General features: G+C 40.5%; 3 protein-coding genes and 2 long non-coding RNA genes across 6 annotated transcripts; 1 reads left to right on the forward strand and 4 right to left on the reverse strand.

Annotated features, from left to right (window-relative positions):
- Nucleotides 1-22,156: 22,156 nt before the first annotated feature.
- Nucleotides 22,157-47,807, reverse strand: dipk2ab (divergent protein kinase domain 2Ab). Of its 2 annotated transcripts, none has more exons than XM_012917949.5 (4): nucleotides 47,402-47,807; nucleotides 40,228-41,117; nucleotides 28,027-28,330; nucleotides 22,157-24,587 (listed from the first exon to the last, which is right to left on the reverse strand). In XM_012917949.5, exons 2-4 carry the CDS (start codon nucleotides 40,879-40,881, stop codon nucleotides 24,241-24,243), a joined length of 1,305 nt encoding a protein of 434 aa, XP_012773403.1. In that variant the 5' UTR covers nucleotides 40,882-41,117; nucleotides 47,402-47,807; the 3' UTR covers nucleotides 22,157-24,240. The 2 variants fall into 2 exon arrangements, with proteins under 2 accessions (XP_012773403.1, XP_004546842.2); XM_004546785.6 differs by having other exon boundaries at nucleotides 47,315-47,807.
- Nucleotides 47,808-48,851: 1,044 nt separating this feature from the next.
- On the forward strand, nucleotides 48,852-112,169 carry LOC101484026 (sodium/hydrogen exchanger 9). Its single transcript, XM_004546784.3, has 16 exons — nucleotides 48,852-49,067; nucleotides 49,460-49,632; nucleotides 53,588-53,665; nucleotides 53,870-53,946; nucleotides 56,236-56,348; nucleotides 68,497-68,602; nucleotides 70,790-70,928; nucleotides 71,927-72,032; nucleotides 74,693-74,781; nucleotides 76,031-76,144; nucleotides 79,011-79,122; nucleotides 79,986-80,139; nucleotides 100,368-100,413; nucleotides 101,819-101,874; nucleotides 109,227-109,332; nucleotides 109,410-112,169. Exons 1-16 carry the CDS (start codon nucleotides 48,914-48,916, stop codon nucleotides 109,605-109,607), a joined length of 1,821 nt encoding a protein of 606 aa, XP_004546841.3. The 5' UTR covers nucleotides 48,852-48,913; the 3' UTR covers nucleotides 109,608-112,169.
- Nucleotides 84,729-109,484, reverse strand: LOC143420308 (uncharacterized). Its single transcript, XR_013100127.1, has 3 exons — nucleotides 109,403-109,484; nucleotides 86,048-86,113; nucleotides 84,729-85,967 (listed from the first exon to the last, which is right to left on the reverse strand). It is a non-coding gene; the product is annotated as an uncharacterized LOC143420308 (long non-coding RNA).
- Nucleotides 112,170-112,226: 57 nt separating the features above from the next.
- On the reverse strand, nucleotides 112,227-115,012 carry chst2b (carbohydrate (N-acetylglucosamine-6-O) sulfotransferase 2b). The gene has a single exon (XM_004546786.6). The coding sequence runs from the start codon at nucleotides 114,447-114,449 to the stop codon at nucleotides 113,052-113,054; it is 1,398 nt and encodes a 465-aa protein (XP_004546843.1). The 5' UTR covers nucleotides 114,450-115,012; the 3' UTR covers nucleotides 112,227-113,051.
- Nucleotides 115,013-135,763: 20,751 nt separating this feature from the next.
- Nucleotides 135,764-136,710, reverse strand: LOC143420510 (uncharacterized). Its single transcript, XR_013100339.1, has 3 exons — nucleotides 136,385-136,710; nucleotides 136,067-136,203; nucleotides 135,764-135,980 (listed from the first exon to the last, which is right to left on the reverse strand). It is a non-coding gene; the product is annotated as an uncharacterized LOC143420510 (long non-coding RNA).
- Nucleotides 136,711-144,179: the final 7,469 nt, after the last annotated feature.

Genomic DNA, 144,179 nt, shown 5'->3' on the forward strand with positions numbered 1-144,179 from the left:
TTTTGGGGGAAAATGCAGTTTGGACAGGCTATGAAATTTAATTTACTTACCGTTTAAAGTCTAGTGACCCTCCATCCATCTGTAAAGACTTTCTGGTAGATGTAATTTGTAATTGTCAGTGTAATATAATTTGGAATCCAAGAAAAGACCTTGCTTTAACCGCTGTATTTGACAGCTACGCCATATCGAAATGAAATGGCTGTATTTCAAAAGAAAAGGCTTCATATCAAATAATTGCATAATAAATTGGAAAGCCCAACATAAGAATGACATTAAATATTCAGCATTTAATTTGAACATTCTCTCTACGCTGTTTTTTTTTTTTTTAACTTCTTTCTTTTAAATAAAAATCTACCACTTCAAATTAATATAAAATGATGCTGGAGGGTGGGCAAGATTTATCTGGAATAAACAGACACTGCTCTTTGGGCAATGAGTGTCTACTGTCATCTTTTCACAAGGACTGAAAATCCTTCTGCTCCCACTTAAAACATCAACAACTCTAACCATGTGGGCAGAGTAAATAAAACGCTGTGACAGAATGATTCTGCTTTTCTAGCCTGACCCTCAACCTCAGCATGCTTGTTTTCCTTTCCTGCAAACTTCTGCGTAGGTTTGGTTTGTCGACGTCCTGTGGTCTGTATTTTGTTCGAAATTAACATCAAACCAAAGTAAACTTTTTTTTTCTCTCCTTTTCCGGGTGATATTCTGCTCAGCTGTGATCAGGCGCCCCTTTGGGAGACACAAAAGCCTCCCACTAATTGAAATGACACAATAATTACATCACAGCTGTGAAGCTATTCATGTTAGTTTTTGCAGGTAGAAATTTCGACAAAAAGGAACATAATTTAAGCACTAAGGCAGAAGCTGAGCTTTGAATTGGAAAAAAATTGCATATTTACCACTCTGGAAAATTAAATTAAGACAACGTAATGTTTTACATAGACAGAATTTGTTATTTTTTATTTTATATTTAAGCCTCCATGTGGATCGATACATTAGCACGGGTTGACTTTGCTGATTAAAGGGCAGGAAAGCTAGAAGCAGCTCAAGTTGTATGTATTGCTGTGAAAAGATTCTATGAGAGAAATTCACTGCGAGTCTTTTTCTCAATTAGTATGTGAGTGCCGGTCTGAAATTTTCAGTGCCTCTAGTTGGCTTTTCTTCCAAGGAGAAATTCTATAAATATAAATTAGCGACTTAAAGTGAAGCCTTCAATGAAGGTTTTATGTTACTCAAGGACATACAAATATGAGAAACGATTTGACATTGATGCATGCTTAAAGAAAAAGTGTGACCTTTTGAAAATGAAGCACACCAATCTGACTATCAATATGATGCCATTCACTTGAGAGAAAAAAAGGGAAAGGCTTAAAATAAAGCTAAATGTAAATCTATAGGAAGAATATAAATCGTAGCACAAAAACTTAGAGAATTTAGATTTGGTTAATTATTTCTATGCTGTTATAATGCTTCTTGGTAATAAATCTCATAGCACTGGAAAGTTGAGTATGTGGGTTGCAACCATGAAAGATCTTCAATGCCCATGCCAAGCAACTTATTCTGCTATCCATTCTTGTTTTGAGCCTCTGGTACCACAGGTGCTGCCAATCAGGTGTCTGGTTAGCAGCACCTGTGAGCACGGACCTTGCTATAGTGGTGAGATGGTGTCTGCTCCAAGCATGCCCTGTTTGACTGATGTTGACAGAGCCTGTGGTTTAGGGTACCTTCAAACTGAACTGGTGTTCTGCAAAAGCAACAAGCTGCGTTTTAGGATCTATGTGAGCTTTAATACCGTCTTCAAATAGAAGAATTTCCATATGAATCCTGATTCTGCATATAGCAGCTAGATTGTTGGGTCAAAGTGTAGTGAAGACACTTGCTGATTGCTGCACTGATAGGAAACATGTTTGCAGAGCTTTTCCCTATGCAGAAAGATATCAAGATGAGATGCAACAAGTGGCAATCCCACATCTCCGCAGTCTAAGGCTGAGCTCTATCCTCTTAGATGACACCGCTTACCCCCATAGAGTGTGGGGTAGAGACTACCCTGAGAAACTGGGAGTTGAGAGGATGGTATGGACTGCCTGCAGTCCTGACTTCAGCCTCACTAAACACTTGTGGAATCTGCTTGTGGGTGCTGTAGTAGCTGAGATGTGACAAATGCTAGTTAAAGAAGAGGATACCATCCCACAGCAGTGTGTGACCAAGCTGGTGACCAGCATGAGGAGGAGGTGCCAGGCTGTTATAGCTATGTATGGTTCTTACACATTCTACTATAGTTCTGGTTGTTAAATGAATAAATTATTAAATTGACAATATGTCTTTTCTTCAGAGTTCATGTATCCAATCCAACAAACACACCAAGCAAGAGTCAATACTAGAATAAGCTGTTTGGCATTGGCAGAGAAGATCTGGTAACTCTGCTGCTCAACTCCCATATGCAATTTCCTAAAAATGTGGCACCATTTAAGAGGAAGTAAACAGGCTTTCCGGTGGCATAACATTTTTTGCCAAAAAGCATTGTTACAACAAAGAAATCATCTACCAGTTAACCATGTCAAATGATACTATATCCACCTAGACACACATGTAAAGCTTTACTTATTTAGGCTCCTTCCAGAAGCAGTTGACAAGACTTAGCAAACTATGACCACTGAACATGTAAGCTATGTTTCATTTATTCACTTTGCCTTTCTGGGTTAATGATCAATATTTTACAAATACAGATGATTTAAAAAAAAAAAAGCCCTCTATATAGACCATTTACATCCATGCAGCCAAGGTTAGTAGTATTCAGATTACAAGAGAAATGTAGAAATGTTCAAATACCCAAAATCTTGTTTCTTGCTTCTCTTAAGAGAATTTAACCTTTGTCCTCTTGTGAAGTCTTCAAACGTTTCCAAGCAAAGGATGAGGCTGATACTTGTGGTACTTTCTGGTACAAATTGGCAAATGTTAGCTCACTAATCACCCAGTACTATAAAAATATCGCCATGCATTGTCAATTAGAATGGTAGGATTTCCTGTTAATAAGCCACAATTTCCTGGAAGTCGGTTAGAATTTCCTGTTGATATGGACTCAAGGTATTAATCCTTGTGGCACTCGTCCGACTTTTATCGGTATAAAGTTGAGAGTTAGGTTGTTGTTTTGTTGTTTGTATATTTTACACAACATTGCTCAGATTTTATACTTTTTTATGTTAAAGAAGCTTTTGCATTAGCAGCACCATAGTCATCAATGGAGTGCATTTTCCTTTATTCACAGTCTGTGTTGTGAACCCACTATTTACAGACATGCTCAGAATGGCTGTAATCAAGCAACACAACATGCTCCTTTCAGGTTCATAGCACAGAGATAGAGTGAATAAGAGTGTATCACACAAGTCTAATCCTAGTGATTGTGTGCTTTGCCCAGGATGATGCTATTGTTTCATGGATCTGTTGTTGGCTGGTTTCCAGCACTGTCTCCTTTGTCACATCTCCAGCTCATCATCCCATCTCTGTCTTTTTTTTTCCTGGAAGCAGCCCTCTTATCAGGCTTTGCCTCTTCCCTTTCTTCCATTGCTTTAATGCATCTTGTCAGATTGAGTGTCTCAGAGTCACAACTCTCTCATTTTTGGATTACAGAGCCCTCCAGGGTTTGTGCTTTTTATCTGAAACCCCACCTCCACCGTTCTTCTTCTTTAACTTTCTCTCTCACTTTTTTTTCTTTTTCTCCTGAGACAATGGCTCCTATTCCCAAAAAGCTTCTTACTCCAAACCCTCACCTCATCCTTCTCCGTGTTCTTATGAATGGAGAAGAAAAATCATGATATCCGAGAAAGGGTCCCATAGTATCATACTGTGTGCTTCTGTCTTTATGCATCACTGGCTCACGTTAGAAAGGGCAGAAGTCTCCACCCCTCTGAGGACTCCTTCCACTGTGTAAACAGTTATCAGTGGTTATATTTTTACTATCTAGCTGTGCCAAATAAAAACACTCACACCACAAAATCTCCTTCTGTCAAACCAGCAGCTTCACCAGTAGACTACATGTGAGTGCAAAGTACAAAAATACATCAGCTCAGCAGGAGTGGCCTACTTCAGACAGCAGTTATGTGCTACTGTTGACTAATTCAGCTGCAAGTTCCAGAAAGACTTTTTAACCCCGCTGAATGGTCTTGAGGGTCCAGACCCCACAAAAAGATCAACTTGATGCCTTTTTATCCTTAATGTCTTTGGTTTCACTGTAACAATGCATATAAAATATTCATAGAGGGACTGAGAGTTACAACAGAGGGGTGAGTTTCTGCATCAGCAAACTCAAGGAATTTCCTCTTTGTTCTTCAGCTAGAATAATGGGATTCGTATCAGTCATGTAATTGGTTCAAACTACAATCACAACAAGGCTTATTTTTTTTTATTTTTTAATGATGCCATGAATGAAATCACACACATAAGTCACAGTAAGATGATTCTTTGTGGTTTCTTATCTTAGCAGCAGCTGCTGATTTCCTTAGCGAGTTCAGTGAACTGCCGTCATTCATTAGGATTTTTGCTTGTACCTTTTTTAGTCTCTGCAGGAGGCGGTGTTTGTTAATTTCTCACATCTCTGCACAGGATGCAGAGAGTTGCCAGGATGAAAAAAGTAAACCTTCTCCTCCTGTCTTGTCCCCCTGTTCTCTTCCTATCAGTCAGCTCAGCACCCTACGGTGTGGTGAGGCTAAGCAGACGGCTGTCCAGACTCCCCAGATCATTACACAGGAATCACACTGGGAAAGGTGTGTGGGAAGTGGCTGCGACTCAGTGTGTGCACCGGTGTTTACTGACATTCATCTCCATATGTCATGACCCCAGCCTATCAGAAGCCACAGATGTGTATCTGGCTTTGGTTTAGGTGCAATGCACGATGTTGCATGTGGTGGTTGCATGTTACACATGTATTATCGTGCCAGATAAGATTGTATCTCCAGAGTCGCTGTTCATTTACCTTCCCTATCAGATAACGGTACGATATCCACTGTGCACACCACACAGGGTAAAACATACTGTTTAGATGATACAATTCACACGAAAAAAAAAATCTCAAATGAACACTCTCAAATCTCAAATGAAAACGACCGGCTCTTGTACCGACTCCAATTACATTTTGGCATATCAGTATGAGAATACATACTCCGGAGCAAATTAAACCCCTTGCTTAACCAACCTCCCTCCAGCAATTCAATTCTATGCAGTGCTGAAATCACTTCCCTGACTGCACTGCCAATCTCTCCATATGAGTGGAGAGATTCACTCCAGTCTATTTCTGAAAGTCTAATAAGATGAACCCTCACACTTGCCATGCTTAGATAAGAAGTCACTTGAGTGTGTTGAAGTGTTTACCATGGCTCAGACTTGCTTTCCATATACACAATAACCCTTCTAAATATCTTAACCCTTTCATTTCCTGACAAGTTATGCTAGAACAAATTTGCAACAAGACTCCATTAGAAATGCATGGCTTCTTTGCTTTTGCATGAGTAGACTGTTTAATACAATGGGTGCATCCGTTAATGGCTCTCAGCTTGAGGTGGGAACCACTGGTGGGGCTTGAAGCCACTGCAGGTTGGAGGAATATGGAGGTGGTTTCAATTGTATTTGTATGAATTTTGCTGGAAAATAAACAAACTAGTGGTGTTGTGCTGACCTTTATGTCACTAAAATTCAATTTGGATCCTTTTTTTAATGTTAATGATTGATTAAAATGAAAGACAGAACTTTTTTCAGCTTCTGAAGTGAAGAAAAAGAAATGGAGAGAGCCACTGCTTTACATACTGGATGATATTTCATTCCAGCCGAAGTCACAGTTTGTCATTTATAGAGATTCTGGATAACTACAGTAACATCAGATGAATATCCTAAGGGGAGACCGGCCTTACATGGATATAAAGAGATTGTTCAGATGGAATTCTTTAGCATCTTATCCTATTATTAACCTTGTTATCAGCCTCGGGGCATATAGTTCTGCTTTGTTTATACATGCTCTCTATCATTTCTGTGCCATTTCATCAGAGCCCGTTCAATTGCAAAGTTGAAGGATAGGATATCCCATCATCTAGAGTGCTCTGAATCACTTCTGTGCTTGATTCAAAGCTGTAAATATCCTTCTAAGCGTGACTCCTGTGTCCTCTAAGAGGACAACTCCAACCTCCTATTTCAGATGCATCAACTTCCCCATGCCCTCTGACATGCACACAAGCACGCAAGCCAGAGCGCGATTAAGTGCACAAGCAAACATGCGATGTGGTAGTTATTCATTAATGGAATTACTTTTCAAGTGACCAGGGAGAGGTTTGCAAACATGACCCCACCTGGTAATTTTTCTGCACACTCCCACTCGGATAAACCAAAGTGCAAAACTGCCAAAACAATATCCAACTAGAAAATGCAAAAATAAATACATTTTTAAAAAGTCTAATTCCACCCCCAGACCCCCAAAAATGGTTTGTAGAAGGAAGTAAAGGTAATTTATTTTGCACTTTTCAAGAATAAAAGTAAGATATTTTATACTTAAAGGGTATAAGTGGATAAAACTGAACAAAATCAGGCCTGCACAGGTGGGTCTTGGGCTTCTATTTAAAGGTCTCAGTAGCATCCACAAATCTTAAGTCCAATTAGAATCCAGACTGCAGAAGGGATTTCCACAGTCTGGGAGCCTTAACCTGGTCCAAGGTACCATCTACAAGCACTAATCAGTTTGAGCTCAAAGACCTGGTAGTTACATATGGATGTAGAAGTTCACAAACATATGAGGCATCTGACCGTGAAGAGCTTTGAACGTGATCACCAAAATCTTAAATTGAGCCCTGAGGTTTATAGGCAGCCAGTGTAATTGTTGTCACATGGGACCAATTTTAGAGGTCCTTTGAGAAGCCTCACAGCAGCATTCTGAACCATTTGTAACTGATCCGGGGATAATATGCTCATGCAAAGGAATAACGAATCGCAATAATCGAGTAGCTGATTAAACAAAAACATTTCTATTTAAATATTTAAAGCCTGACCCATGATATAATAATAATTGCCAGTAAATTCAGTCTTTATTGAACCTTCTGACAAATAAAAAAAAAGAAATTAAAGATTTATTTGCAGATATTGTATCATGTTTGCTGCACGTATAATTTTTTGTCATTTATTGCTTAAAAATGTATTGTGCAGTTTATTTCGTCACACTGGAGTCTCAAAAACTCATATATCAAATATGCTATACACTTGACTTTAAAGGGTTAAGACAGAAAATATTCCTCAGATGATAAAAATAAGTTTGTGCAAGATAACCAACATGTTTATCAAAACGGAGTGGCTGATGAAAAGTAACACCTACATTTCTCACAGTTGGGAAGGACTGAAGATGAAATGGGTCCAATATTCTCAATTACCATGGGGACAAGTTTGGCATGTACAGCTGGATAACATCTACGCAGCAACGCTAAGAGATGTCTTCAGTCACTGAAGTGGAAGCATACACACAGCAGACAAAGTCTCAGGACCGAACCGTGGACCACAGCACAAGATGAAGTGGTGGAAGGGGATATGAAATTAGCAGCAGAGGCTGACAAGCTCCCGTGAGAGCGATAGAAAGAGAACCAATCCATAGCGGACCCAGAGATGCCAACTCACGTTCAAAGTGTCAGTCAGGATATAAAGATCAACTGTGTCAAAGGCAACAGAAAGATCCAACAGTACGAGCCGAATATTTACCTCCATCTCTATTCAAATATGCAGCATATTTAAAAAGAAAAAGAAGTGCTGTTTCAGTAGGGGACAATAACCAAACTGAAACTTGGTGAAATATTATGTGCTGTTACACCTTCTAAACGTTGGTTGGAAACTACTTTTTCTCAACTTTTGGAAATAAAAGTCTACATTTTTAAGGGATGGAAGGGTCAGGGCTAAGCTCGTTTTGAAAGAGCCTGTCTATACCAAGCAAAGCCCCACAATCTTATTCGTATGGCGTCTCTTTAATTAAAAAATGTATTTTTTTAGACATCAGTCCACTTTTTTGATGATGCTTATAGACATTTTTAGATACTCCAGCGATGACCAGTGGCTATTTATAGCCACTGATTGCACGATCACTGAGGCACAATCAGGCCATGGCGACGTGGCAGACGTGCATTGGTTGATTGTTCTCTTTGAGCTTCTAGTTCTTTTTGATTATGGCTGGTTGATTGCTCAAGAGCGAGCAGTCACCGATGCAGCTCCAAGCACACACAGATGAACTCCTTACACAATGTAACTTCTTCAGAATATGACCTGCAGTAATCATTGTAACCATTTTGTAATCACTGTGCATGTTGATCCTGAGTTAGGATGAAGGAATGAGTTTAGACAGGACACTCTAGAGTCAGCCGCTGTTTAATCTACTTGGCTCCTGGTTTGTAATCCTCTTTCTTATACTCTGACCTCTAGGGTTTAGAGCACAAGACTGAACACACCACTCTTTTTAGAGGATACTATAACAATAATCATCTTTTCTCCTTCTGTCCCGTTCTCCTGACTGTGCCACGTGCCACCATGAATCTTTGTAATTATCCCCGCGCTGCAGATGTTAACATTTGAATAAATTCCTCAGCAAAAAATCCCCCCTGATACACATTTCTCCGGACTACAGAAAGTAATATTCCACCTGAACATTCATAGTTACAGTAGCTGCAAAGACTGCTGCAAAAGTGGTTTATCAAAGTAATAGGTGCTTTCCACTTTGGCACAGGGAGGAACTGGAAGTTAACAGATGTCTGTCTGAAGGAGATGTAGGTCAGCGAGTTTCCTGCACTCACACTGATCCCATCAGATAAAGAGGACGTTGTTTCTGTGGCCGCTTTCAGCTTTGGCAACCTATCAGATCTGTAGCCCCATCTTACTTCCTGTCTTTGAAGAAAAGCTGTGACTTTTGAGGCTTGTGAAGAGGTCATGTCACAGCAATTATTGCATCATGATATCATCTACCCCCATTTATCCTCTGATAGCAACAGAAGCTAAAGACACGGGTTGTACCCACCTTTGTATCTGCTTTGTCCCTAGAAGTGACAAGCTTTTATTATGAAGCTAGATGTATTTAATTTAATGCACCCATTTTTGTCATGCTAAGGTTTGTTCACTGCTGCAGGGTTAACAAATTGCTTAATGTGGCATAATCCTCTTCAGTGACTTATCCTCTGGGATGTAGGTCAAAGTGCGCGACCCAGGAAATTGAAACCCTTCAGAAATATTGAATGAAAAGCTGAGGGGAGTTGTGCCATGTGAATAATTTAGAAAGGAGTGAAAACAAACACGTTATATGCTCCCCTGTAAAGGCCACACAGCCCTGACTTAAGCCTATATAAAGCTCACTGTAGCCCTGACTCAAATGACACCTCTCCACTCACCCTCCCTCTCCTTTCCTCCTGCTCACACATGGCCTCCACCATCCTGGCTATCCATGGTGGATTATGGGAAGGCCTCAGGGCCGGTTGACTGGCTAGTTTCACTGTCTGCCGGCTGTGACCCACATCCCTCTCTTTGGCTAATCCTTTTGTTCCTGCAATCGCACAGTACCTAGCCACATCTAATCCTTTGTGCTGTTTTATTTCAGCATTAGATTTCATCTCCTCCAAGCGTCTTCCTGACGATACCCTTCAGTCCCCTCATCAATCGTTGCAGGGTGTGAGTAGAATTTTTTATTTGCCAGTTCAAAAAGGAGGGGGAAAACAGTTCTGGTCATTTGAAGAGCTGTGTTGTGAACTCATTTTGTCATAACCCCCAAATACAAAAGATTAGCGGACACGCAGCTACTATACTGCCTGCTGTATCAGGCATTTGTTCATAATCTGAACCTGTCAGCAGTCACTTCCAGATGGGAAACTGATGCATCTTATTCCCCAAACTCTTCAGTATATTCAGCATATTGTTAGTTCACATCATGTCATAACTGTGGATCTAAGCTTGTTAACCTCTACAGCAGGTAAATAAGTGGGTTAATACAGTTTGAAGCATTGGTTCACTTTTCCCCTTGTAAAAAGTACAGGAGCAGGAATGAAATGTGGGGAAAAAGATTTGGCTTCTGGTTTTGGCTACAGTAATCGGATTGGTTTTTCCGTCTCTGGTGGAGATTCAAATCATAGTGGCTCCCAGGTTTAATGTTTTTTTAATGTTTTTTTAATGATGCTACAAAGAAAATAGGCCATATTTATTCCCATCTCTCAATCACACACACACACTCCACAATTAAATTGGTCAGAGACCCTTGAGGCATTTGGAGCTTCCTCGACAACTAACCCGGGATCTACTTTAACAAATAAAGCCTTCTGCATCTATTATGCATGAATGTATAGACACTTATAGACACGAGGAGGAACCCTAAAGTAAAATTAAGCAAATGCTATGCTGAGCTGTAGATTGAGCTATTGAATGGATAATTTATGATGGTGAGGAATTAGATGCACACTTCTACAATAGCAGTGCAGTAATGACAGTATGCCACCAAAAACACTGTAATCCTGTGAAATGTTTCTCCTCTATTTGCTCTGTTAAATTAGCTTCTCCTCAACTTTTCATTTATATCTGTCTTTTTAGGGCTTTTCATGACCAGTAACCGTGAAAATATGCTCACAGACTCCGAACTCCTAGTAAATGCATGAAATATACTCTATACCTTTGTCACTTGCCTCTTCACCTCTTAGCGGTGCAACAGTGTCATGTGACACCACCACAGCAGGCAGGAGCAGAAGCTGCACTCAATCTTCCTTGTAAGACACACTTTAGAGATTAGCGGGAATTCTCTGAAAGATCTTACTGGCAGATCAGCTGCTTTCACTTATTTATTTAAAATTGGTCTTTGATTTCACAGGTAGAAAAAGAAAAAAAAATCTTCTCATTTCTACACCCACACCTCCAAATCTACTTTCTGAAATGATTAATTCATCATCAGGTTCCTAACTGATTATGATAACACTGATTCACCCGATGGCTACGTATGTGGTAACATACTAAGACTGAAAGGCTACAGCTGCAGCATTGTTCTTGTAATGCACAGAGCTATAGCACTATACAAAATGAGGACATTTTTTCTTGCTGTTGTTGCTTCCTATCGTACATAGACAAGCAAGATGCAAAGCTTTGATTTATGCTTCGTCGTGGAGAGAGAATGCGTTCCGGATAAGGGTGAACCAATGTGTTTGGCTGGGGTGGCTTTGTTACTTTATCCAAATCTAATACAGAGCAGAAGCTGAACAGAACAGCTTCCACACATCAGGGAAAATGCCTGACATCAAATTTGTTTTTCCCTTTACTCTGTAGCCTGATAAAATAATATAGGATGTGTGGAATGCATCTTTGCCTGGAGAAAAGCTAGGTCATTATTAAAGCATTATTATAAGCCAGCCAGTGTGTGCAGTTTTCAATTGCATATAGAAGTTTGGAAAGTGTTTAAATAAGAGGCCACCGTGCACATTACAAACTACACTCAGCAGACACTTTTTTTTCTTTTGGGGGTATACTTAGCTAGTAACAAGTTTACTTTATTAACTGCATTAATTCTTCATAGCACAGATTCAACAAGGTGATGGGAACACTCCTCTCAGATCACACAGCTGCTGATGGTTTGTCTGTTACACAACCAATGATGTTATTTTCTCGGTCCACCACATCCCAAAGGTACTGGTTTGAAATCTGGTGATGGTGGAGGCTATTAGAGACCATTACAGTGAAATCTTTTTTGTGTTCAAAAAAACAGTTTGAGATGATCTGAGCTTTGTGATATGGCATGTTATCCTGTTGGAAGCAGCCATCTCTGAGTGGTCAGCAACAATGCTCAGGTGGGCTGTGATGTTTAAATGATGCTCACTTGGTACTATGGGGCCCAAAGTGTGCCAAAAAAATCCTCACCAGCAGCAGCAGCCTGAACCGTTGATACAAGGCAGGATGAACCCATGCTTTCATGCTGTTATTTGGGTTACTGTTGCCTCCCTGTCAGCTCGAAGCAGTCTGGCAATTCTCCTCTGACCTCTGGCATCAACAAGACATTTTCTCCCAGACAACTGCTGCTCGCTGGATATTTTCTCTTTTTCAGGCCTTTCTCTGTAAACCTTAGAAATAAATGTGCCAGTCTGTGCCAGAACTGCAGCAGATCATACATGCCTAAATGCTCTGAGTTGCTTCCTTGTGACTAGCTGATCAAATATATGCATTAACAAGCTGTTTAATATACCGGGTATCAGATATATACAAGTACTTGCTAAACTCAATGCATACTGCTTGAAACCATGCAGACCTAACATTGTCTGTTATAAATCGTAATGATCTGGAAATGCTGACCACAGATTTATTTTTTTTAAAAGAGAGCCATTTACAAAGTCAGTTTTAAAGTTCATAATATCAATCAGCTCAAATTCATAACATTATTTTCCGATTTCCATATTTCCTGACTCTCAAGTAAGAACCTTTGCAACTGGTGAGTAAAAAAAATAAATAAATCATTAATCTTTCATGTCATGTGAAGGCATTTGCAACAAAGGATTTATTCATGTAGAAAACCTGAGAATGAATACTGAAAACCAGTATTTAATCTGCATAATTGTACCCAGCGCTGTCCAGCCTTGCATGCATAAAAGGGAACTTTAACATTTAACATGTAAAACGCAATCAGAACACATTTATAACTAACAGCCAGGCATAGATACCCCATTAAGTATTATCCTAATTACCCATCTCAGTGATGTCTGTAGTTGCTTTCAGCACCTTTCATTTTCTTTTTGTTACCCAAATTAATTGGCCGCTCTACAGATTCTACGGTACGCCACATACAAGATGAAACTTTTGCATTTTTTTCTTCTGTGCTGAACTCTTACCTGGCCCATTGTTCTTTAACTTTTAAAAAGAATCTACGTGGACCTCAGTTGTAGACCGTGTATTATTATGCTGAAGAACTGATTGCAAGTAAAAAGAACTATTTAAAGCCCTGCTGTAGACTGGTGGCCTGTCTACGGTGTACCCTGCATTTCGCCCAATGACAGCTGACCCTGAATTGGACAAGAAATTTGGTGGATGGATGGAAAAATCGATTTGATTCCCTGTGATATTTTTTCAAAATCTAAAGGAAACAATAAAATGAATGTATGGACTGTGAGACAGCAGCAGTTATGTTTTGTCTGTGGACCCACCCGTACTCTGCTTTTCTGTCTCAAAGTCAAAACTTGGCAGCCGAACATCATAACTACTCAATAAATTGCTGTCCAGCCTGCAGTAGGCCTTGTGTATCACGTCTAAGCATTCAGACGACAGCTTTGAAATGCTTGTGGTGCAGTTTCTCTGGAGTGATCTGCTTGCACATGCAAGCCACAATCTCAGCGTAGCAGCGGCTGACTGGGTAAAGTGTGGAAATAATTGTCTGTCGTTGCTCGTTGGCTGCTTTGACGTCTGCTCAATCCCTTCGCGGGGCAGTAACAGAGTTGTTCGGCGTCTCTGTCAGCATGTTGGGCATAGGCATGGCGTAAACGTGTGCTACATGCTAGTTCTCATCTGTAGCAAATTCCACGAGCCACAAAGTGTTAGACTTGTCAGTGGGAAGACATGAGATTGGAGCGGAGGCTGAATATAAAAGCTAGAGGTCTGACCCCAACAAATGGACGAGACAGCTGCTGAAAAGAATTTTTCTTTTTTTCCCCCCACCAAATCTCATCCTTCATCTTTCTTTTTGAGACAAGCCAAACATTCAGACAATAGCAGGATGTTTTGTCCAGCCAAGCCTTTGTTACCATTTAGAGTGTGTGAGCAACTGTTTGGTGCACACAGCAGTGACAGTGGAAAATTCCTATAATTTAATTGCAGATGTGCAAAAGACTCTGTTGTAAGTATACAATATAGGATGTTTTATGTGTTGCCTCTTTGATTTGAGTAGAAAATATCAGTGGAAAAAAAAAAAGAAAAAAAAAAAGAGGGGAAAAAAAGAAAATATCAGTGGCATTAATCACAAGCTGAAGAAAGTAAAATCGCCTCAGAGCTCAGTATCGACCCTAATGATCGATGGGTCTAGTATTTATTCAAGCATGTTCTTTTATGTAACATTTACTCCTGTAGTGCTTCCAATCAAAGCTGTAGAAAGATGGAAACCTTTAAATAACTGTAATCAACTTTTCATCCATATTGCTCTTGTCAGAGAGGAACTGTTGTTCATGAAATAAATGCCTGGTGATTGAAAACAAGCGCAGATGAGTGTTTTCTCATCATCCCTGGTCACTCTGCTCCACTGAAAGTGAGAAAGAAAAATAACTTCCATCACAGCGTGAAAGCATGGTGAAAGATGGTGGCCGTTTTGCATCTCTGTTATCTGCTCTTGTACTACCTGCATACTTTTAATTGCTTCAGAAAGTTCAGCAAGTGGGACGTAATCCAGGGTGAAACTTTCCATCGTGTTATCAGCTTTAGTCAAATGTCACTCAACGAGGGGAGCAGTCATCAGGGGAAAATTTTGTCCACTCGCGTGTCACTAAGTGATGGATGCCTCCAGAGTAAGTTTGACTACAGTTGCGGAGCTGCCTGTAGGGCAAATGTGAATAGCGCCAAGGATTTTAGCACTGCTTTTCACAGGCATAGTGGAGATGCCATGTGAGGTCACAAAGTTGTAAATATATCCCAGAGAGAGTGTTAAGGACCTCGGTCCAGGCTCACATCAGATATGCTGTCCTTCCTCCAGCTCTGGAGTGAAAGGGATCAAAGGCGCTTCAACTAAGCGAGGACTGGAGAAGGGCAAGCAGTGGACCTACTGCTATATCAGGACGTACATTTTCTCTCCATGTTATTCAGAGATATATCATTTGTCTTATCTAGGTTGCTGTTTTGTGCTGACTTCCCTCCCTGCCAAAATTCTGTACCCTGCCTCTGAAGTGGAAGCATGAACAGTTATCACAATCAGTGCAAATGTCACCTAGCATCATCTCCAACTTGTTAAATGCTTATTACATCTTGTCACAGCATACCATATGGCAAGGGATAAGATTTGAAGAAAAAAAAAAAAATCTTATCCGAGCTTCACTGCAGACAGCCTGAGAAAAAAAATACAATGGAATAAAGCGATGATTTTGAACAGATGTGCACATCAAAATTTGATTTATTGGGCTTGGAAACGCGATTGGCATCCTCCGGTATCTAGACTGCTGGTGCTCGTACTGATCTTTGTGCACGGTGGATAATATTTGTCTTTAGAAGGGATGAATGCACGCCTGGATAAGTGAGTCTGCTGAATAAATGATGTTTATAATCACAGCCCTGGGTGTCAACTAATGTGCCTGGGGAGATGGGGTGGGGGTGGGGGGTGGGCTGAGGGGGGAGTGGTGTTGAGTTTCTCATTTGTCCGAGCAAGCCCCTCCAAGGCAGAGGATAATGTGCATTTAAACTGCTGCATGGGTGGGTAATGGGATTGTGAACACGCTGGTGTCTTGCTGGATAAGCGGCTCTGATAGTGCCACTGACCTCCTTCCCAACAGCTGGGACAGGGAATCGTAGCAAGGGCTCATTTTGTTTGCGTGTTTAGGTTGAAGGCGCCAAGTATGAGACAAATGGGCAACGGTAGGTGTGCAGGTGGGAGGCGTGAACTTTTCCACAGCTGGAAAATAAACAAAGGGGAAAGGATAGTTTAGGAATTAAAGTGGCCTTTAAAAAAAAACAAAAAAACGAATTAAAGTGGCAGAGGGGTCATATCTGCTAGGAATCCACTTTTTACATTAAAGTCATGGAAACTAAAGCCATATGATCACGTTTTAAACACTGTTATAACACTGAGTAATATTGAATTGCATGCAGGTTAGCAGCTTTATATTTTCTCTGTTGGGTAGTTTCAACTTGTGGCCGCTATTCCACTTTGTGAATGCAGCTCGTCTCAGGCGGCCTGTGTTGTAATGACTTTCCAGACAGTTCTTTTCGGGAAATTGAGCAATTCTAAAAAAGAAAAAAAAAAATTTTCCCGATTTTGACTCATGATTTGTCCTCTTTGAAGCTCCGTTGGTTGCCTGGTGTTCTTTTGAAAACTTGCATATCAAACTGCTTATTGCAAGACCTATTCAACAGCTGACACAGTGTTAATTAGCATTCAGCTGAATATAAAGCACTGGGCCAATCTGATTAATTCACAGTTAATTCAAGCCATTTCTCTTTAACTTCAAGGGAACCAAGTTAAAATCAGGATAAATGAGAATATACATATATTAGGGGTGCAACAATACTCGTATTGATATTGGATCGTTCGATACAGTGCTTTCGGTTTGGTACGCATATGTATCGAACAATACAAAATTATTTATTTATTTTATTAACTTTTCTTCTGACGATGCTGTCTGTGTTGAGCGCTCAGTGGATCTGCGTTCGACTACTCCGCCTAGGCTGCACTGTCGAGTGCAGATCCACTGAGCGCAGCGCAAGCTAGCAAGACAGAAGCTAAGCTCGCTGCAACATAGCAACTGCCTCAACGCTACCCGAAATTGAACCTCCCCCACCCTCATTCAGATCTGGTGTTTGCAACTATCTTGGTTTTCATGTGAAGCATGATTCTGATGGTAAGCGCGTCATGGACAAAACTAAAACAGTATGTCGGATGTGCCAGTGTGTTAGTGCAGTTAGCTTGTTAACCTGTTAAAAAGAGACGTTTCTCTGTAATAAACTCTCTTTTCCAAAGATGAGTGATTTCTCGATCAGATAGTTTTATTATTGTTTTGTTGTTTTAGCAAAATTAAATTTAAAACTGTACTAAAATATATTATATTAAAATATATATTATAATTTTAATAAATGACAAATTAAAAAGGCATGAACATTTTTTGTATCGAAAAAATATCGAACCGTGACACCAAAGTATCGAACCAAACCAAACCGTGAATTTTGTGTATCGTTGCACCCCTAATATATTTAAAATTTGATTCATGTCAGTATTATCAAATTCTGCTGCATACTTTCTTGTATCAACATTTCGAAGTATGGTGTGAGCATCACTTAAAAGGTAACGGTTTAGGATGTCAATCCCAACCAGTGGTACAATTACCCAAAAGAAGACTACTCAGAATGATCTGAAATGACAAATTATTTAAATAACTGGTAGTCCTATAGACGTGAGCATAAAAGTAAGCATAAAGTAATAGTAAATGATTAAAGTAGACAACTATTGGTCAAAAGGTGAAAAAATACAGTAGCAATAATTTGCTAAAATTACTGCTAATATGCTAAATTGCTAACAAAACTGATTTCAAAATTAGAGACTATTTTTTAATTCAAATTGTCAGCTAAGCATTGGGATAAAAAGATGAAAAATGACCTGCTGAAGTTCAAACAGACCATTAGAAATGGTGAAGAAAAAGTAATTTAAGAGATTTTGAAACTGGCCTTTTTGCTGGTGGCAGGCAAGCTGGTTTGAGTGTTTCAGAAACTGCTGCTGTATGGAGATTTTCTTACACAGTCATATCTGGGATTTACAGAAAATAATCCAGCATAGAGAAGATACCCAGGGAGGCAGAGGAGAGCAGCCAGTCTGCTTTGAGTGGATACGAAGACAGCAGTAACACAAATAACCACTCGCTACAACCGAGGTATGCAGAAAAGCATCTCCAAGAGCACAGTACTTTAAACCTTGAAACAGATGGGCTACAGCAGCAGATGACCACAATGGATGTCATCATTTCCTTTTATTTATTTATTTTTTTTGTCTGTCCCGTTTGGCTTATTTGCAATCAGAATTATTGTCTAAAGGCGAAGAAAGATGCCCAACGGATTTACTTTACCAAATGGACAATCCCAGCCTTGCCGTAATGGTCTATTTGATTCGCCTTTTATTGTTTATTTTATTTTATTTTCACTTGCTAAATACGGGACAGACTTGACTGGGGAAAAGAAAAGGGAGAAAGAAAGAGGGAAAGAAAAACAGTGAGGAAGATGGACAAGGGCAAAAAACAAAAACCAACAAAATAAGCAGACAAAAAATACATATCAATCACCTGGATCACCTGTTGAGAAAGAAAAAAGAGAAAACAAGCAGAAGGAAAAAAAAAAAAAAAAAAAAAAAGAGCAACATAATAAACAACATCACGATGATATATGGGAATATACAGTAACAGTAAATACTAAATATTAAACATTATTGTGCAGCACGTAAGATCGACAGCGCAGTGTGCTTTGAGGTAGGAGCCAAAAAAGGGTGTAGTTTGTGTGTGTGAGCACCCGTGTGTACACATGAGCATGAGCGCGCTTGTATTTAAAAGGTTCCTTCATGTAATGATCTGCTAGAGGGTGTGGGGGGGCCACAGCCCCGTCCTCCAGGGCATGAAGCAGGTACGGAGGAGATCAAGACTCCAGACATCCAGAGGCCCTCAGAACACAAGAGACCAAGGAAGACCAGAGGGGCAGCCGCACCACTATCCCAGAAAGAGCTGAGGAGAGCCCCAGATGAGGGCTCACTCAGCAGCCGCGGAGCAGAAGCCAGGGGGGGTTGCAGTGACGTGCCCGTGAGCTCCGCCGGCAGCCAGCTGTGCCTGAGTGACCGAGCCCCAGGCCGAGAGGTTGAGGGCACCCCACCCCCAAAGTGGCCCGAGCGAGCCCCAGGCCCCGACAAGCAGCCACCAAGGAGTGAGCCGGTGTATACCCGGACGCCCACCCCCGGACACAAAGAACCACCAATGCACCGATGTCTGAGGGCGTCTGCCACTGGCAGGGGAAGTGGTGGGGGGAGATAGGCCTCCATACCTTGGAGGACCTGAGATGTCCCCAGAGAGGTGGCGTCTGGTACCCAACCTGACATATAGACGCAGACATACAGGCACACACAGACACAAACATCCATTCCCACCCTCATGCTCTCATATGCAATTACTCAACACTCACCCAACGTGGGGGGGGATGCCTTCCCTGCACCCTGGTGACACATCTTTACCCCAAGGCCCTGCATGTGTGGGTGATTGTGGTGGAGCGGGAAGAGGGAAACAGCTGGAGATGGGGAAGGAATGAAGGGAGGGGCAAGTGACCCCTCCCTGGTGCCAGCTCCCCCGCTGACCCCAGTAGGCACCCCCATACTCTGCAACCCGCCAGGGAAAGGGGGCCCAATTCAGCAGCGCCGTCCGGCCCCACAGAGCCCGGGACAGCCCACCCGACCCCCACCACAGAGAAAACTGCACCCACCCCATCATCCACTCATCTTCCAGACTACACAAGACAATAGACGCCCAGGCTGAGATCTTCCTCCACCTCTCCTATAACTCCCCCTCCTGCAGAGTGAGTTCCTGAAGAGAGGAGACCTCCTGCAAGATTTAACAGCCTCCCCCACCAGTTGAAGAGCCCCCCAGGTGGCTCGATGCACTGGCGGCACCCTGCGCCAGGGCTGGGCCCCCATACACCCACCCGCCCACAACCCCGGCAACACACCAACCAGGACCCAAGCCCCCAAGGCCCAGCCAGGGCTCCAGCCCAGAGACGGAGCAGCCCCAGAACCAGGGTCCTAAAAACAGGACTCAGATGGGCTCGTGAAAAGTGGACAAAAGATTGGAAAACCACTGAATGAATCAGATTGAGAACGGCAGCAGTGGTTCTCAATCAGTGGAGTGGGCCACAAGACAAGGAGAAAATACATAAGGTAAAACTAAGCTAAATGCACGTGACATTTTAGGGAACAGTTTGCTGATTCTATGGTGCTGACCTTTATCCATCTTAAATTCAGCTAGGATCCTTTTTTTTTTTTTTTTTTTTTTTTTTTTTAAATTGGTAACAATCAATAAAAACTGTGGGATCCAGGCATCGACTTTTCTTCGGCATTTTCTGAAACCCAAGAAAAAGTTTGAGAGCCACGTTCGTTCACGCTCTCCTCTTTCTGAACAAATTCTGTCTCGAAGTGCTTCTGATGTCAAATGCACATAAATAGCAGATCAAAACTTAAAAACCAGTTTGACTTACAAAACATTAGAGCGTCTAGATTCCCGCGACGCCTTCCTTTTGGTCTTCGTCAAAGCTTCTTTGAGCTGCATTTTCAAACAACACATAGCTTCCACTGTGGATTTTTGTGCTGGGCTGAAGTGTGCGACAGCTTTAAAAAAAAAGAAAACCCCTGGAACCAGAGTGCTATCTAAATGAGGCATTAGATGTGAGAGTGACACAACCATGTTGAAGGGATGTAAGCAGCCCGAGAGGAACATTGCTTCTAGCAACTCTTGTGTTGCATTAGTGATGATTTTCCAGGAGGCGCTCACAAAGACTCTTCAGAACACTCTCCCGAGTCCCATCACAACCCGGAAGAGGCCCAAAACAGCAGGCCACGTGCACACGGGTGAGTGACACAACTTCACACGTTCTGCTGATAACCAACCCCTAGCCCTAACTATACCTAACCCCCTACTAGTATAAGAAAAAAAATATATGTGGGTCATTCTGGTTCTAAAAATGGCTGCCTGTCCCTGTGGCCTGCCAGAGCATGAAATAGACTTTACATCAGGTTAGAATGAGTAACGGCGACGAACAAAGTTTTTTTGGTCATTGCTCATTTTTCATCCTCTCTTTGTTGCTGTAATCAAACATATGGTAGTTCTCTCACTCCCCCCCCTCCTTCTCTTTCAGTTTATGACCTGAATAAGATATCAGCAGTTTGCCAGGTTTGGAATATGACAGGCGCGGCTAAAGTCATGTAGAGATTTAGATAATGCGACTGCTGAACACTATACAATACTTTCCACCTCTGCCTTTCAAACTTCCCCCGTGCTGATAAGCGGGAATTCGGGGGTGGATTTCAAAATGCTTTGGATTTGCAAAGAGCCTGGTGATATTGCAAAGGTAGTCACATGACAGCACATTTATTTCCTACCCATTTGTGACGCTACCCATCCCGCTCAATGACTGGCAGGTGAATTACAACAATATCTAGTCTCCCTTTTGGATAGTGGCTGCAAAGCTTCAAAACAGAGTGCGCACGCACACACGCACACACACACACAAAGAGAAGCTGCTCTTTCCTCTGCTTTCACTTTGACAACTTGGGCTGCAGTTTTTGGAAGCAAGCTTACTCACAGCAAATTGGATAATGCAGTGAGGGTTTTATTTATTTGCTGTAGTTGGAGGACAAGAAGTTTGCTTTTTCTGCAAAACCATATTGTTTCAATTTCCCCCCTCCGACACGACCACCTTCCTCCTCTCCATGTCCAGTGTCTAGAATCCCTGGTGGCTGCACGCTGAAATAGCCTCATGTTTATTTAAACTTAGAGGGGCAGCAGTTGAGCGCCTGGTGCCCCATTCATTTTTCTGTGGTGTTTTCTTATAGCCAGCCAACCCCGGAGCCATTCATCAGCTGGACTAAGTGTAGCTACAGCACGGAGGGCTAAACAGCACTTCACCACAATGAGTGTGACATCAGCTCTCCACACAAACCAGCGGGTGTGTCAAAGAGAAGCACAATTACAGAGGAGAAGGAGAAGGGAAGAGGTGGAAAAATGACCGTGAAGAAATAAAGAAAGAGAGAGAGAGGAAGAGGAAGAGTGGCAAAGAGTGTCAGTCATGTAGCTTCTAATTTTGGTTATGGCTCGAGCACTACTTTGTTCCACCACAGGCTTTTATGCTACAAGCATGAGCAGGCTCAAGATAGACAGAGAGACTCAGAAGAGCTATTGAATTAGCAAAAACCACACTCACACAGTCACACACACACTAAAAATATACTACACACAAATACAATGAGGAGGAGAGACTTATGATAAAAATAAAAAACTAAAAACTCCAAGTGGTGATGAGTATATTTGAAAATTCTGTGTCATGTATTTAAACAAGTACAGCCCTCCTCCATGAATGGCTTATTTTGAGCAATCTAACGTCCTTATAAACGTTTCACAAAAGAATTCGTAGCTATAGTAAACTATTTCAAAAACAATCTATTCAAACGTAGATAAAAGACGAGGATTTGCATCCGCAGTTGAAAAGGAAAGATCAAAACCAAGAAGGAGGAATGAGAAAAAAGGAAAGGGAATTGGCAAACACCGATATCCAGCTGTGCCACAGTGAATCAAATTTATATAAAAAAAAAAAAAATTAAAAAAAAAAAAAAAAAAAGGCAATATGAGCCACAGCCAAATCACCTGCAAGATAAATAGATGGGAATTAATGAAAGGAAAATTAAGGCAGAATCAAAGAGAGGCCACGCAGAGCATAAGTGTGTATATATCTATATATAGATCTTCATTTATTTTAATATTTAAACCCACTAAAAGTTGTAAATACAACTTTTGAATGAAAGGCACAGGAAAAATCAGACAATGCTGATATAATACTCAAAAGAAAAAATATATTACAGTACAAAAAGAGGACAGTTAGTTACGCATGAACAAATCCTTCCAAGTTGACCATCCTCCAGACTCGGGGAAACAGAAATACAGCTGACACAACAAAAGAGAAGGGGGTTCAGAAACAAAAATCCATTAGCCAAACTTGTCTTTATTGCTTTTCCAAACTGGCAAAAGGTCACATCAGCTCTCCAGGTCTCAGAGAAGGCCAAAAAATAAACAAACAAAAACAAACAAAAACTGCTGTGCTTTCTCCTTTCCCCACAGGTGGAGTGGCTCACTTTTGATTATTCACCTGTCTGTTGACTGTGCTACACAACACTCCACTGGGCATCTGATTCACAACATCAAAACAGTTGACATATAAAACATATGGAGCCAGAGACGGGTTTATTTGATTTTTTTTTTGTTTTTGTTTTTTAAAGAAAGATCTCTCACAATGCATTACCAGCTGATCCTACGCTCATTACGCTTTAATTTGTTGGCCCACCAAGTGTAAAATCAACCCAACCTCTAAGTGGTGCCGAGTGTTTAAATATTCAGCAGACATTTCTGGGATTCAAAAAGTGCAGGTCAGAAGCCATTTCTGGAGCAAAGAAGTAATTTGGTTATCTTCATTGCTTTTTGTACCGTTGGCTAGATGGAGCTTACTGAAGTCAACATTAGTGGGAGCATAGCACAGAAGAATTCATTTATAATTACAGATATTTAAAAAAAACAGAATCTGAAAGAAAAGGCCACTACTATTCACTTTTATCAACTTTGGAAAAAAAAGATTTATCCTATCAAGATGCTAACAAAGCAGAGGGGGTTTTGTGACATTTAATATGGCTAATTTATGCCTTAGATCTGCCTAGAGTTTTGGTTCTTAGGAGAGGAGAATCAGTATGCAGGCCTGACAGCTCACATAAGATGTGTGTACACATTAAAGTTTTTCTGGACAGCTCTGGTGGGGAACCAAAAATATAACTCTGTACTGCTTAGAATTCCTAATTTTACAACTAGCCTCTTTGGTATAGGCAAATCTGCATCAAGAGACCCACCAATGTCCAATTTGTATCTTCTTTTTCCTAAAAACAGCTGTCTCAAGCTCACTGGCCCCATTAAAAGGGAAAGATTTGGGGGGGGGGGGGCGGTGGACAGTCCAGGATGATTGCATCAATTCTATAACTTTGAGATCAGGTGATTGTTTGGAATAGCAGGGAATTATACTTCTACAGACATCAAGGGTTTTCCTTTCGTCCTGCATGAAAATGAAAACTCCAAACTTTCTGTTTATCCTCTAAACTTGATGCAGCCTGGCCTTTTCTGTTGCCAGACGGCAGATTCATGCTACTTCCACCTTCTCTGCAGCAATGCTACAGAGGGGGGCAAAGCCATGGCACAGCAAAAAAAGGAAGGAAAAAAATAAAAGAAAAACTTAAACTTGGATTCAGTTTTGAAAAGAACAGCAAATTTAAACAAGAGAAATTAGTGTTACGATCAAACACAACAGTTCGGATGGACTGAGGAATGGCAGGAGGATCGACGTGGTCGGGGCTATGTCATGTTGCCGCGGCCACTTGGACGCTCTGGTTTGTGTAAGCCTGTGTCCAGTGAAGGATGCGTTTACCAGAGCCCTTTCTCATCTTCCCATCCCCCAGAGATGGCAGCCCACCCTGGGTGGGGAGAATTTACCTCAATTCCCTCTCCATCCTGGTTCTAACCAGAATTTTATAGCGCCACATTCCTCTTTTACACAGGAGCAAAGTAAGGTAAAAGCTACAGCTTTGAGAAATCAGCTTTGAAGTTTGATTCTTACCCTTCCTGATGCAAGAGCTAACACCTTCCAGCTCCAAAGCATAAAGGAGAACAAATGACATCATGAACAAGAACCAGGATCTCAAGAGTCCAGAGCCAAAAATACAGAATTCAGTCTCTCATTGCGTCAGGCTAACGCCGACTCTATTCATTACCTGGCCATGGCAGAGGAGGAAGCGGCAGCTAGCTGTGTGAGGTATTCGCGCAGGTCCTTTGCTGCCTGAAAGCGGCCGTAACGTTTTTTGGGTTTGGTGCACTCGTCCAACAGAGCCTTGAGTTGTCCATCTTTGGCTATGTGGGCAGGCGGGTCGTGGAGGAGACCTCCAGTGGTGCCCCGCCATGTAGCATACCGTGACAGCAGGTTTTGACATATGGCATAGTAGTTGTGGTCCACAGTGACCCTGGAACAAAGAGAGTCCTTGGAGAAAGACAGACAGGCCTCCCGGTCGCACTCCTCAAACCGGCTCTCGTACCACACGTCGTAGTTTTCCGGCTTGTCTGCAAGAGAACAGATACACAGGTAAATGAATCCGCTGCTATGAAAACGTAATAACAGCATTTAGTTAAAACAGATTTAAAAAAGCATCTAGTGGATCATAAGCTTTGTTTTTCCCCAGGTGAATGTAATGAAGTGAGGCTGGGTTATGTGGGCCTTGCAAACCTTTAAGAAACTCCTGGAGCTATAAAATCAAGAGCATTTTTAATCTTTTAGCATTTACACCTTTATTGAGAGTGAGACACAAACATGAAACCTGGGGGGGTTGTTGGGTAAGTCACGCAAAAATGGTTCAATCTTTGCATTCGGGGTATTCTGCTAAAGAGCTCCCTCAGATCTAGGCAGGCAGTTTTAGATGAATTCTTTCCTGGTGTAGTAAGAGCATTTCTCTTTCAGCAAACTGTTTTTTCGAAACTAAAGAGAAAAACTAAACTTGAAACTTTGGTAATTACAGTCAACTGTTCCACCGCATCTGACCGTGAAGAATATTTATTTTTTTTAGTTTGTGCAAATTATTACCCATGAAATCAGCCTCAGCAGAAGCTGACAAGACCAAGGTGCCACTTTTGACACCCCACAGGCCCTAATGCGAAATACTATTTTCAAAGCCCAGAGGCAAACAACTCATCTACAGTTTCATTTGACAGAAATGAACCACTTTCCAGATTTATTGAGCAAATAAAATTCTTTCTCCAGCTCATTTCACATTGCTTTTTTTCCCCCTTTAGAAGATTGTGCTGGGAAAGAAGGGGGCCAAGAAAATAACCTGGAATGACGAGAGAGCTATTGGTTTGTGCATTAAAAGCCAGATCAATAGCATGGTGGGGAGGGGGTGGGGTTTGGACCCAGAGGATGCAAACACATAATCAGTCTATCAGCGATGTAATGCACTTCTCCTCTGGCTCATCAGTACAACTCAATCAAACATCCAACTCTGCCCTGTTAGCAAGGGGCCTCCATGGCCCAAAGAGGAGGGGCACATCAACCTCAATCAGTGTGGGTGATGAAGATGGATATGCCTGCGTATGCATATACCGCAAGCAGGCGCATACATATAAAGACGTACACGCCAAAGCAGCAAGGTGAGGTGAAAGCAATTAATGTTTTGGAGCTGGCCATGCATCACACCTCAGCACTGATTGACAGATGGCATCAGGAGAATGTCCTGTTCTTTTACCCACACACACACACCTAAAAAGAAGAAGAGAGCAATAGGTTTGTTCTCAAGGACAAAGATGAGCACAGCAAAGAAAGAAGAAGAAAAAAAAATAAAGTACTTTGAGACTCAACTAAAGGCTAAAAAGAACTACGAGGTCTATTTACTTGCACCTCAATGCCTTCAATTCTCTCCTCCTGCAAGCTCGAGTGTAACAAAGCTAGAAGATTTCCAACACAAACTAAATAATTTCCAATTCAACTGAGTGGAGAGCAGCACATGAGGTAGGCTGCCTAGCCTCACTTGTCTCCTGCATATCTGGTACCTTCCATGTTAAGGAGCTCAGGCTTGACTTGTATACATTCTCCTCACACTTCTGGCTTCACTGGGCTGCACTGAGAGGGGACATTGGGCCTGAAATGCTTGTTAGCGCGGCCTTACTAGTGGCATTCAAGAGTACGAGCCGGTTTTAACAATCTATGCCTGTGTTAGAGTGCATTATTGAATGTAAGAGAATGAGAACGGCGGTGTGTGTGTGCTGCTGCATGTGTGTGTGTGTTTGTGTTAGCCAGCGGGCGTCAGGGAGAAAGAGAGAGTGAGTGAAGTGTGCGTTACATTATACAGCATGTGTTTCCAAAAGCCACTAGGGGTGAAAACATCCTCAAATGCTATAAAACTCAATGATGGGGAATGGCTCCTTTCGCACCACTGGACTGTGCAAACACAGCGCACAGCACAACTTCAACATAGCATGCGTTTTATCTCGCCGAAACCCATCACATCAATATGGATGCCCCTAATGAGAGGGTGGAACAGCACACGGCTTTCTGCGTGTTTGATTTGCAAATCAATTGGCCTTAGTTTAGACTGATGAGATTCGCATCACACTCCTTAGCTCGCTTTCAATCTCAGGCTCTAATTGTAGGGATTGAATTCTGTTTGTCGGGCCTTGGGAAGTTACCGTGGCTATTTCCTAGCGCTGTCCAACACATGGCACTGACCTCGTAATACTCATTATCGCTGTCGTCCCTCTTCGTCCTGCTGCGCCCCGGCACTTGGCACGCACACAAAGAGATTCAGGCGCGCAAACATGCAAGAAGAAAATAAACTTGGGGCTTAAACTCTGAATAGCCAGGGTAAGCAGCTTGAGATGTCAACCTCTAAATGTGTCGGCCAGACCAAGGGAGTCTCAACCTGGATTGTGCTTTAGGGCTTGCAAAAAGGACTACTTGTGACAGGGCGGAAAATTGCAGGTTTTAGCACCAAGGCAAATATACACACTTTAGTGTGGTGCATTGACATATCGTATTATCGCGCACCAAATGAGGGAAAAACTCAAGGGGCAAAAACTCCAGGGCATGTTGGAGTACCTTCCCATGTTGTACATCAATTTGCAGTTTTCTGGTGTCAGATCTTGTAATTTGGCAAAATGGCACTTTATCTCAGGATAAATTCATCACAATACTTTCGCCTACAGCTAAAAAAGTGCATACACACACACACACACACACACACACACACACACACACACACACACACACACACACAAGCTCATATCTGTCACAGGGCATAATGGTGGAATCTCAACACCCAGCGACACAACAGTTTATCACTTTAATAGGATTTCTGCAGGAAGGGACAAATCTAAGAGCCTTACTAGGTGGCCTTGCCTCTCTCTGTAGTGGCCCCTAGAAGGGGGACAGAATTGTAGGAAACCGCAGGACTGAGCGTGTGATGTATAACTATCTCTGTCCTTGTTATGAGGTTTATTCTGAGAGGCAAAAAAAACAAACAAAAAAAAACTAGGGCAGCGGAGATGGCTCGTTATCTGAACGATCTTAGCTTTGATGGGGACGTGCGCGTTAGAGGCAGAAGGGGTGCTGGAGGAGTGTATATTCTTAGAAGAGAGGAGGCTTCGAGCATGCGTGTCCCTTGAGGCCTTTCCTCAAACCTTCATCACTTCCTCATAAGCTACAGTTTGCGGGTATAGTTCTGACATCAAATGCAGTGTTTTCTAGAAAATACAAACTGTGGACAGCGTTTAAAAATGTAAATGTAAATGTAAATAACACCCTGTAAACACCCTGTAAAGATGAGCAGCAGTTCTTTATGAAGTGGTTGTATTTAAAGGCGTCAATGCATACACGTTCACGAACAATGACTTATTGTCATGGAAACTGTAGGGACAGACTGTGAGGCATTACTCACAGACTTATGGATGTACATGTCTGTGTACACATACACACAAAGTGAATGTGTGGAAATTTATTGGCAGTGCCACTCACTCTGCTTGATGAGCCTTTTGTCGGCCACAAGAACGTTCTCGGCGTCGACAATGATGACCTTTCCGTCACGTGGGCCGACCGCAAAGTTGTCAAAGCTGACATCGAGCAGGTAGAGGGCGAACTCAAAGTCATTGTTGGTAAGCTGCTCGGCAATGTCCATCAGCTGGCGTGCCAAGTCTACCCTCTTCTCCCACGGCGCATTGTAGAAGCTCCACAGATCCTCACCTACGTAGTTGACAGCTACCACGCGCCCACATGCTCCCAGGTACTTGGCGAACGGCCACCCTTCATCTGACGGAAAGCTCTGGGAAGGAGAAACAGATGAGCGTGGAAGACAGTTTATTTAAAAAAAAAGAAAAAAAAAAAAACAGATAAAAGAAGTCAGGCTGTGTAATGTAGTTGGCTGACAGAAAAAAAGAACCCAAAAACAAAACAATAACAGTGGCTCTGAACAGCAAAGGTTAACACATGAATTGGAAGAACCTTCAAATATTCAGAAAATATTTGTTTAACTTGCACACGAATCGGCTTCTTTAACACGGACAGATGAAACAAAAATCCCAAAAAGCAAACACAAAGATTCTGTGTGCAGCCTGAGGTGATGTTTTATACACAATTCTAAGCACAATAGCTGAAAATCTGCCAAGGATCACGTGGGTATAACGGATTAAATTTAATAAAAGCAAAAGCCAGTTTGTGTTAAAGCCCTACAGCTATGAGTTGATGTACGCCGCTATATTCAGTGGTTCCAGAGAACTGATAGGAGATGATTTGTGGTAACAGCAGTTAGCAGGAAAGCCTTATGTGTTGTGATGCAGCTGTGGGGCGATTTAAACTGCTGTGTGATGTCGACTAACTGAGTTAATGCAGCTTGGGCATGCTGACAAGAAATCGCTGTGTATTATAGGTTAAACTGATTAATAATAAGGTAATACCACCAGATGAAGGCGGTACTAGCGCACTACAGCCTAATCTCTCTTGGATTTATTTGCCTCTGCTGGGGTCAGATATGCATGTGTGACCTATCATCTGCAATTGCCTAATCAAGTGGTCACATTGGTACAGGCAAACACATACACAACTGTGGACAGTTGTACAAACGTACGTGAAACTTAAATGAGATAGGCATGAAGCGGCTGTATCTGGCAAATGTTGCAGGCTGCTGGGGGACTCGAATCTCTAAGTCTCATTACCGCTTCGATCTCCCTCCATGAGCTCTTGTGTCTCACACTTTCCCTGCATCCATTTCTTTTCTCTGGGGCCCATTTCTTTGTCGCAGGCTGCCACAATGGTCAGACAAATTAATAGAAAATAATAGAATGAAAGCCTGTTTTTCTTTTGTTTCGTTTTTTTTCCCCCGCAGACACATGGGTATTGCTGCAAGCGGTACGCCCTCCACCCTATAAACCCGCTGCCATAGGACTCCATCTTTTATAATAAACACCCGTCCATATGCTAGCCTAATGATTGCCTGCATTTCCTAAGTAACAAATCTCTCCTGGGTTGCAGTTTTTGGCAGGCAGCCGCCACATGGACACAGACTGAGAATTGGGAGCACTTGTCTTTCACAGCAGCCTCGGTCGCCCTCCCTTTCTGAAACCCAATCGCACCTGCGATAAGGCAGGGAACACATCGTGACACTGCAGGTAAGGTGTGAACTACTATCAGTGTTGCATCTCACTTTACACTCGAGGTAATTCAATACTTTACCAGCTTTCAATTTCTGTCATGAGGGTAAGAGGTTAAATATGCATGGCTGCCCCAACTCTTTAAACTTTAATGAAATACAAATTATTTAAAGACATACATTTTAACCCCCTCCATCCTCCTCCTCCCGCACACCACGCAGCTGCTATCTCAAAGACAGCAGCTGGACTCCTGCCACATGGAGACTGTGGCACTGGGAGGATGCAAGTGATCTGGAACCCAAAAGGCATTCAGGTGATGACTATGGTGCGATTTGCAGCTTTGCTTGTGTGCCACTGACTATTTTTGGGGTGTTTTATTTTGAACACTCTGCAAACTATGCTGTGCATGATGCAATGAAGTCAAGGCAATTCTAAGCCCAACAAAGTCAAGTAAAGCAGCGATGACTCAATGTGACGAATCCAGGCAGCAGCAAACTTTTTCCAGCCTATCAGTCTGTTAAGTGGCGTAAATCTATACCTTAGGTGTATCTCTTGTTCCCATCAGTTTTAAGAAAGAGCCACAAGCTTGACTGAAGGACAATGATAAGTTGCATGCGGTGTAGGTCGAACCCATTTCCCTGAGGTGACCCGATCAATCGTGGGCCAGACAACAGTCTGTCCATGAAGCACTACTTGCTTCTTGCTGCCTTGTCTGTCTGTGCTCATCATCACTAGACTTGGCAGTGACTCACCCAAACTTCTCCAAAAGCCTGTGCTTCAATAACCTTTGTCTAGACTTTTAGATACAGCAAACTCGACAAGAAGAGAAATTAAAGGAAGTCCATCACATGCTCAGAAATGAATGATAATGGTGGGCTGACTGCACTCCCAAATACTGGCTGGAGGGGAGACAATCCCAGGCTACTGAGATGCCATTAGCCACTGGGCTAAGAGAATTAGGATTAGAGATTTAATAGGCTAAATATCTAAAATGGCTTTCTAATTTCTGAGGGTGGTATATAAAGATTAAGTTGAAGCTTGATCAGTTAGGGGGTATATCCTTCTTAGGCTCGCCTCCCTTTGACCCAAATTCAAGCCTTTATGTTGCTGCAAACCTAAGCGGCTCTCTGTCACAATGACAAAACTTGCCCTGTCCAACATTATGACTAAAACCTCCTTTGCCAAGCATCAACCTCTTCTCTCACGCCTGCAGGGTGGATGGTGAGATGTGGGGTTGCGGGGCCAGCCTGAGAGCCAGAGAGCGGAGAAAAGAAGAGAATACGATGGAGACAGCAAACAGAAGAGACAAACAGAGTGTCTTTCACTTCTACGCTCCAGTAGACAGGAGGAATAAACCAGCAAAGACCTGCCTGCTAAACACATCTCTCTCTTTGTTGTCAGGTTACAGCCCTGAATAGGAGGAAAAAGTAGAGCGACAGCAGATGGGGGGGATGGCTGATGGGAGGGAGGAGAAGGATGAATGCCCTACGGCTACTTTCATATACTGTCAACGGCTGTTATTAGAACGCCTTCATGTCTGTCTGGTCCTCGTTCGTGGTTCTTAACATAGATGTTGCTCGTTCGCGGTGCTGGAAGGCTCGCTGCGCCGCGTCAATTACCTCGGTGCCATTTTTATGAGCTTCCTGTATTTAAATTTTATACACAATAAGTCTGAAAGTGAGAACTACCGAACAGCGTGGGCAGGCACACGAGAGTGGGCACCTGAGCTTTGGATTCAAACTCGCCTATTGCAAGGCTTGATAAATACTCTACGTGTCCCACCAATCATTCTCCCTTAGCGCTCTTTAAACGGTTACTCTGCAGAAGTCATTAACGTCCGCAATGAGGCGTTGAGTGGGGAGGGGGGGATAAATTGGAAAGCCCAGCCTAATATTACATCCACTGCACTATCTCTGAGCAGACCTGGGAGGTACTCTGGTGTGTGTGTGTGTGTGTGTGTGTGTGTGTGTGTGTGTGTGTGTGTGTGTGTGTGTGGTTACTGCAAAAGTAGTGAATTTTACCAGTCGTCACCCAATCATGTTATGCTATTTAAAAATGCTGAGGGTGCAAAACTGCCAATGACACATCCCAGCAACTTTTACTGCTTTTTAAAGTCTTATCACTTCTTGTTCCCTTCACTGGATAAGAACCTTTTATTTCCTGCTTAGCAAAACCTTGAACTTGTAAAACATGGATGTCACAGAAATAATGAGCTGGGCTCGGGAGACAATGAAAGCAAGGGTGGAAAACAGACTCTTCTCATTAAAGACGACCTCATAGTGACTTCTAGGCCCAAGTCTGACTAATCTAATCTTTAAGGTTGTGCCAATTCGCCACTGTAGCAGTGACTGGGGGGGGTTGTTGTGCTTTCCACCCCCTCTCTTGTAATACAGACACACTGGCGTTCTCTCGGGGGTAGATTGGATTGGGCTGAAATGTAACAGGGCCACAGACAAATGGGCAGCCTCTGGAGAAGAGGATGAAACGAATGGAGCGAGAGGCACAGGAACACACACCTGCGTCCTGACATCTGCTGACAAAGGCATGCCCTTCTACAGGGCCACTTGGGGAGGGCGTGGGCGTGCGTGTGAGAGAAAGCGTTCAAAAAGAGGCTCCTTGTTTGGGTGTGCGTGTGAGTGTGTCTACGTGAAACGCCATCCGAGTGCATGTGAATGAGAATACGCAACGTGACCAGGGCTGATAACAACCTCTATTCAAGGGCCGAGTAAACATGAGTGGCTCCCAAGATATTGCCTTGGCTGGCTCGCAGAGAACACTGGACCATCAAACACGCGCACACACACACGCGCACACACACACACACACGCACACGCGCGCACACACACACACACACACACACACACACACACACACACACACACACGCACACGCGCGCACACACACACACACACACACACACACACGTTGGACGCAGAGTTGAGTTTAAAAGGAAGCAGTTGCCTTCATCTTTGCAACCACAGCTACTTTCTGCGTAAAGGAAATTAGTAGTTGCAACCAAAGTGTGCAGCTTGTTAAAGCCCTAAGCCGGGCGTGGCGTAAATTCTCGACATTTTCTGTCTTTAACAAAACCTCGCCTCTTTGGAACAAACAAGCCAGGACAAGACTCGTAAAGAGTCCTGGGATCAAACTGTAAAGTTGATGACACGTGGCGGATAGACACAATCAGTCAGATAAAACGAAAGAGACAGAAAAAAATAACTTTGAACCTCAGTATAACAAAATGAACATTATTCAGTCTGTTTATCAGGGGGGATTAGTGTTAAGAAGGAGCCACATCTGTTTTGCAAGGCTTGAAAGGCAGGAGCTGCCAAGCTGGACCTGGGGAAAAAAGAAAGAAAAAAAAAAAACCTATTGCTTTTCTGTGCAGCTCTCCTGTTGACCTTGTGTGTCTGGAGGATGTTTGGCGAACCCCGTCTGGCATTTTGCTGGCCATTTATGTTTAAAATCCAGTCAGTTAGTCTGCAGTGAGAGCTCAGACACCACAGGGGAACCAGCCTCATCCTAGCACACATGGTGCAACTTCTTTTCCGTGTCGCACGTCTCCCGCTGCTGCATTTCCTGCTAACCTAGTTTCCCCTCCCTCTCTCCCTTTGTTCCGCCCCTAAACCTGCGATACAGGGCAATGATCCCACATGTTCCAGACATCGGATCCAGGAAATGCCGAGTCACGGCACCACACTGAGGAGTGCATACATGTCTGCTGGTTGAGACAAGCCAACTGTGTAGATCTCTGAATTTAGAATAAGCCTGACCTCTTTCTTTATCCAGGCGTATGGTTCAAAGGCTGCAAAGTTACAGCGCGTACCACTGGCAGCAGTCTTGGGGAACATCCACATCCACTGGTGTACAACTCCACCATTCAGAACCCTTATAAAAGAGGCTTTGGAAAACATGCTGATCTGGCTGTTCCTTGGACAGATGGCCAAAAAGTGATACCTTTGTGAAGGATAACAAAGACAACTAATCTCTGATTGGGTTTAATGCATCACACAAGTCTTTGTTTCCCCACTCATAAGACTATACTTGCTGTGACCACCCAAGTATAGTTGGAATTTGTTTTTTTTTGTTTTTTATTCTGTCTGAAAAAATGTGATAGGTTTTTCTAGTGCCCTCACTGTTATTTTGCTACTGTCGAGCATTCCTTGATCTCAATCACTTGTCTCTTGTCTTATTCTGCAGTCAAACAGACTAACCACACTTTCTTGAACTGAGGCCGGTGACTGAGTTAAGGTAAGGGGTTGGGAGTGCGACATGTAGAGCTAGTGCCACTAGCTCTACATGTCGCCAGCTGCAATCAAAAGTGGTGGATTTGAAATCATGGGAGGGCCACTGTCTTGATACCACCAGAAATACCATGCAGTTCTGCAGGAAACACTGAAAACTAGGCCAATATATTACAGGTAGGGTTTGGTAATTTCCTTCTTTATGTTTGAGTACTCCTTTCCCATGGCTTCATCTGACAATGGACGATGTTCATATTACTGGTTTAATATCTTATTATACATGCTATGACAGCCTTTATTTTTCATTTAAAAGTCAATTAATGTCCATCTAGACAAGCGTGTGAACAGCCTTATGAATATCAGAAATCTTTGCATGTATAAAAACTGAAAGGACTGCTTGTGCCAAGTGGGAGATCAAAAAAGACACTCGGCTCATATGAGAAAACAAAACCAAGACATCGAAAGACTATGCACATGATTCAGTGAGGTACTTCAAGTCTTGATAGAAATGGGTTAGCTGGCTCTTTGAGTTCTGCAGGTCTTTGCTCTGCAGAGAGAATGAGAGCAGGATGAGGAATGAGTGCACAGGACGGCACAGCTCGGGGTTGCTAGTACACACTCCGCCGCTTACTGATAGCTGAAACCCTTTGTCGACCTGAACCTGAGCCACTGCACATGGAGTCACCCCATAAATCCCCTCCGCTGGAAGATGAGGAATGTATTAAGTCATAGGCAGCAGTGTTCACTCAGTCTAGGTGGTATTGCCGCCCACACAGTTTGGCCTCAGACCTGAAGGCTGTGGGTTTGAGGCCTACATCAAGGGTTGTATATTTCAGAGCAGGCGCCAATTATCTCAGGGGCAACCATGTAAGCATACTGAGCAGGGAGACTGCTGTCACTGCCCCTGTACTCTAACCTCTCTACAGACCAGAGGATGCATGAAGAGAATTCCCCTCTACAAAGAGCAAATACACATATATATACATATTTATTCATTTATTCGACATGCTAGAGAAAGAGTCAAACATTAAAAGAGGGGCCTGTGAACATTTCCCTTTACATACAGTGAGCAGTTAAAATGCAGAGAGTTTTAGAACTAGCAGGGGTGGAAATGCCAAAACTGTACAGATGCTACAGATATCCCTAACCTCTTATAATTTCTCTGACAGGAACCAAGTGCCTTTTGCTTTAATGCAGTGGGCAGTTTTATTACTGCAAGCAAACTGATGTGCTGAAAGGCATATTCTTGCTAACATTAGGGCCCAGGCTCTCCAGGGGACAGAGGATAGTAAAGAGCTGCTTGTTACGGATCAATATTGGCCATCTTAAGGGGTCCAGGGAGAGCTGTGAATGACTGTCTCCTGCACTGCAGAACTGTATCTTCAGGAGCAGGGCATAAGATAGGCTGGGGTGCACACTGTAACAGTAGGAAGCTTTGATGGGGGTGTTGAGGGACAAATCTAAAAAAGAAGCTAGTGGGTGGGATGGGAGGGGGGTTAGCCACAGGCATTTACCTAACCAAACACAGCTGTCAGGCGTGTGTGTGACTGTGTGTACTTGTGTGTGTGTGCACGTGTGTTTGGAGAGAGGAAGAAAGAGAGAAAGGATTATGGTAACACAAGCAGTCTGGCTCATTCAAACAGAGGAAAACACCACAAGGCTCTGGCTTGTACAACACACACACACACACACCCACGTGCACGCACACACACAGTCACACAAACCCTCGGTTCCTCTCCTCCTTCTCTTCTCGCCTTTCCACCAGGGCCTCCATCCAGCGAGGGCAGCCAAAAAGAGGGGAGTCGAGCCCAGATAACTCCCCGTCTTATCCTAACAGGATTCAGTCTGTACACAAAGGCCTATAAGAATAATGAAAGGGGGTTTGGGAGCAGTTGAAGGAGGGTTAAGCGGCGTACACAACCTCCTCTCTTATGTGCTAAGAGCGTCACAATCCCCAAGACCCAAAAACAAAGGTACTAATCACAGACTACCAACTTAAATACTATTTACTGGCCGACCTCAGTCACTGAGCCAGCCTTTGAGACAGAAGGCTCTCACTTAAGCTGCGATAGCGTGCAGCGTGTGATTAAATGAAAAGAAATAAATAAAACTAAAAACAAAACAGGTTTTGATCCTCTTTGTGAAGAGGCACGATGACCCAGAAAACCAGACCATAAGGGTTTTCCTGCACGGAAATTATAAAGGCTTAAATTCTGTCGATACTTTGCCAGAGCAAGCATATGCTGCAAAAAGGAAATTTTTTCCCCCTGCATAAACTGAAATTTTTTTTACAATCCACATAAATCTTAAAAAAAACAGTTTTTCTACTTGTTTTTTTCTTGATATTTGCACGAAACATCACAACAACCTGTCTATAAACTTCAATATTGTCTCCAAAAAAAATTCCTCATTTCATTTCTTTTCAACAGCAAATTGTAAAAATAATTGCTTCTGTGCAACAAATAAGGTTACATGGGAAAATTATGTGCATATTAGTCAAAAAAATAAAAGAAATCTCCCCAACAAGACTCTTGGAGCATGTTTTAAAACCACACCACCGTTTTAAATTTACAGTTATAGTCATTTAAACTGAGGGATTTAAATTTATGTTACCAACACAAAAATAAATCGAGGTTGTGCAGGTCGCAGCTGAGGTACCACATTTGCCTCACGTTGTGCCAGGAAAAACCCCAAACACAAACTGTTTATTCTGGCTTAGCTTCCTGAAGTGACGGAACATTGTAATGGATTATGCAGAGCTTCATTAATCAGCAGCATACCAAAGATGCATCCCCCCCTCCATTTTTTTAGAGATTCAAACAAGCTACTGGTGTGTTTGCTCAGAGCTGTGAATGTTTCCTTCCATATTTGCATTAAAATGTTGCTGTCAAAACTGTTAGGAAGAACAGGAGATAAGGTCATCCATGTAATCTCTCCCCCTGATTTAGCATCAGTGTCAGAGTTCTTGGGGAAAAAAAATACAGTGTTACGTGAAAGGAGCGTGTCTCCTTGTCAGGTGGGGCCAGAGCGTCGAACGAGTCGGTGGATCTGCGAAAGGTGGGGAGAGACTGTAATAGAAAAAGAGGCAGAGAGAGCTGAGAGGTGGGGTGTCTGGGAGTGCACAGATTTGAGTTTAGAGGAGATGAGAGCGCCACTGACTGAGTTAACCCCACAGGCCTGTCACATCCTATTCTCAGCTCCACTGAGCAAGACAGGGCTGAGGACCAAAAAGGGTGCGAGTACAGTCACATGCTTCTGGCAAACTCGCTAAGCTTAATGATTTGGAAGCGAGGACTAGGCTAAATTGTACTAATTTAAGGTTGGGCCAGATGTACTCCATCAAACACAACCATCACCTGATGAATCGGTGAGTCATCTAGCCGCAGGAGAGACGGCAAGGATGGCAAGTAAGATTCGAGCCATGGAAATGAGAAAATGAATTACTCGCTTCTCATGCAAACCGAGTTATTGTTGAATAAGAGGTAAAAATTAAACAGCATCATGTAATTCCACCGCTTGGCAAAGAGACAACCCCTTGAACAAGCAGATTTATCAAAGTAAAAGAGAAACCTTTCCAGGGTAACTTAAACTGCACCGCTAAGAGGAAATGAGGGGAAAACGGATGAAACTGGATAAGACGACTCTCATTGCACAAGGATTTTTCCTTGTTTGGCTGTCGTCATTTTTGTCTTCCAAAAATATTTATTCCCCAAAGCCAAATTGTCTTCCACGTGACAGAAAAGTGGGGGTGGTGTGTGTGCGTGCAGCACACAAGTGTGCACTCATAGACACCGAGAACACAGAAAACACATTGTTGGCCAGACCCAAAACAACACAGCAGATTGTTTCCCACTGACAAAGAAGGTCTGGTTTCTCATAGTGAATCAGGGCCGATTTACTGCCTGTGGCTTCAAAAGACTGGAAACAGAAGCCTTTCTAAGAGAGAGTGCAGCTCGCTGAGCAGACAGCAGAAATGTTATTCGCATTATTCAACTGTATAAAGCCATAGGAGAGAGAAAGGGGAAAAAAAAGATCCCTATACAACAACACTGCTAGCTGATGACAAAAGGAAATTATTTACGCTAAATATAGCAAAGTTGAATTATAAAATGAGTGAGAGTTTCCTTTATTCAACCTACTGGAGAGGTGTTTAACTACAACCAAGCAAAATAAAGCGTCACTCATGACCTGACAGTGATAAATAGTTGAAAAAAGGCCCGGGTTAGATTAAATAACGAGTCATAAAACTCGGCCCACATTCCTCTATATCTTCTGTTAAAGCCTGTCCCCACACAGCAGCTCAAACCTCTAGCAAAAAATAAAGGGAAAAAAAAAAAAAAAAAAAAAAAAAATAGGTAGACCAAGGTGTTGTAGTACAGCACGTCTTCTGTTCAATCTCTATAGACGCTATTAATTCTTTATGGTCTGCTGCTGCCCAACCTTGTGCATAGGGCCCTTTCAGTCTCACAGCAAATTTTCTCATCTTTTGAGGTTAGTGATGCTGACGAACAGTCAAAGTACTCAGGATCTGCGAGTCTCTGAGAGGTCTCGCACATTTCTTTGTGCGTTATCTATCCCGGCAGTCTGCGCGCGCCATCGGCTATCCTGCGGCCTTGCGCGAGCAGAGACCCAACGGTTCCTTCTTTTACCCACAGGTCACAAGTTCAGGCTGAGATCAACAATTCATGAGTCCTTGTAAACATGTAAAGTCTCCACGGAGCGGGAAGTGGAAGGAGTTGTGGACAATGTGAGTGCATGATGTGTTTGTGCGTGATGTCTTAAACTATGTGTCCAAGATAAGACTAAGGCCGTGGTGGTGGTGGTGGGAGGGGTGATTCCCTATGCCTCTGAACTGAAATATAACTGAAGTGATGGAATTGTCTGCACATGTGTGATGAAAAAGTAGGGGAGGAAGCCATAGAAAGAAAAAATAAAAAAAATAAAAAGGGATGTTGTGAGAATAGGGGAGAAAGGAAGCGAGGGGGAGGGTTGAGTGACCGCACAAAGCTAATCAGATTTTATAGATTGACCAGACTAAAAAGCTGATCCCGCCTTTTGTCCTCTGAAATGCCTGGAGGTGTCCAGTAACACATGTGGGGGACAGTGAGGCGCGGGGGGGGGGGCTAGTGGTGGAGGTCAAAACAAGTTATTGAATGTCTACACGGGCCAAGACCATTGTTGTTCTGTCCCCTCGTGAGACCCTCAATGCCAAACAGAAATTGAAATTGATTGGCCGCCTGTTAATCAGCGGGTGAAAAGGATGCGGATGCAGAGGAATACGCCTGCTTTGACATCAGGATGACTGAATAAAGGTGGGTCAGGATTTTTCTCCTGACCTCGTGTCAAAGCTAGACGTTAAACTTTTTTTTTTTTTTTTTTTAAAGCATCCTTTTCATTTCAGCAAGATGAACCGTTTGTTTGGTTAGAATGCGTCAAAATCAAGAATGTTCTAATCTTCCCTGTACCGGACAACGAAGCGTCCTGTTGCATTTTCATCAAAACTAAAACAGTACATATCCCAAAATCTTCTTTTAAAAAAAAATTCATAGATAAAGTAAAACAAATTTCTTAAAACTGTTTTTTCTTATAGCAACACTGAAATTCACACAGAAAAACAAGTTAAAAAATATTTCGCAGGACGAATTAAGGATCAAGAATACTGGCACTGATACAGTTTAGCAGCCCTGCAGAGACTGCTCCGTTCCAGTCACACACAAATGATGACAATCCAGTGGACATAGACTTATATTAAAATTAAAAGCAACTTGGACCATTTACAGATGCATCCTTGAATAATTTAAAACTGCCCTACATATGGTGTTAAATATGCAGCACTGCCGCCAGCCAAAAATTGCCTTTTTCCCCTCTCAGAGCCCACAGCTCTTAAACCCTTCTCCATTCTAAGCAGAAGAATATTCTTGCTCCAAATAGCCGGCATGCAGCCTTGAAGTAGCCCTGAGTTTAGGGAGGACTTGATAGCCTGTCTCAGATCTAGGCAAGAGGAAGGAAAGGGATTCCCGCCCTGTAATTTAGTGGGGGCTTTGTGGGCCAACACACTGTTGCACTGATATTCTGAATCTCCGGGAGTAATCCAGGAGCCGCGTTTTATCATCTGCTCTGAAACCAGCTGCCGCCACGGATCATCTGACAAAGACCTCTTTGTCAGATGATCCGTGCATCTTTATCCAGATGCAACATTTTCCTCGAAGAGTGTATTTGCCGAGCATGATTTAAAACCAAAACAAAAAACAACAACCCTATCAGCTCTAAGACTGCTTTATACCCTGTAAACACGCAGATTTTAAGAAGTTCAAATGTAGACACAGTACCTGCAATACGAGTGGTTCCGGGTTAAATGCCAGCGTCATGAGCAGCTGCATTCTTTCCGTGTCCTTGAGGTTCTTTAGCAGGAAGCTGCCAGAGTCCTTGGTTTCGGCGTACCTGCGGACCACACGGTCCAGCAGTCTCTGAGAGGGGCAGTGCACCAAGTCTGACCAGCCCTCTACCACATCTGGAGTAAGCAGTCGAACATCGCCGTTGATCCGGGCAAATTCAGTCTTGTACATTGCCTGGATGAGGTCACATCGCGGCCTGCCTGTGGCCCTCTTGCAGATTTTCTGGTCTATCTCGGCCAACTCCTGGTTGGAGCCGAGCCGTTTAAGCACCACGCGACGAGTGCCCTCCCTGGGCTCTCCGTACTGCGCGAAGTAAACATTCTTGACATTGAAAACGTCTAGAAACCGCAGGCGACCCCAGGTCTCAAAGGAAACCTGGCCGTTCATGAACTTGCGGCACCAGCTGGTCCCAAAGCAGGCGGGACACTTGTTGAGATTGATGAATCGTCTGTCCGTGAGCTCATTCTTCTGGAAGGACGCGAACAGGTTGTGGGTGTTCATCAACAAGATGACAAACAATCCCACCACCAACAGGAGCTTTAGACAGCGGTACAGGCGGCCAAGTTTGAGAGGCAGGAAGCGCAGCATGATGTGGATGGGTCAGGAGTGGGGTGTTGAGGGACAGGGGAAGAGGAGGAGGAGGAGAGGTATTGAGATGATCGTCAGGGAGCTAACCTCAATGCCTCTCTGTCATGGTGCAAAGGGGAACCTTCTAAAGCGGCAGACAGGGGCGAGGTTGGCACAGCTGCACTGTGCCAGACTTTGGCAGTGGCCAGTGCGTCATGTTCTCTCTGCAGTTTGTATGTAAACTTGGGCGAGCAGTTCTGAAATCAAACAGACAAAGAGACGGAAAAAAAATCATTACATGAGGGAAAATATAAAAGCTACACCTTATAATACCAAAAATCCAGTGCCTTGCCTTAAGTAACAGTGGAAAAAGGTTGATTTAATTTCCTTCTCACCCTAAATGCTTACATGTGATCCCACCTTGTAAAACAAAATGCAGCTTCTCTGGAATATGAAATAGTCGCACAAATTTGAATTGCTTGGGTCATTTGAGAGATTTCATTACTTTTTGAGCAGAAATGAGATGGCCCACAGCCAATGCAATAAACCTGCCTGTGCCTGTTTGAGTGCGTTCTCTTTGGGAAATCATTTCTTGTATACTCAAAGTATAAGAAAAATAAATAAAAAGGGAAAATAAAGTGTCAGTGATCAAATTAAGGGGAAATGTAAAACATCGTCCGCAAGTATTAAAATAAAATGTCCTGCATTCAGAGGAAGAGTCCCTCAGTGGGCCCTCCCTCTGCACCAATAAAAATATCCATCACTTTTTCTAAGATGTACTGCAGAATAACTTGCCATCTGAATACCTCAACGGTTACTTCTAAGCTCAGGAATCTTGATTTTGTTTCTCTTGCTTCAGATGGAGGAATCTCGGTTTGCATTGTGATGAGAGTCACACCGTGCAAAGTTTAACCTTTGATCAGAGCTGCCCTGCTTCGTTTTAATCACGCTTTGATGCGGTTTCTTTGAAAATGGCTGCTGTCGCTAAAATAACGTTTCTGGTCGAGAGGGGGAAAAAATGAATCTGAATATTTCTACTGAGATTATTAATTTTAGCCAAGAAGGGGGATGGCAAGCCCTATCTGAAGAAGAAAAAAAAAATCTGGGATCACAGTGAGAGAACAAAGCACTTAGAAAAACCCCACAAGCCCCACTAAAATCTGTCCACGATGAAACCATGTTAGACCCCCCCACCCCAATCCAGCTTTTAGGCAGTAAGTATTTTAAGTCGCTTTAAGAAATACAATGACTCAGACCATGCAAATTAGCCATCCTCAATTAGAGCTCATTAGGGCATGCCTATTAGGACAGCTGACTTGAGAGGGCATGGCTAACGAGCAGGCACAGTAGTGTGATTAGTTTGTGTGTCGATGGGTTCCCTTGCTTTTAGATCGAAGAGGCGGAGATTCTGGTAGGACACGCGGGTTAAAAGCAACAGAGAAAGCGGCGGCTGTGAGAAACGTGGGCCTGCAGCACGCCAAATAAGAGCCGAATGGAGAAGCTTTTACCCCACACCTCTGTCTGGAAATACTTCGAGCTGATCAGGCCAAGTTGCCTAATGTAAAAATAGACCATATCCAAATAGGGAACTACAGAGTGCCACACTGCATGTTTTTAAAAGGCAAAGAAAAATGTTATTCGAGCATTTTTTCCCCCCCATTCTCGCCACACCACGCACAATGTGACTCAACACAGCAATAAGGATATGATTTTTTTTCTGACATAAATAAAGAGTGAGATAATGAGTTACTGAGAAACTTTACACCTGCATTTTCTACATGGGTAAAAACCTTTCAATCAAGCTTAAAATGCAATGATTTTAAGTCCTATGGCGGCATTTTTTTTTTAAAATTCATCTATTACAACACATTACAGTGAAAGTTGGAGATGCACTGATTTATCCGACAATATCGACCACTTTCACTGTGTGTCTTATTCAGCTTTTCATTAACTCGTATTATTGAACCTGGACTCTTGTGAAATAAAAAGCAGGAAAGCCGTCATTGCCTGGCACAAAAGGGATAATGTATAGCTACAGAGACACACAATGACAAAACATCTGTATCTGGAGTGGCCTTTGGCTAAATTGTTATTTTAAACATTAGACTTACCATTGGCCTCAAATTAACAAATGGTGCATCCTTAATGATGGCAATATTTGGCTGGAATCATCTAGAGAGCACTTCGTGAATATATTGCAAGAGCTACTGATTCTCACATTATCTCATCTCAAGATAACTCAGAAGCGGAAAAAAAAAAAAAAAAAAAAAAAAAAAAAGCAGAACAGAAACTGTTTTTTTTCCCTCCAATTTATTTCTAGACAGCATTTGAAATTAGCTCTCTGAATAGGGGGGGATAAATACATAAGTAAAGTAGGCCCACACTGGGCTGTCTTAAACAAAAGGATTCAAAAGGATGCATGTCTGTGCCTTTTACTACAGGGAGTGAGAGAAAGCTGATTGCTTGAGGGGAAAACTGAATTTCCCGTTGTTATAAAATCTCGATTCAAGTGCCATTTAGCATCTGACACAGGCAGCCATGACACTGACGTGACTGCAAGATCTTGGGAGCAGATATGAAATTTATCTAGGATGAGCTAAGGGCTCAGAGAGGACGAACCATAACCTCAGCGAGGCCAAGAAGTGTTTCACCTCTTCATCCGTGAGAGAAAGAAACAGAGAGCCGGGGCAAGCTTAAACAAACCCTGAACAAGACCTGGACAGCGCCGAGTAATGAGAAGCACAAGCTGGCAGCCGGCATGAAGAGAATACATCGCTTCGTATTCCTTGCCAGAAAAAGCGTTAGACCACAATTACATAAGGAGCATTACCTGCATTATGTTAGTAATCACACAATGCGAAAGGATCATTTTCTTCCTCTTAATGAAAGACAACTTTGACACTCAAATTATTGTCAATGAAACACACAAATCGGCCATCTATGGGTTTATAGCGTGCCACGATTAGCATGGCGCATGAGCGGGTGCAGTTTGAAATGCTACTGGAGTTGAGGTTTTTTTATAACCTGCTGCTGCTGCTACAAGCACAGTAATAGTGGGAATAAGATGAAAACATTCAGCTTTATTGGGAGAATGACATGGCAATTTAAGACGGGGATCTCTTTCCCTGGTAATTACCCCACTAGACTGCTTCCTCGTGAATTTTACACCTGCAAAACCATTTATTTAACTCCCCTCACTGACTATTGCGGTATGATGGGAGTTATTTAAGAGAACGTGGTGAGAGAGAAAGGCAGACTGCATAGGGCTCCATGGCAAGGTTGCCTACTCAGGTTCTTGCTGAGGGCAAAGTTCACTTAAAGTTCTAAATTAAAGCCAGATGTTTTTATTGAAGGGCATTGAAATTTAAAGCAGTGTTTTCTTTGGGGCAAACCTCACTGTGCCCACAGAAAACAGTTTAAAATTACCCCCCCCCCCCCCCCTTTCCTACCAGACAACCGTCACAGTGCCTCTTCAAAAGATGGGAGGGATGTAGAATACCAAGAGGAGGGGAAAAAACTCTGTTTAGAATAAGCACCAAATTACTTCTCATGATACAGGGCCGCTGCCAAAAGTGGGCTAAGAAAGTTTTTCAGCGTACTCAGTCTACAAAGTATAGCGGTGAGCGCTTCGAAAGAGAAGCAAAGAAAAGAGGGCAAATCAAAGGATGCCTGACTCCTCATGCATGGAAGATGAGTCCCGCATTCAAAATGTTCCAAGTTTGGCAGATGTTAAGAGCCGCAAAATGGCTCATTACTGGGACTGAAAAGGCACAAGATGAAGCAATAGGCCCCATGTTGGCTTAAAACAGAATGACAAAGGTTGAGACAGAGGAAGATGACATGGTAATATTCTAATATTTCAACTTTTATTAAACTTAGATTTTAAAAGAAAAACTCAGATAAAGAGGAGGGGATTGAAAAGGAAATTTCTTTCTTGAATAATCTTTCCTAAAGCTCATTGTGTAAGAACCAGCTTCAGATAATGGTGTGCAAGGGCAAGGCTACTCTCCAGCTAACCCTTTTCTTGACTGCACCTGAGGCTAAACTTCATTATGATATAATGAAGTCAAGCCACACAAGAACATGCTTGATTAATTCCAATGGAAATGCAAAAGAGAGTGCATGGTGGGAAGTGGGGAAAAGGACTGAAATACAATGGAGAAGTTGGTAAAATAGAGAGAGAGAGAGAGAAAAAAAAAAGATAACTGATGTATAACTAGCGGCCAGCAAGAAAAGAGAAGCTTTGAGTTATTGCTCTTGTGATTGAAATGACTGGAAATAGATCACTTGAATACAGAGCAGCACTTCTCCATCTCTGAATGGATGCACACAAACACACACGCGAGAGCAGCTACCTGCAGGACCGCTGGCATTACCCCCGAATCCTCAAAGCTGGAGGGGAGAAAAAAAGTAACCTCTGCCCCTCACCACCACCGCTGCCGCCACCACCGCCACCTCACTTGCTTTGCAATGTGTGGCTCTAGCTGGAGAGAGGAACTACTGTTGCCAGGATTATCGACCGTGGGAGTCAATAATGTTTGATCACAAAAACATTCAGCCGCAGCCGGGTTGCCTCAGTACAGCAAACACATAGACAGTGATGGATAGATACAAATGACAGTAACATTCGCACGCCTAATGGAAAATTGAGTCCTCGGATTATAAGTACCAATTAGCAGCATCCCCACAATGAACATTAGTCCATTCATCTCTGGCCCAAACCAAACACGAGAGGGGTTTTAATGAGAATATCAATAGTATCTGCTTTGCGCCAAAATGACGCAGTTGTTAAGAACACACTGCGAAGACCTACTCTGGATTCCCCAACTGAAAACAGCTTCTCCCTTTTCTGTTTAATTTAAACAGCTGCACGGTTGCACAACCCACGATCTCTCTGGAAAAGTTTGGGGAGTTGGCATGAATCTGAATCCCATGTTAATGCTACTGCAAGGCAAACATGTCAGCCGAGTGAAATGATTAAAACAAGCTGTCAAAGCGAGCTGCAGTTTAAACAATCGGGAAATGCATTTGGATGGGGAGGAAATGAAATCGATTACCTTAAAGACATTCGTTCTCCCACCTTTGTCTGTTTCTCCGTCTGCTCTACAAGTTACTTTATCTGAGACTGATTTGGCATGTCTGGAGGTCAAAAACAAAAATATACTGCTGCTGTGGGAGCTTTTAGGCTGCAATTATGAGACGTTCCCCTGCCGAGCACTCAGAAACATTCAAATCAACCACCAGCAGAACGCCTTAAGTGTATCAGGCTATTTTCATAGTTCCCTCGTCAACTAACCTAGCAGAAAGCCTCCGCAATTAGTCTCCCGATATAGAAAAATTAATTTTAAGCAGCCCGTCCTATTCATTAGACTGTAAAGAGAAATTCCATAGGACTTATTATGAGCTTTGTGTGGAACCAAACACTAAAACTCTTGTGCTAATCTTTTTTTTTTTTCCTTTGAAGGAATCAAGGGCAGCAGTTTTCAAAGAAAGTGCAATTATTACTATGCCACAGAAATCTCATGGTCAGATCTATTCATTCGTTTTTTAAATCCTCTCAAAGTTAAGCTTATATTTTAGGTGCTTTTAGGCTTGATGGAGAAAAAGAAACAGGCTCAACCTGTTGTGTTTTTGCCAAAAGGAAGGCGAATCCAAAGCAAACCTGTTGAGATGAAGTGTTTTAAATAGCTTGAAACTACAGTGGGAAATTAAGGGGTGAGAATCGGGGGGGAGCAATGTTTTGTTAAATAAATACTAAAACCTTAATAGCGCCTCCGGCAAACATGATACCTCCTGGACACCAGCGTTGTTGCTGTAATTTAGTATGATCTGCATACAAATAGAGTTCAGGGGCAGCACATTGTCTTCACTCTGCAGTGTATCCATTCTCATCCATTTTCCCCCCATTATGCTTTTTCCCCCTTTTTTGATTCAACATCAAATTGTGCATAGGAGTCTTGCTATAGTCTCTAATGCAAGGCAAATAACGAAAAGATTAAAAACAGCGTGTAATTAGAGGGAAACATACTAACCACCTATGCTTAGACTGTTCCGCTGCAACTAAAATGACACCACCAGCAGTAATAGCGGTAATAATATGCTTCTTGTCACCGCACAGTGGATGTGGGCATCTGATAAGAGTTTGTTTTTAAAAAGCGATGAGGTTTGTTGTCCTTTTTTGCTTTAATTATCTTTGCTTGATCTAAGGTCACACGACGGACACTCGAACTGTTATGCATCCTCTTACTGATATAAAAAAAAAATCAAAACATTGAGTTTTTATTGCTTTTATGGATTTTTTTTTCTTTATCGAACTGCTCAAAAATAGACGTGTGAGCGACTTCTGCAATGCACAATTTACCTCCTCTCGCTTTAAATAAAAAACAAAACAAAAAAGAAAAAGAGTTCAAAGGCAGCACGGACTGCAAAGAGAAGAAACAACTGTGAAACAAACCTGTGACTTTTCCCCCCTCTCCGGCTTTGTAGTAGTGAAATGGTTAGCGCTCAGCTGATATCATTCTTCAAAGTTGCGGCTACTTACGAGGCGGACGAGAGGGGACTTTAAAACACCGGCGATTGTATCTCAGCCGAAAGCTGCTTCTTCAAAGCTCGACGAAGATCTCTATCAAGCACACTCAAACGGGCTTCCCATTTCTAGCTCTTAGGTATCTAGCCAGCTAGCCTGCTAGCCGCTGAAATAAACAGTTGAGCTGTCGAGTCCTTAACTCTTCGTTTACCGGATGTTTCCGACTGGACGACGGACTCCTCTTTACAAAGGACAACAGCGTCCGTGCGGTGAATTAACGTCCATATCTGTCCGCGTGTTGCGAGTCCCGTCCGCGGTCACGGTATTGCCTCTTTTCTTGTTCTCTCAGGCAGCTGCTCACTCCTCTCCAACACCACAATGGGTTCTGTTTCGACTCTTTTCAACACCAGCCTCTTTACTCTTTACGACAACCGTTCTCTGTTTACGGGCACGGTTGCTAAGCGATTATTCTAATATTGTCTTGTCTGGAATGCCGCCCCCAGTGCAAACTTTACCAGAATTTCTATTTTTTTCCCTTTCATGTCGCTCCAATTAGGCTAACACCAGCCTTTTAAAGAATTTGTAACATTACCTGAAATTAATGTTCATTTTAGATTGTTGTACCGTTTAGTTTAATGTGAGAAGGAAAGAAAGATGCTAGAGGTGGTAAGTAAAAAAAACCATACTGCTAATATAAACGGCTGCATAGTTAAAGTAAACTCATACAAGGTCTAATTGATATACTTTTTTCATTTTTTTCAGTCAACAAGAGCACAATAAAATAAAATAAAGACAATGCACTGCAAGTAAAAGATGTCGTGCTCAGTCAATGTGGCCTAAAATAAAGACTAATTCATAAACCACTTAATTTTATTTTATTCTCTGTTAATTTCTGACTATGAATGATTCACTTACTGATAAAGAACGATAAACAGTACGATCAAATATCGCAGCAGCTGAGAATCACGCTTTCATATGTTTGTATTGTCTGCCATCTGCTGGAAAATAGGAGGATGACACCCAACGTGTGTTATTTTCTGTGGCTTACGAAAACACCGTCAATATTTTTTATTGCTTTGCAAAAACATAATGTCAGCAGAACAGGTAAGTAACTGTGACACGTATTCTTTTCCCACGCGATAAAGGATTTAATATATCTCTCTCTGAATGTCCAGTTCTTGCGTGTGCTTAACTTTTCTTTGATTGTATCTGATTTCATCGGCCTACATTTGTGTTGCATTAATGACGAAGCATAAAGAAGCTCTGTATTTCGTCATTTATTAAAAAAACAAACAAACCCAAAAAGCATACCAACACATTTTTATTGCCCTACATTATCTTATCTTTCTTTTTTTAATTAAAAATATGGTGCTTTTCCCCCCTCCAAGCCTTCGCACGAAAAAACTGCAAATTCCAAGTATTACTGAAGGCAGCACGGGCTCTCAGGGCGCTGCTGATGCGGATGTTGCTGTGTCTGAGCCAAAAAAGTAGCAGAGTTCTTTCCGAAAAGTTTGACCCAGGCTTTTGATGATGTCGGCCGCTGTGCAGCAAAAACAAGATACTGTAGCGTTACCGGTGTTCGCTGCTGTCACCCTGGCACTCATAACCATCCTCAGTGTGTGGAAGTTAAAGCAGTTCAAATATAAATTGGTAAATGAAGCTGGGGTTGCAATGTTTTATGGTAAGTAGCCTAAATATTTACAGACTACGGAAGCCGTTATTCAGCAATACTTCCTGGACTCGGGGCTTGAAAGATGTATCGAAAATGTTTATAGAAGACATTTCTGGGGTTTCAGAGGCATGCAGTTTTGGACACCGGCATCTCATTTTGCTTTATTCATCATTTTATACGAGAACACAGCATCTTTAGGTGACTCCTGATATGCAGGTGTAACAAGCAATCAGTTGTCCTATACTTGATGCATGGAAATAGTTTTAAAATGTGCACATTTATGTCAACATGTGGCACATTGCACTTTCATTCTTTTCCAGAACCCAAAGTTGTTGTTTTTAGTGTAATATAGTGAATTACCCCTTTAATAACAGTTTTTGCTGTTTGTAATTCTTTTGCAGGTTTGCTTCTGGGGTTAACTGTGAGATTAATATGGACTGATAAAGGAGAGCAGTGTCCGGGGAACACAACAGCAGCAAATGAGCAAGCGAACACTTCTAACATCACGATGGTCAACATCACACCACACGGACATGTCGGAAATGAAAAAGGCCAGTTCAGCTCACATCCTGAGGTAACTGTGGTTGTTTGATTTCACCTTCCCTGACAAAACACATCAAAACAGAATAAATCCAGCGATCTGCCCTAAAATAAACATTTTCTCAAGAAAACAAAAATAAACTACATAATAAAAACCCCATTAAGAATATCTGAAAGCAAATAGCTGCATACAGGATGGTTTTTCCTCTGATGTAATTTCTTTTGACTGAAATAGCTTTTGTTTTCATTGTCTTTTCCTGGATCAGATCCATATTGTGCCTCTTGAGTATGCTGGCTATTTACATCAACAGAGTCCTCTAATGGTTCTTAGTTATTGGTTTTCCTTTAAACTCTCATGGTCTGTTTGTTCTTAGAAAAAGTCAAGAGTGGTGGTGCAAGGAAAGGGAGGACGAGAGAGCAATTTAACCTTTATTAAGGTTTTAGTCAGGATCAGATAGTGGGGATTACATTTTCAGGTGTGCCGTGCATACAGAGGGAAATTAAATTTAAGGGACCACATATGGACACAGTTCCAGTCAAGTAAAATGAAGCAACACAACACGGGTTTAATCACTAAACAACAAAACAACTAAATTAAGCTTTTGCTAGCAACTGTAGCGCTTTCTCGCAAAATTGCGCTCTCAAGACATTTCCCTGCTTGTTTACATGCAGCAAGCTTATAATGAGATACTCTTGCAAGCAGTTTTCTCTGCAGTGCAGGAAAGATGTAAGATAGCATCTCAACAGGCATTGCAGCATTTTCCTCTTAGAATAAGTTGGACACTTCAATCTGTGTCAGAGAACACAGTAATGATGCAAGAATGAGGGGCTATGATAAAGTAAATAATACACCAAAACACAAGGATTTGCTGCTGATGATAACAAAAAGACCCAAATAGGGGTATGGTATGATTAAAAATCATTTAATTGGGAGCCAGTTTGATGTTTGTGAAATCCGAAATCTGGTTTGAGCTCCTACAGACAATGATTCGGATTATTCAAGTACCATAAATACATGTTATTTCTGTCACTGAGGTGCAACAGGAGTAATGCTGCAACCTTAAGCCCCAAGCCTGCAAACTAATCACAGCAGTTATTTGTTAAAAAGGAATTAGCAGAGACTCTAACATCACTTCTAAGCAGAAAAGCCTAAGCCTCAAGAGCGGACCTTTGGCTGTCATCAGCATGAACACTGTTTTTTTCCGCCACGCTTTCATATTTTAGTGCCGTGATCAGAGATTTGTCATATCAAAGAAGCCAAACGATAAACCGGAGCTTCAGCCACACATGCACCAACGAGCTTAAGAGAACGCGGAACGAGGGCGTTCTAAATTGTGTTTCTTAATCTCGGTGCCACATTTCACCGCAAGAGAAAGGCAGCAGTGAGGCTTGAACGTTGCGAATCATCCCGGTCGAGTGTAACTCTTCGCTAATGGCTTGGACTTTTTGGCCCCTTTTGAATGCGGGGGTCTCATTAGCAAACCAGCAGAGGCTACCACAAAGGCCATTACATTGGTCAGACCTGTTCTGTGTTGCCTTCACGCCATTAAGCCTGATACATATGGGGTCCTAGCAGGGAGAGATAAGGATTTCATTGCATTACTGAGTCCATTACGTGCCACTGGGGAGTAAGGCATTAAAGTTTGTGGTCTGATTAAATTTAGTGCTGCTCAGCTGAAGAGGCAATTAGTGCATACAACACACCTCCATTCTCAAGTCTGTGGTGCAGGTGGCCCTTTGTATAAAACCCCCAGCATATGCATAATTTATTGATTACAGTGTATCTGTATTAGTGTGTGTTGCACAGTTTTGTATTTGTCATACACAGCCTGCATAAATGGGGAAAAAACATATATATAGTGCTGTGTGGGTAATTGCAACCACAAAATAGTAATTTGTATTGAGCTGGGTTATGGTAGCAAAGAAAGGAGCAATTTGTAGCTCTAGAAGCACCTCAAGTGTGAATTACTGAGAAAGCATATTGGCTTTCCTTACTCTATAGGGGACTCTACAGCATTCGAAATATTAATTTAAAAACAAAAATGCAATCTTCCAAATGTCCCCAACCTGTACTTGGGTAAATATTCACCAAAATGCAGTGCATCCTGGAAATAGGATTTACAGAGAGAGGCCTACTTTCATTCATCTAAATAGTCATGCTTCTGTGTTGTTGTTTTTTTCCATAAAGCTTCGTTAAAGCAAGCCAAATCTAGGTCGTTCTTAAATGCCTGTGACCACAGCAGTATGTCAGCAAGCGTCACTTCCCCCGTCTCACTCCTTTGGCCTGAAATGTAATTGAACTCGAGTAAGGTTCTGAGCAATGTAAGACCCTGTGCAATGTAGGAACCAAGAAAAAGTAGTTTTATTTTGATCTGAATTGAATATCGCTGCCTTTTGATCTTCAAAATGTATCCACAATAGACTTAAAAAGGATTCAAGGATGAAGAACATGAAAGGCTACCTTGCTTAGCTGCTTGCATTGCATCACATCGGCTTGGGTGAGAAACAGACAGCGAGAGAGCACGCTATGTACAAAAATACTTGTGGGCGCTGGTTTTTATTTGTATTGACAGTAATGCAGTTGGGTTTTTTTAAGATCGTGTTTTAATTACATTTACTTGTTTTCTGTGTGGATGTAGCACTGGGTTACCATAAATTCTGGGAGCTGCTATGATGAAGATTGACAGAAGCAGTTAGACCTCTCTTTTCTTGTTATGCCTTGCTTTAATCAGTGTGAGTCAGAAGACTTGGGCAGTACACAGCGATTATATCATCGAGCCACTGAGAGATCTGAAGTGATGTAACCGCACTGTAGCTGCCAGATTGAAAGTTCAGATTGTTGTTGAGAAGATTTCGTAGCATTTTATTACTAAAATGTTTTTGAGCACACAGATCTAGATAGGTGGGAGCCTGCTTTTGCTATATATCATGAGGTGGAAGCAGTTAAAAGAAAAAAAAGGTGGTACATAAGAATGAACACGGGTGTTTCCATGATTTTCTAAAACGGGGTGACACGGGGTAGACCATGAGCCAGTGAGGGTGAGCCATAGGAAACAATCAGAAATAATTACTAAACAGCTTGGAAACTGATATAAAACTTCAGCATTAGCTGGCTTGTATAAATATTAATGCCACAATAAAGACTAAACTAACAACATGCAGCACAGGCTTTTTGGTCATTAAAAGCAAATCACTGTATTTCACTCATACTTTGATTTAAGTTCACTTTCACAAAAACCAGGACTGAGGGAATAGTGGGCAGCAAACCAAATCATAAAGTTAAAATGTTAATATTTTCATCTATAACTAGAAAAAAGTCTATTATAACATTATTTATTTGTATTATTTATCACTATGCAACATTTCCAGTGTTGCACTGAGGAACCCAGGGGTGGGGTTACTCATTGGTAACCTTTGCTTCCAGGTGTGGAAAATGTACATGTATAAAAGATGGATAGTAATAGTTTGTGCAGACTTGTTTTGAAGGCTTGATATGACCGTTTCTACGATCATAATCCTGGCTTTAAAAACACACATGTGACGAGAAGGAGCAGGTCTTACTGCTCAGATAAGATCCATTTTGAAGCACAGTATGACCACAATAGGCTAATTTGATATGACCCAAAGTGAGTGAGTGAGCCCGCTATCTCAACAGGAATGTGTTTTTCCAGTAGAATTCTATAAGGCCGCAAAACTATCGCCATCTGGCGGCCTTCAGATAGAATGCAGGTTTAAGGCACGCCTATGCACGTAGCACATATCCCACTTTTGTTATTTACAAAATTTGATTTTGTGTTTTTGTTTTGTTTTTTGAAGAAAGGAGATATCAGGTACTTGAACACAATTGAGAAAAGGTGCATGTTTGCCAAAACAGGGCTGCTGAAATGAACTGTGTGTGTGTTTGTGTATGTAATCTGTCTGTCAGTCAGACTCTCTTGCTCCCCGTGAAACATTGTCAGTCACCAACACAGCAGCTCTGTCGTTTACAGGAGACCTTTGATCTGCAGGTCCTTTTCAATCTGTTCCTGCCACCCATCATCTTCCATGGAGCTTACACTCTTAATCAGGTGAGACTGCTCTCCTGACACGTCTCCCAAAAGGGTGTAAAAGGCCATTTCTTTTAATGTACATGGGTTGTCCATCTGTTAAGGACTTCCCATATGGTGCACTGTACTGATTCTTACACCAGATGTATTTAATGTCTACTAAACTGTTGTCTTGTTTGTTTTGTGAGTGTTACTAATTGGACTAATTTTTATTTGTTGTTCTAGAAACGATTCCTTGCAAACCTGGGATCTGTTCTCACCTACGCTTTTGCAGGTACCATAATCAGCTGCATGTGCATAGGGTAAGAATTCTTTGTTTATTTATGCAAATAAACTGAAGTAAAAGAAATACTGAGATGACAGACAAATGCGGTTAAACAATTCAGGCATAGCTTTATGGTGCAGTGGTTAGCACTGACTCACAACAAGAAGGTCCTGGGTTTGAATCTAGCATGTGGGCTTTCTGTATGGATTTTGCAAGTCATCTCTACATTGGTTCTCTCTGGGTACTCTGGCCTCTTCCCACAGCCCAAAAGAATGCATGAGCTTGAGGTTAGGTTAACTGGTGATTATGAATTGACTGTAGGTGTGAATGTGAGTGGGAATGGTTGTCTGTCATGTGTGTTAGCCCTCTGACAGGTTGGTGACCTTTCCAGGGTGTACCCAACCTCTTGCCTGTGACAGCTAGGATAGACTCCAGATGCCTCCGTGACCCTGATTTGGATACGTTGATGGACATTATCTAACACATGTCACCAGTAATATGAAATAGTGTTCTGTAAATGCCCCCATAAGCCAAATCCTGTGCTTACACCTGTGCTTTTGGTTCTACGACTAATCAAAATTTCTGTAATAACACTACAGTGCACCAAACTCAGCACAAGTAATATTGATTTTGGAGAGAGTACAGATATCTACTGATGCTATTGTAGCCTGACATAGCTAGATGGCACTCTCACACTCTGAAGGAATTTGAGGCTTTTTCTAAACCAGTTGTCACTGATGCTCTAATTGCTGCACAGAGCAAGTGAGAAAACCTCAGAATTCCTTAGTTGTTATTTTCTTGCTTTAACTTCAACACGTTTTGTGGTTAGAAGAAACTGAACAGTCCAGGATTTACACCCCCCCCCCCCCCCCCCCCCCCAAAACAAACAAACAAACAAACAGACAAAAAAACAAAACAAAACCCACAGCATTATTTCATCTAACATTTCCTTAATAGGCTTTTAAAGCTTCTACTAGTTGTCATTTTTACTTATTGTGTTTTCTGTTTATGTATAAATGATCTTAACTCCCCCAGTCAGTCATTTCAAACAAGTGGGTTTGAAGGTCATGTGCTTAAAGTATTGCCTGGAATTAACTGGCTAAAGGATGTTGCCTTCCTTCCTTGCTCCATCTATTATTCCTTTACCTGGAGCAGCATTTGTCAAACTTCCCCGTTCCCTCTGGGAAGCAGGAAAGGTTTTGTTCATGGCGCCTCATGTGCTCCATTTTTAATGCTAAGGCATCAGAGCTGGCCAGTCCTGCTGCTTGTTAGTGTGTCATATCCCATAGGGAGTTAGTGTCGTGAGAGTGTGGGAATCTTTCTGTCTCAATTTACAGTCCTCTTCCTGTCTTTTTCTGTGCCTGACTCTCTCATTTTCTCTCTGTCTCTCTCTGGATGTCTAACACACACACACACAAACGCACAATGCACAATTAATCATCTTAACCGCAAGTCTTCCTTAAAGATACACGAATAACACAGCTTAGTTGCTTGACCTAAGGACAGTGCTTTAAATACTGGCTGCAGGGGGCAGGTCATGTGCTGTCACCGACAGAGCTATGCCAGTGGACAGAAAGGTTCCCCAGAGGACACACTGGCATACTGATTATTATGGCATGCCCCACACTAACTGGATTAGTACTCAGCATACATCAGTTATCACTAAGGAGCTGAACTGACTGGACGCTTTATCAAGTCTTTGTGTACAGTTTTATTTTTTTCTTTATAAGTGAGATAACACAGTGGAGATACAATACTAGATTTATTTTTGTATTTGGCTCCAGAGCTGATAAAAATATTGTGTCATTTATATTTCTGTCAAAGTGCCCTTCACAAAGACTGTTAGTGGGTTATATTTAGTCTTCTAGGTCATTGTGCATGCACACACACATACACACTTATGCTGTTCTGTTATGTTGGAGAGTACCGTATATAACAGTGTCTTAAAAGAATGCAAACAGTTAGGATAGATGGATACTGACCCCCAAGATGGTTTGTGGTGTGTGTGCGTGCGTGGGTGGTTCCATTTAGTAGGTGGATGTGGGGTCGAGTTCGGAGCATATGGATATTCACACTCATTCGCATTAACATGGATAAAATAATAAAATTCCCAGCACAGTCGCAGCTTTGTGTGTTCGCTTGTGTAAAAAGGAGCTACGGCCTGGAAACGGGTCAACTCACCTGCTGGTAGCGTCTGGCCCCATTACCCAGACTACTCTAGGGGAAGCCCTGCTGTGGTTAGAGGGATGACTGATAGACCTGCTCTGGCTGGCGCTCCCTGATGACCTCACAGTGTTTCCTTCTGTCTGTTTGTCCTCAATCCCAGGGCTTGCATGTACGGCTTCACCAAACTGATGGTACTGTTGAGCGAACAAAAAGAAGAATTCTTCCTCACTCACTGCCTCCTTTTTGGTGCCATTATGTCAGCCACTGATCCAGGTAGTCACCCTTTATAAATAACCTTCTGCTAATAGCTCATCACTTGCAGTGGCAGCATTGATCTTGTGGTTTTTTTTGCATATGTGCTTTTATAATTTGTAAAGCAAACGTGCTTTTTTTTTTTTCTTACCACAAGTAAAAGATGAAATGTTTGGCTGTTGATCACAGTCGATATATAAAAGGCCCATCACCAGGCTCTGCCTTATACATACAAATTAGTTATAGAAATAAAATCCATATGTGTTGAGCATATTTGAGGAGCTGCATATTGCTCATTTCTGCAATTTTTTGGGGAGTTTTTATTTATTACTGCAGATTCACTGAGCAGTTAACGTATTAGATAACATGTTTCAAAAGGTCCAACCTGGTGCACACTGTTCTTTCACACCTTATTTTGTTTGGTTTTAAGTAACAAGGTGTAACATTGAGATTGACAGACGAATCTTTGTATAACAAAAACATTGACAGCTAAGGCTACTGTATATGCAGGAACAGAGCCACAACACCCACTCAGTAGCTGTAACTGCTTTAAATTCAGTGCACCTTTCTCCTAAGTGGAGTACACACAATAAAATCAGTGGTCCTCAAGAGCAGTCATGTAGAGTGTCATACAGCATCCTGTGGTAATGTCCTCATTTGGTAATGAATTATTTATACGGTAAGTGGCTGATAGGGGTGAGTGTCAGCGAGGAGCTGTAGGTTATGGTGCGGCTGTCACACTGATTGACATTATTTTTGCCACACCATGCTGCGTTCATCTCTGCCGACTCCGGCTCGCTTGTAGCTTTGATTTGAATCACACTGTGATGCACCGATGGCCGAAACACAGATATGCCTCACCTGCTTCCATCTCTGCAGCGTTGGTTTTCTGACTTTTGGAGAAGCAGCTGTCAGAATTTTCCAGTTCATTTCTCTTCCTCGTGAACTTTCAGTCACAAGGCTGAAATGGACGAACGCAACCGAAACAGGCTCAGTCTGTTACGCTGTAAGACAAAGACGTGTCATCATGTCATAACCCTTGCTTGCTTGACAGCTCTCTGGTTGTGCCACTGCCACATATATGCTGTAAAGCACAAAACTTTAGTGCTCTTTATTTGAGTTTTTAAAAAATATTTATTAAACAATGGCATTGGTGAGCCATCTGACTGATCCCAAATGTATTTTTCTGCTTGGAGATGACTCCAGAGATATAGCTGCGGTTTTAAAAGTGATACAAAATACTTGATTTGATTTTTTTTTTCCTGTTTATTCTACGTTGAATAAAGTGGAGGGATAGGTAATAGCATTTGCTGCAGAGCTGAAGCAACCTCGCTTAAAGTGTTGCTTAAAGTGGATGCTGATTTTACGCTGCAACTACCACTGAGGACACTAAAGTAATGTTACTGTATTGTTTTTGTGAAATTACCATCTTAGAGGTATAGGCAAAGTATAGATTTTGAGCTTTAGATGAATCTGATATTCTTTAGAACGTCGTCTTCGAGAAAAAAAAAGTCTGTAAGTGTGGAGGGTTTTTCAAAGCAGCATTTAGGCATAACTATTACAGAAAGTCATATGAATATTTCTGTTTTCTGTTGGTATTATCCTCTTTTCAAACACACGGCTCAGCTCAGTATGACTCAACATGTCAAAAATGTGATTAGCATAGTAACCTCTAAACCTAGAGAGATTATATTTGGGTCTTATCCAGGGCCCTATTCTTCAAAACTGCAAATGTACGTTTTCACGTCTTGTCTGTGAAAATTCATACTTGGGAAAGGTAGAGTCTGTCTGCTGACTGTTCATATATCTACGTAGGTAAATTTGCAATACCTCATTGTTAACATTTCACCTTTAATGTTTCATTAGATGAGGCTTCTTCTGGGTTTTATTCATCGTTTTTTGTTGGCAGAAGAAGCAGGCCCACAGTCTTGCTTTTCCTATTTGTTCCTTTCATTTGGCATCTATTGATTTTTTTAAAAAAAAACTTTTTAGTTCTATACAAGCCACCACAGAACCATAGCTGTGAAACCTGTTCCTCCAAGACTCAAAATAAAATGCATGGTTCAGGTCACAAAGTGGAACACCTGCTGTGCTGTATCCTCTAGCTGCAGGGATGGAGGCAGGTCAGTGAAACCCTCACTTAACTTCTGAAAGGAATGACTTCTGTTTCTGTGCTACCGTTTTGGCTTTCCTCTTTAAAAAGATATATAAATACTCTCACACACACAGAGAGAGAGAGAGAGAAAGAGATGAGCACCGAGAGCCTTTGGAGGAGGTGGTCTTGGTCCATTTCCAAATGAACTCCTGAGCGGTTCTTTTATGGTGTGAACGTGATCAGGCCCCGATCTGAACCATCGTTTATTTGCTTCTGTTGCTCCCAGCCCTGATACATCTGCCCAATGACCAAACTGAACATTCTCATGTAGTTTGTAGGGACGCAGTTTGGTTTGCTGAAAGAGAAATGAGAAGTAAACAAACCATAGGTATGGCTCAATATACCAGCAGCATAGCATCGTCAAACACAGAATTTTAGGCATGTTATTGCAACAGAGGAGCAGAAGTACAACATTAAGGTAAACATGGAAGGCCACAATTGGTGCTCACTAAGCACACATACAGTATGTGTTTAGTCTTTATTAATATATAACAGGCTAAGTAAGACAAGTAATGTAATGCTGAATTCTGTGACCGGTGTGGTGCATAATATACAATAATTCATTGTTTGATGTCACAAACACTTTACCAGTTGCACATTTTGGTGCACTGACACTGACTTACAACAGTAATTTCCACCGTCTTGCATCACCTCTTCCTTTAATAACCCTTCGGTTTTTGGAATGGGGGGGGCGGGGGGGTTTCATTCTTTCTGTATGTAGGATTTCATCCAGTCAAAAATTCAGGGCTTCCTTTGTCTTATTTTTCTTTTCATTGCCCAGACTCAGTCACATTGAAGCCATTGTTTTGTGATATATGTAGAATGTGGTTTGGAATTTTCTTGTTGAAAAAAGACAGTTCCAGCTATTGGGCAAGAAAATTGAATTTTCACACAGAAAATTGCCGACAGTTTTAGTCTTAGTCAGTCAGAATCATTTCAGTTCAGCCAGCTTGTGCCTGTTATGAACAGTCTGCATTCTGCCACTCCTCGGTTTTACCTAAGGAAATGCATTTAGCTCGAGGTGGAGAAAGAAAACCATCACAACATTGTAATGGGGGAGCTGGCACTGCAAAAGAAGTAAAACCTGAAAAAACTAGCTCACAAGTGTTCAATGAGAAAGCCAGAAAGTGTTTCCTCAGTATAACTTTTTTCTTTTTTCAAAGGGCCATGAGTATTATTTTTAAGACAATTTCTCTAAGTAAAGTGAATTTAAAAAAAATTTTTTTTTAAAGTGAAGAAAAAAGGCTAACAGGCAACTTTATGAATGCAGGTTGTTAACCACGCTTGCTAGCTTGGGTACATTTACACACATATTTACACTCCACTCTTTCATCCATATGAGGTAATCCCCTAGGTCCAAAATATCAACATAGCAGTGGCTAAATGCTAACATTAGCTAACTTTGACTGGTTCACAATGAACCTTCAAAATGCAGCGTGTAGTGGCTGATGTCACAGTGGCTATATCCATACCTCATACTGTCTATTGTTAAAAGTGGTACCGCTTTAGTTTGTTGATTCAGTTGTGTTGTTTATGTTTAATGTGTTTTTGTTGAGTATTTAATTCAAATTATGAGAATTTTTGGCTCAGCTGTCCTTCAGTTCATCATGTGTAGCATCAGTATACAATTGGCATCAATTGTGCCTTCACAGATGTGCAAGCTACCCATGCTATGTGTACTCATGAGCCCCTTGCCAGATGCTGAACTGTGAACTGTTAACAGATCACTTGCTTCCTATCTAGAATAACTTTTATATATTTTACATGCTATATCTGCACTACTTTAATTTACATAGAAATAAGTGACTGTTTAGCAGTGACTTTTATATCTTAAATTTCTATAGTTTTGGTTGGTTGTTTTTATATTATCAGTATAAGCATAACAAATTGATGTGCATTTTAAAGATGTAAACATCTGGGAAATACACTGAGAACCTTAGTTAACTTGTTCAGTCCAACTTGAAATGAAACCGTTATAAAGCCTCAGTTTTGGGTGTTTTTTTTTTACAGAGCTGGGGAGATTATAGTAATTCCCTGTTGGCTGTTATCTCCTTCCTAATCCGTCATCTCTTTGAGTATTATATCTGCCTAATTTGGTCAAATCAGCAAGCAAATCCCATGCTTTCTGACTAAGATGGTCGCAAGCTTTGCCTCTGCTAAAACTCAGCAATGGGTAATTTGACCCAATAAAGCTCCCTTCAACCCTTTCAACTGTATTATGTCTGAAATAATTGTCTAGGCTCTCTACCTTATGGTGTTGCTGTGGAAACTGATGAACACTTGACAGCTGTAGGATGGAGTTTCCATGACAACACAGCCAACCAGCACCTTGTGAGTGTGAGTGTGTGCGGCGAGGGTGGGTGTTTTTATTTTTTTCCCTTTAGTGTTGGAGTGTGAGGAGTGCATGACATACTGTCATCGGCCAGGCATTATGGAAGCAGGGAGACGGAGCAATCCTTATTCCAGGGCCTACCCCACACTCTCCAGATAAAGGATTTCCCCCAACCAGAAAGAGCTTTAAACCTGTCAAACACCAAAGAGCCAGATCTGTCAAAACAAGTCCTGAGGCCGCTCTCTGGCCACCGCTCGTATTGTCAGTCTGGTCGTATCCTTGCTGTCCTGCCACCGCTGGTCTGTGTGTTCACAGGGCAAAACTTAGCAATCGTCCTTGGCTCTTTTTCCACATCAGAATGTTTCCATCGCTAACTCAGAGTACTATTTTTGCATTTTGAAATCAACAAGTGGAATACTAATCCACCAGGAGTTGTTATTGTTTTGAATATGATAATGTCCGGCCTTCAGAATTGCACATGTCCTTGCATGTGTATGTTTATGACTCCGCATTTGTGTTGTCTTTCCTCATATCTGACATTGTTTTTTGTTATGATAATTTTGTTTTCCTTGTTTGGAACCTGGCCTGACTTCTTCTCTGGCAGTTACTACTGTCCATTATTAGATGCCTGCATTTATCTGTTTATATCAGTCTGTCAGTTTGTGCACCTATCTCTGCATCTCATGTAAAACACTGTAATCTAATCTACTGTAATTGAACCAATTCTAGAGCTGATATCTTGCAGGAGATACTTGAGGTGTCTGGAAGTCTGGAGCTACTAGGCATGTCACTATCTCTTCAGTGTCAGTATTCTGCCTGTCACTCAGTGTCGACACTTAGTCGCCTGCTGAGCTGAGGATGCTGTGTGTGCATGTGCTCATTCATATGCTCAGCATCTTCTATGTGATATTTACTCTTCGTAAACTCACCGTGGAGTTCAAGTCAGCTGATGCTGTGTTGAGACGGGTTTGGCTAAATAATAAGTAAATAATCAGTTTATTAGTATTTTTCACCACCGATATGAATTTCCTCACAAATGATATGAGAAATTAGGATTCCTGCAAGCCAGATTTCATAAATCTCATAAAGAATTTTTACTAAGGCTCTTAAAAAAAATCTGTGTGTGTTATGAGCCGTTCTCTTGCTGATACAAATACAGCCACCTACAGGGTTTACATGATTTCAAGCTGTACCCCAGGAGTGAAAGAGGCATCGACTCACCGATCTACCTCAGCAGGATCTGCTCACTGATTGTATAAGTGTTGCTGCATTGTGGGAATGAGGGGAAGCAATCAGGACTAAAACGGTGGCGTGACCAGAAGGCGGGATGGCAGACATATAGGACCGTTCTTTTCCTGCTCATGATCCCTTGAGCAAATTAGAGCTGTGATGAGGATGAAAGGAAACCAACCACAACTAAATACCGATTTTCCCAAAGATATTGCCTAAATGTCTGCTTTAATGAGAGTTGTGAAGTCGTGCTTTAATAGGGTAATCAAAGGTCGCCCACTGGCGTTCAGTGGGTTGAGATATGACGACTGCAATAGTCATATTGTAGCATATAATTTACCTCATTTTCATACTTTTATAACCATTCAGGGTCACTATGGATAGCCTGGTGTTATAAATGCTGGTTCACTGAAATGGCTAAATAGAATGAAGCCATTGTCAGCAGCACCTGTCTATTCTGCTCTTACATCAAATTGCCTAAAGCCTAAAGTAAGCTGGACAGAAGGGGAGATAGAAGCTACTTATGTCAAGACATGGGAAGTCCTCAGCTATATTCAACTTAAAGTCAAGAACTCTGAGAATCTATGAGCAAAAAAAAGAGGGCCAGAGAATTAATGTGTGTCAGACTTACAATTTAGGATAATAGAAGGAAAATCCATGGTTAAAATAGAAAAATGAACCCTACATGTGCCAGATAGCAGAAGATGAAGAGGAATCCATTGGAAGTATCATTCAAAGAAACTGGCTGGCATCAACAAATACTGCCAGTCACTAGAAAAGGCCTAAGGGATAGCACAGTGGTGGTGACACATGGTGACGTCAGAACACACCTGATGCAACAGAACAGTAAAGATGCCACTAAATCCAGACAGTAGTTGTAATATGTAAGATCAACAAGCACACAGGGGAATTAAAAGTGCCTAGGATAGTGTCCAGGAGCATCTGTGCTGACTGTGGGTCAGACTTCCTCGAGCACTGATGGAACGCACCACCAGAAGTGGTTTAGAAAAAGAGATCTTATGGAATTTTAAGTTCCAGATTCACAAGCAGCTGCCAACCAAACAAGCAGACACAGTAGTAGTTGACGAGGAGCAGAAGAGGACAGCGGTAATAGATGTGGGAATCCCATGTGACAGCACTATAAGGAAGACTGAGAGGGGTTAAAGAATCAACCGAAACAAATATGAAGGGTCCAAAGTGGTACCAGTACAAACAGGAGCCATAAGTCCTGTGATAGACTGGGAGAGTAGCTCCAGCAGCTAGGCATATGTTAAAGAGCAGGAAACAAATATATACAGATGGAGAAGACAAGAGTAAAAAATAGAGAACACTGAAAGTAATGGACAACCTTCCATAATTCATCCAAGAGCATACTGACAATATATCCAATAAGTCACCAAAAAAATCCAATGAAAATGGGCACAGAATGACAGGCGTCTCTCACCTCAGTAAAGCTCAGTGGTCAGGAGTTCACTATCTAAAGAGAAAGGGAGAGTGGTGAGACAAGCCATTAAGGCGTTGCTGAATTTCCCTACAACTCACCATTTGGGAGAATGCTCATTCATGCATGCACGCTGTCATTGCATTCACCTTCATTTTCTCCCATTTATGGGAGTTTATCCCATAATTGTGGCAAATCTTTCATTTTAGTCTGACAGATGAGTCGGTACTTGTCCTCCAAAAATTTCCTTCTTTTACTTCAAGTCTTACTTATTTCATAACTACTTTAATGTAAAACCTGCCCCCCATCCTCCCCCTTTTTCCCCTTACCACAACTGCCAGTTGGAGCTATGCATTCAACATTAAACATTCAACATGCTCCAAGCTTGCATCACAAGTTATAATTCAATGCTCAACATATCCATTTAAATGCAGGAAAATCTCCACTGCAACCTGTAAGTACACTGCGCATTGGGGAATTAAGCACAGTGTACCGAAGCGTAGTAATCAGTCAACCTGTGAGCTCAAAATGAAAAAGATCTGAAGTTGTCTGGTTCCTGTTGAGATGCTCAAAAGCTCTTCAACCGGAATAAAGTTCAGGGAGGGACAGACAAGCTCAAAGCTGCCAGCAGGGTCAGTATAAACAGTATATTCAGGTAGCAGTTTTTTCTAGCAGTGAGTTAATCTTTTATTTAAAGCACCACACAATCTTATCTTTTTTCACAGCCAGCTTCCTCTGATTCCCAGTAACCTAGTTGTTATCGCTCTCTGTAGTGAAAACTGTATTAATGCCTCAAGCTAAAGAGTGTATGTCGATGTATATTCACGGTCACTGAAAATGAGTATGATATGAAACAGCAACACCTGCAGCTCTAAAAAAAAAGGATACAAGTAATTGTAGCAGCTGGTAACTGTGAGTGGCTAAGTGTATCTGAATCATGTCAAGAAATTCAGTCTTTCATATGTCTACTCTCACTACTCCTCCCAGCAAACCAGCAATGTTGTATATTATGTCTTTTAAACACAGGAAATGTGGCCCATGAAACACACAGACACGGTTCTGGACTTTGTTTTAATTATATTGTAAGTGGATTTCAAATTTAAACATGATTTTCATGTTTGAGATTTTAAACTTTGGCATAAATGAATGTAATTTTTGTAAAACTATTTGTTTATTTGGTTTGTGCTGATACTAATTTGCCATTGGGCCCTTTAATATTCTCTTTGTATATGCTACCCTTGGGCTGCATATTTGAAAAATACAATATTTCTTATCACTTTTACGCTGATGACATTCAAATTTATTGTCAACTGACTGATGATCTGTCAGCATCACTGCACTTCCTGTTCGATTGCCTGAGAGAGGTCAAAGATTGGCTGTCAGATAATTCTCTCATTTTAAATGAGAAAAAAACTGAAGTTATGGTGTTCGACCAGCTTGTTGCCCTGCTGCTAACTCTCTCTCTGATTCTATACGTAACCTGGGTGTCTACTTGGACAGCTCCTTTAAGCTCGATAAGCAAGTGTCATCTGTATGGCTGTGAAGGTTCTCAGTCATCCAGGTCATCGTAGTCAAAGGAGCTTGCAAAGAAAGGCGTCTGGACTTCTTTAAGTTACTTGAAGACGTTTCACCTCTCATCCGAGAAGCTTCTTCAGTTCTAAGGTCAAATGGTGGAGAGTCCCAGATATAAACCTAGTGGGAGTAACCCCCCACAGAGGGACAAAAGGACCCCCTGATGATCCTCTAATCGCCTGAGCCAACACAGAAGAGCCACCGCCACAGGACAAGACTCAGCAGTCCATCTGCATCTTAAGGATAAAGGACACTCTTTCGAGGATGCCAATGTTCACATTTTGGACAGAGAGGACAGATGGTTTGAAAGAGGAGTGAAAGAAGCCATCTATGTCCACTGTGAGCGACCATCTTTGAACAGAGGCGGTGGTTTACGACACCAACTCTCTGCCATCTATAATCCAGTTTTGAGTTCCCTTCCCAGACGCCTTAACGCCCACTCACATCCTGGGCCATCTGACCTCAGGAATTTGCATGATAAGGTGGGGCCAGATTTCACAATGAACACACCCGAAACTCTGGCTGATTGGGACCCACACCCAGTTTCACACCTTGGCTCAGGCGATTAGAGGATCATCAGGGGTCCTTTTGTCCCTCTGTGGGGGGTCACTCCCACTAGGTTTAAATCTGGGACTCCCCACCATTTGACCTTAGAACTGAAGAAGCTTCTCGGATGAGAGGTGAAACGTCTTCAAGCAACTTAAAGAAGTCCGGACGCCTTTCTTTGCAAGCTCCTTTGACCAAGTGTCATCTGTAGTTAAATCTGGCTTCTTTCAATTGCGCCGGATTTCTAAAGCTAAGCATTATATACCACACAGGGACCTGGAAAAACTTATCCACACTTTTGTGACCTCCTGGTTAGACTATTGCAATTCTCTCTACTGTGGTCTCCAAGCCTTCTCTCATCGAAGGCTGCAGCTTCAGAATGCTGTGGCTCGCCTTCTTACTGGAGCCAGAAAATCTGATCCTATTACTCCAGCTCTTGTTGATCTACACCGGTTACCTATCAAATATCGCATTGAGTTTAAAATTTTGCTACTCACTTTTAAAATCCTGAATAATATTGCATCCAGTTACCTCACCGACCTCCTCAATTTGTACACTCCTTGTCGTGCATTAAGATCATCAGATCAATTACTCCTGGCCCAACCTAAGTTTAGACTGAAGACCAGAGGTGATCGTGCCTTTGCTTCAGCTGCACCCAACCTTTGGAACAGCCTCCCTGCTTCTATTCGTGCCTTGGACTCTATCCAATCCTTTTAATCAAGATTGAAAGCATTCTTATTTGACCTGGCTTTCCTGACCAGTTAATACCCTTTTTAAACTTTATATTAAATTTATTGTTTTATTATTAATTTTACTGCTGTTTTTATCTTCTTAGTAGATATTTTGTATTCACGATCTGACCTTCCTTCTTTCTGTATTGGGGTTTGATACCAATTTTATTTAACTCTTCTGGTCTATTGGTGCCTCCATTCTGTCTGTGCTAGTGCCTGATCTGTACCCTGTTATTGACTTGAATGTTCTTTCTCCCCTAATAACTGTGAAGCACTTTGGTCTGCCTTCAGGTTTTTAAACGTGCTATATAAATAAAACTGTATTGTATTGTATCATCCATTGTTCATTTAACAAACACTAAGTCAACATGTAGAATCAGATTATTAAACTATGCCTGATGACTCAGTAGTTTAAAGAACCAACTTTACAAGCAATAACTTAAATACTGGTTATTGCTGTGCTTGAGAGTTGGTAGAGTATGGTGTTGATGCCGATGTGTTGTGTTTTGTTGTCAACAAACATGGGACTGTACAACAGCAGAGAGGATGTTACTCTCAATGTTGTTGGTGCATTTCAGGAGGACGCTGCTAATAAAGTTACACAATTACACAGTGAAAAAATACCACTGTTTTCGTCTTGGTGGTATCATTTTATTTTTTTGTCTTTATCTAAGACACCTTAAAGGCCGGTCCATGAAAATGTTGTCTGATATTAAACCGGTCCGTGGCGCAGAAAAGGTTGGTGACCACTGTTGTACAATATGTCTTTACTTTGGTCTCAGCTGTCCAAAGGTTATCGTTGCAGATGTTTTGTGGTTTGTCCAGATGCAACTTTGCAAACGTAAGCCGTGCTGTCACATTACAAGCCTTCCAAACACGCCATGCTTCATGTTTCAGTTCAATATTTTTCTACTTGTACTGCCATAAACTTTAAGTCCTGGGAAGACCAGATTATATTTGTTATGTTCAGTTACATAAAACCTTAGAATTGAAAGACAGTCTACATTTTCCCATAACTGTAATGTATAGGTGATTGATCCAATGACACAATATAGGCCAAAAACTATGATAAAATTATAATAATTAAATAATTTACTTTTTCTTTTTGTAAAACAATATGCATTGTGTCCATGATGTAGCATTAGAGAACACCAAGTAACTGTATGTCATGTTGATTTAGACCATTACTATATGCAGATTGCCCATTTCAATGTAATGTAAAAGCAATGCTTGTCATGTTTGAGACTATTAAACAGTATAGGAAGTTTAAGGCAGATTGAAGTATTTATATTGGAGATACAACAACTTTATAATTTGTAGCAAAACATCCAAACTCATCATTGGACCATGAAAATGACACACTATTCGGTTACAACTCAAAAGGCTTAACCTTTATCATCACAGGATAGATCGTAAAAACTGATAATTTCATTCTTGGTGGGCAGCTGGGTAGAGTAGAGTCTATGGAAAGGGGGAAACTAAAAATGGTAGGCTTCCTATTGGGTTTACGCATGTATCTAAGAATCTGTTTTTATTTCATTGAATATTAAAAGTGGCTGCATAATTTCATGCATGTAGATAAGAAATATCGCATGTTGGTTACTTACACTTTAAAGGGTCTTTCTCTTGCTAAGGCCCACTCACATAATGTAAAGTTTCATGAGTTTTCAAACATGTGTAGCACTCCAAAACCCTCACATCACTCAATGCTTGGATCCTAAAAAACAAAGAAATGTAACGTTCCACTTATGTTAAACTTTGCATTTTTCTTTCATACTCCAATTTCCAGTTGTTACAGTGGGGAAAAAAGATTATGATGAGCAATGCGCTTAATTTGTTCATGTATCATTAACAAACATAGATATTATCTTTCCCAAGTCATTGTGTAATTTCTACATCCTGTTTAGCTTGAACAAATCTTTGCTTAGTTTGCCCAGTTGTCAAAATCTTTATCCCGCTGCTGTCGTCATACTGTAGTTTTTTGTCAGCTTACTTATTAATTCTTGTACTTTCTCTTCTTTGTAATAGCACAGGAGATACTGGAGGACACTTCTGCTGTGTAATTAACTGAGTAGTTTTTCTTTTTCTCTTCAAGTTGCTCTACTTCCTGCGGCCATTAATAGCAACACTTCTCCTGTTTTGTTTTTCTTTCTTTTTTAAAGTCTCAGTCCTTGGCCTTTTATCAGATCTGCGTGTGGACTTGGATCTGCACATGCTGCTGTTTGGCGAGAGTGTCCTGAATGATGCCGTTGCCATCGTCCTGACACAGTGAGTATTTTGCTTTAGTATTTCTCCAAGCCCAGAGAATGCAATCTATTTCAAGGTTTAATTGCGTGGGTGCTCAGACTTCTCCAAATGGCATTATGGGGGCGGATGTGGAGGAAGGAAGCCTGAGTGGGTGCTGCCAGCTTTAAGGAAAACAGCAACAATCCCTTAAATACTATGCAGCGAACTGCATAAGTGAGTTGCCCCAAGCACTATCAGCATCTCATTTAGGTCCTTAATGCCAGAGTAAAGAGACAGTCCCATGCTGCGAACTTGGTTATCATAGCTAATGTTGACTTTGGAAGAATACAACACAAAATTCTTGGAAACTCAGAGCAGCCAGGATGCAGTCATGCATTCTCCATGCATTTCATTTGCTTAATTCTTTCCCCTTTTCTCCAGCTTTTTACAAAACTATGCATGCTTCTGTCCTCGCACATTGCTGTCATTGTCTGCTCTGTTTACACAATGCTAGTGAGCAGAGCTAGTCGTGTAGATGTGAAAGCAGATGGCAAGCCGGAGACAGAGAGGGGCGAAAACTCACATCTCCACAGTCACAGACAAGCAGGCAGACACACAAATAAAGCAGGAGGAGAGATAACATCTGTGCTTATTATCTTTAAAAAGACTGATGCAAATATATAGAACCTGACATTCTGACATCTCGCTTTCCAATTGAATAAATATGCTTGCCAATTCCTAGAAGGGGAGCGCAAATTGTTGCATTGTGTACATTGTACGGTGGAGGAGGGAGCCTGCAATTCTTCCCAGACAAAGAGTCAGATAGTGTTCTGTTTGTTCTTAGAGTGGCGTGACCAGCCTACATGCCATCTCCTTTCACTCGACTTGGTCACTCGCCTGCCGGTCGCCCTGGCCCCATGCACAAAGCTGGCCCTTATTAGTGAGCCAGGCAGGGTCCTGGCACTAGAATTTTAACAAGCTCCCAGAGCAGCTCAACCTTACGCTGATGTGCCATCTCACAGTCGCAAAACGTCCTGCTCCAGCAGCCCTGACCCAGCCACCATTCAGCCAGGTCCTGCTTTAACATCTTGGGATCTCAACTGGGATTACAGCCCAAACCATCTGAAGTTACAGTCTCCAGAAGGTCACTCTGATCACTGACTAGTGGGCAAATGCACCACAGGAGTCTTTCTTTTCAGGGAGGAGAGGGGGGTAATAGATTTCCCCTTTTCAGCATGCTGAGCTCATTACCATAGCTTGACTGATTCTTCCCCTCCCGCTATAGAGATTAGGGCCTGTTGTGATGTGTGCTTGCTCATTCCAGCCTGATGGTACTGAAATTGCAGAAACAAAACTATTTTAATGTTAGTAGGAGTATAAGACATCTTATACTTACAGTATATATGAGTGGCTACCAGATGCTGTGTGCGGTGTGTTTGTTTCTTTACTGTGAGCAGTAGCTCTGGGTCCCATTAAATGCAGGGAAACAAAACAAGTGCCACTTTGCTACCGTTTTTGCTGATTCCATAGTTTGTGTTTCATTTAAAACAATCTAAGTCCACGGGGGAGTACATGGGAGGGTCTTTGCCGGCTAAAGAGACTGTGTCATTCCACAAAGGCAGACTGGTTCATCAGCCACTCTCTTGGTCGCTTGTCTGGGCTTGCATTACCACAGGCACCCCCTCCATCCCACCACACACAGACATGCACACAATTTCTTCCTCCCTCTGTCCTCCCTGTGAGGCCTCTTTTGCACTCAATGACTTCCATATGGAGGCCTCCCTTCCTCTCACAAAGTAAATATTTATAGCAGTGTGAATAATGCTGCCATCTTTTTTTTTTTTTTTTTTTTTTTTTACTTGTTTCTTACTAACTACACTGAGATGTCTCTGAAACAAAGAAAAAATCCTAATATTTTTTTTTTCTTTTTCGGGAAAAGATGGAAGTTCTAAGGGAAACCATGTAATCTAAAAAAGGAATGACTCCAGTAAATAGCACTTAGCTCAGCATAATAAGAATGTAAATTTATGCTCATTGTTTTCCACTAAGAACCCAGTTGGTCATATTTCTGATGACTGTTCTTATTGCAGAGTCATAAACGTTTTTGTTTTTTTTTTAATTTGTATTCTCAGCATCTGTAGCAATCAAAGTGTCTCTGTTGTAATTATGCCTCTGGCTTGTTTTTGTTCCATAACGGCTCTGTTTGCATTTGCTTCATGTTTCTCCTAGTGCCATCACCACCTACACCCAGATGAATGCAGAACTCATCTTCAACCCCACTGCCTTTCTCCACGCCTTTGTTTTTTTTCTCATAGTGCTCATTGGCTCCTTCCTCTTAGGTCTCATTTTCACAGTAATAACAGCCCTCATATCCTTTTCATCCCGTCCCATCTCTGCCTCTACACCCCAGACTCAATTATCACCTCAGCATCCGCCGCAGTATATCCTGTTCCTCAACACTATAATTGCTTCTCTAACAAACCCCTACTGTACCACTTTTACCAACAAAAGCGATGCAGCTAAAGTCTAAAGTGCTCCTGCGACATTAATGGCTACAGAGAGGTCGTCAATCAAGCCAATAGCCTATGATGAAGTTTTGACTTGCGCCGTCGTCCGGCGTTTCTCTCTGATCTTCAAGTAATTAGACTTTAGGATGAAAAATGGGAATGTGTCATGAGGGGTTTGGGCCAGGACTCAGCTCTTATTTACAGTGACTAATCTCTGGGTGTAGGCAAACCACAAAGTGAGCATTTATTAGATTTTGCTGATGCTAACCATAGCAGCATCCTGCTCTTGTGTCTGCTATTTGTTAAAGAAATTCACCTTGATGTGTAGTTGCTCATTTATCTTTTAATTAATAACCACACCTGTCCTTATTAATTACAAAAACAATCAGGCTTAAGAAGGTGTATTTTTATTATTGCATGCCCGAGGAGTATTTTAAGCGCAGCCTATTAAATACCCTTCAGGCCTAACTTTGTAATATTTCCAGTAGCCAAACTTACCCTTCGTTTCTTTCTATGTGGCTGTCAGAAATATGAAAATTCTAGTGCCTACTGTTTTGCCCAGAACACCGTGTAAAATATTGCTCTATGGTTTGCACCCAAGCTTTGCCGGAGGGGATGTGGGACAGTGGAGCTCACTGCCCGCGTTTACTCTGTATGGGCGATCCCCTGGCTTGTTGAGCACTATTTGCAGTTGCTTTATTTTTGCAGGCAGCGTACCACAGTTTCTCCAGACTGTAGCACTGGAATGCACTTGTGCAACAGTGGGAAATTTGTCCTGCATTTGCAATATGAACCCTGGCCTGATGCAAAGTGTTAAATACTTCATGATTATCTTATGTATCTTTAACTTTCATTTCACCTCACCAAATTCACTCGGCTGCATGAAAATCCCCTCCTGGAAACGTCAGTCTTCTTCTTGCTGTCCTGGAGCAGCTACCTCTCGGCTGAAGCCTGCCGGCTATCAGGTGAACACTGTGTGACTTATGTTGTTTGTGTGTCTGTGGCCATGTCAGTGCTCTGGGTAGCTGCCCTTCTCCCCTCAGGCGTCTCTTCTCAACTGCTCCCGCTGGCTCGCATACTGCTCTACAGTATCAGTGACACCCAGCATCTGTTTGACTGGCTTCAAGGCATTTTCTGTTTCCACTCACACTCCAAAAACCTGGAAATAATGTGCGCACATACTGCTGTCCAGTCATGACCATCTGCACAATTCCCTGCTTGCATACAAGATTCAGTTTTTTGGTTTTTTTTGTCAATCAACCAACACTCCCTGTACAGTCAGTGATCTCTCAGTCAGATGCACTCTTTAACCAACAAAGTGTTTTGCATTGTTCCAAGAATCTTCTCATCACAGACAACTGGAAGTACCAGTCCTATTCTTCTTACTTTAAAATAGCTGCTTCTCCCTGAGAACGCTTGTAGTTTTAGTTTGGAGATGACACCACTTACAGGTCCTTACCCAGAGTGGCTGCTCTTTAAGAAAGTCAAAGTAATGACGTATCTTTGCAAGCTCATGTTTGGAAAAGACCATTTCTCGACTCTGCTGCCTAGAATTGTCTTCTGTTTCTTTACTGATGTGGTGTAATGTTGTTTTGAAATATAAGTCGAGTATACATTAGCGCACATTAGTATTAATGCTCTCTCTTCCTTGGCACTGCTCCCTGTGGCCTGTGGAGGCAGAGAAGATGGTTTTAATGAAAAAGCTTGACCTTTGTCCATTAAATTCCAGATGCCCTGTTTATAAAGCGCATTTTAAATACTGCCCAGTGTGGGAGTCGCACCACAGAAAAACCTCAGTCGGTAATTCTCAGAGCCTCTAGTTTTCTAGTGGAAGTATATTTCTACATGCATTTCCTGGGCTGGTTTTAATACTTTGTTTTGACCTGAAACCTTTACTGTTATAAAATCTAGTTTAATGCTGATATTGTTGTCTAGGTAGTGAAAATTACTGTTTCGGTGATGAATGGTACCCTATACCCTATACAGCATTAACGGTAAAGGCGTTTAATGGTCGCTTTGAGATGAGGCAGCACATCATACCAAAGAATGCAATGACTGATGCGAGTCCTCCCTGGTGTCCTTTGGTAATCGAAGCTCTTTCTGTCTCTGTTAATTGCTAGAGTTTAGTGAGGGTGTGTCTAATGACCCTCAGCCTTGCAGGGAGCCCTGCTGTCATTAATCTTATGCCCCTCACAACTGCTCATTATGAGAAGCATCTAATCTGTTGCAAAGTGCTCTGTGTGGAAAAGACTTAGAAAGAGACTTAATGCAGCAGACAGGTGATGTGTTATCTCTGTCAGTGTTATGTAAACCAAGGACGATGTTGTTGCCCCCAACCAAATGGAACCAAAATGAGATCTGCCACGATGGCGTGCTCCATTAGATGGCGTTGCACAATGCTAAGAGGTATATTTTGACCAAGCATTACTGGAACTAGCATAGTGCAGGTCCATGTCAGCATCCCGATGTAAAGGCGGATGGTGAAGAGAGACTAATGGACTGGCTTAATTTAGCAGTCTGAACCACAGCTGCTATTTTGTCTCTGCTGCCATATTTATTACAGCCAACCCTGTCTTCTACCTATTGCTATACCCATCGCAGCAGTTTCACATTTTTCCACCTTCTGTTATTCGCTCAATGCGAAGGAAGCTAAAATGTGAAATCGAATTTCTGCAATGAACCAAGCGTGTCCTGCGAGGCAGCAGCCCACCTTTCATGCTTTGTGCTTCAAACTCTAGCTCTCTGGTCCAACCAGCCTCCCCTGTGAGCCTAATCACTCTCTCCACCCTCTGTCTTAGGAGCAGAGGCTGCTGTCTGTACGTCTTTCCCTTTTGTACTTTGCTTGTCGTGCATTTGTTTTTTGTTAGTATCTCCTCCCACGCAACTGACATTGTGATTGTGATTATATCACTTTTAAAACTTTTTTTTTTAATCGTTTCCAGAGCCTCATGTATCTGGACAAGTAAATGTTTTTATCAGATATATAAATATGCTTGAGTTGGTTTGGGCAGCACATTTTTATTGGAACCAGGAGAGTGGGTGGATGCAAGGTTGGGCTGGTCTGATCCGGTTAATTTTTATATGAGTGGCTGCACACAGGAGGGCTTAATTTTTGGATGTTATAAACCAGTGCTTACATGAATTACTCTAACAGTGCTTTTATTTAATTTATCTTTGTCCTCATCTCCCCACTTTTTTCTGAATGTCGGCATCTCTGGCTTGTTAACAAAAAAACATGGATTGAACCATGGAGACAAAAGCTCTTTTCAGAAATGATCCTCCTGTGATGGTAGAACCTCCTACACCATATTCTCAGCGTGACAAGTCTCAAGCCTCTGTGTGTTAAGCAGCTCCCAAACATACAGATTCTCTCATCCTGATTACTAATATATGCACATATAAGTGGTTTTGCATACTTTCAGCTGATCAGATCCGGCGCATTATCAACTCCCTGCTGTTGACAGGATTCTCATCTATGAGCTTTGTCCACAAAATGTAAATGTTCACATTTAGAAGATGCTGTGGATGTTTGGGGGGGTGGTGGTGGTGGGGGGGGGGGGGGGGGGGGGGGGGCTATATCATTTTTGAATTTTCATTCATTTCAGAAGTATTGTTTATCTTTCAGGTATTGTGGCAGTGATGTTTTGCGGCTTGAGTCAGGCAAGGTACACAGTTCTCAACTTGTCCTCTGAGGGCAGGGCAAGGATCAAGCAGGTGGGTTAACGGAGCGCAACTGAAACTTGTTTTCCTTTTGCTTGACAGTCATTTTTAGTCTTCTCGTTTGTGTAGAATGACTCTTGTCGCCAGCATTTGCAGTTCGCGCTCATTAATTGCCATTAGTGCTCAGTTGTCCAGCGGGCGTCCGTGTGGGACATCAGTCTCCAGCTATCTACTTAAAAGGCTGAGCACAGATGGAGGCTAGCACACTGTCACACTTTGCCAGCAAGCTTCATAGAGGAGCAAAACAAATCAGAAGTACACACATATACTTATTTGTGCATTTATTATTCATTATCAGCACCATAGTGCAGCTAACTGTTTATCACAGACACTCCTAAAAGGCAGCACAGTTGAAGCCTCTGCCTATAAAGTGGACTGGCTATGCAGGAGAGCATGTTCACTTGGCAGAATGCCTCTATCTGTATTTTTTAGGGTTTATACATGCAGCTTATGGTAAAATGTGATTGAGTGTATACAGGCAGTAGTTGAATAGCTAGTGGGACCGATACTTTTCTTTCTATGATCCCCAAAAAGTGCACTTATTCAGCTGGATATCTTTTTTTTTAACCAGAGCTCTAAATCATATAAGAAATAAAAAATATGGTTAATGAAATTGTATCATCTCTTTAATGCCATTGTATGAACAGTATATGACACCAAAGTTCCTCAGCTTGGCTTAGAACATGACAAGCTGGAGCCTGAGTCGATGAGTTGTAATAATCTAATAATAAAAAGCAGAGTTCATTAGCATATGACTTTTTGGGTCCCTAAAGATGTGCTGTTTTATCCCCAGTACGCTTCAAATGAAATTATTTCACACAAAGATGATGACAAGAACATGTCTGCTGTTACAGGAAACCACATTATGCCCTCGAGCTGTAGATGTTTGCAGCTGCCGCCTCAAAGGGAATAACATAAACACTGGATTTGTCGTGTTTGTACAGATCTAATGCTATTTATCCATTCCTCTACTTCACTTTCAGCCATCTTTCGGCACACAAAGTTGTTTTTTCAGAGGATGTCACTCATTGTGTACTCAGTGCTCGGCTGATTCTGACCCCTACCTTAACCTTAATATGGCCTAACCATAAACACTCACTTGTGCCCTGCTTGTTTGGCCCATTTGTCCTCAAGGGGAGGCAGATACCCAGAATGAAACTCTGTAAATAGATTTATGTGTTTCTAACAGCAAGCATACACACATCTCTCTCATGATCCTCTCAATTCCTTTTATAATTTGCAGCTCTTTGAAGTCTTCAACTTCCTCGGGGAGATTTCCATCTTCGGCTACATGGGATATATATTGTTGAAGTTCACTTGCCATAAATTTGAACCATACTTCATTTCTGGGGCACTTGTATCCTTTTCTGCTGTATGACAGAGGACTTTACCCCCTGTTGTGCAGCTTCTGAATTCCACTCCCATCTCAGGAATAGGACTCAGTTCTGTCTCCTATTAGTTTAATGACAAGTCATTTAGTAGATCATACTGGTTATCCTGTTGTATTTCTTGCTACCTCATTGCAATACTGTTACTTCCCCAGTCCTTGGGGGAGAGAGGGAGGGGCGGTGATCTTGAGAGCTCTGCAAATGTCATCCAGCTGGTTTCTGGCAGTCAAAATCTCTACAGATTCTTATTGTTACTGATGTTTTTGTTTGGTTTTTCTTTAGCAACGCTGTAATTAAACTGTTTAAATCTTTTTGCTGTTTAAAATAATCTTACCGTTCTTTCATTTAGTGGATTGAAGATGACGCTGTTTTAGCTTTTTCTGCATCTTTAACACGATGTAAAGATTTACGCTTTCTGTTCTGTCTTTTGCACAAAAATGAGAAAATATTGATTGGTTGCATTTCAAATATGAATCATATTGTGAATGTGAATAACGAAGCACAAAATTAATCAGCAAAAATATTCCAGCTATCGTAGAGCAAGCAGCCCCACCCCGGACAAGTTTTAGGGCTAATGCAGAGAGACAGACAACCATTCACACCTACAGCCAGTTTAGAATCACCAATTAACATGAATGTGTTTGGACTGTGGGAAGGAGAATATGCAAACTCTACACAAACGAGCCCTAAGCTGCCTGGCTGATTTGAATCTTCTTGGTGTAAGACATCAGTGCTAACTATCACACCACCATGCCGCCTCACGTTTATCTTATAGCAACGAAAATGAGAGAATTTGCCATTTTTCTTACTTTTCTGTCACTTTACAGTGTTTAAAATTAGACCAAAAAGCTGTTACATTAATCAGCTAGTCTTGACATCTAGATGTTTATGCTGTTTAGCAGAAAAAAATCACAGTTGATATCAAAAATAAATGCCAGGTTTTGAAAAAAATATGCTCGGAGACATCCAACGATCATAGCTTCTGTCTAGATTTAATATTTTGCATATAGTGTCAAATATGATACAGGAAGAAATCCATCACAGGCAGGAGATGCATATGTTTCTCCCCTGGCAGCAGCCTCTGTAGACCAGAGTACAATGGCGATAGAACTCGAGTCATCTTATCAAAAAACGATCTGCTCTTTAATGATAAATAGAAAAATCTTACTATCATAACAGATGTCTCGTGTTCAGAAGCTTTATTGTATCCGTCAGCTTTGCTTTCTGAGAGAAATGATTGGGCAGTGATGGACTGATGGCTGCTTGCTGTACAATTGTCCTTTCCTGAGAGCTGGCACGACCATAGTGTATGCTGGAGGAGCGACTCTAGTGGCTGCACTCCAAGGAGCTGTTCTTTCACAGTCCAGTGCCCAGATGGCCAGCAATTATTATTATAATCCATCTTCTACCATAGGGTCAAAGGGGCCGTAGAAATAGTTGACTGAGCAGATTCTTTATTCCAGTACTCTTATGTCCAGCAAAAAAAGAAAGAAAGAAAAGAAACAAATGATTTGAGCATTGGGTCTGATTTCTTTAAAATGTGTTTTTGGCAATCCGCCTTCATTAGATGGAAGTCAGGAAATGTGGGGAACAAGTGCACAGGAATTTAATCGGAGTTTTAAAAAGCTCCGGCTAGCTATCTACATATACAGGAAGATCAACCGGATGGACAAACATGAATAAGTGGATGTCGGTTTCCAGTTTTACGGCTCTAAAAGTGTCTATGAAAAAGAAATAACCCCAGTGATTCCACCCTGTTAATCGCTCTTTGGTTATGCTGTAGATTTTAATCGCTGTAGCTTGCAGCCTTTGCCAGTGACAATAGAGATAGGCTTTATTGGAAATGAGGCTGAGATGAAAGTGCTTAATTACCTCCATTCGAATAGCTCAGAGGCCTTTGATAAAGAAAAATGACTGCTTTTGGGAGCAGGATATTGCTTTTGAAAATCCATAGGGTGCGTGAGATGTAATATTGACTGCAGGGTGCGAGGGAGTACTGTTTTAGTAATAGCCCTGTCAGGCCGAGGTGTCCTGCCTAAAATATTGGTCCCTTTATTTATACCGTTATATTTAGACTTACTAAGGATAAACTCAAATCCCTTCTCTTTCTGATACCAAAGAAGGGTTACCTGTCTGCACAGATTAGTTTTTATGCAACAAATTTCAAAGAGGATCTTTTTTTTTCTTTTTTAAGAGCAAAGAGCTTTCCAAACCCTCTTCACTTTGGTTCACTCAGCTTACCCTTAACTTACGTCAGACTATCAAAAAGGGGAAAAAAAACCTATGAGAGGATCTGAGGCTGTATTTCTAACTTCTTCTAAAAGCATGACCGATGACGTGACGTGTATCCTGGATGGCAGCTATCTCCCTGGTAATTGTACAGATATCATCTTGATAACTTCTGCCCAGGACACTTAGCATTCAGTCTCATCCTACGTGAGACATCAAAGTGTGTGTGGAGGGCAGAGACAGCTGGCGCAGCCTGATTGGCTTCATGCCTCGGCATGGTGCCACGTTGCCGTGTTTTCATCCCAAACGGAAAATATCCAGAGATTTTTTTTCTTCGCGTGTTTGCGCACATGCGTAATATTTAGTGTTATTCACAGGTGGACGTCTATAGCCTGACCTCACAGTGTTGCATTTATTTATTTCTGGATGCAGAAAATTGAGCAAAAAATTTGATTACTTATCAATGATATCCAGTTAACCAGTGTGATTTACGGCACTTTTTTATTCCCCGGCAGATTTTCGACAGTATAAGACCGAATGATCAACTTTCCGTGAAACCTGCAAGTCTCATAAATGTTCTCCTTAATCTGCATTCAATGCATACAGCTGTCCGTCTTTATTTCAAGAGCATTCAACATCTACCCCTTATCTTTCCTGCTGAACCTGGGTCGCACAAACAAGATACCTTGCAAGTTCCAGCACTTCATGATGTTTGCAGGTACACTTTTCATTCTAGTTGTTGTTTTTGCTACGAGAGAAGGGGGGGACAAGAAGAAAACTTTCACCCTGATTTATCCCATGAAAGCTCTAATTATTCCACTCTCCTCTTCGCCTGCAGCTAATGGCATGAGTAGAGATGCTGAGAAAATGTGTCCTCTGTGGAACAAGTGCGAGCTGGTGTGCGCATTAAGTCAGTTAAGGCGAACACAAAGACCAGCACCTACCTCGGGGTTTAGAATAATTCACCTTGTTGGAGGAAGAATTTTTGCATTAATCAATACTGTCTGAATTTGAGATTTATGTTTTTTAAAGAAGCTTTTTATCTATTTGTTACCTGTGAGTGGAAGCATATATAGAAGTCTTAGTCTTACTTATCTGAGGTATCTGAGACTAGCGGTTGGCACCCTGAATGATTTGATGATGCAGGAGAAGGGAACCTTTGATGTGGGGTAGCGCCACAGCAGCATGTTTCTCTGCTTGTCTGACCCACTTTACGTCTTACGTAAGGTTTCTTTATAAAAAGCTCTTGTTTTGCTATTTTTCAAAACTCCCCCACCGTCGCCGCTATCACCTCCCTCATCTTTCTTTTTTTTCTCGTGGCAGAAAAGGATTTGCTCTGGGAATTGTTTTGGCTTTAAGCATTATGTCACCACTGTACAGAAATCTTGGAGTTTGTTTCAGGGCTATTTGCTGGTCAGCAAGTGGTCAATGATAGTGACTGTCAGGGTGTTATGTGTTACCCATTGACAGAGTTATTAACTGGCTCAGTTTCTGTGTAATTGGTTGGTAGATGGTTATCTGGTGGTTTAATGGAAGGCATTAGTCCAGCTGTTTGCTCAGAAATGTCTTCTCTTGCCTCAGGTTTGAGGGGGGCTGTGGCTTTTAGACTGGCTGTAAAAGTCACAGCTAAAGAAGTGAGTCACACCATCTTCACCACCACCCTGCTGATGATTGTCTTCACCATCTGGGTACTTGGTACGGCTGCTGATCCCATGCTGCGGCGTCTGGACATCAGGTTGGTTCAAACACCTTGTCGAGTGATACAGATAGTGGGATGCGCGAAAGACCTGTCGTCCTGTCTCTCCATCTGCCCATCTATGTCTTCTTCATTTGTTCTGCCAGTGCCCACAAATTTACTTAATTAGACTCTCACATGTATTCTCTCTCAAAATACAACAGCTCTTTGTAAAAGGAGCACATTTGAATTCTGAAGCCCCCTCCTCTTCTTCCTCACCATCCACACACAGCCTTTGTGCAAACGTGCCCTCCATTAGTGACTGGCACAGCTGGAGTGCACAGGTGCTCCACACAGATAATAGTAAAATATGTGCTCATATATATATATATATATATATATATATATATGGGCGCGCATATCGAAAGATTTAAAGTCTGTATACTGCGATCAAGGCCAGTGGGTGATAATGATTAAAGAGCGCAGAAGAGGCGTAAAGGATGCAAGGCGGTAATTAGATACTTATATTGTTAAAGGGTAATCTATGGCCCAGATCACAGTGGTATAATTGACTCCCACAGTCTGTGAAAGAAGTCTGTGCGGTGTACATGGTTTCAGCTTGATGCAACTCTAAGAAAGATATCCTTACAAATCAACTAAAAGCAAAGTGTTCGGTATAATAATAGGAAGTACATAATAGTGAACACGGCCTGATTTTCAAGGATAAATGACACTTCAATAAAAATTAATAAAATGATGAATATGGACAAATTTTGTTAAGTGGAAAAGATAAACCATAAACAAATGTTGATCAAGGGCAAAAAAACAACAAAAAACAAAACAGTAAAAGAATATACAGTAAGTAAAGAAGAGCTAAATGTGTGCCTGAGGATCTTAGGATGAGATCTGGCTTGTAGGATTGCGTCAGTCCAGCTGTACAGTAGGTCCAAAAGCTCCTTTGATGGGAAATTGAAACACACAGCAGCACAATTTGTGATGAGAAGCAAAACCTGGAGCTAACCTGCTGCTAATGAATTGCAGATTGGCTTTTGTAATTGAATCTAGTTGTTCATTTGAGCTTTTATAGTCAAATAAGCTTCATTTAATTGTAATTCTACAGTTTATGAACCAGAGAAAGAGCCAGTATCCGTGTGAGATCTCCCCGGGTGCTGGATTTGTATCCACAAACCCTCCTCTTTTGTGTGGTACAAGCTGAACTGCTTTGCGAACGTTTTAAGGCATTTGGCTGTCCACTAATCAAGCAGTTCAGTCCTCAGCCACTCCGCATACTGAAGTGTCCTTGAGCGAGACACTCAGTTGCAACCAAAGGACGGCCAGTGCCATGGAGAGCAGATTTGCCAACATTTGTGGGACGAGAAACATTTTGTAAAGCTTTTTGTACAGCTAAAGTAAAAAAAAAAAAACATATACAAAAATCAGACACTCTATTAGGTACACTTGCTCAGTTAACTGATAATACAAATATCTAATTGGCCAATAACGTGGCAGCAACTCATTTACACATGTAGATATGGTCAAGACAACCTACTGAATTCATCATGGAGCATCGCAATGTTTCAGAAACTGCTGATCTACTCTCATTTCCACCCACAACCATCTCTAGCTGGTTAAATCATGTATATTTCTTTAATTTGATTTGTACTGGCATGTACTGTAAATCTTTACATCCATTATGTTAGACCCTTACATTTAGAGAGAGCTGTTGAGTTGTATTGCTGTTATACCTCCCACTCCCTCCCTTCTTCTTGCTTTTGTGTCTGTGTACATACTCTACATGTGCACCTGTGGATATTTGTCCTGAATAATGCATCTGCCCGCTGTTTATCCACATGACATGACTGTCTTTATGAGTAGTCATTCCGTCAACGCATCACAGTACAGTGCGTCGTGCCTCCAGGGCTGTCATGTTTCAGAGAATAACTCTTTTCCTCACTTCCCATCCCAAACTCCCACGACTGCTTCCCTCTTCATCTCCCTTCCCTCAACCGATTGCATGAAGTAAAGGGACAAGAAGCAATTTTGAAAGACTTCATTTTGGTGAATAATACATTACATTTCTTCACCTGGAGCAAATTTACCTCCTATTCCATCTTTGAAATATAAAGTGGTTTTGTGGAGGAGTCTTTGAAAGTTGTACTCTGTGTAAAATTATTTCTGTATATACAGTGCAAGAGGGTGTGCAGAGTTAGAAAGAACTTGAAAAACACAAGAAGCTATGACTTGTAAAACTAAGGAGAAATATTTGGGAGTCTGCACTGCCTCTTGGTCAGAAAGCAAAGGTACAAAAATCTGTATGTAAAGTGCTATTTATAAATGCTACGGCGAGACTTCTTTATGTCGTATTCTCTTCTATTATAGGTAATTTGCTACTGAAAAGATATGTGGGTGCATAAAAGCATATCAGAGTGCTCTTACATGCGTAGACTTGTGAAAAACTTAAGCACACCCTTTCTGCCTCCATGGGAATTAAATGGGTAACCAGCAGCCAGGTGCTGTTAATCAGATGCACTTGATTAACTGATAATCAGCAAGTGTGAGCAGCTCGATAAAACAGAAGTTTTGGCAGTTTTGCTTGTATGGAGCGATCAGGTATGTGCTAACAAAATTACATAATTTTCCCAGGCGTGGACGTTACAGGGAAAAAAAACAACAACACAAGAGATACTGTCTGTGAGTCTACAGACCTTAAATGTTAAAGTGCATGACAGAAAAATAGTTTAGTTAAAAGACTGAACAAATATGGCTTATTTGGATAGTTACCTGGAGAAAGCCTCTTCTATCTAAAAACAACATGGGAGCACAGCTTAGCTTTGCAAAGTTGCATCTGAACAAACTTCAAGACATCTGGAAGCAATGTCCTTTGGACGGACGACATCAAAGCAGAGATGTTTGGCCATAATGTGCAGTACCATGTTTAGTAAAAACCAAGCACAGCATATCAGCGTGAACACCTCATACCAACTGTCAAGCACGGTGGGGTACTTGACAGTTGCCATTTGGATTTGTTTTGCAGCAAAAGGACTTGGGCAGCTTGCACTCATTGAGTTTATTATAAACTCTGTATACTAAAGTATTCTAGAGTCAAATGTGAGACCATCTGCCCATCACCTAAAGCTTGGTCCAGATTGAGTTGTGCAACAGCACAATGCTCCCAAACACAGCCAAGAGTCTGCAACAGAATGGCTGGCAAATAAAATAATCATGTTTTTGCCTTTGCCCTGTTCAAGTCTGGACTTGAACCTGATTGAAAAGCTCTGGCAGGACCTTAAGAGAGCTGTGCGTAAAGGAGTGCCTTCAAACCTCGATGAACTGAAACAATGGTGTAAAGAAGAGTTGGCCTAAATTCTTCCACAACCATGTGAGAGACAGAAAATGATTTCTTCCAGTTACTGCTGCTCAAGGTGGTTTAACAAGATAATGAGGGCATGGGGTGTTCTTTGTTGTTTCACTGGACTTCATAGGAAACTTTCATTTTTTTACATGACTGCCTAAGACAGGAAATGACCAGATTATCTGTCAGTGAAGGTTGTTTACAAACTGACATCAGAATTTTATCTCTCATTATAAAAGATACTGGGAGTTTTCTAACCACAAAGTGGACACAAGAATTCAAGAAGGACAAAGAAAGTAGCTTTTATAGCCAGGCACAAATGGGGGAAAATGTATTTGATTGCACTGTTTTTTTTTTCCCTCTATTCTTCTATCTATAGAGGCTCACGTTGTGCTACACAGACACACAAACAAGTACACGAATACAAATCCATTGATGCATGCTACACACGAGTGAGCTGAGCTTAGAGGGGGTGAAGAGTCTTTTAGACTGCAATGTGAAATTCATGTGCTGCATGCTTAGATAGACTGTTAAAACCATGGACCATATGAGCACTGTGTAATAAAAGACTCCCTCAGTTTTCAGCTCACTGTCCAGACATCACACTTCACTTGATGAAATGTGCTTTTAAAGCTAGACTGTCTCCCAGTCCTCCTCTCCCTCTACAGTTCCTCCATTTCAGTCTCAATTTCAGGGTACATTATTGCCCACACTCACAGCAGCATGAGTTTCATCATGATGCCACAAAATAAACTGATTATTTACACCTTACTGCACGTGGTAATGAAAATGCTATTTTTCTTGATCGTACAGTCCCTTGTAATTATTGATATATTGAGACGCAACTGCAAAGCCGTGTAATCGTTATACTCTCTGGTTCTCCTCCTCTGCATTGTTGCGCTTCTTTCGTAAGCTCAACGGCAACCTCCAGAGATGTTGTTGTACTCAGCAGGGGGTGCAACACAAATTTTGGAAGACCAACTCCCAAAATAAAGACTCCAAAAATAACATTAAAAAGGAACAAAAAAAGGGGGTTCTGTTTTCACTGAAGTGCAATCAAGTGCAGGAGGAGCTAACCAACCAAAGATGAAAGCTCAACCTTGATGCAGTGCAGTAAAGTCTGACAGCAGGAGGAATTTTATTGTTATTGCAAAGCCAGTGTTTAAACATTGGGGCAGATTGCAGTGGACTTCAGAACAAGTTACTTTCAAATCATTTTTATTTTTGCTATATTCATCTGATGCATGGCACCGATAATTATAACAGCTATAAATAGTTGACATAATTATATGTTGGCCTGTGGAAAAAACAAAACGCAGAGACACACTCAGATGCATAGTGTGTGTTCTCAGTCTCGGTCCGTCTCCTCGGCTTTAATGTGGGCTGGAGGTGGCAGGGTGCCCCTTGGGGGATTTGAAACTCAGTCACAGTGAGCAGTCTGGGGCCAGTAGGCTTTGAAGAATAGCCAGTCATGTCCTCTTCAAGCCATTTCAGTTTGAATGTCATCATTTTCCTCAATCACTGTTATTATTTATGATCATCTATTACTAGCAGTGAACTGGTGCTTTGCATACTCATGCATTTATTGGCAAAAAAACATACATTGCTTAAAATTACTAAACCAACGCACAATGTAAGGTTTATGCCACAGCTGCCCTAAATTAACAGTACTGGTAATTACCAGAATACGTCTTTGTGTTTTTAATGTTTTAATAAAAATGTGAGTTCAGTCAATTCAGTCATTTTTAATTAGTTTTGAAGTAATACCCCCAAAGAATCAAATTTTGGGGGAAACACAGGTTATTTCTATCAACATAAGCTCTGTGCATAGCTACAACAAGGAGGCTAACTTGTGACAGAAAGCATAGTGAAAATTAACTGCCAGCTATCACTATTAACAGTATCATTGTAAGCATTTTACTAAAATCTCAGCTCTTGCATTGTACAGCCTCACAAAGAGCCTAGGTCGGCTATAGACTTGTGTAACCTGCGTTCTTCATGTCGTGAAGATGATTGATCGAGGATGTGAGAAGAGAAGAAAGCTCCCATGTATCCCATTTGCCCTTTGTGAAATTATGCCATTTCAAAATACTTCATGGTGCCTATTGAGGGCAGGCTTTGCTCTCTGCTGCGTGTGTGTGTGTGTGTGTGTGTGTGTGTGTGTGTGTGTGTGTGTGTGTGTGTGTGTGTGTGTGTGTGTTATGCCTTAGCCTCAAAATTTGGAGGCTAAGGCATAACAGCTGGAGTCTGGCTGATGACTGGCCTGCTTGTTTTGAGAGGACAGATGGACGGGTGGAAAACTGATGTCACTTACTCTCCTTCATGCCCCACTGACCTCTTATCTCTTTCTCACTCCCTCTCGCCTTCTCTTTCTGTGCCTTTGACATCCATCTGCCTCTCAAGTGTCAATATTGGGAGCTTTAACAGCAGCTTTCATCAAATTATAATGTACATTTGCAGTTTTTGCCCTTTTCAAGTCTTATCCAAGTATTAGAACAAGACTTAACACGTGTAGATCCTCCCTCTTCATAGTAGGCTGAAGGAGAGAGGAAAGTCAGCCACATATTCTCATGTACACAGGCAAATACACACTGCCCATAATAAAGAGACGTCAACCTGATCGGAGGGAAGATACTTCAAAGAACTCCAAAGATGAATGGCTGCTGCATAGGTTTGCCCCTTCTGTTAATGAAAGAAGACAACGGGGACAGAGAGACAGAAGCTTAAATCCATCATTGGTATATTCTTTATTCTGTTCAGTCAAAGTGATTGCTTTGCAACAAAGGAAGATGGAAAAACACAAGAAAGGTGTGTATTAGAAAACAAATCTACAACAAGGAATGACTTTGAAATTTAGACAGGGAACAAATACTATAATTTCTTCCCTTAAAAAATGCAATATATATTCAGTATTGAGATTTCAATCTTAGCTGTACAATAGCCTTGTGAACATCAGAACTTGTAAGAATGCTCGTCTTTCTTTAGTCCTTTTAATGAATAGATTGAGGGGGTTAGGTAGCTGTCTCCCTGTCAGTCTGTTTTGTCACATAACATGCATCTGTCCATTTTTTGCACTCCACTTTGTATGCCAACAAAACACATTCATTATTAATGAAGGCCGATGATCCAGTGATGGATTGAAGCTACAATACTGAGCCCTGAACACTTTGTCACTGTTGTTTTTCAATATAAAAGGCAGCTTACTTCTTATTCTTCTTATTGTTTTTGTTTTGTTTTGTTTTTGTTATCCTTACGTCTCTGTTCTCCCCATCCTTTGCTGTACCGAAAGTTAAATCTTATTTTTCATTGTATTAGTCTCATTGCTCTCACACAGTGGGGACTTGTGAGTTCAGCCAGCCGCACCAACCACTGATTAAGCTTCTGAAGTGTCCAAGAGCCGGGTTTTAACTTAACATTTCAGATGACTCTCTTCAGGGAAGAGGATCTGCCAACAAAATACACCCTTGGTCTTTTTCCAGCAGGAGCTCTCAGCTCCAAATATTCATGACCTCAAGCAGGCATTAGCCAGTTTTGTCTAGGCAAAGCAACACAACACTGATACCAGTGAAGCCTGGCAATCGTTGCTATGCTTAGGCTGAAGTTGTATTTCAAACTCATTCTGTATTTATGAAGGAGGAAAACAGTCACGGAGTTCAGCTTGTAAGGTTACAGCGTTGATGAGACTTCAGTGCCATATTCGAGGTCTTAAAAAAGGTTAGTTCCTGGAACAGGTAGGGACCTAGGTAAGGATGTTATTGAAGAGGAGCATCGTGAGACAGATGGAAGCTGGGAGATGAAGGTAAATTCTGATTCTGATGCTGATCAGACATGAAATGTTATCTCTTCACATTAGCCTGCCAGGGTTACTCTCGGGCACCAGATACAGATAGTCCTACCTTACCTTACCTATCAACACACATAGGAGTGTAGATAGTGTGTGTGTGTGTGTGTGTGTGTGTGTGTGTGTGTGTGTGTGTGTGTGTGTGTGTGTGTGTGTGTGTGTGTGTGTGTGTGTGTGTGTGTGTGTGTGTGTGTGTGTGTGTGGATGCAGACAAAAAAAGGTGATAGCTTGAGGGGAGCATCCAACCTGCTCTTGGTGTGCTGGTTTTCCTACACAGTTCAATAGGTTACTCTCATAGTGGATTGATAGTCGTAGCAGTGTGCAAAGACTAAACAGATTGCCGTGGTAACCGCATCTGTCAGATCGGCCAATACAGCAAGTTTATCAGGTGGAGATTGACTCTGGACGGAGGACTCATACACTGGAGCCCTGTGCTTCAGCTTTCACTAAAAAGGCCCAGAGGCACGACCTAATGGATATGACGTCAATACAGAGGGAGGAGGAGGACCATTAAAAGGAACATCAGGGCAAGAGAAGCAGCCACATGTGTGTCTATTCATGTGAGTGTTTCAGGGAACAATGATGCTATAAATACAGAAATAGGGACATTTCGCATGAGGATGCAAAATATGCAAATGGAATAAACACAGGGTTTGTGGATGAACATTTTTTTTGGTCTTTTTAAAGAAAGAGGGAAACAGGTGGGGAAGAATATATTGGGACTGGATCAGTATGTTTTGTGTGTAACATTGGTAGGTGTCTGTGGGCTCAAAGAGGATCCACACATGAGTTTGAATAGTAAAATAGACGTGGGGTGCTTCTGCTGCACGCCCTCTCACGTATTCACAGATGCAAATGCACGTGTGCGCACATTTTTCCACTCTGCTGGTGGATGAACAGTGCTATAAGAATGCAGACTGCATGGACTGCTCAGAATGAAAGCGGTAATGAGGACTGATGGATGGTATCGACGGGGCCAAAATTTGCAGCACTGCAGAGAGCTGCAGAGGTAGAGAGAGGAAGAGAGTTCGAAGCACTCTGGATCCCAGGGCTGCATCACTGTGCGTGCTGTTTACAAGGAGGCTGTGCAGTTTGTTTTTGTGTGAGAGTTGTGGGAGCTTCCTTTTGGAAGTGGAGAAGGCTAATGAATTCAGCTTTCCCAGCATCCCCAGCTGCCTCGCGACCTCACCTCTCAATCACTCGCAATGGGTACCTTTTATTTATAGAGCCATTATTTTTAGCCCTCTATAATTTCAGCCGTCTGCCTCTTGAAGAATTAACGGCAGGCACATTGGAAGGAAAGATGGAGAAAGAAAATGAGAGAGAGACAGCCAGAAAAGATTGAAAGAATCAATTGAGTCAAGTTCATTTTTGTACTGCATAAAAGAAAATGATTTTCTTTACAACCTAGTTCTTATTTTCACAGTTTGGGCCTTCGTTTTTTATGAATTATTAAAACATTTTACTCACAGCTTAATTGGCAAGACTTGGAATGCAGCACTGAAGTCAAGAAGGTGAGACACATTAAAAATCTACATCTTCATATACTGTCTGGGACATCTCTTTGAGGCTGTAACTTTCCAAAGTGATGCTTCGAGTTGAATGTTTATGTCAGCATGCAAACATTTAGAGAAGCTCATTTCCCTACACAGCACTTTTTTGCCTAGATTTTATTACAAAATAACTAAAAATATCAAGTTATTTCCTCAATTATGAGCTATTTTAAGTTTGAGTCAGGAAGTGGTAAAATTTGAGATTCCTAATTCAAAATGCCGACTTATGGGTAGCAAAGAAAACATTTGATTTGATATATATATCAAAGGCTAGCCACAAGGCTAAAACCTAACCATTTGATCCGAAATCTGCACTCTTAGTCCCAACTGTTATTTCTAGAGTCAGGAAATCATCACCCAGAGAGAGGACAAAAGTGCTGGTCAAATGTGGACTCCCAATACACAGATGAGGAAAGAAGGAAAAATGTATTGTTTCAGCAGATAGAAGGGAGCTGAGTGTCTGTGTGGGGTGGTGGCTAGAGACAGAGAGCGAAATGGATGCAGACTAACTCACTGAGAGACAATCAAGTGAAACGGGAGAATGAGTGCTGGGAACATGGTCGTTTATTCGGCCTCGAAAGCCTCCGAGCATTGGCACTGCACAAATCAAGCCCATACAATCAAATCTTCATTGAAGGCATCTGTGCGAACCAACCAGCACATAGCTATGGGTGACACTTCACCACAGAAATGTGGGTTTGTGTGTATGTGTGCCCAGCATCTGAGTGTACGGCCTCCTGACTGTTAGACCCCTGCCCCAAGGCAGAACCAGAGGAAAAGGAGAACAGTCTTGGCAGCCATTGAGTGCGCCATCTGTTCCCGTGGATGTGGTCAGTCTGAATTAGACCCTTCTGTATCTCTTGCACGCTCAAACACACACACAGAGATAAACAATCCCGTCTTGTTTCTGCTTGCTTTCTCATCTACTGTATTTCATGGGGCACAGTACATCTGGCTGTCCAGGCTGCCACGGCCCCCTGCCCATGTGTCTGGACTTCTGTTCAGAGGGTCCGTGGTTTCAGGGGGAGCAAAGGCAAAAAAAAGAAAAGAAAAAAGAAAGGAAGGGTTGGGGCTGGGGAGGACTCATATCGATTCATACCCGCCAGCAACGCGCCAAGAAACTGCTTTCATAATCCTCCCTCTTAAATAATTCACCACTCGCCCTCAAAATTTCATCAGCACCTACATATAGAGAACAATCTCCCCCACAGCAGCAGCAGCAGCAGCATTTTGAGGAAGGTAGAGGATGATGAGGCAGCAGATGAGTGAGCAGGTGGAAGATAGCCTGTTGATAATATCCCTGTCAAAACCCAGAATCAGCTATCGCAGGCCACTTGTGTGGCTGCAACACATTCATCTGTGCATCTCCAGACATGACAGTATACCAGTTTTTGAGACGTGCGATTTATCAGGTACATTTGACTAATGTTCAGACCAGCTGGCTGCAGTCGTAGGAGACAAATTTTACATTGTACAGCCGGCATTATGGAGCAAAGTACTCTATACTGAATAATCTAAAAGCAGAGTGCTGTTAACCATTCAACCATTCCTACAGTTGCCTCTGCAGTGGAAAGAAACAAGCCCATTTCCCTGGGCAACATATAAAATACAAAACAGGATGAAGTTATTGGAATTGCTTTGTCAAGTTAGTCTTGTTACCAGTGATTTCTTTCTCTGAGATTCTCCTGATGTATTTAGGTGGTGTCGGCAGACATCACCCTTGATCCTCAACAAGAAAGAGATGGCAGCATCCAAATACGACAACCAAAGATTAAGACATCCCCTTAGAGCCTGCCGTGGCTCAAAAGAAGGCACTTGATCTCATATCCTTTAGGGTAGTTTGGCAGGAGTGAGAACAGGAAAGAAGGAGAAATCAAGACATGCTAAAGGGGTTGTTCTGCCCCAAAGGTATGAATGATGTAGCAGTTGCCGGCAAATGCCACTAGACTAGTAACAGACTTATTGAAAGATTAATAAATTTGTGATTAAATCTGGTTTGATTTCCCTGATGCCAACGCGGTGACTTGTCAGCAGTAATGCAAGAGGCGAATAATATATTTTCAATCACTTTGTAAGTTATTAACAGTCATTATTCAAGTTGATGTCATAAAGCAGTTCAGCCTTCAGCTCAATATCTGAGCATCTTTACTTTTTACTTCTTTACTTACTTCACAAAAACTCACAGCCACTAGTAGTTCTTGCCAAACTCACCTTTAACTTTCTTTAGCATTGATAATATTATCACTATGCATGTAGACCCTCTAAGACTAAAATAAACATTGTTAAAAAAGAATTCATGTTGGATTTGTGCAGTATTGGGATGTTACGTTGCATCCTTTTGGACAGTTACTGTCCCGCAAAGTCCACGAGACTAAATTTAGTTTCCTTATGACATGCTGAGACATGCAGGTGGGAGGGGAAATTAATTCTGTACAATAATAATATCTTTGGCTCGCACAGGCTTCTCCACTCCCAGCCATCTTTGGATACCTCCAGCAACTCAGCTGGCTACAAAGCTAAAAACGCTCCTTCCTGCTGAAGTGACACTGTTTCACACAGTGAGGAAATACTGACATTCAGTAATAATATTCTTTGTTGTTTTTTACATTGCTTTGTATATAATATGATGCACAGCAGGATCTAGATAGAAGATGGCATTGTGCTATGGTTAACTTGTTCTAAGATGAGAAAATAAATAGTCAAAAATACATATAAATATAAATTTCCTACTACGTTATATTGAAAAATTGTTATTTTTCCAACATTTCATTTATCTGATAGTGCCTACACTTTCTTTTACACTCAAAACAGCTGAAACATAAACTATAATGGATTTATCTAACAAAGTAGTTTGAGCAGAAAGCACCTTTGTAACTGATCACATGTAATACTACTGATCATGATCCTGAGTTTTATACTCAGGATTTTGAGTACTTAGTTTGTATCCCCTAGTTTAGGATTTACAATATTTTATTATTAGTGGTATTATTACTGTTTTTATTTTGTTAATCATGATTAGGGTTTATATCTCATTCCACACTACTAATGTTAGGTTGCTACATATATGTGTGTGTAGTCTGTGTATTGGTTAGTTACTTTGTAACCCTTTGTCTTGTTATCTAGATTCGATTCACCTGTGCGTACATATGGACTTTGGGCATTTCTCTGCCTAAAATAAAGTATGCATTTGAGTCCTCGACCTCACAATTCATGACAATTACAGCCAGCAGCCACTTAAATTAGTTTTTCACAAACTCAAATAAAATGAGAGAAATTTCCATCGATCCATTTTCTTTCACTTATTCACGATAGAATACAGAAAAATATCAAACGAGGGGACAAATTGAAGGTCATTTTGAATTTGATGGCAGTAATACTTCTCAAAAAGTTGGGACATGGCCACTGTGTAGCATCCACTCTTCTTCTTCTTCCCTTCAGCCCATAAACATCTGAGGAGACCTGCAGCTGGACCTTTTGGAGATGACTGTTGTCCCGTTTTTGTCTGATATGTCATTCAATCCAAGGTCTTCCCTGAAAATGACATCATCTAGATGGGAGCATGTGTTGTTCTGAAACCTGTGTATAGCTTTCAGTATCAGTGGTGTCTTTCTAGATAGAAACTAATGCAAGATGATGAGATACTCGACCATTGTTTTTGGACTTTTGGTTGTTGTTGCAGATTTGTGATCCTCTGCCCGTCTTTATTTCTGAGAAACTCTGCTTCTCTAAGAAGCTCTTTTTATACGCAGTCATGTTACTGACCTGCTGCTATTTAACCTAATGAATTGCAAAATGTACCTCCAGCTCTTTCTTTTTTTTTTAGCACCACTTACTTTTCCAGCCTTTTGTTGCCCTAGTCCCAACTTTTTCAAGACGTGTTGCTGTCAAATTCAAAATGAGCTAATGTTTAACAAACAGTAGTAAAATTTCTCAATTTAAACATTTGATACGTTTTTATACATTCTATTGTGAATAAAATGAGTGTTTGTGAGACTTGTAAATGATTGCATTTTGTTTGTGTTAACATTTTACACATGATGCCAACTTTTTTGGAATTGGGGTTGTAATTGGTGAGGTTTAGAGTTGCTGGTAGGTGGTAATGTTACTTAGGGTGGTAGATGTTTTCCCCTATTACCAGTCCTTAGAGAAATATGTGCAGCTGATTGCTGTGGCGTTATTGTGTTGTTGTTGGAAGACTAGACTGCTATTAATCTCCTAATCTCATCTGTGCAAAAATGTGATGAAGTAATATTTTCAGAATGTCTGTATTTTCTGTTATTGCACAGCACACATTCACATGTATGACCGTAAAGAGACGTTTTGATTGATTCTTTAATTCGTCAGACTGAATATAAACATAAAAGTTCAAACCAAGCATCAAAATGGGGAAGAAAATCGATCTAAGTGACTTTGAATTTGGTTATTAGAGCCAGATGGGCTGGTTTGAGTATTTCAGAAGCTGCTGATCTACTCGTATTTTCACACACAACCATCTCTAGTGTCTGAAAAAGAGAAAATACCCAGTGAGCAGTAGTTGACTTGGCAAAAATTTGTTGTTAATACCAGAGGTCAGAAGAGAATGGCCGGGTGCCATTCCTGTCAGCGAAGAACAGGAAACTGAGGCTACAATTCACACAAAATTGGACAACAGATTGGAAAGACATGGCCCGGTCTGATGAGTGTTGGTTACTGCTGCAACATTCAGATGGTGGAGTGCATGCCTTGTATCAGCAGTCCAGGCTGTAGGGTCTTTACCACACAATATAAAGCGCCTTGAGGCGAAAATTGAATTGAACTAAATTGCTGGTGGTATAATGAGGGATTATCTCTTGCATCCCTTAGTACCAGTTGAGTATGAGTATTGTTGCTCACCACTATTGCATTATGGCCACAGTGTACCCATTTTCTGTGGCACGCAAACTATGTCACAAAACTCAGACAATCTCAAACTCAAAGGACAATGAGTTCACTGCCCTCAAGTTGCCTCCACAGTCACCAGATCTCAATCCAGTGGAGCACCTTTTGGGATTTGGTGCAATGGGAGATTCATATCATACAGCAGCTGACTGATGCTAACATGTCAATGTGAATCAAAATCTCTGGGGAATGCTTCCAGCGTCATGTCGAATCTATCTAATCTCTGAATTAAGGCATTTTTGAGGGCAAATGGGTTTAGCTATCACTTCTCAGGCAGATTATTTAAATTTTTAGTTCATTAAAGTCTTTTGTCTACATGAAATGCAAATTAAATGCATAAAAAATACAGCCCAAGTTATAACAAATGTATTTTAAAAATGGGAAAATTCCATTGCAATGACTGTGCTAAATCTGTGAGTAATTTGCTCAAGGTTCTGACTAGCCAAAACGTCCAACTTGGTATTACATATCCAGAGTTATTTCTGGCCATCGATATCTCATAGCTCAGTTCAAACAACAGAAAAGATAACATAATATTTGGACATCTGCTGAGTGGGTGATCATTCATCAGTGAGCAAAATGGCCGAGCATATAAAAAGTTTTGCCTGGTTAGATGAGATAAGAAGAGGACAACGAACGAACCGTGCACTTATGTAAATGCTTTGCGCATCCCGCTAATATCTTCAGTACACGTGCATCTCAGGCACACGCGTCCCTCTACACTACCCTGCCAGTTTTATTTTTACACCAGCTCAAGTGATTTGAAATTTAGGTGAAAGCACATTCTGGGTCTTTGTAGATCGACCTACATATTACAGTCGAGGACTTGGTCATTTATGACGCTTTGTTTTGCTAGACTGCAGTATCAGGAAGGGAAATTTATGTTCCAGTTTTATGTCCTTATCCACAGCAGAGTCATAACACTGAGCGATACAGGGCTCGGCCATGACCGCGTGAACCTATCTGTCTTAAAGCTTGGAAAGACATTATGTTCTATTGTCCACATCCAAGATTGCAGTATCTTGCACAATATGTAATGTCTTAAACAGTCGCGCTTGACTGTTCAGGCACTTGAAGGTTTCATTTTGTGCATAGTTGTGGAGCTGATCGCACTGCAGAGCTCACGGTGGGGTGCTAGAGTTTTGTGGGTGTGAGAGAGCTCTTGGCTCGACTTTCTCATGACATCTGCAGTTCAAGTTCAGGATTTTGTTTCGGATAACGTGTGATTGTGGTTAGTCATCGCATATCGATAACTTCAGTGTTATTCTTCGGCAGCTCCTGCAGCCCGCAAGGTTTTTAAATTCACATTGCTAGCAAAGTATAAATGCCATGTAAGGATCAGGCGAATATATTTACACGTCTTATGAAGTCATAATCATGTGTGTCATTGTGTTTACTTACACGTAATGCTTGCACAGTGAGAGGGGGGCACATCTTTAATTTAATCTTTGCTTTACTTGAACTGCTGCTTTTTTTTATTGTCAGTGCCAAGCCTACACTACATTGAAATCTTAAAACCAGCCTATGAGTCATTGCAGGTATTGATGTCTGCACTGTTTGGGGATTTTATTTTATAGTCATATACGTCCTTTTTGCGATATAACCCGTATAACCTGTAGCATCTACTCACTTTTACTGATGAATTAACTGTAGTGCAATAAATTATTTGTTATTCAAATACACACATGTACATGTATTTTGCTTCCGTTGAGCTTGCAGTCGCCTTTATATGATATGGCGTATGTAACAGCATCTGTACACTTACATTCAATACTTTATTTAAAGTGCTCTGTTTTCTGGAAGTACTCTGTAGTTATGATTGGGGGTAAAGTGTGTTTGCTGTAGCTGGAAAGTCTGTGGGGCAGAATTTAAACCCAGAAAATATCCTCGCGTATGTGTCAGCTTTGGTTCCAGGCTCTGTTCCTGAGAGCTGTCAAATATGATATCAGTGTGTCCCCGGTGAGAAGAACAGCCAAATGGGATTTTCAAACAGGAAACTAGAAGGATGAGCTTTCCTCTTGTCCATACTCACAGTATAGTGCAAACACAGTCCCTGTGAGATTCTGCCTCTTTGTCTTTGTCTCGCCCCCTCCCTATTTCGATTTTCTTCCGTGTTTTCCTTATCCCCTGCCTCTCTCTCGGAGCAGTGAAAAAAAGAACTTGTGCATCGCCTGCGCAGCACAAGGGAGGAGTGCTGTAACTTAATTTACCCTGCCTGCTAAGTATTTCATCCTTGAGCTCTTGAACTTAAAAAGAAGCTTATTTGATTGTTCTTAACTTAAGCTTCCAATTATATCTCATTTTCTTTTCCTTAATAAACAATTGCAAGTCGTTTTTTGGGGGGCAAAATCTCCGCCAAACACATTGAGACACTACCTGTAGACTCCCCCCAGTGTATAAATGAGGTATACATGCAAAGCAGTTGTAGTCTCTCAGGGGGCTTCATGTTCAGTGTGCCTGCAAGACAGTGAGCTCAGCTTTATCAGCCCATTACTGTCAGCTAGAGTGATAACAGTCCAATGGAGACGCGGGCACATATACATTTGCGCGTACACATTCCTACCGCATACTTCGTCATTGCCCAAGGCCAAGTTATTTCACTCTTCCACTTCTCTCTCAGGCACAGTGGAAGTATTAACTTGTAAGGAGATATTTATGTGTGTGCGAGGGTGCTTTCTGCTGTGTAATTCCAGCTTTTATGTATGGCTGCGCAAGATAAGGTAAAGAAAAGAAGTTCGTTCTCTTACATAAAAGAACTCAGGCCTAAAAACATGCTGTTATTAATAGCAATGTTCCCCGAAAGAACCGGCTGAGTCGTCAAGTAAGGGCCCCGTACAAAGTGTTGTGTCATCCTGGAATATGTCCAGAGATGTTTGAGGAGCACTGGAGCTTATTGCAACACATGATTGTATCAGCACATAAAAAGGCCACTGATTTTGTACAATGCTGAGGACTTGCACAACAGGAGCACCAACTCTGTCTTACAATCTTGCCAGATTGCAGGAGATCGAGTTGCTCCTCGGTGAATTTCTTTTTGACTGACTTTTATTGCATGGGATGTGATTTCCTTACAGAATGGGGGTAACTCTGCCTCATTTGGAGAAACAAGTGGGCCATGGGAGGATCACATATTCCTGTGGAGGCTCATTACAAAAGTATCTATGACTCAGCTCTCGTCTGCGCCCCTATTTTCCTGTAGTAGATATGAATTTATGCAAAGTTTACACGTGTTTCCTCCTCTGTTGCGCTTTCTTTTCTCTCCCGCTGCATTCCCCTGGCTGTCCACTTTAATTCATTTACAGAGTTATTCATGTGAACTCACAGTCACAGGGTAGTTAGTTTGGACTTGATTTGTCTGAATCCCAGTGCACAGGGTGCGTATCAATTTGAAAAGCAAGGCCGTGAAAGGACACCGGCTCACAAACGCCCACTGCCTTGTTATCTCCTTGTTCCGTTCTTGCATTGGGATTGAGTGAGAGCCCCACATAACTGTTTTTCCATTCTCTTTTATGTCTCTCCCTCTTTGTCTGTCTCTGGCTGTCTTGTCCTATCTTTCACTCACTCTCCCTGCCTCTCACACACACTCTCCAACATAGCATCCACTCATTCTGACACTGTCAGCAAAGATATTCTTCCGTCATACTCAAGAAACTCAAAACTACTTTTTTTGTTGTTGTTGTTGTTGTTGTTGTTTTTTGCTGCACTCGCCATCTCCTCTTTGCTCACACCCGCAGCTTTCTCTTCTCGTTCGCTTCCCTTGCAACATATCTGCCCTTTCCTCTTTCTTTCAGCTCAGCGACAGAGCCTGTCGCCACAGAATGCATTCCACCAGCTGAAGGGGATGCGTCACATGCAGTGCAGGCTGCATGTGCCTCTCACAGCCTGCCCCATCCACAAGGTTCTTCCACAGCCCTAAAATAAATTGTTCCATTTTAGCCCTTGCATGATAAAAGCAGTTCTCAGGGAATTTAAGAATAATTCAGCACAAATTTGATCTCAGTTCCCTTTCTGTTCCTGTTGAGAGAAAGAATTGATCCACGTGGTGGTGAGAAAATAGAGGAGAGAGAGATGGTGGTGAGAAAGAAGAACGAGGATTGAGAGAAGGTGAGAGGTGGTGATGAGAGGAAGAGTGATCTGAGAGAGTGAAATGGATATTGAAATGCTAAAAGGGGAGACAAATTAGCAAAGAGAAGATGAAGTGGGGTTGGAAGACAAAGGGGAAAGAAAGGGTAGAGATGATAGCAATATGAAAAATGTTACATTAAAAAGAAGAGGAGAACGACGGCTGGGGTTAAGTGATGTAAGGTAAAAACTGATGATGTGATAGAAGCTGTGATTAATCATATGAGGCCAGTTTCGCTAGCTACACACAGGCCTGATTACTCCCAGATCTGTTAAATCAAGAAATCACTTAAATAGCACCTATGTGACAAAGTGATGTAAGCTAAAAGATCTCTAATAGCAACACATCAAGCCACAGTCTAAAGAAACAGATCAGAAAGAAAATAATTGACATCTGTCAAAGGAATAATTATTCATATTTAGGGGTTTGTGATTACAGTGTACCAGAGTGAGAACATTATCCACAAATGGAGAAAATTTGAAACACTGATGAAACTTCCCAGGAGTGGCCGGTTTATCCAAATTACTCGATGACGCCTCCAGGAGGTCACAAAAGAACCCAGAACAGCATCTAAAGAAATGCAAGCCTCACTTTCCTTAGTTAAGGACTTTTTAAAAAATATTCCGTGGACTGATGAGAAACTTGACTCCCTTTACATCTGCTGTAAAACTAGCACAACATTTCATAAAAACAACATCAAGCCAACAGTTAAACATGGTAGCGGTAGTGTGATGGTTTGGGGCTGCTTTGTTGCGTCAGTACATGAACAAGTTGGTATGACTGATGCAACCACGAATTCAGCTCTCTACCAGCAACTCCTGAAGGAGAGTCCAGCCATCAGTTTGTGCCCTGAAGCCCAAGCGCACTTGCAGCAGGACAATGTTGGGAAACGCACCAGCAAGTCCACCTCTGAATGGATTCAAAGGGTTTTGGAGTGGCATAGATAAAGTCAAGATTTAAATCAGATCGAGGTGCTTGGGCATGAACTTAACAAGCCGTTCATGCTCGAAAAACTCTCCAAATTAAAACAATTCTGCAAAGAAGAGTGGGCCAAAAATTCCTTTACAGTGATGTGAAAAACTCAATGCCAGTTATCACAAATGCTTGATTGTAGTTCTTGCTGCCAAGAGCAACATAACCAGTTATTAGATTTAGGGGACAATTATTTTTTTTCACATAGGGTCAAGTAGGTTTGGATAGTTTCTTTCTCTCGACAAATGAAATCATCATTTAAAAATTGCACGTTGTGTTTACTCAGGTTATCGTTATATTAGACCCTTTAGATTTATTAGGTGACAAAGAGAGAAAAATCTGTAATAGGATATGCTACCAGCGTATATCAGGTGAGACAACAAATACATTCACGTCCAGATTTTTCTTTATGACAGTTTCAAACCACAGCATCTGTGTCACACTGAGGCACAAAGCAGCCTCCACTGCACTGTAGAAAATACAAAGACTAAGCTGAAATTCGAGAAGCAAAAACAAGATGAGCAGTCATCTGAGAGGGAGAAACTGAAGCACAGTCAAGACAAACATTGACAAAGAGATGGATTATGGAAGAACGGCTGCCAAGACACAATCTGTACAACCATTCGCAGAGCTGTAATGCTCTGATGAGAATCTCCTGTCTTTTGTGTTATTGCACTGCATTCTTAGTAAAAGGCTTTAGTATAGCACACTAAAAAAAAAAGCAAAAGCACACATACACACACAAATGCACAGAAGGCTATTTCAAAATGTCCCGAGCAGTAATGCCAGGCTATTAGAGTTAACTGCTGACCTGCAGGAACAAGAATCGACAGCCATCTCCCTCCCTGCATCTCTTTAAGCCCCCAGTCTACTGATGGTGCTGCTGGTGCACTGTTTTGTGCAGTCGTATATATGTAGATGATTGCAGGTGGTAGGTTGTTATATCAAGATTTTCACCATTTGGCTTTAAGAAAGTCTGACAGTTTTAGGCTTAAAAGCAGCAAATGCATGCACACTCTGAAATAACACTCTCATTGCGAGACGAAGTGGCTCATGGGGACTGTGTCGGGCTGTTGTTGAGTCACTGTATTTCAGCTCAGAGTGAACAAGCAGCCAGTCGGCCTCTCCTCCCTGCCCTGTCGCAGCAAAGTGGGGTCCACACACCTTGACAGGATAATAACAGCAGCCGCGCATGATATCGAGCATAATTGCGTCGCTGTTTGTCATTTATCAAAGGTTTACCCAGCTGACATTTTCCCAGTGTGATGTGGAAGATGAGGCTGATTTTGATGAAACTGTTTGAAAGGTCATGTTCAGAACTAAACCGTGTTACGGGACTGACTGTCACCTTCCCTGCTAAGCTGCATGCAGCATTAGACTATTCAAACGGGATTGGAGATTTTCTCCAATACCTTTGTTCTATTCTTATAGAGCAAAAGCATCTGAGAATTCTTCTTCTTATTGGAAATTCTTATTATTATTGCACAGTGAGTCAGGATTTCACTGTACTTCTATTTTAATTCACTCTAGAGTGGGGGTGGATCCAGATGAAAACCAGGAGGACCGCATTTTTGAGGTAAGCGCAGTTGTTTCTACTATAGATAAATCTTTTTTCTAAATTCACTATATTTATTCATCCTCTTGTTTTTCTTTCTGGGATCAAATTTTGCCTTTTTTAATAGAAATGTTTATCAGCTTCCTTCTTTATGCACCACATATTATGTGACTGTCAAATAACTGGATTCGGCTAAATATTCCAAATTGATCCTTTTTTTAATCGGTGCTTTCTAAATCCTTCTCAGCACAATTTGCATTGATGTGCAGGCATCGCTTCTCCAATCCCATTTAGAGGATTGTATATTAGTGCCACTGTTTATCGATGGGTTACGGCAAGTTAATTGTCATTCCGTGTGCTTTAACATGCTGAAGCTTGAACATCATTGCAGTCTGTTTACGAATGTATCTGATTTGTTTCAGGAGTGCACATTAAGCTTAAGAAAATAATGCTTCCAAGAATATGCTCAACACCAAAAAAAACAAGTATTGGCCCAACAGCTTCTAATATTGACTGTCACACAGTCACTTACATTTCACTGTGTTACAAGAAGTGATTCTGCCTACATACGCATTGTGTCGCACTGGAAGCAGCAAGCTTCGCTGAACATGTGAGAGAGGGCAGTCACATGACTATAAAACTTCGAGCGGTTTTGTGGTCAACACATTCTTCTTTCACACTATTTCTTATTTAAATATTGAGAACTGTACATTATAGGGATTTACTAATATGTATAATTTCTGCAAATATTGTACTTGCAGCATATCCTTCCATCCTCTCCTACTGACACATAATGGGCGTCCAGCCTTTAATCTTGGGTCTGCTGTTTATTTTAAGACCACATGGCATTAAAGTGAAGAACACTTCAAGAGGAAATGCAGTTTCGCTTTCGCTTTGAGTGATGGTCTGCGCAATATCCAGAACAGAGCACAACAGAGGCCCTCTGAGTGTGGCCTTTTGTTGTGCATACACCCACCCTGCCATCGCTGCTTCCCAGCAGCTCACCATTCACTCTCTTATTTGAACCGACGATTATCTGCACGCTATGAATGGGACAAGGTCTGGGCATCTCTCTGGTATCAAGCGGCCAAATAGATAGTGTGGCCAAGTAAAGCTGGAGGAGGATCCCAGTGGGGAGACGAGCTTTTTTATTTCTTTTTTTATGGAAACAGTTGAATGCATGCAAGACCAGAGCAGTTGTTCTTACTGTAATGAGGAGGGATCTCTATTGGTAGTTCAGTTTTTGGGAATAGGATTTTCCCTTTATTAGGTCTGACCCTCTTGTTCAAGCTGTGGTCATGTGATATGGCCCTGCTGACCATGCACAGGTGCAGGTTTTCGGCATTTCCATCAAGCACCGTATACAGCCCACGGCAGACGGGCTTTGTTTGTCGGCGAGTAACATTGGTTCTCTTCTGGTTTACAGATTGCTACAGAGAGGCTAGACACAACACAGGGCCTGTGGCACTCTCTCGACTACAAGTATCCTTTCACTGCTTTTTTCTCCAAAGCACTCTCACATCTGCTTGCACTCACAATAATTAACGCAGCGCTCTGTGGAGCCCTACTGTTCTGTGAGTATCAGAAAAAAATAGTGCTTCATTACATAGACTTTGAAGAAAGACCCTTATCTATCAGGACAAACAGAAAGTTCAGAAAGAACGTGTGTGGCCTGCTAGCAAACATACACTGTGTATGACCTCCTTTGTGCAGCTATATTAGGACCATTTGCACACATGCTCTCATTGTAGTTTCCCTGATATAAACGATTCTTTAGGATGCATTTATCTAAGAGGCTCCTCATTTTCAAGTCAACTTTGAAACACGATTATCCATGTGACTTCTCTCATGTGACAGTTCTCAGCAATCACGTCTTATGAATATCGTGACTATTAAAAGAGTACTCCAACAATGCACTCCTTTTCCAGATAGAAAAGCAGCAAATATTATATTATATCTAAAATCTAATATTTAAATTATTTATAATTCATTTCTGTGGACCAAAACTCCACAGTCTTTGCTCCGTGCAAGAATACATTTTGTACATTCCTTTGCCGTTATTAGATAAATTCACAGGTTGCATTCAGAAATTTACTCCATTGTTCACCTTTATTTTATTTTGCAACAATCTGGAAAATATATATATTTGCATTTGGTAAAGGTTGATGTTCTTGTCTGTAGCAACAATAAATAAAGGGCCAGTCAGCTATAGTGACTGTCTGAGGATAACAAAATCTGGCCAGGACCTCTAAAGTCCATTTCCAAAGCAAACAGTTTGCTTCTCTGTCAGTCTTTATTCTAAACAAAGTTAAGGGTTTACTAGCTGCAAACTTATTCTGTGGGAATGGTGTTGAACTTCCCTCCCCAACTGCACAATAGTATGTGTTATTTCCCAAAGTGCTTAACTATTGCCGCCTCTGTTGGTGTTAACAACGTGTTAAGATGGTCTTGTAAGCAGAGAGTGTAGTTGGAGAAGGAAAACAGTTGTACTCTTTGCAGGAAGATTTCACGAGGATTGCATTAAGTTTAAGCTAATTGAATTTTGCTCCCTAATGACTTCATGACCTGGTGCTTGGTAAGGAGCACATCATCTTACTTTATGGGCTTTATCTCTTCTGCAAAACAGTGCAATGTTGGATTGATGGCATCATCATTAAGAATAGTCATTTAATGCGTAATTGAGGTTTTGTTTGTTTTTGGGGGGGTTTGTGCTTTTTAATTGAATGAGAGTGCAGAAATGGCATTATCCCGGCTACGTAGCTGACCTTTGATAATGAAACAAATCAGGCTACAAGGTTAATATTATTTTGGCAGCATGCAAAATATATTTAAATACATTTTTTTATACCGGCACCCATGACAATGAATGGGTGAGTGTGTTCAAACATGACTGATAGTTTAATACAGAGTTTTTTCCCTTCTTCTCTTTGATGTAACTTACATTAAAGCAGGAAGAGTTATAAATAACATAAGTAACTCCTAAACACTCAAAAGGGTTATATAATTATCTATTTAAATTTTATAGGGATATCTAAGAATATGAAATAAATGTTTCTCAAAAGTTTGTCTCTTCTTTACTGATCTCACAGAAAGAGATCAAAAAGGAAAGGAAGGTCCCTGTGTCCCTCCTTTCCTGAAAAGTCATGGTCCGCTCATAACTATTAAAATAAGTAGTATAAAGTGTGTGTGTAGTCTGTGTTCTTGTTACGTCTTGAGACACATTGAAACAGTAGCCTGAGACTGTGAGGTATTAAATATGTTACTCATGAACAGTGAGAGCTGGTATGTGTAGTTCTGAAACCAGATACGACGAGAGAGGGTAGATCTGACTGTAAAACTGTATATTGGCTAACAGTAACAAGCTACACCCTGAGATTAGATTAAACAAACATGTTTAACTATGTATGGCCTAAAATTAGTAATTATTTTTGCAGTAAAATAACCGTTTTCTAACAATTGAAATGAAAATATCACATATTTATTTAAAATTATATTAAAAGAATATTAAATTGAAATAAAAGGGACCTGTCGTTTGAAGGTGTACAAATTAAATTCTTACCACCAAACACCACATTGCTGATCCAGCCGATGGATCAAGGCATTATTCTCACATTTAAGGTGCTTTATATGTAAAACACCCTGCACCACCTGCCTTTGGATGTACATAAAATAATAAAATAAACATGCTTTCTAATTGATGCTTTTTCACCTATCACAGGGGTCCTGGAACGTAACCCTCACGATAATAGAGGGAATAATTATTTTATACTGCCCAGGGTTTTTTTGAAAAACTGATCATTTTTGGATAAGGGGATAGAGTGCTAAGTTATCAGCTAATGCTAACAGGTTTTGTTAGCAAGGCACATTAATATAATACTGCAGTCTATGGAAAAAGAGCTAATGCTAGAATTTCAATCACCAAAAAGAGAGCTCAAACTTTGTGCATATGCCACTGATAACATTAACAATGTAGGAAGTCCTGACTGATCTATCAAATGTTGCTGATATTACAGCAATATTTTTATGTATAAGTATGTAATATCAATATTATGATATTACATATCTTTTTTTTTTATCTGATAAACAAAAATTTAAAAACTAAAGAAGAGATGCGAGAAACACCCTTCAGCCATGTTGTCTGTCGGTCTTGCATAGATTGCTCAGCAGATTTTGAAAAAATTATGCAATTTCGCAGCAGCACACATTTAGCAGATGTTTAAACCCTCAAGTATTGGTCTTAAAATTCCTTTACTGGTTGAGCTCTGACTAAATTCATTTCATGTAAACAAGTGTAAATGGGGTCATTTTTGCTAACATTTCAATAAGTCTGTCTTAAGTTTTAGTCTTGGAAAATCATTTCAAAGGAGTTCATTGTGACATATTTTACTCTGAGAACTGTTTTTAACAGGCAGTATTGGTTTATATTTCAGACAGATTAGAAACCATAAAGTTTGTAAAGGTTGTCATTAAATTCAAATACATGTAGCGTTCAGGCTACTAAACCACAAAACACAAGCAAGGTGGATGTGGTTGAGTGTACTGAGAAATTCTCTGATCTGATTAGGACATATTTCCGTTTTGTTTACGTGAAACGGTTTCTTCTTTCTAGTTTTGCAGCTTCCATTTAAATGTTTAAGACATATTTAGATGTTAAATATTGACTTGAGAATGAGCAGTGGGTTAATTTGATAAAGAATTATATTCACTGACCAAATTTTAAATAATAGTAATCTACTGTCTCTGTCTTATGCAATAGCTTCACCAGTAGCCTTGTGACAGACAGACTGTTCTTCACTATTTTTAAAGAGCCAGCTAGCCAGTCCCTACATGTGCTAGCATGCTAACATTTGTATGATATGTCTGCTGGTTGCAACACACGATTAAAAGCCAAAAAACAGCACGAACTGTACTCCTGCCATGGCTATATTTAAAGCTTATAATATTGGGTTAACTTGCACATTTTAACAGACTGTGTGTTTTTACCAGACCTCGTGTATATATCATGGGTTTTTGGAATCATGTAAAGCATGCAAATATGACAGCGGGCGAGAAAAGAGGAGATGAGAGAAGCAGGATGAAAGGCCCGACCAATGTATCCTATTGATGAGGAGGAAAAACATATTCTGAAGGTGCTTTGAAGTGGACCAGGTGAGAGGAGCCTCAGCCGGAATCCTGCTGCCAGGTAATTGAGCCTCAACTTGGCTCACCATCTGCATCATTGAGGCACACTGCTGCTTCCTTAACTGTTTCCCCGTCAGCCTGGCTTTAGGGTTCATAAGGACAAGCACTCATTCTGGGGGACATCAAAGCCTGTTTGATCTTTCCAGCTGAATTGGTTTGCATACTGTGGCGTTAGCCCAGCAACCACGTTTTTGTTTTGGATCTGGAATCCCAGAAGCCACCCATGTCTTCTCCCGTGTTAAAGAAGTACAATGCCGTTAATTACATGGGTGTTCTGTGGCTTGAAAATCAAGTCTAGGCATGTTACCCATATTTTTAGCATTACAAGGCTAAACAATACCATACAACAAAGAAGCACCAAGTAGAGCATAGTGGCACCCACTGTAAATATCTCCTCCTTACATTTTGATGTTATGTAAGAAGTGTATACATATTCATTATTCAATGCAATCAAAGTCTGCAACCATGGAAATTCCCATGTCTTTAGGAGAATAAGCAGTACTGAGAACAGTGGGTGTATCAGTGGAAGGGGCTAACAAAAGGCCATGCATCTCATGGCCTTTAATGAAGGAGGCCAATTCAACTCAGTCCTCTGAGCTACAAATGTACAGTAATTGTACTGTCAGTAAGGTATATTTTGACGTTTCACACTCCTGTGTGCTTTTGTACTCTCTGTTGTAGATGCTGCTGTCTAACAAAGTTATCTCTTCCAGGCTGGATGAGACACTGACAGATAAACTTAGGGATATGTTATCAACTCAGTTTAAAAAGAAAAAACACAAAGCACAAACTGCCAAGGCAGCTCATCCTCTTTCTCTTGACAATATTTTCTTTAAAGATAAAACAAAAATAAAAAACTTTTCATGACAGCTTGACCCTATTTGACCTTGAAGAAGAGGTCAGAGGTCCAAAGTAATACACATATTGAATTCCCTATATGCCTATATGTTCTCAATGCAAACAATGGTGGTAAGAAACATAGTTTTAAATAGCTCTATATAACATTATCATCACTTTGGAATTCAGATCGAGGTCAGAGGTTAAATGTGACATGATATTTTACATTTTTATACAGTATTTCTATGTCGACAGTACACACCACACTTGTGAGATACTTCCTAATTTATAAGCCTTTTTGTCATTTTTCTACCTATGAATGAATGAATAAATAAATAAATAAATAAATAAGTGGGCTTTGAAGTACTTGGTGGATGTACATGAAATGGATGTACATGAAATTTTAATGGATTGTTAACTGGACCCCACTCTTCACCCCTACAAAGTTTTATCAGAATACTGTGCATTGGTGTTGAGAGTGTGATGAGTTAGGGTAACTGCAACTTCTGTCTGTTTTCTTGTTTCCTCACTAGTTGTACCACTGGACGTTTTTGTTTATTAATTGATTCGCATTTCATGTGTAATCATTAAGGCTGCCTGTAACAGCGCTTGTATTGGACATTTCCGACTACAGCGTTTGCTTAAATGTTAAAATACTGGTAAAACAATGGGAAAGTTTGTCACACAAGTTATAAACAGGCTATTTACAACCAATTTCTTAAATAGCATAAGTAACTTACGTTAGATAAAAACAGTGTGTTGTTGTTGGAGACGTTTTGCGTGCTATGTTCTAGACCATTTCTTAGAATGACTTGCTGAAATCTGTGTTGGTTTCCTGGCAAACATAGCATGAAAAGATTTCATGAAGCCCCTGAAAAGCAGCAAGCGTTTAACCAAACCACACTAACCTGCTTTGTAGTTTCTGAACTCTAGTAGCTGATCACATGTATTATAACTCTAATACTTGCCCTAACTCATGAAAGGTCAGTAAAAGGTTACCTGCGGGTTGTGCAGCGTGGGACTTGTGCTTGCTGTGATGGTGGCTGAAGCAGCAGTTGGTCTTCTACCCCCACATAACTACTCAGCATCTTTTCACACACACACACACACACGCACACACATATAATCTGACACCATTGTGTAGCAGAAAGCAGAACCAGCAGTTATAATTACCATCACTGTCGAGTATCATGCCAGCATGGAACAGGAGGACGCAGTGCCAACAGGAAGACAACTCACTCAGGCACATCCCAAGGAAGACATTATTCTCTCCTTTTCTCCCTCCTTAGACCCCTCCCCCCTTTTCCCCTTGTTTCTCATTTGAGACATTTTATGAATAAATCCTGTTAGCTGCCAGAATGGTGCTTATAATTCCAACCTCTTGCACATTTTCAACAACAGAACCTGAATGGTGAGAGCTGGTACCAATTTCCATATTAGATTATTTTCCACTTACCCTTGTTCTTTTGTACGCATGCCAGAGGACTGTGCACTTGTGTGCCACATTAGTCCCACATTACTCATAAAAGGCAGTGAGGTACAAAGGTTGACACTGATGGCACTGGTAAAATAGGAATTTGTCCGTTTTTTTTGTTGTTTTTTTTCCCCTCCAAAGCAAAAATTGAGGAAAGTATGACCCCTTGCAGAAAGGTGATTATAAATTAGATGCTAGCAGGGGGCTCCGAAATGTCACAAACATACTCACCTCCACTTTTCAGACCAGAGCTTATAAATATGCCACTGTTATTGTTTAGTAACCACCTGCCACCTGCACCGCTTCGCTTCCACCGTCTCCTCTCAACGCTGATCGAAAATCAAAATGCACATATCTGCACTTTATCACATTTATAAGGCATTCGTGACCTTGCCTCTAGTTTCAATCAAATGCAAGGCTGACCCAGTTTGCTGAAACTAGATAACGACCCATTTGCTACCTTTCCTTTTTTTTTTTCTTGAGCAAATTATTTTTATCTCGATTTTGGCTCTCATGCAACATCCCCTCCTGGAAAATCTCTCTGTGTTGCATGGGAGCTTTTATTCCTTAAGACAACAACTCAGCTGACAAAAGCTATGTATATTAAATATGCTAACAGCTTAAGAATCTGGAACAAAAATAGCTCAAGTACCTAAAGCTTGAATGACTAATATCCCAGCTCTCTGCAGTGTGCCATCTTCAAAACGGAAGGCCAACTGCACTGAATGCCAGTAAGCTGACAGTGACCTCATAAGGGAAATAATACACTTTCATAATGTTTTTTTTATTGCTTTGAGCACAAGGGGACTATGATTTATTACACTTTTAGATTTGCATCTCTCATTTCTGTCTTCATATATAAACAACTGGAAGTCTGATGGCTTAGATCTAAAACAATTTGCAGTCACACGCTCAGTGATTATGTTTATGATAAACTGCAGGGATTCACTTTAACCACTTCTTTCTAACAAAGAGTTGGGCTTTCCCTCGAGCATCAGCTGCTAAAATAGGAAACAGACCATACCAGTTAACGCTTTACTGGAGTGCAACACCAGTAACATGTAAATTCCCTGACCTTTTATCCTGCACAGGTAAAACACCGTATCTGGTTACTGTCCTACTCATTCTTTCAAATATATATATATATATATATATATATATATATATATATATATATATATATATATAAAATCTGATATGTGCTTTAGTGTTGTTAGCTATTATTGTTATGACTGTGGAGCTGGAGGACAGGCTAGACTACAACCGACCATTTCACCTTATCTTGTGTTTACAGTCACTGACACGTACACACGTTTTGAACAGTCCTTTAACAATGTCACAGATATCTAAAGCCAATGCTGACTCATTGTGGCCCCCCGCTGACTGAGTCACTGCCACAGTGTTGTGGTGTATTTGCCAGAGTCTTCAGTAGCCCCCGTGTGCAGGAGGTAAGACTTTTTTTCTGTGTTTACAACATGCCAGAAATATTGAGGAACATATGAGTTATTTGCCACTCACAATTCAGGATGATGAAGAAGAAGAGCTGTGTGAGATAGAAGCAGGAAAAAACACCCTGGATTTGGGGGAAACGGAGAGCCAGCAGGGATCGTCCGAAAGCGATTCTGCATCCGAGCACCAAGAGGACCTGCTGGACGGAGATCTGGGCCTCGGCACTGCTCCAGCTCAACCGAGGGAGGCAAGCGGCTCCAGTACTCAGCTCTAACCTCGTCTTATCAGCTATTGCTCCCTGATGTCAAAACCCCCACCTCCCACAGTGAATGGAGGTCACTGGTCAGGACATCTGCCAACAGCTGACTGAGAGTTAGAGTTTCAATGGTTCCCAAAAGGTCATGCACTCCCCCTGTGCTGAAATGCACGCAAAGACACACAGTCACACAGGAAGGGAGAAAAACAATTACAAAGGCCACCGCTCTTCCTGTTGCAACGCTGATGATTTCCTTGTCTCAAACTGGGGAAGTTAGAAACTGAAATAGAAATGTTAAGTGTGCCTTTCACCTTTGTCATAAAGCAGTCATAAAAATAAATAAAGGTAATATGTTAAGTCACAGATTCATTATAAGTGCGGCAGCTACATGATACACGGTTACGTAATGCCCGAGTTTCAAGCTTTAGGGAGAATTACTCATCACTGTACTCTGTGATTGAACACTGCAGTATTTCCCTTAATCAGCTGAAATGGTATTTTCTTGCCAACTTTGCTTAGCTCTTCCCCAGCCCCTTATTAAACTTTTATTGCACTGTTTTCTGCTGCAATCCTTTTAACTGATTCAAATGTATTCTGCTAAATTTATTACCACCCCCACCACCCCATCTCCCTCCATGTCTTCCTTAGCATTCTTTGCTGTGCAAGAATGTATCCAAATGGTTAAAAGTACTAACAGCTTTCAGGGGGGAAAAAAGATTATTTGCATGTGAAGTTTCGCTCCAACTGCTTTAATTAAAGATTGCACTTTGCTGCTTTCTATGTGCATCACTGTAAATCTCAGGGCCCCATCTTTTTCCCCCTTGAGTCAAACAGGGGTGTTGTTTACTGCACAAATACGATTTGTGAAGGTTAGGCTGTACGAATATGCAGATGGTTCGCCGTGTATTAATAAAGCCATTGTCCTTGAAGCGGGGGCTTTTCGTTTTATGTTGTGAATGCATGGGCGCGTCTCTGGAATGTGTCTGTTAAAGTATACATTGCGTTCCTCTTTGTATGCACTCAAATTTAAATTTCTGAGCTTTTTCCAAGCAAGAGATGATGATTAACAGCTTTCCACCATTATTAGGCCTGTTTCTTAAAGCTGCAGCTTACTATCAAAGTAAACAAATACTTTCTGAAACACAATTGCTAGTTTTTATGTCATTTGGCCAGAGGGGCCGATGGCGCGATATGGCAGCCTCGTTTCTGTCAGTCTGCCCCAGGGCAGCTGTGGCTACAACTGTAGCTTGCCTCCACCAGTGTGTGAATGTGACAGTGAATGAATAGTGGAATTGTACAGCGCTTTGAGGGCCCCGAAAAGCGCTATATAAATGCAATCCATTATTATTATTATTTGCTAATATTTGAAGCAACACATCACTGTTATATAACACAATCTGTTGGCTTCTGTTGCATATCCGTTTGATGCAGAAAGCTTCTTTTGCATTTCAAGGTGATGCAAACTTTGTTTTACATGTCAGTTTCCATACGGTACGTAAATCCAATTTCAATGTTCACCAGGATCTACTTCCGCATGGGAGGAAGAAGCTTCTCTCAAGTCTCCTTTGTCGTTGTTGTGGGAGTCGCCGGCCACTGAGCTTTCAAGTACAATTTTTAGACGTTTTTGCATCCCGAGCAAAAGGCTGAAACTACAGTCAGGTGTGTAAAAAGACATTTAGCACAATGAATGTGTTTGGATGTTACTTTTACAGGTGACTGTTGAAATGGGAAATTTTGCTAAGGTGCTGTTGTCAACAGAATTGAAGTTGACAGTAACTGTAATTACTTCTTCCACCCAGCTATTAAAATATCCCCAGCTATTGTGACTAACGTTTTTCAGCCATGCACTTAAAGATACCGTGTGGAGTTTTAAGTACTACTCAGTAGTTGTTTTACGTCAGGCTTTACTAGCATTAGTTTGCCAAAAAAGGAAAAACCTAAACAAAGCAGGAAATCTAAACCAATAGAGAAGTACACAGACTCGGTTTATAACTTTTCAAATGTGGCTTGCAGTTGTTTCCACCCTGTCTGACAGATATATATATATACACACACACGCGCGCACACACACACTTCATGCTGGTGAGCAACACCGAATGTAAACAGTTTGCTTGCCAGAAACCTCCACAGGGCACCTTTAGGTTATGTAGCAAATAGCAACAAATATATGACACCTCTCCAGCACAGTGGTTCTCAAACAGTGACAAAAGGTGTGCACTGAATAAAGTTTTGATAAAGCTTATTCATTCAAGACAAAATTTGTTATACATCCTGATTGTAAATTAAAATAAACGTAGCACATTTATTATTATTCTGCTTCAGGTTTCTTCCTATTAAAAGGTGTTTTTCCTTCCCACGGTCTCTAAGTGTTTGTTCATATAGGGTCGTTTGATTGTTGGGTCTTTACCTTACAATAAAACCACCTTGAGGAGAATGCTGTTGTGATTTGGTGCTAAATAAATAAAACTGCATTGAATTTAACCGAATCATTCAATTCTGCATTAAACCCTTCATCTTATTTTGGTGTGCTAACTTCCAGGTTGTTCCCTGCAGCCAATTTTGTGAACCACTTCCACTCCCCCCCCCCCCCCCAAGTAGGCGTTAAAATAACTGAGTTCAACACAAATGCATAAACTGTATTGTTAACTATGAACTTTACTCAATGCAATATTCCCAGATGTGTTTTTTTTTATAAGAGCAAGCAATTGTAAACATTGGAAATGGTAGAACAAGCAGACTGCTGACACCAACAGAGAGACTTTTCCAAATCTGGAGCTATGACATTGTCCACAGTGTATGATATCATCCTGTCAGGATGTGACGACAAAAAATAATAATAATAATAAAATGTAAGAAAAACCCAAATCAAAACATCCCCCTTTTTGTAAAATCTAGCCGTAGCACTACTGCTGTTCTGATCACACCTCTACCTATGGCACAAGAATCCAATCCAGTGATTGTCTCTGACACGTCTCAAATATTAACATTAGCAGTCAACTTCTTTTTTTCTTCTTTTTTAATCAGTTGGATTTTTTAACCCTTCCTTTAACTAGTTTCACTTTTACAGACAGTATGAAGACTGGAAAACAGATTTTTTTTCTTTTGAACATTCAAAAAATATCCCCAAAACATCCACTTTGAAGTGTCATCATAACAAGATACATGAATTATACAGTAGCTTCTTTTTCCTTTTTTTTTTTCCTCTGAAAGTTGCAGCTTTGAGTCAATTGTTCTTAGACGTTGCAGTGTCGAGGTCTAAGGTCCCGTCTGGTGTTCCGGTAAAAAAGAAGTGGTCCTTTTCAACGGAGCTGCAATTGCTCGACTGACGGTACATTCCAAATGCGGCCGATGTAGATCCAGGAACATGGACTTAAAGTAAAGCTTTATTTCCACAAAATAAGGAAATGGCACTCTATGCAAAATTAACATTAAATTAAATGGTCTTTGGTGGTGAGGATGTTTTCACAGTCTGGAGTGTGTCAGTAGTGATTTGCTCAAGTCCTTGGCCTCCCCGGCTGTTCTCACTCTCTCGTAACCTAGAACTGACATGGAGTGGTGGCAGTAGTCTTCCACTTGTTTGATCTGTTGGATGCTGAGCACTGTTCTCCATGCACTTGCAGCTTGTGTGGCATTCCTGGAGGAGACTATAAATGGCTTAGATGAGGAACTGGAGCCACTGGTCATGTTCAAAGCAAACATCTCAATGTCATGGTTGGTAGTGAGGTTGGCAAAGCGGTAGACGCTCCTCAGGGTCTTAACTGGGTTTTCGACCAGGTCTTCGTAACGTACGGCCATGTACTTCCCCTTCAGCCAGCTGGGTGGATTTAAGGCAGTCCTCAAAGTCCTGGAGGTACGGTCGCAGATCACCTCCATGGCTCCAATGGAGTGGTAGTCTGAGCCATCCTTCTTGTTAGCTTTGTGCCCGGGGTCCACGAAAGGTATCCGCCGAAGTTTGGGGTCTCTGCTGCGGACCACCTGTAAATTCTCCCGTATCAGGCCGTGTCTGGATTTGATCCTGGAGTTGGCTACTGCCCGTGGGTCTCTAACCAAGTGTATCACCTTCAAATCCAAGGACGGATCCTCCATGAGCGGGGCCAGCACATTTACATCCAATATGCGGACCCCTTTAATGACTATGGTGCTATATTTCAGGCACTCTTCCTCCAACAGTCTAAGGCTTTGAGGGGGACACTTTTTACACACCTTATCATCCACCATCCCCACCACCTCCTTCCTATAGGCTGAGCAGAGGGGATATGAGCACACCACTTTATTGAGGGTGGCCCCAAACAGTCCGAGGGAGGTGAAATTCTTACCTCCCGGGCTGTTGTAAAGTTGGAAAACAGACAGATCACAGCGGTATAAGGAGCTAAGCATGTCCCTGGCCGCCCCTTGCAATGACACGGCATCACCGGGGTACAGTTTCTGCCAGATGTGCCACATTGGCTCATACAAGAAGAACACATCTGCATTTTGATTAAACAGCTCCCCAAAAAAGGAAGAGCCTGACCTCCAGGTGGTCAGCACATAGATAAGCTGCCTCTTCTTAGCCAGCGAGGGTCTGTACAGGAAGCGAATGTCAGATCTGCTCTGATAAGTGGTGCTCCTCATCTGATGATTACACTGCTGCGGCTCCTTAGTCCATTTATAATTAGCCAAGTTAAGCATAGTGAGCACGAGCAGTAACAAATAGGCCATAAATAACACAATCCTCTTCCTGCGTAGCACTTTCATCACGATCCCAGGCTGTGCTATTATCTTGGTATGATTCCTGTATGTTTTAAGCTTCCTTCCAAAGCCTGCATCCTTCTCCCAAGGCGCTGTCAACTTCAGTGGTTGATGATATTGTTTGCCTCGCATCTGTACCCTCGGAGAGTGGCTCTCACCGCTGGACGAAGCTCCTTACATTGACTGTGCACCAACACGCTCGGTAGTGTGTTTATGGGCTGCACCGGGAATTAACACCCAGATGAATTAGGTAATGTATTCGGCACCAGTTCGACAGCCACTAAACGATATAGCTTTTTCACTGCACTGCGCAATGTTCGTCATAGAAATGGCAGAAGAGAGGAGCGTTAAAGTTGTCCATATCAGGCTTTGCAGTGATTCTGTGTTTGGCCCGCGTTCAAAACAAAAACCAAGAAGCCTTCAGCATTGTAACAGACGCCCAGTTTGAGCACGTTCAGCGGAAGCATCCTCGCGCAGTTACCAGCTGGAACATCCTCAGAAATGCGGTGGATTCGGGCGTCGGTCACGATTCCGCGCGACGGGCCGGATCCTCTAAATTACTCCGCAGCTGCCATGATGGAGCAGAGAAACGCTTTTATCCGCAGTTAGGGCTCTTACACGTTTCTCCGTCTCGTTCTTCTGCTCGTCCAACTAATACAAACTGGGCCGATTCAATCTGAATAGCAGGACCAAGACCCGCCCTCCGAGAGAGCGCATTGGAGCGCGACGAGTCGACGCTCGTCAGCCAGCTTACGTCATTGGACCTGCTGCGAGCCTGTCACGTTAATGGTGGCTCCGACAGATCACAGCAACGTTAGATGAGGAGGGCATGGGGGATGGATGGTGGTGGTGCTGTTGTTATGTTTAGGTGAAGTCCACCTCACATTGTCTGAACCGTACTCTAGCCTCTCGTTTGTACACATCTAAAAGCGATTAGCAGTTTTCTGTTTTGTTTTTTGTTCCGTTTTTTCAATATACAACCTATTTTTACTATTTCTTTAATAAAAGTGTTAAGGCCGTGATTGTATTCCAAAGCCGGCCTTTACTTTTCCTTTTACGCACGTCCTCCTCATCGTGTGTGACTGCAAGAGAGAATCAATATTTCAGATTAAATGTATTAGCCCCCCCTCACGACAGCCACAAGAGGGTAGCCTGGGGTTTGTCTTAAAAGCAGCAAAGAAAAACCCTGTTTCATTACAAAAGAGCTATGCACATACCACCGAATCTAATTTTTCAAAAATAGAAACTCTTGAATTTTAAACTGATCTGAGAGTGATGGCCTACAGCATGATTGTAGAGGATGTAATAATTTTTCATTGGACGTGATAGAAACACTCAGCGGCAGTGACAAGCACTCCTCTCAAGTGGAATCAGCTGAAATGGGACATTTGACAGCTGTTCCCCAGGAACTGGAAAGGCCATGATGTTGTATGAAGGGAAACACATGCTCTGCAGATTGAAAATCATCTTTCCTAAGAGGCTTGCCTGTGCGGGATTACAACCTTGAACAAGCGGGGTGGGGAGAGCATAGACTGAATGAATTGAAACCGCTCGAGTCCCTTGACCCTCCCCAGCGAGGAACCTCTAAATATGTAGGGTAATATCCACGTTGTGATTTTACTATACTGTTTCTCATCAAGCCCTGCTCAGATGCTGTGCGTGGTGTGAGTCCTTCTGAAGTGCGACATATTAGGCTTTGTGTTGGCTATACAGTATTTCCTTCCTGTTCTCGGTAACGTGTGCTTTCAATATATCTTCATTTTTATTTTTGTTCTCAGCCAATGCGGGTGTCTACAGCGAAATACCTTTGTGCAGACTGCCCTCTGCTGGAGCATTGAGGTCCCACCCTTCAAAACGAAGAGCAGACTTCCACATCATGAACAAATATATTAATCATACATATGACATAATAATTTCTATTCGTTTTTCAGTGTGCAAGCATATAGATAATAGAGCTTAGTTTAAGAAAAATATTTTAATCTTATTCTTTTATAAGGAAGCTTGTTTTTAATATGAAACCTTTCTGTGCAACCGCTTCATTCCACCTGCATTTTACAGATGTTTATAAAACATAAAACAAAAGCTATATTAGGATTCGGTGCTGTTGGAAAGCAAAGAGCCCGTCATTGAATGTGTTTTTCTTGTATCAAGTCAAATAGTGAAGAGAATAATAAGTGCACGTTTTCCTCCCCGCCCTATTTTCAACATGTATTCACACTGTGACAGAAACCCGCCCAGGAAATTACTTCTGTTTCAGTGCATGGTATTTGTTCTGTTTGGCAGTGGAAGTGCTGAGCGTGGTGAGTAAAGTAATATATTTGTCTCACATCATCAGAAATGTGTGTGGTGATGATTTGCAAGCCGATATTCAATATTCACAAATTTCTTACTTAAAAAAGAAAGAAACAAAGACCTTTCTACATTTTAGAAGCCAACTGTGTTACAATTATAGAAAAACCAAAGGTCGTCTTTAATGACATCTGATTTAAAACGTAATAATAACTAGAAAAATTTGCATTTCCTGCGAAAATGCAGTGTGGATGCTTAAAGCTGAAGCTGTATGCAAAAACTAGCTGAAAAAGCTGAAAAGTTGCAGAAATTGTAAAAACTTTGCAGAAGCAAAAGAAGTTTGCTAAAATGGAATAACTTAGCAGAACTGCAATATCTTAGAGGAAACATAATACTTGGCAGAAATACAATAGCATAGCAGAATTTAGCAGAAATATTGTAACTTACCAGAAACATGATAACTTCTCAAAAATACAAGAATTTAGGAGAAATAGTATAAGATAACAGAAAGAATATATTTAGCCAAACATACTTAAACATTACAGAAACACTATGATTTAGAAAAATAGTACAACAGAGCAGAAATATTGTGATTTACCAGAGACACTGTGATGAACTATGAATATTGTAATTTTAAATTAAGACTATGTTTTAGCACAAATATTATAATTTGGCAGAAATACTATAATTTAGCAGAAATACTATATTAAGCACAAATCCTATAAAAAGCAGAAATGGTATGATTAAGCATAAATACTACATTTAGTAGAAATACTTTGTTTTAGCACAAATCCCATAAAAAGCAGAAATACTGTACTATGATTTAGTCGAAAGACTATAATTAATCAGAAATACTAAATTTAGCAGAAATACTATATTAAGCACAAATCCTATGAAAAGCAGAAATAGTATGATTAAGCATAAATACTACATTTAGCAGAAATACTATATTAAGCACAAATCCTATAAAAGCAGAAATAGTATATTAAGCACAAATCTTATAAAATAGCAGAAATAGTGTGATTTAGCACAATAGTAATAAGTTAAACAGAAAAATTGGAAAAGCAAAATGGACAGCTGAAAAAATGCTGAACATGCTGAGGTTCCCTCAAATATACTTGTTAAATGACAAAAATCAGCAAAAAAATTTATGACTGCCACACAATTACAAATATGTACACATGAGGAAACACACATGCACAGAGAGACACACACACAAGATCCAATTCAGTCAACCAGTCTAAATATATTGAATTTGAATCTTACAATGGGATCATCCCATTAAAAGGCTTTCTCTCTCTCTCTCTCTCTGTCACACACACACACACACACACACACACACACACACACGGAGAGAGAAGTAAGTTTCTAGGTCAGCCTGGGAGCTGGTGAATTTGAATCCACCAATCAGAGAGGCTGTGCACTTTTCCCCACCAAAACAGGTGCATCTGTTTACACACGCAGCAGCACAGAGAGACACAGGATTTTTGCAGTCTATTTCTCATAGTGACGACTCCCCTCAAACAAATGACCGTAATTTCCTAACCGTAGGGGCTAGAACGGTCATTCTTACACCGTTTTGTTCAGAAGTGATGGGGGAATCTTCAAGTGTTGACAATTTATCATTAAAATATGAATTTTTAGAGATATATGACATGGATGACTTGTTGACTTAGAAGCCACGAATTCCCCAATATGCAAATTTGAATGGCTGAGGCCACATATATGATTGGCTGGCTGGGAAGCCGTGCAGGCCCTGATTTGTGGATTTGAATTCCTCAGCCCTGATATGATTGGCTGGCTTAGAAGCCACGAAGGCCCCAATATGCAAATTTGAATGCCTCAGGACACTTATTTGATTGGCTGGGAAACTGTGCAGGCCCTGATTTGAAAATTTGAATGTCTCAGTCCTCACAGAGGATTGGCTGCCTGGGGACCTGGCAGAAATATATAGAAATACTATTATTAAGCATAAATACTACATTTAGTAGAAATACTATGTTTTAGCACAAATACTATAAAAAGAAGAAAAACTATAATTTAGCAGAAATACTATATTAAGCACAAATCCTATAAAAAGCAGAAATACTATAATTTAGAACAAATAGTATAAAAAGCAGAAATACTATAATTTAGCAGAAATACTATGTTAGGCACAAATCCTATAAAAAGCAGAAATACTATAATTTAGCAGAAATACTATGTTAGGCACAAATCCTATAAAAAGCAGAAATACTATAATTTAGCAGAAATACTATATTAGGCATAAATCCTATGAAAAGCAGAAATAGTATGATTTAGCAGAAATACTGTATTTAGCACAAGTACCGAAAAGTACCAGAAATACTATGATTTAGCAGAATAGTAATAACTTATTGAAACACAAATGCACAGAGGGACACACAAACACAGGCTCTAATCCAGTCAACCAGTCTAACTATGTTCAATTTAAATCCTACAATGACATGCTGCCAAATAAGGGCAGGGTCCTCTCTCTCCCACTAAACACACACACACACACACACACACACACACACACACACACACACACACACACAGACAGACACAGAGGGAGAGAGCTGCCGAATTTAAATCCACCAATCAGAGTGGCTGTTTACGTTTTCCCGCCAAAACAGGTGCATCTTTTTACACACGCAGGACAGAGAGGCACAGGATTATTGCAGCCTATTTCTCATAGTGAGGACTTCCCTCAAACAAATGACCATAATTTCCTAACCGTAGGGGCTAGAGCGGTCATTCTTACACCGTTTTGTTCAGAAGAGATGGGGGAATCTTCCAGTGTTAACAATTTATCATTAAAATATGAATTATTAAAGATATTAGACTTCTAATGCACCATAACTGAGCAGAGCGAAGCAAAAACTGCCTTGACTTGCCCTCAAACAACGCTTTCTAACTCTAAATCTATTTGGAGTATCGATATCATTCTTTCACCGTAAGAGACAGCAGGCTTTGGTGAACAGTCAGAGAAATTTTCAGGTCTCTGTGGAAATCCAACAAAAAGTTATGACGAGAGAAAAAAGTGGTTCATTTCCACAGTTTGAAATCTGAAGAAATCTGAGCGAAGGACAAATTTCCTACCCTCAAACAAGTCCAACTCATTTCAGAACGGTAATAGGTGAGAAAGAAATTCTTGAATTGTGAGCGTCAGGAGTGTCTGAAGATATACCGGGACAAGCCTCATGTCTTAACTTTGCTTCGTTAAGGAGATATGACGATTCGAATATGCCTCTCATTACAGAAATGCAGCGATGATTTTGAACAAGCTCTCCATTCACTTTATATGGAGAGTTTTCTGACATTGTGTTAGTCTGAGGAGATTTGCAAAAATTCTATAAATCCCACAACAATGATAGTGACATTTTCTGAAAGCCAGCAAAAATACCTACGTTTTGATGTATAATTTGTGGAAGTTGAGTGAAAATTGAGCAAGTAGCAAGAAGTTGTTCGGACATGAAGTGAAAATTGCAAAACCTTCAGTGACACACTGGAAGCCAAGAGCATAGCAACCATAACAACGCATGTATTTTGTGAAAAATCACAATTTTGCAACTCAAAACTTTAAGAGGCATAAAAGTAAAACGGTAAAAGATTTGAAAAAGCTGAATCATACATGAATAGCCCAATAATTTGTGAACATTTTAAAGTTTGAATGGTTTTTCTAGGCGAAAGTATGAGGAAGTAGTTAAGTTTCAAAAACAAGCAAAATTTAGCAGAATTGCAGAAGTTTTCCATTCATTTCAATGGGACAAATTAAAGGAAAAAAGCTTAATATTTTAAAAAGTATAATAGCAAAAAATAGCAAAAATCATAGCGCAAATTAGCAGAAATAGCAGAATAGTTTAAAGTTTGAACGGTGAAAATAGCACAAAAATTGTGGAAGTAGTTAAAGGACGAAAAATGAGCAACTTGAAGAATAATAATAACTAGAAAAATTTGCATTTCCTGCGAAAATGCAGTGTGGATGCTTAAAGCTGAAGCTGTATGCAAAAAGTAGCTGAAAAAGCTGAAAAGTTGCAGAAATTGTAAAAACTTTGCAGAAGCAAAAGAAGTTTGCTAAAATGGAATAACTTAGCAGAACTGCAATATCTTAGAGGAAACATAATACTTGGCAGAAATACAATAGCATAGCAGAATTTAGCAGAAATATTGTAACTTACCAGAAACATGATAACTTCTCAAAAATACAAGAATTTAGGAGAAATAGTATAAGATAACAGAAAGAATATATTTAGCCAAAAATACTTAAACATTACAGAAACACTATGATTTAGAAAAATAGTACAACAGAGCAGAAATATTGTGATTTACCAGAGACACTGTGATGAACTATGAATATTGTAATTTTAAATTGAGACTATGTTTTAGCACAAATATTATAATTTAGCAGAAATACTATATTAAGCACAAATCCTATAAAAAGCAGAAATGGTATGATTAAGCATAAATACTATATTTAGTAGAAATACTTTGTTTTAGCACAAATCCCATAAAAAGCAGAAATACTGTACTATGATTTAGTAGAAAAACTATAATTAATCAGAAATACTAAATTTAGCAGAAATACTATATTAAGCACAAATACTATGAAAAGCAGAAATAGTATGATTAAGCATAAATACTACATTTAGCAGAAATACTATATTAAGCACAAATCCTATAAAAGCAGAAATAGTATATTAAGCACAAATCTTATAAAATAGCAGAAATGCTATGATTTAGCACAATAGTAATAAGTTAAACAGAAAAATTGGAAAAGCAAAATGGACAGCTGAAAAAATGCTGAACATGCTGAGGGTCCCTCAAATATACTTGTTAAATGACAAAAATCTGCAAAAAAATTTATTACAGCCACACAATCACAAATATGTACACATGAGGAAACACACATGCACATAGAGACCCACACACAAGATCCAATTCAGTCAACCAGTCTAAATATATTGAATTTAAATCTTAGAATGAGATCATCCCATTAAAAGCCTTTCTCTCTCTCTCTCTCTCTCTCTCTCTCTGTCACACACACACACACACACACACACACACACACACACACACACACACAGGGAGAGAGAAGTAAGTTTCTAGGTCAGCCTGGGAGCTGCTGAATTTGAATCCACCAATCAGAGAGGCTGTGCACTTTTCCCCACCAAAACAGGTGCATCTGTTTACACACGCAGCAGCACAGAGAGACACAGGATTTTTGCAGTTTATTTCTCATAGTGACGACTCCCCTCAAACAAATGACCGTAATTTCCTAACCGTAGGGGCTAGAACGGTCATTCTTACACCGTTTTGTTCAGAAGAGATGGGGGAATCTTCAAGTGTTGACAATTTAATATTAAAATATGAATTTTTAGAGATATATGACATGGATGACTTGTTGACTTAGAAGCCACGAATTCCCCAATATGCAAATTTGAATGCCTGAGACCACATATGTGATTGGCTGGCTGGGAAGCCGTGCAGGCCCTGATTTGTGGATTTGAATTCCTCAGCCCTCAGATATGATTGGCTGGCTTAGAAGCCACGAAGGCCCAAATATGCAAATTTGAATGCCTCAGGACACATATTTGATTGGCTGGGAAACTGTGCAGGCCCTGATTTGAAAATTTGAATGTCTCAGTCCTCACAGAGGATTGGCTGCCTGGGGACCTGGCAGAAATATATAGAAATACTATTATTAAGCATAAATACTACATTTAGTAGAAATACTATGTTTTAGCACAAATACTATAAAAAGCAGAAATACTATAATTTAGCAGAAATACTATATTAAGCACAAATCCTATAAAAAGCAGAAATAGGATGATTAAGCATAAACACTACATTTAGTAGAAATACTATGTTTGAGCAAAAATCCTATAAAAAGCAGAAATACTATATTAGGCACAAATCCCATAAAAAGCAGAAATAGTATGATTAAGCATAAATACTACATTTAGTAGAAATACTATGTTTTAGCACAAATCCTATAAAAAGCAGAAATACTATAATTTAGCAGAAATACCATATTAAGCACAAATCATATAAAAAGCAGAAATACTATATTAAGCACAAATTCTATAAAAAGCAGAAATACTATATTAAGCACAAATCCTATTAAAAGCAGAAATACTATATTAAGCACAAATCCTATTAAAAGCAGAAATACTATATTAAGCACAAATCTTATGAAATAGCAGAAACAGTATGATTTAGCACAATAGTAATAAGTTAAACAGAAAAATTAGAAAAGCAAAATGGACAGCTGAAAAAATGCTGAACATGCTGAGGGTCCCTCAAATATACTTGTTAAATGAAAAAATCAGCATAAAAATGCACAGGGAGAGAGAAGTAAGTTTCTAGGTCAGCCTGGGAGCTGCTGAATTTGAATCCACCAATCAGAGAGCCTGTGTACTTTTTCCCGCCAAAACAGGTGCATCTTTTTACACACGCAGCAGAGAGAGGCACAGGATTATTGCAGCCTATTTCTCATAGTGAGGACTCCCCTCAAACAAATGACCATAATTTCCTAACCATAGGGGCTAGAGCGGTCATTCTTACACCGTTTTGTTCAGAAGAGATGGGGGAATCTTCCAGTGTTAACAATTTATCATTAAAATGTGAATTTTTAGAGATATACGACATGGATGACTTGTTGACTTAGAAGCCACGAATTCCCCAATATGCAAATTTGAATGCCTGAGGCCACATATATGATTGGCTGGCTGGGAAGCTGTGCAGGCCCTGATTTGAAAATTTGAATTTCTCAGTCCTCACAGAGGATTGGCTGCCTGGGGACCTGGCAGAAATATATAGAAATATTATGATTAAGCATAAATACTACATTTAGTAGAAATACTATGTTTTAGCACAAATACTATAAAAAGCAGAAATACTATAATTTAGCAGAAATACTATATTAAGCACAAATCCTATAAAAAGCAGAAATACTATATTAGGTACAAATCCTATAAAAAGCAGAAATACTATATTAGGCACAAATAGTATAAAAAGCAGAAATACTATAATTTAGCAGAAATACTATGTTAGGCACAAATCCTATAAAAAGAATAAATACTATAATTTAGCAGAAATACTATATTAGGCACAAATCTTATGAAAAGCAGAAATAGTATGATTTAGCAGAATAGTAATAACTTACAAAATTACAAATATGGAGGCATATTGGAACACAAATGCACAGAGGGACACACAAACACAGGCTCTAATCCAGTCAACCAGTCTAACTATATTCAATTTAAATCCTACAATGACATGCTGCCAAATAAGGGCAGGGTTCTCTCTCTCCCACTAAACACACACACACACACACACACACACACACACACACACACACAGAGGGAGAGAGCTGCCGAATTTAAATCCACCAATCAGAGTGGCTGTTTACGTTTTCCCGCCAAAACAGGTGCATCTTTTTACACACGCAGGACAGAGAGGCACAGGATTATTGCAGCCTATTTCTCATAGTGAGGACTCCCCTCAAACAAATGACCATAATTTCCTAACCGTAGGGGCTAGAGCGGTCATTCTTACACCGTTTTGTTCAGAAGAGATGGGGGAATCTTCCAGTGTTAACAATTTATCATTAAAATATGAATTATTAAAGATATTTGACTTCTAATGCACCATAACTGAGCAGAGCGAAGCAAAAACTGCCTTGACTTGCCCTCAAACAACGCTTTCTAACTCTAAATCTATTTGGAGTATCGATATCATTCTTTCACCGTAAGAGACAGCAGGCTTTGGTGAACAGTCATAGAAATTTTCAGGTCTCTGTGGAAATCCAAAAAAAAGTTATGACGAGAGAAAAAAGTGGTTCATTTCCACAGTTTGAAATCTGAAGAAATCTGAGCGACGGACGAATTTCCTACCCTCAAACAAGTCCAACTCATTTCAGAACGGTAATAGGTGAGAAAGAAATTCTTGAATTGTGAGCGTCAGGGGTGTCTGAAGATATTCGGGGACAAGCCTCATGTCTTAAAGTCGCTTCGTTAAGGAGATATGACGATTCGAATATGCCTCTCATTACAGAAATCCAGCGATGATTTTGAACAAGCTCTCCATTGACTTTATATGGAGAGTTTTCTGACCTTGTGTTGGTCTGAGGAGATTTGCCAAAATTCTATAAATCCCACAACAATGATAGTGACATTTTCTGAAAGCCAGCAAAAATACCTACGTTTTGATGTATAATTTGTGGAAGTTGAGTGAAAATTGAGCAAGTAGCAAGAAGTTGTTCGGACATGAAGTGAAAATTGCAAAACCTTCAGTGACACACTGGAAACCAAGAGCATAGCAACCATAACAACGCATGTATTTTGTGAAAAATCACAATTGTGCAACTGAAAACTTTAAGAGGCATAAAAGTAAAACGGTAAAAGATTTGAAAAAGCTGAATCATACATGAATAGCCCAATAATTTGTGAACATTTTAAAGTTTGAATGGTTTTTCTAGGCGAAAGTATGAGGAAGTAGTTAAGTTTCAAAAACAAGCAAAATTTAGCAGAATTTTGGAAGTTTTCCATTCATTTCAATGGGACAAATTAAAGGAAAAAAGCTTAATATTTTAAAAAGTATAATAGCAAAAAATAGCAAAAATCATAGCGCAAATTAGCAGAAATAGCAGAATAGTTTAAAATTTGAACGGTGAAAATAGCACAAAAATTGTGGAAGTAGTTAAAGGACAAAAAATGAGCAACTTGAAGAATAATAATAATAATAATAATAAAGAATAAAGAGAAACAGGAACTCAATAGTGTGGATGCTTAAAGCATCCACACAACTAGAAAAATTTGCATTTCCTGCGAAAATGCAGTGTGGATGCTTTAAAGCTGAAGCTGTATGCAAAAAGTAGCTGAAAAAGCTGAAAAGTTGCAGAAATTGTAAAAACTTTGCAGAAGCAAAGGAACTTTGCTAAAATGGAATAACTTAGCAGAACTGCAATATCTTAGAGGAAACATAATACTTGGCAGAAATACAATAGCATAGCAGAACTTAGCAGAAATATTGTAACTTACCAGAAACATAACTTCTCAAAAATACAAGAATTTAGGAGAAATAGTATAAGATAACAGAAAGAATATATTTAGACAAAAATACTTAAGCATTACAGAAACACTATGATTTAGAAAAATAGTACAACAGAGCAGAAATATTGTGATTTACCAGAGACACTGTGATGAACTATGAATATTGTAATTTTAAATTGAGACTATGTTTTAGCACAAATATTATAATTTGGCAGAAATACTATAATTTAGCAGAAATACTATATTAAGCACAAATCCCATAAAAAGCAGAAATGGTATGATTAAGCATAAATACTACATTTAGTAGAAATACTTTGTTTTAGCACAAATCCCATAAAAAGCAGAAATACTGTACTATGATTTAGTAGAAAAACTATAATTAATCAGAAATACTAAATTTAGCAGAAATACTATATTAAGCACAAATACTATGAAAAGCAGAAATAGTATGATTAAGCATAAATACTACATTTAGCAGAAATACTATATTAAGCACAAATCCTATAAAAGCAGAAATAGTATATTAAGCACAAATCTTATAAAATAGCAGAAATGCTATGATTTAGCACAATAGTAATAAGTTAAACAGAAAAATTGGAAAAGCAAAATGGACAGCTGAAAAAATGCTGAACATGCTGAGGGTCCCTCAAATATACTTGTTAAATGACAAAAATCTGCAAAAAAATTTATTACAGCCACACAATCACAAATATGTACACATGAGGAAACACACATGCACATAGAGACCCACACACAAGATCCAATTCAGTCAACCAGTCTAAATATATTGAATTTAAATCTTAGAATGAGATCATCCCATTAAAAGCCTCTCTCTCTCTCTCTCTCTCTCTCTCTCTCTGTCTCTGTCACACACACACACAGACACAGACACACACACACACACACACACACACACACACACACACACACACACACACACACACAGGGAGAGAGAAGTAAGTTTCTAGGTCAGCCTGGGAGCTGGTGAATTTGAATCCACCAATCAGAGAGGCTGTGCACTTTTCCCCACCAAAACAGGTGCATCTGTTTACACACGCAGCAGCACAGAGAGACACAGGATTTTTGCAGTCTATTTCTCATAGTGACGACTCCCCTCAAACAAATGACCGTAATTTCCTAACCATAGGGGCTAGAACGGTCATTCTTACACCGTTTTGTTCAGAAGAGATGGGGGAATCTTCAAGTGTTGACAATTTAATATTAAAATATGAATTTTTAGAGATATATGACATGGATGACTTGTTGACTTAGAAGCCACGAATTCCCCAATATGCAAATTTGAATGCCTGAGGCCACATATATGATTGGCTGCCTGGGAAGCCGTGCAGGCCCTGATTTGTGGATTTGAATTCCTCAGCCCTCAGATATGATTGGCTGGCTTAGAAGCCATGAAGGCCCCAATATGCAAATTTCAATGCCTCAGGACACATATATGATTGGCTGGGAAACCGTGCAGGCCCTGATTTGAAAATTTGAATGTCTAAGTCCTCACAGAGGATTGGCTGCCTGGGGACCTGGCAGAAATATATAGAAATACTATGATTAAGCATAAATACTACATTTAGTAGAAATACTATGTTTTAGCACAAATACTATAAAAAGCAGAAATACTATAATTTAGCAGAAATACTATATTAAGCACAAATCCTATAAAAAGCAGAAATAGGATGATTAAGCATAAACACTACATTTAGTAGAAATATTATGTTTGAGCAAAAATCCTATAAAAAGCAGAAATACTATATTAGGCACAAATCCCATAAAAAGCAGAAATAGTATGATTAAGCATAAATACTACATTTAGTAGAAATACTATGTTTTAGCACAAATAGTATAAAAAGCAGAAATACTGTAATTTAGCAGAAATACTATATTAGGCACAAATCTTATAAAATAGCAGAAATAGTATGATTTAGCACAATAGTAATCAGTTAAACAGAAAAATTGGAAAAGCAAAATGGACAGCTGAAAAAATGCTGAACATGCTGAGGGTCCCTCAAATATACTTGTTAAATGACAAAAATCAGCAAAAAAATGCACAGGGAGAGAGAAGTAAGTTTCTAGGTCAGCCTGGGAGCTGCTGAATTTGAATCCACCAATCAGAGAGCCTGTGTACTTTTTCCCGCCAAAACAGGTGCCTCTTTTTACACACGCAGCACAGAGATGCACAGGATTATTGCAGCCTATTTCTCATAGTGAGGACTCCCCTCAAACAAATGACCATAATTTCCAAACCGTAGGGGCTAGAGCGGTCATTCTTACACCGTTTTGTTCAGAAGAGATGGGGGAATCTTCCAGTGTTTACAATTTATCATTAAAATATGAATTATTAAAGATATTTGACTTCTAATGCACCATAACTGAGTAGAGCGAAGCAAAAACTGCCTTGACTTGCCCTCAAACAACGCTTTGTAACTCGAAATCTATTTGGAGTATCGATATCATTCTTTCACCGTAAGAGACAGCAGGCTTTGGTGAACAGTCATGGAAATTTTCAGGTCTCTGTGGAAATCCAAAAAAAAGTTATGACGAGAGAAAAAAGTGGTTCATTTCCACAGTTTGAAATCTGAAGAAATCTGAGCGAAGGACGAATTTCCTACCCTCAAACAAGTCCAACTCATTTCAGAACGGTAATAGGTGAGAAAGAAATTCTTGAATTGTGAGCGTCAGGGGTGTCTGAAGATATTCGGGGACAAGCCTCATGTCTTAAAGTCGCTTCGTTAAGGAGATATGACGATTCGAATATGCCTCTCATTACAGAAATCCAGCGATGATTTTGAACAAGCTCTCCATTGACTTTATATGGAGAGTTTTGAGACCTTGTGTTGGTCTGAGGAGATTTGCAAAAATTCTATAAATCACACAACAATGATAGTGACATTTTCTGAAAGCCAGCAAAAATACCTACGTTTTGATGTATAATTTGTGGAAGTTGAGTGAAAATTGAGCAAGTAGCAAGAAGTTGTTCGGACATGAAGTGAAAATTGCAAAACCTTCAGTGGCACACTGGAAGCCAAGAGCATAGCAACCATAACAACGCATGTATTTTGTGAAAAATCACAATTTTGCAACTCAAAACTTTAAGAGGCATAAAAGTAAAACAGTAAAAGATTTCAAAAAGCTGAATCATACCTGAATAGCCCAATAATTTATGAACATTTTAAAGTTTGAATGGTTGTTCTAGGTGAAAATATGAGGAAGTAGTTAAGTTTCAAAAACAAGCAAATTTTAGCAGAATTGCAGAAGTTTCCCATTCATTTCAATGGGACAAATTAAAGGAAAAAAGTGGAATATTTTAAAAAGTATAATAGTTAAAAATAGCAAAAATCGTAGCAAGAAAGAGCAAAAATAGCAGAATAGTTTAAAATTTGAACGGTGAAAATCGGCTGAAAATTGTGGAAGTAGTTAAGTGCCAAAAAGTGTACGGAAGCAACTAGAATAATAATAATAATAATAATAATAACTAGAAAAATTTGCATTTCCTGCGAAAATGCAGTGTGGATGCTTAAAGCTGAAGCTGTATGCAAAAAGTAGCTGAAAAAGCTGAAAAGTTGCAGAAATTGTAAAAACTTTGCAGAAGCAAAAGAAGTTTGCTAAAATGGAATAACTTAGCAGAACTGCAATATCTTAGAGGAAACATAATACTTGGCAGAAATACAATAGCATAGCAGAATTTAGCAGAAATATTGTAACTTACCAGAAACATGATAACTTCTCAAAAATACAAGAATTTAGGAGAAATAGTATAAGATAACAGAAAGAATATATTTAGCCAAAAATACTTAAACATTACAGAAACACTATGATTTAGAAAAATAGTACAACAGAGCAGAAATATTGTGATTTACCAGAGACACTGTGATGAACTATGAATATTGTAATTTTAAATTGAGACTATGTTTTAGCACAAATATTATAATTTGGCAGAAATACTATAATTTAGCAGAAATACTATATTAAGCACAAATCCTATAAAAAGCAGAAATGGTATGATTAAGCACAAATACTACATTTAGTAGAAATACTTTGTTTTAGCACAAATCCCATAAAAAGCAGAAATACTGTACTATGATTTAGTAGAAAAACTATAATTAATCAGAAATACTAAATTTAGCAGAAATACTATATTAAGCACAAATACTATGAAAAGCAGAAATAGTATGATTAAGCATAAATACTACATTTAGCAGAAATACTATATTAAGCACAAATCCTATAAAAGCAGAAATAGTATATTAAGCACAAATCTTATAAAATAGCAGAAACAGTATGATTTAGCACAATAGTAATAAGTTAAACAGAAAAATTGGAAAAGCAAAATGGACAGCTGAAAAAATGCTGAACATGCTGAGGGTCCCTCAAATATACTTGTTAAATGACAAAAATCTGCAAAAAAATTTATTACAGCCACACAATCACAAATATGTACACATGAGGAAACACACATGCACAGAGAGACCCACACACAAGATCCAATTCAGTCAACCAGTCTAAATATATTGAATTTAAATCTTAGAATGAGATCATCCCATTAAAAGCCTTTCTCTCTCTCTCTCTCTCTCTCTCTCTCTCTCTGTCACACACACACACACACACACACACACACACACACACACACACACACACAGGGAGAGAGAAGTAAGTTTCTAGGTCAGCCTGGGAGCTGCTGAATTTGAATCCACCAATCAGAGAGCCTGTGTACTTTTTCCCGCCAAAACAGGTGCATCTTTTTACACACGCAGCAGAGAGAGGCACAGGATTATTGCAGCCTATTTCTCATAGTTAGGACTCCCCTCAAACAAATGACCGTAATTTCCTAACCGTAGGGGCTAGAACGGTCATTCTTACACCGTTTTGTTCAGAAGAGATGGGGGAATCTTCAAGTGTTGACAATTTAATATTAAAATATGAATTTTTAGAGATATATGACATGGATGACTTGTTGACTTAGAAGCCACGAATTCCCAAATATGCAAATTTGAATGCCTGAGACCACATATGTGATTGGCTGGCTGGGAAGCCATGCAGGCCCTGATTTGTGGATTTGAATTCCTCAGCCCTCAGATATGATTGGCTGGCTTAGAAGCCACGAAGGCCCCAATATGCAAATTTGAATGCCTCAGGACACTTATTTGATTGGCTGGGAAACTGTGCAGGCCATGATTTGAAAATTTGAATGTCTCAGTCCTCACAGAGGATTGGCTGCCTGGGGACCTGGCAGAAATATATAGAAATACTATTATTAAGCATAAATACTACATTTAGTAGAAATACTATGTTTTAGCACAAATACTATAAAAAGAAGAAAAACTAATTTAGCAGAAATACTATATTAAGCACAAATCCTATAAAAAGCAGAAATACTATAATTTAGAACAAATAGTATAAAAAGCAGAAATACTATAATTTAGCAGAAATACTATATTAAGCACAAATCTTATAAAAAGCAGAAATAGGATGATTAAGCATAAACACTACATTTAGCAGAAATACTATGTTTGAGCAAAAATCCTATAAAAAGCAGAAATACTATATTAGGCACAAATCCCATAAAAAGCAGAAATAGTATGATTAAGCATAAATACTACATTTAGTAGAAATACTATGTTTTAGCACAAATAGTATAAAAAGCAGAAATATTGTAATTTAGCAGAAATACTATATTAGGCACAAATCTTATAAAATAGCAGAAATAGTATTATTTAGCACAATAGTAATAAGTTAAACAGAAAAATTGGAAAAGCAAAATGGACAGCTGAAAAAATGCTGAACATGCTGAGGGTCCCTCAAATATACTTGTTAAATGAAAAAATCAGCAAAAAAATGCACAGGGAGAGAGAAGTAAGTTTCTAGGTCAGCCTGGGAGCTGCTGAATTTGAATCCACCAATCAGAGAGCCTGTGTACTTTTTCCCGCCAAAACATGTGCCTCTTTTTACACACGCAGCACAGAGAGGCACAGGATTATTGCAGCCTATTTCTCATAGTGAGGACTCCCCTCAAACAAATGACCATAATTTCCAAACCGTAGGGGCTAGAGCGGTCATTCTTACACCGTTTTGTTCAGAAGAGATGGGGGAATCTTCCAGTGTTTACAATTTATCATTAAAATATGAATTATTAAAGATATTTGACTTGTAATGCACCATAACTGAGTAGAGCGAAGCAAAAACTGCCTTGACTTGCCCTCAAACAACGCTTTCTAACTCGAAATCTATTTGGAGTATCGATATCATTCTTTCACCGTAAGAGACAGCAGGCTTTGGTGAACAATCATGGAAATTTTCAGGTCTCTGTGGAAATCCAACAAAAAGTTATGACGAGAGAAAAAAGTGGTTCATTTCCACAGTTTGAAATCTGAAGAAATCTGAGCGAAGGACGAATTTCCTACCCTCAAACAAGTCCAACTCATTTCAGAACGGTAATAGGTGAGAAAGAAATTCTTGAATTGTGAGCGTCAGGGGTGTCTGAAGATATTCGGGGACAAGCCTCATGTCTTAACTTTGCTTCGTTAAGGAGATATGACGATTCGAATATGCCTCTCATTACAGAAATCCAGCGGTGATTTTGAACAAGCTCTCCATTGACTTTATATGGAGAGTTTTCTGACCTTGTGTTAGTCTGAGGAGATTTGCAAAAATTCTATAAATCCCACAACGATGATGGTGACATTTTCTGAAAGCCAGCAAAAATACCTACGTTTTGATGTATAATTTGTGGAAGTTGAGTGAAAATTGAGCAAGTAGCAGGAAGTTGTTCGGACATGAAGTGAAAATTGCAAAACCTTCAGTGGCACACTGGAAGCCAAGAGCATAGCAACCATAACAACACATGTATTTTGTGAAAAATCACAATTTTGCAACTCAAAACTTTAAGAGGCATAAAAGTAAAACAGTAGAAGATTTGAAAAAGCTGAATCATACCTGAATAGCCCAATAATTTGTGAACATTTTAAAATTTGAATGGTTGTTCTAGGTGAAAATATGAGGAAGTAGTTAAGTTTCAAAAACAAGCAAATTTTAGCAGAATTGCTGAAGTTTCCCATTCATTTCAATGGGACAAATTAAAGGAAAAAAGCTTAATATTTTAAAAAGTATAATAGTTAAAAATACCAAAAGTCATAGCGCACATTAGCAGAAGAAGCAGAATAGTTTAAAATTTGAACGGTGAAAATCGGCTGAAAATTGTGGAAGTAGTTAAGTGCCAAAAAGTGTACGGAAGCAACTAGAATAATAATAATAACTAGAAAAATTTGCATTTCCTGCGAAAATGCAGTGTGGATGCTTAAAGCTGAAGCTGTATGCAAAAAGTAGCTGAAAAAGCTGAAAAGTTGCAGAAATTGTAAAAACTTTGCAGAAGCAAAAGAACTTTGCTAAAATGTAATAACTTAGCAGAACTGCAATCACTTAGAGGAAACTGTAAAGCTGAAGCTGTCTGCTGAAAATAGTTGAAGCTGAAGAAATCAAAGTCAGTGTTTAAAAAGTTGCTGAAATTTTAATAACTTTGCAGAACAATATCAAGTTAAGAAAAATGTAATAACTTAGAAGAAATGCAATAATTTAGAATAACATAACTTAACATAACATAACAAACAAAAGTAGTGTAACCTAGCAGAAATAATATAATTTAGTAGAAAATTAAAAACTTGGCAGAAATATTACAACTTATCAGAACTGCTAGAAATTTGCAGAAATGTAATAATTAGGCAAAACTGTCAACAGATAACAGCTGAAAATGCTGAAGTAACCTCAAAGTTACTTGTTTAACTGTGAAAAATTACCAAAAACATTAGAAAAGGAAGAAAACGTGCCGGCAGATAAACTAATGTGGAACAAAACCAAGGTAAAATTGCGAGTTTGCACAGCTGGTGAAATCTAAAAATGGCAAAAAAACATAACAAAGGCAAGACCCACACAAACAACATTTAGGTAATAAATGCACAAGATGCTGCGGTCAGAGATTAAAACACCCAAAAATAATGTTATTGAAATGCCAAAAAGTGGTAGAAAGTTTAGAAAGTAGAAAACCAGTAGTAGAAAAGTAGAACATTCAAATATTTTTAGAAACATATGATACAAAATATTTACTCAGTTGTTTCCAATGATTACAATAATGGCATAAAGAAATAAAAATACCATTTGGGACAAACAGAAAAATATTAATAGAAAATGCAAATCAAATTGATCTAAAATCTATACAAACAATTGAAGCATCTGTTGGAATTGTGAACATATCCTTGTTTGCCATGTTTATGTTTATGGCCCTAAGATGCGCAGACACATGATAGGCTATTAACTGCAAAAATATACACATATATAGCAAGTGAGAGACAAAAATATATCCTCTGATTTGCTGGAGTTTTGTGTAAATACCATTTGGCAAGGATAAACAACATGTTCCTATGCCACATTAAAATTTTCATAAGCTTAATTTTTTCAATTAGTTTACAGTTTCCTGATTTGATGATAAATATGGTACCAATCTACAAAATACTGTCAAAATGAAGTCCACATTGTGATATATTTGAGGTGTGGAGAGTCACACAGCTGAACAATCGATTTGCATATTTAAAGAAACAAGGATCAAATAAAGAACATCGTTGTGGAATAAATTACAGTGAAAAATAGTCACTGCTTTGCGTTAGAGAGTGACTTATGATGAGGTATTAATTGGCTTAACTTTACCTCTAACATCTTTTCACATAGTGCTGTGACCAGGCTGAAATCCATCATAAAGTAACTGTAAACAGTAGAACCATTAGCATGAATGTTATGGTTCTACTCTGATCAAAACTCAAGTCAGCTGTGTGACCTGATATAAAATGATAAAGAGGAACACATATAAATGGATGTGACCTTTATGAACTTTTCAAAATGACTTTATATGTCTGACCCATTATCTATATATATTACAGCAGCGGTCCCCAACCCCCGGGCCTCGGACCGGTACCGGTCCGTGAGTCGTTTGGTACCGGGCCGCGAGAGATGAGGCTCAGGTGTGAAATGTATCGTTTTCAGGGTTTTTATCGGTTTTCAGCGTTATTTTGTTATCGTTTTTATCGTTTACTCGGTTTTCCTGGGTCTTTTGACGTGTGTTATGAATAAATTTTCTTTTTTTTGGTACCGGTACTAGTTTTATTTTGTTATATTTATCCGCGACACCTTAAAGGCCGGTCCATGAAAATATTGTCGGGCATAAACCGGTCCATGGCGCAAAAAAGTTTGGGGACCGCTGTATTAGAGCAGATGTGGAAAACCACTGTTAGACCTACTCTATACTAATGTAGTTACTGACACCCCATACTAAGGCAGGATTCATACAAACACACATTATTTATTCTCTTAAACACTTTCTTTTTTCACATTTTGAGATTGTGTAATTTCTAAAAAGAATACATGTAATGGTTCAATAGATATAGTTATTTAAATGTCCATAATAATCACATGATCATTTTTGTACATCCTACAATCCAGGATTTAGAGCTGTGTGTCTGTATGAATTCAGCTTGCTATACTTATAGACTTAGATATATTAATCCACTATTTACCCAAACAAGTTACATTGTTTGGGTAAATAGATTGGGTTTGTTCTACAAAATAATTATTCAACAATAAAAAAAACACAAAAAAAATCTGCACATTAATCCAGAGTTCAGTTTCATATGTCTGATATTGTTTGTTAAATCTGGTGACACAAACACAGTCAATAATTCATTGCTAGCGTGACATGTGGTCCTTTTTGCCTTTGACCAATGATATGCTGGTTACTTGGACCAGTTTAGTATTTGCTGTCACAGAGGAATGTTAACCATAAATCCAAAAGACAAAACTGAAAAAAATATGTTAATTGCAAACATGTTTTTGCTTAGTAAAAGGATTGAAATTACATGGAAACTGTCACCTTAAAGCCTCATTGTAAATATCATCACAAACAGATGTTTTCCACACAGTTAACAAAGCTCCACCACATCCGATCACTGCACATAAATCTAAAAGAAAACAAAAACAAATAAAAAAAATTAAATTAACACAAGGGAAGACTTTTGACTTAATAACTACGCTTAAAATAAGTGTTACCTTTGAATATTTGTGGGAAAAATCTGATGCTACCCCAAGAATACAAAGCCACACTGGAAACGATGACAGGCTTGCAGCCCTCTGTCTTCCTGGAGTCAGGTGCCTGATCAGTAGCAGTGAGTTGACAGAAGTCGGTGTCTGTAAGAGTGGCCAAACACTGATACTCTGTCCACTTGAGTAGAGTCTAAGAAGCTGGAATGCAGGCACACTGGACGAGCTTGTTCTAAAAAATACAGAAAAAGGAACATTTTATTTGTGTTAAGGCCTAAAAACTACAAATAAGTTATGCAATGAACAATGTTGAAATACCTTATAGGTGCTGCAGGCCACATAACCAGAATCCAGAGCAATCTCACACTCACATGATGGTGAGGAAAGACATGAGCTCTGCAATGAGGTTTGAATGTCTCAGTTGGGACACTGAAGAACTCAGAAGACAGCAATACCTGCACAGAGAGACAGAGTAGAAAAAGCATAGATTTGTAATCCATAATGTGAATTAAAACTCAAAAAGTGTCAACAAGTATAATCATTTGAGTGTGGAATTATTTATGCACTAAACAGGATTTTAATTAATTAATTGAATTAAAAACACTGACATTTTTTATCAAAGATAAAGAATCATACCTCTCTCTGCTCTGAGGATCACTGAGCATCTCTGACAGGAAATACAGTTTCCTCAGTAGGAGTCATCATTCATGGTCTCAGAGGTGTGTAGTGTGGCAGCATCATGATGGTCTCCAGATCAGGCAGGAGGTCAGGTGATGGGTGTGTCATCTTCTCCATTGAAGACATACTGGTATGGCAGTTCATAAAACAGCAGTCTCTGTGTGGCATGTAGTTATCTGTGCAGTCCAGCACTGATGGATCAGGTTTGGCTCAGCAGTTCATGAAGATGGTGTTAAGATGTTGTTGTTTCAGCTGAGGATGGTGAAGTTTGAAGGTTTTCCCACAAAGGAAACAGGACTGTGTGTGGCCTGTCTGAAAAAAATACATCTACAAAACATAAAGTGCTTTTAACACCACCCACCCCCCCTCCCCACCCACCCATCTCAGCCCCCAAGTGTCTATATAATGCTGGTATGGGGTGTCAGTTACTAAATCTAATTAGTGCGTCAGAAAGCGGGGGCTACACCTAAAGCCCCCGCTTTCTGATGTCTTTGTTTATTAGCAGCTTTTTCCAGCTGCTCAGAGAATTCTGACTTGGCCTTTATCCACCCAAACCCAAACCCACCCGGATAAAGGCCAAGTCAGAAAATTGATGCAGAAACTTTCCATGTACTTCTAAATCAGTTTTTATACAAATTCTGTAAGCTGTGAAAATGTTTTTCTCTACATAATGTATAATTATAGACATCTCTGGTAGCCTAAAGATAGTTTAAAACTTTTAACATTTTTTACCTGTAAAACATGATAAGCAAAACCTCATTCATCCAAAAAACATTTGATTCTACAAAATTTACTATAATCAAGAAAATATAATTGTCTGTATTTATTCATGTGACCCATAATAAATACCTGCATTTATCTGTGATTTATTTATTTACTATTTCATATTTGAAAGCATCTTGGAGGGGAAGATCTCGTTTGTTGAGATACATACGTCAGAGTAAAAAAAGTATCAAAAAAGGAGATGACAATTAACATCCATGAAAAAATGTATAAGTAGATTTAGTCATTTAAAACATGAGAATAAAAAATAAATTATGTCCGTTTAATGCAGTATATTTCAGATCTGAGGTGCATGATAACAGAAAGCAGATCTCCCGGCTCTGCATGAAGTACAGCCATGATTTGGTGACATGATTAATAACATTGCAATAAGAAAGGGTCTTCTTACAGACAGAGTAGGGAAGACAATTTTTTCCAATGAAAAATATTTTTCATACTCTACAATCAGTAAACTCTGTAACAAACATGATCTGTAATTGTTTCAAAACTCACCAGACGACTTCATGATTGGCTCGAGGACAGGACACAAAACACAGGGTTGTGGTAACTGTAGTATGATCTCAGAACACCGGAATGGAGACATTGATCTGGCTGAGAAATAAAAATGAGGTCAAGCAGGGTGTTCTTGTCTGTAGTGGCAGAAGTGATCAGCTGTGAATACCCTCTCGACTGAAACTGCTCCAGAATCTGTTTTCTTCCACTCTGCAACTGGTTCTCATTAAAATCTCCACACACAATGATTGGGTGACAGTCCATTATTTCAAGGGAATCTAAAAGACTTACCAGGTTTTGCATGAATGGTGTCAAACTGTAGTCAGGGGGTCTGTACACAACAGCAATGAGTGCAGGGAATGGAGCCTGAACCTTCAACACTAAAAACTCAAGATCAGTGACATTATGCAGATACTGTTTTACCTGAACCTGAAAATGATTCCTCAAATACACAACAACTCCACCACCACTTCTGCTGGCCATGTGAGGAAAGTTTGTGTAGGACACATGTCTGTTGCGTTTGAACATGGTGTAGCCGTCCAAATGAAGACTGTCTGCAACAAAGGAGCCTTGGAGGTGAGACTCTGTGAGACACAAAACATCTGCTAAACACATTTCATGATGACTCTTGATGTCACTGATGTGAGATGGCAAACCCTCCGTATTGTGATGGATCAGTGTAAGAGTGTCAGGTCTGCTGGCTGTTTCTCTGACCTGAAGAAGAGGCATCATTTCCTCAACGCTGGCTTGTCTCATGGTTTGGAGTGCTGCAGTTACCTCGGGATTGGAGTAAATCTTTTTCTCATCCAAGTCCTGCAAATAGAGTCCACTGAGAGACGTCACCCTGCTGAGAGCAACATAAGCCATACCTGGTTCAAAAATGTTCTTCATTGAAACTACAGCTGTCTGTGTTGTAAGACCCTGAGTTTTGTGAATTGTGCAGGCAAATGCTAGCTTTACAGGAAACTGTCTGCGTACCGCTCCTTTAAACTTCAGACTCTCCTCTGCTCTCTCAATGTAAACCAGATCATCAGATGCTGCATTAGCACTGCGGTTGTGTCTCATAGGCTGCCGGTTGTCCATCCTGAGCCCCAGTTTAATTATGTGTCCATCATTTTCAGATCTCACCACCTTTACCAGTATACCAAAAGCACCGTTGACTAAACCGTTTAGTGTGTCCAAGTTTCTGGTCAGCATGACTCGAGCTCCTTCAGCAACATTCAGAGTGTCAGGTAAATCATTTCTCCCACCTGTAAATGGTTTGTCTCTTCGTTCCATTCTGCCTGTACGTTTATCCTTCTGGAAATCGTCTGCAGTGATGATTATGATGTTTGAATGAAGCTTCTTCAGGGTATCTGTGTTATGGGATTCCACATTCTTGTTGGTGGCATAAATGTGTAAGACCTCAGTTGGACATTCTTCTGGTGCAGTCACAGCCTGTGACAACAAATCTCTGTCGCACTGAGAAAGCTCATCCGTCTTTTCTTTCACTCTAATCCTGTTCAGCATCTCTGCAAAGGCCACATCATCTTTCTGACGCATGATCTCGGTTAGAGTGATCATCTGAAAATGTTCCTGCCATAGGTCAATCTGTTCTGGATCGTAAACGCAGAGAGGTTTAGACTGTCGCACTGGTGGCAGCTGGTAAAAATCTCCAACAGCTAAAACTGACATTCCACCAAAAGGTCTCTGAGTGCCTTTGATTTGTTTCAGTCTTGCATCCACATAAGCAAAAAGGGGTTTTGAAACCATTGAAATCTCATCAATAACAATAATTTCTGCATTCATCAGCTCAGATCTGACTTCATCCAGTTGGTTACCAAGTCCTTGAATGGGTGGTTTCAGACTCCTGGGTAGTTTCAGTAGAGAATGTAACGTAGAGCCACTGATAGAAAAAGCTGCTGTACCGGTAAATGAAGTAAGTAAAACAGTTGGATTTGATATGTCAGCTTCTTCTGCATTAGCAGGCAGTCTGCTCAGGATCTTTGATGCTTCAGAGTGAATACATTTAATCAGATGTGACTTTCCAGTTCCTGCACCACCGTTGATATAGAAGAAAAATGGATCTGGGTTCAAACCACAAACTCGCTGAATACACCAGTCTCTTATGGCATAGAACACGCAGGCCTGCTTCTGGTTCAGATTCTGATACATTACACGTACCACGGCTGGATCGACTGCAGGTTGTTCTCTGATGGCTCTGATCTCTGTTACAGCATCAGACTGACGACTGTAGTCGGGGACATTCTCCTGTTCGTTCTCATCATCAGAATGTCTCTCAGGAAGATTCTCATCACATTGCAGCCTCACAACTTCAGATTCAGGAGCAAGATTACACCATTCATCAATCACAACATCCCTATTTTGTTCAAACTCTTCCAGTGCACTCTCAATATCCTCAGAGTTCTTCTCATACTTGTCTTTATTTCTTTTCACAATCCGTTTCACAGACTCACTGTGGTCTGAACATGGAAGTCGCACAAAACCCGAGTTGTAGAAGGACTGATAGGTTTGGAAACATTGTGGTTTCAGTTCCTGCTCTGATCTGTGTGGAAGGTAAAGTCTCAACAGTCGACCATAATATTGCTCAGGATCTTTTTCCTGTGAACAGTGGTAATATCTGATTATAGCTGGTTTATCATTCTTTCGCCTTTGTACAAATCCAAGCTGGTTTAGAAGAGGAAGCACATCTTTTCCTTCATTTGGACCACTCACCAACCGGCACAGGGCAGCAAAATCAGCCAGCGACATTTCCTCATATTCTGGGGTCTCAGGTCTGCATTTGTATTTATCACTCAAACTTGTCATCCAAATATTACAGCTGTCATGTGTTGTGCTTTCCAGGAAGCTCATGGGCCGACTCATTTTTACTGGGTTATCATCTGTTGGTACAAATACAACACTGCGGGAACATTTTTTCATTTTTAGGCCACAGACTCGAGTCACACACTCCTGTGCGCTGATCTCTCTCTTTTTTGAGTAAGCCTGCATCACAGCTCTCATTTCATCACATTCATTGACGGTGTTCTTATCAGAGTTATCGATAACTGTCTTCAGGTATTCAGAGAGGCCAGATTCTTTCTTTGTTATATATTTACAGAGGTATTCTACACATGAATAGGCATTCAAAATGAATGAGACATCTAAATTAGAGTTCCAGGCTTCAAGCAGATCTGGGTTGTAATTGTTGATCCAACAGTCCTTTGGGTCACGTTTCAGAATCAGAGCTGTTTTCTTGTTTATGTTCTGGAGGCATTGTTCATACTCATTCATTGTCAAGTTGCATCGTGACAGAATCTGCTCTATGGTGAGGGAAGCAGCTTCAGGTTCCTTCAGCAGGTTCAACAAAGGTCTGAGTTTGGCTTTTGCAGCTTCAGTGTCTGAATCCTCATCCTGTCTCACAATCATTGTTCTTGTGGATGGTGGTTTTGGAAACCCAAATCTACAACCAGAGTTCACACTCTTAAAGCATGTCTTTGTGTGGTTCTTGCTGTGCTTTTGTAGTTCAGAGATTTTTTTGTGCAGTTCAGGTTGTTTTTCTGGATCAGGGAGTTGAGCTGAGATGTATCTGTCCACAAAGTCACAGACAGTTTGGTCATCATCCACATCTGCTTCTACCTTTTCTCGAATCCACAGCAACATGTGTATATGCGGACTACCTCTGTGCTGGAACTCAACTCTGTAAAAGTAATCAATGATCTCACCAAGGGGCTGTGCAGGAGAAAAAAGCAAATCTCTGAACAAAGCCTCAACACGTTTATCAAACATTCGCATGGTAGTTACTGGATTTGATCTTAGAATTTCACACTTTTCTGACCAGTCCAGGGCTTCAAAATCAACCTCTTCACCTTGCTGTCTCTTTATTGCTTGAATCACTTCAGGCCATCTCATCTCAGCAGCAGAGAAAGTGACAAAGAACTGAGGTGTTCCTATTTGACGAATCATACTGAATAAATCTTTGGTAGTTTTCTGCCAGTAAGCTGGAGTTCCTCTGAGTGGCTGCATAAATCTGATTGCATCTTTATTTCTTACCAGCTTCTCTACTTCTGTCTTACTTTGTAACATTCCTGATGTGATTTTGCGTCCATCTTTGGTCATAGTTTTACCTTTCCTTAGCTGTATTGTCATGCTGGAATTAGCCAAATGTATTTCAGTGACAAACTGTGAGAAAAACAGGTAATTTGTGTCTTTAGCAAATCTTGCATCAGTGTTGAAAAGCCTTGACTTGAAGTAAGCACTTGGTGTGAGTTTAAGAAGTCTCTTTTCATCCAGTGTATTCTGACCAGTAGGAAACTGCACAGGAAATGCCATGGCTTCCAAATGAGGAGTTCTGAAGAAGCTGACAGGATTGTTTCTTTCTGCAGGAGCCACACAATATGTGTTATCACTGAAACAGAGAATCTCTTCTGAAATGTCTACAGGCTGCAGACAACTTTCTAGAGCAAAACCTCCATTGTTCAAATCACTTTCTGGTTCCTCTGGATTTTGTTCCTCTGGTTGTTCATCACAGGATGCCATATTAATATCTTGTTCTATTTCAGACTCGTTTTCGCACAAAAGGGCATCTTTTTCATAGTTGTCAATTTCCATTAAATCTTCTTCATTATAATCATCACTTGCCATGCTGGCTTCATCACTGCTGTCATCATCAGGTAACGTTGGATCACAAAGCAATGCATCATCTCTAATAACAATATCTGTGTACTGTGGATGAATTTGTTTCAGTTTACGCAGAGCTTGAATGAGTTTAGACCAGGTGACAGTCTGGAACAGCTGATGGCCTTTGTAGCACAGTCGTCTTTTCAGCTTTATCCTCATGATCTGTGATTGGCTTCTGATCCTCGGTAAACTGTCAACTGTTTGTTGGACCTCAGATGGTACACACACCACATTACCACGTATGAGTCTCTGTCTGCCCTTTGGAAGTGGAATAATCTTAGCAAATGGTATGCATTTGGCAATCAGATGTCTCTCCAGAATGTTGAGATCACAAAGTTCAGCTGGAATATCCTGCAGTTCTAAACCATTGACAGCAGCAAGTCTTGGCATGCGTCCACTTTTGAGGGAACTGTGACACGTGTGACAGATATACTCCTTTTTTCTCTCAACGGGAAAACTGCAGTGATCATTACATGCTTCATCACACACATGAACAAATTTACCAGTTAGACACTGCTGAGCTACAGTCTGGTGTTTTGAGTAATTTTCTCTTTTGCAGATTTTCACCTGATTAGGAAAAGAAGCTTTTAGACAAACAGTACAAACATAAGATGGTGCTGATTTAATGTTTGATCTGAAACGAGATATGGCCTCATTCATTAAACTGTTATCTGGATGACACTGTAAACTTTCAGCTGGTCGATGCATCTGACGATATTTTCGTTTTATGTTCATTGCACATCTGATATTATGCATCTGTCTAAAAGAAAAACCGTTCCAATATTTTACTCTCATTCGTTCTCTCATATTCTCTTTGTGTTGTTGCTGAAATTGTCTCTCTTCTCCATAACGTTTAGTGATGTAACATTTTTTTTTCTGTCTAAATTCTACACTTTCTTTATATAGGTTAGAAACATATGACCTCATGTAAGCTTTATGTTTCTCTCTGAATTCGGCACAAGTTCTGTATATTGTTCTTATACGCTCTTTGTGCTTTTCTCGGAACACGGGAGATTCTCTGTATGTTCTTCTTATACGTTCCTTCTGCTGTTCTTTGAACATAGGAGATTGTCTATAAGATTCTTTATATGTTTTTCTCATACGTTCCTTCTGCTTTTCTCTGAATAAAGAATCTTCTTTATACATCCTTATGACACGTTCTCTTTTTCTCTCTCTAATTTTAGCACTATCTCTATAGATTTTTCTAAAATGTTCTCTCTGTTTCTCTCTATATGTAGCATTGAGTTTATACAGATTATTTTTGTACACACTCTTTTTCTTACTGTGATCAGGATCATGAGACTTTCTACTAGAATCTTTTTTCTTTGCCTTAAAGCTTTCATCAAAAGTGTACATCTGTCTTTCTTTCTTTTTCTCATTTTCCTTTCTCTGTGGTAGTTTTTCTTGGACCAACAGTCGTCTCCTAATCTTTCTCCTTTGCTGTTTATTATGCTTCAACAGTTTATGTGAGAGTTCATCTGTTGTCTTAGTTAAACAGGAGGCAGTGTTTAAATCATTCAGAGGAACAGAATCTTTTGTTACCTGAGTGTCTCTTACAGAAGATGCAGAGGTTTCTATTTCTAAATAATCAGAATTGTTCAGCTCAGCAGCTGGCTCATTTGAATAATCCACTCTGGATGACATCACTTCAGTAGCTAAAGTGTCGGCCACAGTTTTCTGTGTTTTCTCAGTGGATTTGGGGGTTTCAAATTTAGGTTCATTTAAAGCTGGTGCTGGAACAGTTGTAGCTGTTTGTCTGTTTTCATCAGCATTTCTTTGGTCAGCAGCGTTTTCACTGTGGAACTCAACAGGCTGTAGC

Source organism: Maylandia zebra, linkage group LG9 (genome assembly GCF_041146795.1).
Source record: "Maylandia zebra isolate NMK-2024a linkage group LG9, Mzebra_GT3a, whole genome shotgun sequence".
Classification (NCBI taxonomy): domain Eukaryota; kingdom Metazoa; phylum Chordata; class Actinopteri; order Cichliformes; family Cichlidae; genus Maylandia; species Maylandia zebra.

What these genes read in the sequence shown, in the direction of transcription:
- LOC101484026 (XM_004546784.3), top strand. Translation starts at nt 48,914, where the DNA reads ATGATGTCGGCCGCTGTGCAGCAAAAACAAGATACTGTAGCGTTACCG. An exon ending in ATCAGCTGCATGTGCATAGG is followed by an intron (nt 53,947 to 56,235) that starts GTAAGAATTCTT and finishes CCTCAATCCCAG; the next exon opens with GGCTTGCATGTACGGCTTCA. An exon ending in GTTGCCATCGTCCTGACACA is followed by an intron (nt 68,603 to 70,789) that starts GTGAGTATTTTG and finishes TGTTTCTCCTAG; the next exon opens with TGCCATCACCACCTACACCC.
- chst2b (XM_004546786.6), bottom strand. Translation starts at nt 114,449, where the DNA reads ATGCGAGGCAAACAATATCATCAACCACTGAAGTTGACAGCGCCTTGG.
- dipk2ab (XM_012917949.5), bottom strand. Translation starts at nt 40,881, where the DNA reads ATGCTGCGCTTCCTGCCTCTCAAACTTGGCCGCCTGTACCGCTGTCTA. An exon ending in CGGAACCACTCGTATTGCAG is followed by an intron (nt 28,331 to 40,227) that starts GTACTGTGTCTA and finishes TCTCCTTCCCAG; the next exon opens with AGCTTTCCGTCAGATGAAGG. An exon ending in CAAAAGGCTCATCAAGCAGA is followed by an intron (nt 24,588 to 28,026) that starts GTGAGTGGCACT and finishes GTTCTCTTGCAG; the next exon opens with ACAAGCCGGAAAACTACGAC.